Source organism: Biomphalaria glabrata, chromosome 3 (assembly GCF_947242115.1).
Source record: "Biomphalaria glabrata chromosome 3, xgBioGlab47.1, whole genome shotgun sequence".
Lineage (NCBI taxonomy): Eukaryota > Metazoa > Mollusca > Gastropoda > Planorbidae > Biomphalaria > Biomphalaria glabrata.
In genome coordinates, this window is record NC_074713.1 from 19010406 (window position 1) to 19128821 (window position 118416).

At 38.6% G+C, this 118416-nt stretch overlaps 1 protein-coding gene across 8 annotated transcripts; it reads right to left on the bottom strand.

Annotated features, from left to right (window-relative positions):
- Positions 1-32084: 32084 nt before the first annotated feature.
- Positions 32085-77979, bottom strand: LOC106056989 (D site-binding protein-like). 8 transcript variants are annotated; one of them, XM_013213978.2, is made up of 3 exons: positions 77786-77979; positions 75095-75144; positions 32085-36540 (listed from the first exon to the last, which is right to left on the bottom strand). In XM_013213978.2, the coding sequence occupies exons 2-3, from the start codon at positions 75110-75112 to the stop codon at positions 35263-35265; spliced, it is 1296 nt and encodes a 431-aa protein (XP_013069432.2). In that variant the 5' UTR covers positions 75113-75144; positions 77786-77979; the 3' UTR covers positions 32085-35262. The 8 variants fall into 8 exon arrangements, with proteins under 8 accessions (XP_013069432.2, XP_055879839.1, XP_013069430.2 ...); XM_056023864.1 differs by lacking the exon at positions 77786-77979 and adding an exon at positions 75340-75681; XM_013213976.2 differs by lacking the exons at positions 75095-75144; positions 77786-77979 and adding exons at positions 62913-63207; positions 67314-67545.
- Between the last annotated feature and the right edge of the window lie 40437 nt (positions 77980-118416).

Sequence of the window (118416 nt, forward strand, 5' to 3'; positions counted from 1 at the left end):
TTACTAAAAGTGATAGCAGGTGGCCGTTCCAGACCCCTAATACCATCCCAAAACTTAGTTAATATATAGTCTATTTAGAGTTTTACTTCCGTTCTTGGGCATATTTCTTTGCAGAATCCTCTTTGTTCAAACACGAAAACTATTTGTCTCAGAAAGAAAGTATGTAGACTCTAATATGATCTACTGGATTCTTAGAAACTTTTTAAGGACTAGATAAGGAGTAGACAGCCGATGTATATTCTAAAACTTAATCTCCAATTGTTCCTTAGATGCCCGTTCTCTTGTCTTGTGTGTTCTCCACTCAATACTTGACCTGTGATGTTGGTTGCACGCAAGCTTCTCTTTTTTATTTTTTCTTCTACAGACGTTTGTGATGTTCTTTGCAGGTGGTCATTCTTGCAGATAGAGGCGTCTCTTCTACAGATGTTTGTGATGTTCTTTGCAGGTGGTCATTCTTGAAGATAGATGTTTCTTCTACAGACGTATGTGATGTTCTTTGCAGGTGGTCATTCTTGCAGATAGAGCTTTCTTCTACAGACGTTTGTGATGTTCTTTGCAGGTGGTCATTCTTGCAGATAGATGTTTCTTCTACAGACGTTTGTGATGTTCTTTGCAGGTGGTCATTCTTGCAGATAGATGTTTCTTCTACAGACGTTTGTGATGTTCTTTGCAGGTGGTCATTCTTGCAGATAGAGCTTTCTTCTACAGACGTTTGTGATGTTCTTTGGAGGTGGTCATTCTTGCAGATAGATGTTTCTTCTACAGACGTTTGTGATGTTCTTTGCAGGTGGTCATTCTTGCAGATAGATGTTTCTTCTACAGACGTTTGTGATGTTCTTTGCAGGTGGTCATTCTTGCAGATAGATGTTTCTTCTACAGACGTTTGTGATGTTCTTTGCAGGTGGTCATTCTTGCAGATAGAGCTTTCTTCTACAGACGTTTGTGATGTTCTTTGGAGGTGGTCATTCTTGCAGATAGATGTTTCTTCTACAGACGTTTGTGATGTTCTTTGCAGGTGGTCATTCTTGCAGATAGAGGCGTCTCGTTATAAATGCTTCTTCTACGGGCGTTTCTTTGCAGGGTTCAATGTTGCTGCTAGTGTCTGGCCAGATGATGTGAAGGATTGTACTGTGCTACAGCTGTATATAAAAGTCTGCACTTTTTCTAATTTCAGTTTTAGTTTTTCTCCAGGTCTCAGCACCATAGAGCTAAATGGCCTTAACATTCTAGTATAGGGGCGTAGGGCCTCTGATTTGTGGGGACCTCACATCGGACTAACAGAAATTAAAAACAACAACAACAGCGAAACTTGGATCCACTCTCAACTCAAGCTCTATTTCTGTTCCATGTTTATTCTAGATGTTAGTCCAGGTGCGACATTAACATTGAATCGTTGTGGTAACGTATAGACACGTCTAGAATAACATTTTCATGAGCAGTTGAATCTCAACAGCAAATATTGGGACCCGAAAGTCAAAATCTTTAAGGATTTATTAGTTTGAAATGGGGAGGGGAGAGTTTTAAGAGCAAGTGTTTCAATATCGATTCTATTTTTATCTTGATTACTGTACTTCCAGCTACTGGGGTGACTCAAGGGCACCTAATTAGTCTCACTCTCCATCCTCAGTGCTGTCGACGATAGGGACCTTAAGGAAAATGTAAATATATTTATAAATAAAGCGAAACCACTTTCTAGAGTGAGGAACTCAATATTGTCCAGCGCCCCAGACAAATCGCCAGTGGCCAATCGGTACGATAAACCATAAGCACCACGTGAACAAGCAGTGCGATAATGATGTAGCCTTTAGCCGCGTCCATAGAAGTGGTCACTAATGATGTCTGGGACTGTCCAGCCTCGGACACTGGTCTCCGCTTCTTGCGCCTCGTTAGACCTTGGAGTCCTCCGGGCGATATTTTTTCGGTTCTTTCCGCTTTTCAATCCCCGGAACATCAAGTAATGTTGGTCAAGACCGAGTTTCCGACCTCTCTCTTACAGCAAGGGCTGTGTACTCAACACAAATTGGTCTTGCGACCAAAGCTTACTGGACCGGTCAGCCAATAGCCAAAAATACCTCAAGATGTGATAATCTCAACTATAGCGTCCCGTTCACTTTTGTGAGTCAATTAAGAAGGTAATTAATGAAAGGTAATTGATGAAAGGTAATTAATGTCTTGCATTTATCTTCAGTATTAATTGTTAACTAAAGAAGTAAGGCACATATCAAACTGAAAGGTACTATATATAGAACATAATGGTCAATATAGAGTGTGGGGTTTGTGATTTCGGTGAGGCTTTGTGCAGATTATTTAAAAGGTATTTCTAATTGTTTGACTTTCCTACATAGAAAAGCCTTGCGATCTATGGGGCAGATGATATTAAGGACGTCTGTTTCTGTGGTCCATTGTTAACAAGGGTGGCATGTGGCCAGTACAACGACAAACCAACTTTACTTTTCCCCCAACTAATGGCAGGTACCCGTTAGAGCTGGGGTGGACTCAGAGGCCCCCAACTAATGGCAGGTACCCGTTAGAGCTGGGGTGGACTCAGAGGCGCCCAACTAATGGAAGGTACCCGTTAGAGCTGGGGTGGACTCAGAGGCCCCCAAAGTAAAAATTCCAGTCTTCACCAGGAGTCGAACCTGAGACATCGGTTCGGAAGCCAAGCGCATTGGAAATTCTCACTTTCACATCTTTTTAGCACTTTACTATTAGATTCCTAAACCTGTAACACAAAGTATTGATTATTATTTAATTGGTATCAGTGATCGATTGGTTACCTTGCATTGCACCCCACATTTCGCCATATCATTGCCTGGTCTATTTATTTATTTGTTACTGTATTTTATGTTTAAACAATGTCAGAAAGATAGGTTGTGTGGAAACACAAGCTGCGAATCGGCCCTCAAATTGGTCCACGCTGGCAGGTTTCAATATTATTAGTATAAATATCAGGTGCTAATCACTACAGACTATCAAAAACCACAACCCAATATCCTACAATACAAAAAAGTAGCGACGTTTTCAGTATCGAAAGTGTTACGTGTTAGTATCGAAAGTGTTACGTGTTAGTATCGAAAGTGTTCCGTGTTAGTATCGAAAGTGTTACGTGTTAGTATCGAAAGTGTTACGTATTAGTATCGAAAGTGTTACGTGTTAGTATCGAAAGTGTTACGTGTTAGTATCGAAAGTGTTACGTGTTAGTATCGAAAGTGTTACGTATTAGTATCAAAGTGTTACGTGTTAGTATCGAAAGTGTTACGTATTAGTATCGAAAGTGTTACGTATTAGTATCGAAAGTGTTACGTGTTAGTATCGAAAGTGTTACGTGTTAGTATCGAAAGTGTTACGTGTTAGTATCGAAAGTGTTACGTATTAGTATCGAAAGTGTTACGTGTTAGTATCGAAAGTGTTACGTATTAGTATCGAAAGTGTTCCGTGTTAGTATCGAAAGTGTTACGTATTAGTATCGAAAGTGTTACGTATTAGTATCGAAAGTGTTACGTGTTAGTATCGAAAGTGTTACGTGTTAGTAACGAAAGTGTTACGTGTTAGTATCGAAAGTGTTACGTATTAGTATCGAAAGTGTTACGTGTTAGTATCGAAAGTGTTACGTATTAGTATCGAAAGTGTTCCGTGTTAGTATCGAAAGTGTTACGTATTAGAATCGAAAGTGTTACGTGTTAGTATCGAAAGTGTTACGTATTAGTATCGAAAGTGTTACGTATTAGTATCGAAAGTGTTACGTGTTAGTATCGAAAGTGTTACGTGTTAGTATCGAAAGTGTTACGTGTTAGTATCGAAAGTGTTCCGTGTTAGTATCGAAAGTGTTACGTGTTAGTATTGAAAGTGTTACGTATTAGTATCGAAAGTGTTCCGTGTTAGTATCGAAAGTGTTACGTGTTAGTATCGAAAGTGTTACGTATTAGTATCGAAAGTGTTACGTGTTAGTATCGAAAGTGTTACGTATTAGTATCGAAAGTGTTACGTGTTAGTATCGAAAGTGTTACGTGTTAGTATCGAAAGTGTTACGTGATAGTATCGAAAGTGTTACGTGTTAGTATCGAAAGTGTTACGTGTTAGTATCGAAAGTGTGACGTGTTAGTATCGAAAGTGTTACGTGTTAGTATCGAAAGTGTTACCGATATTATTGTATTGTTAGGTCGGCTAACGACATGATTCCATAGGGTACGGTGATTTATTACTGTTATTGTTATTAGAATATTAATATTCATTTATATATAATGAACTGGTTATCACGAAGATAAGGTTCAATGTGAACATGGCCTAACTGATGTTATTGAATGATTATCAGATTGTCAAGTTTTGTAAAGGGCCAATCTCTCATTCAAGGCCCTAAGGAAGAAAGCTTTCCATTTGGTTAAATGTCCAAAATTTTGTTTCATTGTGATAAATTACATTTCCCTAACCCTGAAGAATCAATAAAGAAAAAATAAGCAATTAGTTAATTAACTATTGGTAATTAATTATTTTGTTTGGTATCTCGAACAAGGGAAAGAAATTTGTACTTTTGTACTTGACCTGAGGTGGTGGTATAAGCTGAATTAGTCCCCTTAATAGGTCGCCGCTTGAAAGTAATTTTGAAACAAAGAATACATAATTATATAATCTTCGCTTTACATACACTGCTCACTAGCAGATTGGTTAAAATGTCGGCTTAAGGGGTGTTGAGTCATAAGTTTGAATTCAGGTCGTTCCACTCTTTGTTGTTTTTTTTTTGTCTAAATGCTTTTAAAATACGATTACAGTAAAATTCACCCAGATAGCCCTTTCTTTCCCGCCCCCAATTGTCATAAACTGGTCGAGATAACGTATTGAGAAAGCTCAAAGCATGAAATAGTGCTGAGCAAAAACAATTGGTACAAATGTTTCTAATCGCCGATGGTCTAGAGTCTAAATGTAACTACACTTTGTGTAAGTTTATTATATTTTGCAACGACTGTATTTCTGTGTCCACTAATTGTGAGTTCTCTCTCTCTCTCTCTCTCTCTCTCTCTCTCATTTAAGCCTTAAATGCTAAACACTGGTTTTAAAATTAATTTGTGTTTTTTTTTTTGAAATGGTAATGTACGCAAGTCATCTAAGTAGCTCATGTGTTCCGTCACATGATCTGTTAGGAAAACTTAGGTTGTTTTCTTCTTTTCATTCCTATCCACATGCTGTAGGTGAATCATAACTTTTTTTTGTAAATCTTAGACCGGAAATTGTTGTGAAACGGAAATGAAATATTTTGGCAGAAACTGATGACGGCAATCACGCGCATTCTGTAATCATACAGTGGGCAAGGGGGGGGGGGGAAGGGAGGGGTGGGGGAGGGGGGAGTTGTTGAACTGGGCCAGGGACGAGCTGGGGTACATTCTAGGAGATGGAGGGGTGAAGTATGGAACATTGTTAGCTAAACGAATGCTATTACTTGAGACCTTATGTTTTAATATTAATTTCTTCCCCTCTTTAGATTAACATATGCTGATGACATATTCAGTAGCAAATGCCGTGTGGTACACTTAAGCTTGTAACCCTTGTTAACATTTCAAGATTTTCTTTAGGATACACATTCTTATCCTTTATAAATAAACTAAATAGCTTAGAATTATTGACCGAGTCCTTTTTTTTTTTTCGTTGCGTATATTTATTTGTTTCTATTTGGAAAAAAAAACATAGTTCGTGTCTTAAATGAGGAGATTCCAAACAGAATCATGATGATAATTGGTCTCCATATTGACCTGCTTACCATTTTCAAAAAAACGCAAACTAAACCTGTATGGTCATTACAAGTTCGTCAGAGCTCTTAAAGACCTTCCTTAAGGGGAAAAGAAAAAGAGTCAGACAGAGAAAGCGACGGAAAGACAAGATCAAACAATGGAAGGGCCTGTCATTGAAAGGGTTTCTATTCAAGACAAAAGACAGAGAGGAATGGAGAAAGATGGTCGACAGATCGTGTGTGGCGAACCAACGTTTTAACAGACTAAGGGATTGATAAAGGTGAAGGCTTTATTCTGTTTACAAGTATACGTTTTTAATTTTTAGACTTACCAGTCATTCATTCATTCAGTCAGTCAGTCATTCTCTTTATTCGTATCTTTTTTGTCTCTGAAATAATCTTAAAGGTAGCACTAACCCTCCTACTACGCTAGCGCTACGCCTCTGAAAGGGATAAAGTTATGACACAATGTCACATTAAGTCTTCATGGTAACTACAAAGATAAGCTCTTCCTTTAAAAAAAAAAAAAAAAAAAACAACTAAAAATGTTTAACTGTTTGATGATTCACAACAATCAATTCAAATGATCATTAAATTACGAATAATATTCATTGCCTAGAACTTGATTGATTCCACTTCAAACACATTGACACGATTGAACCACTTCGGCGAATTACCAGAACAAAGTGATTCGTTTTTTGAACATGTTCTCACGGTGAACATTTAGTGGTTTCCTAGACAGAAAACTTGTAGAGTTGGATGGCTACCTGGTCGTGCGGTATGCGCGCTGAACTGTCGTTTGGTCGTCTTGATGGCCCCGGGTTCATACCCGGCACTAGGAAGTGGATATTCTTCAACTCTAAAGGAACATCCGAAATATGTCAAACCTTTCACAAAGATTATAGGGACCATAAAATAATGTCACAAACTTGCGAGGGTACATGCATATATTTATTCTCAATACATTGACCTAATATTAGAAAGGGATGACCTGTATGTATGCTTCAGTAAACGACTTGTGGGAGTTCTAGCGTTAAAGCAGATATTTTCTTTTAATATGTAATAGTAATTTTTTTTTGTAGGAAGTACTTGAGTTTGTGAGAGGTAAAAATACATAATGGTTCATAGGTGTAACTCTAGGCTGATGAGTTTTTTGTTCCACTTCGGTAGTATAAACTTTTAAACAGAAATTCCTCGCCCCTTCTTTTGGATCTGCTATTTGAGCTGTATTTGGGGGACACCACAATGGCCGTTAAGATGTGCTCTATGGATTTAGTATATGTCCTTCTTGTACCTACGTCACCCTGACCTAAAGTGCTCGTTTCTTTTATTTCTCTTTAGCCTGTCAGGCTGTACGTTTAGTTAAAAAAATATCCGTTGTGACCATTAAAATTGGTTTCACAAATTTTGAAATTATTGGGAGCATTAGATATGTTTATGTGGTGTTTAATGTCTTGAATTTTCTAGGTGTATTTATTTTATTGTAAGATATTTGTCAAAATTTCAGACTAGCGTTTACACCGCAGCATTGGCCACCGTTTAACAAAGATGATTAAAATCATAATAAGTATGCTTTCTAAATAAACAGAAGTCTGTTAAACGCAAAATGTATTCAGATAGTTCTGGAATTTTCAGGGTTGATTGAAAGTTGTTATTTATTTTAACCCCTGAAGAATTGAAATTGAGTCCAATTTTTTTTCTTATTAAAATGTTGAGATTTAGTGTTCAAAACTTAAAAGAGAGCTATACTATGGTGCATACGTCCAATACTTTAATACGGCAGATTTTAACGATTCTGCAATCATCTCACTTGGGGTAGAAGAAAAAAGTCCGACACGTTTTTAGCATTAGTATTTAGCCGAGTGTTTCATTAGATCTCTGTGTTTGTCTACTCTTGTTATCATAAGGTCACTCTTCATGCCATCAAATAAATGAGACGTCCTCTACAGGCCACGTCCACTGACAAAAAGCCAGTCTACGCGTGATGACCTGTTAGGCCATAACTGTCCACGCTTGAGATTTAAGATCCTGCAGACCCCTCCCCCGCCGTAAATTAGCCGGAGGTCATCGCAGGTGTGGACTTGCAAGTTTCCCGTAACAATCCAAGGCGGGTCAAGCGAGGGGACATAACTCTGTCACAATAATCAAAACACCATGTTAAGATTATCTCCCTACTCATTTATTTCTAAAAAAAAGATAATAATAAACCTCCTTCCCCCCTCCCCCCCCCCCCCCAAAAAAAAAAGAGGATAAAAAAAGGGGGGAGGGGGAAGAACATTCTGAGAGCCCAGGAAGTAGCAGATGATGGCATTCAATTCTAAATACCATTTTTGTTGGTGACCATCTAAAATGACCACTTAAAAAAAAATCATTAAACATTCGTGAAAGATGTCCAGTTGTCCATGAGGAAATAGGAAGTTGTCATAACAAAGTGAGGAACGTAATGGTGGAATGTGTGGCTAACTGAAAGGGCTAGGGTTTAAATCCCAACGTTGACTAGGAACTTTAAATTTTAGACTCGAGGTAAGTTGTCTTTGCTGAGCTCCTAAAGGCAGTACAGAAAGCGTCTCCCAAATAATGGCAGCACGGAAATCTTCTCTTGGACCAAAACACACTCAGCATGCTACTGGTACATAAAAAAACAGACTAAAGAATAACAATAATACAATATATAAAGTGCTCAGTTTGTAAGTCAGTAAAACCAGGGCCGGTCCTAACTATAGCGGGGCCCTATGCGAAACGGATTGCGCGGGCCCCAGTCTGAGCGGGGATAAGCATTAATGTCAAAATAAAAAATTTCTATTAGAAAATACATTTGTCTTTGCAATAAATTTGTATTAAAGAAAAGCTGACAATGAATATAAGCTTGAAGACATTGGCAGAATCAGTTGTTTTGTATTCCACGTTTTCACTGTGATGTTTGCTTGATTTTATAAATCATTTCAATTCCAATTTTCTGAGATTCTTGAATACGATTGCCCAAATTTCGGGCCCAGCTCTATCATCGACTTTGTATGTAAACTATCCGCAACCAAATCTTTGACTACATCGGCAGGTTAGCCGACAAAAAAGTCTTCCCTTCATTGGAGATGTTCATCGTGAAATAATCAATGTTAAGGACGCTAAATCAAACTTCACAGTTGCCAACTAAAACAAAAAGGTAAAAAAAAATGTTTGTCTCGTGAAGTATATTCTGGTGGCTGGGAACCAAGTTTGGGTCATTCAGAAATAGAACTTGATGCTCAAAGGCTTTCGCCATGTGCAAAGTGACAGTACAGGCCTACCATTAAAGTAGCGTACCATTGAAATATGTACATAAATGTGTATGTGTGGCGCACCATTGAAATATGTACATAAATGTGTATGTGTGGGCGTACCATTGAAATATGAACATAAATATGTGTATGTGTGGGCGTACCATTGAAATATGTACATAAATGTGTATGTGTGGGCATACCATTGAAATATGAACATAAATATGTGTATGTGTGGGCGTACCATTGAAATATGTACATAAATGTGTATGTGTGGGCTTACCATTGAAATATGAACATAAATGTGTATGTGTGGGCGTACCATTGAAATATGTACATAAATGTGTATGTGTGGGCGTACCATTGAAATATGAACATAAATAAGTATGTATGTGTACATGTGTGCTGTAAAACTAATTAAACACCAGTATTCCAGTTCATTCAGTAAATACTTGCTAGTGTATTGCTATATCTTCCTGTTTAAAGTTGTATACTCTAAACCCGGGGGTTCGCAAATAAAATTATTACGAGCATGGAATTCATCCACCTTATGAAATAAGGGAGGCTTTCGCTTAAATGTCTGAAGCAGAAAATGTTTTGGGGAAAACCCAGTACGTCACAATGAAAAGAAAACATAGTCTTGTGTGTCATACTACAAGGTAGAATCTCATCCATTAAATAGGTAGATCCTATGTAGGTAGATCCTATGTATGTAGACAGCACAGTCATACATTACATTTCTTTTATCGCTAAAGGAGCAGAGTAAAGAAAAAAAAAAGACATTTTGTCATCTTCATTGTATTGTTTCTGTGTCCTTAATTAAGTTGTTTAGTCGTGTGTTTGTGTGTGTGAGAGAGAGTGTGTGTTTGTGTGTAGGCGTCTAGTTTTCAAAATATCCGCTGTGACCTTGTAACGTAGTAAGTAATTATATACTTGAACGACTCAAATCTCAAAGATTTATTTTTTTTAAACGGGAATAAATGTTAAGTCTTGTATACAATTATTATTTAAATATTTTATCTTGCATATTTTATGTTTGAAAAAAAAAATGTAGAAAAAAAAATACACATCTTGATCTTGCCTGATTGCACCCAGGCCGGTCTACGCATGCGCGAGTTTCCAGCCTATCAAAGAAACAACATCAAAGTTCTCCTGTTCACCAAAAGGTGCAGCGTTTTAGAAATATTATCCCGCCATTATATCATCCACAGTAAAACAGCGTTCTAAATTACATTTCTCTGAAGCTGTCTCTCTCTCTCTCTCTCTCTCTCCATCCCTATGTGTTGTTGTTGTCTCCCTCATTGAAATGGACAATCTATATTGAACTATTTGTCTCCCTCATTGAAATGGACAATCTATATTGAACTATTTGTCTCCCTCATTGAAATGGACAATCTATATTGAACTATTTCAAACAAAGAAATCTCGATAATTTTTTGCTGTTAAAATAAACTAAAAAAAAAAAAAGATTTGGTGGTAAAATGAGGGGCGGGAATAAAGTCTGTCGTCTGGTGATACCATTTGTTCAGGATAAACCAAACTCCCTGTCAGACACTTTCATGTACATTTGTGTTATTATTTTTTTCATTTTCAATGTTGATGACTAAGGTGATGAAGATATTAGCGATCCGATAGTATTTTTTTTTTGCTGTATAAATTATGGTTGAGAGAGAAAAAGTTTAGTCTCCTTGTTCTGGCTACATGATCACCTGGTCAACAGAGCTAGGTGTTCTTTTTCTACCTCATGTTAAGCCACACCAGGTTTTAAACAGAAACTGGACTTGTTAGGTTTAAAACTAGTGCTTTTAGTCGTCTAGTCAAACACAAACTGGACTTGTTAGGTTTAAAACTAGTGCTTTTAGTCGTCTAGTCAAACAGAAACTGGACTTGTTAGGTTTAAAACTAGTGCTTTTAGTCGTCTAGTCAAACACAAACTGGACTTGTTAGGTTTGAAACTAGTGCTTTTAGTCGTCTAGTGAAACAGAAACTGGACTTGTTAGGTTTAAAACTAGTGCTTTTAGTCGTTTAGTCAAACATTAATAACACAAATGATTGAGACAAATTTAATTTGATATAGAAAATAGAGTTAATTATTTATTGTTGCATATTATTTATTATTAAGCTGAAATAAGTGGACAGCCTACTGGACGTAAAGACCAGGTCACTAAATAAATACGCTAATTCACTGTAAGTTAGGCTGTGAGGCCGGTGTTCTTGAAGGGATTAAAATTTTGAAAGTCTAGAAATAAATTTGTAACACTGCATTGAAGTGTATGTTCAGGGTCCGTGACAAAATATTCAACCAACTTAAATCTATTTTCTAATGTGCGTCAATCGTATAATAAATGATCAAACATGATACTCAAAGTATAAAGACAAACTATAAATCAGTTGAAATAATAAATCCATCGTAATTGTGTTGAAAGGAAGCACTATAAATAATTTAACCAAAATATATTCCTTTTTTAGCGGCCCCCGAAAGGAGAATTTATTTTTTTTACATTTGTATTGTTAAGTTATGTAAGTTCTATTATACGAAGTACTATATTTACACACAAAAAAATATTTTTTAAAGAGAAAAAATCTATTTAGTATGCATATTTAAATATAATTTAAAGCAACAATTAATAAGTAGTTTTTCATATTATCGCTTGAACTGCAATGCCATGAATACAGTATAGAACACAAAACCAAAGGGGAAATATTGGGGTTTTTTTTGTTTTTTTTTTTACGGAAATGTTTTTTTCTTGAGGAATAAGAGAATGGCTCTTTACAAAACAATTAGATCAATTAGATATTCATTATAAGACATCAGTTAGGCCAGGTTCACATCTAAATTCACTTTCACTTTCACCTATCCTTTGGTGTGCTGGACCGCTGGGGCGCCACACAAGATCTGTTAAACTTTTTTCTTTATTTTTCTCTGTCATTTGTCTTTGATAGAATTTCATTCTGATAATATTAAAACCTGCTTTTTACTTGCCTGGGTGGACCACTTGAGGGGCCGATTTTTAGTTTGTGTTTTCACACCAACTGTTTTTGTTATCTTGTTTATTTACTTTATTTACACTCATAGTTAGTAATACATTGGATTCATACCTAGATTATGGCTATTTGAAAGTGTGGTCTATATTTAGCTCTGTTTTGGGATAAAGAGAAGATTCTAGTTTAATTATATAATATTTATATTATGTATTGAAAGGTTGTGTAAGTATTATATACATAGGTATATTGTCGCCAATCAAATCTAACAGTCCAGCTAATGATTTCAACAGAAGACGGAGTAGACTATGGTTTTGTTTGTCTGTTTACTTAACTCTTAACTAAATACCGACAGGAATGCCCACTGTGTGTGTGTTTAAGATACAGACAAAAATTTAAATTTAAAAAAATTACATTTTGGAAAACCATAACGGTCAAACCAGAGTTTTTCTTCTGTGGAACTCTTTTTGTAACTTTTTTTTGTGCAAAGATATACATAAACTGTCTAAGAAAATCGAGATTTGTGTCTACCCAGGCAGTGTCCACCAAATGTTGGTAGCTGATAAGTGAACTGGTAAAAATAATTAACTTGATATTGGAGCTTTTCATCACAAAATGTTCAACTCTCTCTCTTTGTTTATAATGTATTGCTTCAACTTTTGTCAATGTTCTTTAAACAACAAAATACAGTCACACATAAAAAAATAAAGAAGAGAAAGCTTTGTGGAGAAATGGGGGGCGTGGGGGCGATAGGATTGAGCCCAAATAAAAAACCCATAAGAAAACTAAGAGAACGACTGGGGAAGTTGTATACACTGGATCACTTCAACAATGTAAGGGGATACATTAAAAGATCAGTTACTGATGCAGCTGAGCTTCGTATCACATTGCCTCCAGTTAGCTGCCCATTTCTTGTGAAATACTTTGTCTTGTTTTAGTTTGACTTCTCTCACACACAACCTCTAATACTTCCTCCATTTTTAAATTGTTGTCTGCCACATTGGACTCTACAGTGCTAAAAGGTGCACACACTCTACAGTGCTAAAAGGTGCACACACTCTACAGTGCTAAAAGGTGCACACAATACAGTGCGTGCGAAAAGGTACACACACTCTACAGTGCTAAAAGGTGCACACACTCTACAGTGCTAAAAGGTGCACACACTCTACGGTGCTAAAAGGTGCACACACTCTACGGTGCTAAAAGGTGCACACACACTACAGTGCTAAAAGGTGCACACACTCTACGGTGCTAAAAGGTGCACACACACTACAGTGCTAAAAGGTGCACACACTCTACAGTGCTAAAAGGTGCACACACTCTACGGTGCTAAAAGGTACACACACTCTACAGTGCTAAAAGGTACACACACTCTACAGTGCTAAAAGGTGCACACACTCTATGGTGCTAAAAGGTGCACACACTCTACAGTGCTAAAAGGTGCAGACAGATGCTCATGTTCAAATAAATCACTTTGTTGACACGTCCTATATTCTGTGCACCGGATACACCAAAAAAAACGTATCCTTCAAAGATGGACAACTCTAATACGAAATAATTCTCAAAAATGTTAGATTTACTAAACGTTATAATTATTATTTTAGTAGCCGGAGTTACAGCTTTTGGTCACCCGACCTTTGCAAGCCCCAGCCAGAATGTTGTCATCAGGACGCAATCCACGGCCTGGATACACATTCTGCATGTGGAGGTCAACGGCAGTGACTGACCTCTTGAGGCCACTCCAAGTGTGACGTCATGACCAGCGCTTACTGGACTCGTCAGGAAAGCCTTGTCCAGGTTTGACCGCTCGCACTCTTCGGTTCCCTTCCCCCTCTTTCTCCTCCCCCCTCCTCCTCCTCCACATTTGCTTTTCCCTCCACAGTTGTTTTTTTTTTCGGCCTTCAACTAACACATACAAAGGTCAAACGCAGGTCACAACCCATCTCTGCTATCCATTATGACCCGACTCTGCTGACCAGCTAACTCTTAGCTGGATGTGAAATAATCAGGGGTCCACACTAAGCCTTGGACAGAGTGGCCAGCTGCCACTGGCCAGGAAAAAAATCTTTTTCAGTTGGGAAAAAAAAATCTTAAAACTTAAAATTTACTAAAGATCTATCTATCTATCTATCTATCTATCTATCTATCTATCTATCTATCTATCTATCTATCTATCTATCTATCTATCTAGATTTTCTGTCTGTCTGTAATTTCTATATATCTTTATAGGTGTAGTTAAGTAGATAAACCACTGAGTAATCTTATCGATCTAGAGTTCGAATCTGTTTCATCATTTGACTCGAGCGCCTAAAGCAAGCAAGGAATCCCTTTGCTCCACAAGCTTATAAAAGAGATAAGATTACAGGAAACAGAGCATTATACGGGATAAGTTTTTCTTATAAAAGGCGAGGGAATACAATTCTCTAATTTAATGATTTTATAAAGAGGGAAAAAATTTATATAATATATATTGTCTACATTTTCCCGTCTCTCCCCCCCCCCCCTCCAAATGCTCTGAATAACGGGAACTTAGTAGTGAAGGGAGTTGCGTGACCTTGGCAACTACACTCTAGTAGGCCTACTCGTATAAGAAATTTGTTTCTATAGATAATTTGATAGCTACTGCTGTGCTGAACCCCTGAGTACACCAACGCATGTTAGAATGTTTCATTGCCCTGTGTACATGTTAGTCACAGTAGGCCTAAGTGAGACATCTGGTCCCGTTGGGTTGGGAACACTTGACATTCAAAGTGCACTCATTCACTATTCTAATTATCTGTATCTATGTAAGTCATTCAACACTTATAGTATGTGTTACATTGTGGCGCCAAAATCACCAGCTACTTGATTGACCTACTAAAGTGTTTAAATGTGGTAGGGTTGCAGCGCATCCGGAGACACAGATCTTTCTAAATTAGACAAGTAAAATTCTCTTTTCAGACCTTGCCATCGATGGGGTCATCTGTTTCTGTGGCCCACGGTTTTAACGAGTGTGTCGTGTGGCCAACAAAATGACCAACCGCGTTTACTTTTCCACATCTAATGTCACGTACCCAGGTACCTGGGTGGATTCAGAGGCGTCCTAAAGATACCAGAATTAAAATTTCCAATTATCACCTGGATTCGAACCAGGGAACTCTCGATTCGTAAGCCAAGTGCTTTACCACTCAGCCACCGCGCCTCCTCTAGATTATCGAGCTCAGCGGTGATTCTTCTTCTTTGTGATTTTCCTAATAAGAGTTGAGTTGAAAACCTGAGATTGAGAAAAGTAAAGATAGTTGGTGAGATGAGTTCTACTCTCTCTACCACATCGACCCCAAAGTGTGAGATGAGTTCTACTCTCTCTACCACATCGACCCCAACGTATGAGATGAGTTCTACTCTCTCTACCACATCGACCCCAAAGTGTGAGATGAGTTCTACTCTCTCTGCCACATCGACCCCAAAGTGTGAGATGAGTTCTACTCTCTCTACCACATCGACCCCAAAGTGTGAGATGAGTTCTACTCTCTCTACCACATCGACCCCAAAGTATGAGATGAGTTCTACTCTCTCTACCACATCGACCCCAAAGTGTGCGATGAGTTCTACTCTCTCTGCCACATCGACCCCAAAGTATGAGATGAGTTCTACTCTCTCTGCCACATCGACCCCAAAGTGTGAGATGGAAACTTGCATTTTGTTTGTTGAGCGACAGACTTGTATGTTGTCAGCAGGGCCGCCGCTACCTAATGTGCAATGTGTGCATTGCACGCAGGCGTCCGAATGTAAGGGGCGGCCAAATCATTTTTCCAAGGTTACTTTAATTAATTTAAAAAAATAGGTCAATAAAAAGAAATTACTTAAATATTTTATATAAATTCTAATTATTCCATTATCCTTTGAAAATATAAACGATATTCGTACATAAGAAATTCTTTTAGAAACTTAAGAAAAATTAAATAGAGCCACGCGCGAGGGATTCAAATGAGTTTTTCCATAAGCGCCTAATCATTTCAGGCCTTGCGTTTTCGCGGGTTGTTTGTAATATTGGTTTTTAATAGAACAGCCCGTCTTGTAAGTAGATCTAGTACCGGTAATTAAAAAGTGAATTTAAATTTTTTTTAAATTTTAAATGGCTGTTAGTTTAGCGTAGAATATTATGTCCATTGAGTTTTTTGTGTCATAGTTTAAAATACATTTTAATTTAGGTCTTTTCGTAGTAAAACATGGTTAAATTAATTAAAAACGGAATCTACCTTATAAATATTTAATATTAGGTCTACTTAATAATTGGAAGACATAGCCCTAGACCGCACTAATTGGAGCTAGGAGGGGGTCAAGAAAGCTATGGACAGTGAAAAAACATGGGCCTCAGCTCTAGAAGAAAATTTAGATATCGGTATTTAAATCACTTTAGTGATTTATCTAAAATCATTGGATAAAATATGAGCCTACTATTATTCTGTTTAGGATTATTAATTATCTGTATCTCTACTGCAGCGTTTCTCAAACTTTGGGTTCCCCTTAGGGGGCGCAAATTCCTCTAATGTTGGGGGTGGGGGCGCAACGTCCCAATAAAAAGGGGTGTTATGGCGTGAGTCTGTTTCCTAGGCGGCGGGACAAACGTGGGACACATGAAACATTTTTCAATTTTTACATATAGATTTGTAGAACTAAATAGGCCCTAATATATTTACGTAAGAGTGTAACAAATTCCATATTTCGTATATTATAGAATAGACCTCATTCACCAATCGTAAACAAACAACATTTAGCCACGTGAGTCTCCATCTCTTCTATACAAATTACGTAATACACAATGGCTATCACGTGACAGTTTTTTTTTTTTGTTTTATCAATATTATCACGTGGCTAAATGTTGTTTGTTTACGATTGGTGAATGAGGTCCATTGGTAGATCTAGGTTGATATAGGTCTAATTTTTGCCTTATATATTAGTTTTTAGAAATTTAGATCTAGTAGACTAAATTGGTTTAATAAGACTTATCAGACTAGTTCTAAGTCTAGGTTAAGGTTAAAGCTATTTGTTACTGTAGTACGGGGTGTTGATATAGATTCAAGCTAAATATAATGGTGTACTACAATAACTACATTGTTAATGTTTTCCCCCCATATTGGGCCTATTTAGTGACTAGGTTAATAATCACTGTCAAGTGTACAGATAGAGTCTATAATTTTAAATTGTTTTTCTAGATCTAGGCCCAGCACCTCGATCGGATCAGTCTAGATAGATATAGGCCTACTACTATATTACTAGATCTAGACTTGATCTAATCAAATTTAGATCTAAATTTAGGTCTACTTCATACATCATTTAAGATCTGAGAAAAGAAGATCTAATTCTTGTTCAAAAGCAGTAGATCTAGAACTAGATCTATCTTGAAAAGAATAATGGTCCTGTCAAAGTACTTATATATTCTATGTTCTATATATTGTCTATATCGTAGTAGATCTAGTTGTTACACAGTTTTCTTTCTTCCATCAAGTTTACACAGACTGAAATCCCTTTATATAGAATAAGCCTGAAGCAGTAACACGCAAAGCCATAAATTGTGTAACTTGACTAAAACGAAACATGTGAACTGCGTGGACTTAAACGCTGTTCGCTTGACTAGATCTAGAATAAGCCGACATACAGTAACATGCAAAGCCATAAATTGCGTAATTTGACCTAATTTCCCCAACTCTAACATCCCCTTTTTATAAATTGGTCTGTTTTAGTCGCCTTTGTTTTCAGAAACTGGCATTCCTCTAAAAAGGAGTATGGAAATACGCTTAGCCATAAACTGAATAATTTGACTTAGTTTCCCAGTTACTACGTCATCGACTTTGGTTGTCTGGGAGATAGTGATCTTGAATGGCTTCGAGATTGTGAAATTTAATAGTCTCTTAAACGCACATTAAATTGCTTATATCTAAATAATTACCAAAAATATGTGTATAATATTTTGTCATTTTTTTTTAAGCATTGTGAAATTTAAAAAAAAAAGTATTACACCGGTTTCCGCGTTTGACAACAAAACGTCTTCAGTTTGTCTTAAAGCAATTGATTGGTGGCTATGCAGTGACGATGGTGAAATTAGCGTACCTAGTGCAAATGTGAATCGGCAGTCGGTCTTAAGACATGAAAGAGTAGGCTTTAAAAGGCTATAGACTTTTTTTTGTGAGCTAGATTTTGTTTACATATCAGTTTATTTCATTAGGCTACTATTAGCTCTATATCTCATCTCAAGTTAAATCTGTGAATGATAACAGTTATATTGAGTTTTTGTCCACAAAAGAAGTTTGTTCAAGTTATATAAAGTTTATTTATTACAACATATAAAACACCTACATCGGTTCAGTTGTACTAGTTGTTTGGAGCTACTAGTTGTTTGGAGCTACTAGTTGTATGGAGCTACTAGTTGTATGGAGCTACTGGTTGTATGGAGCTACTAGTTGTATGGAGCTACTAGTTGTATGGAGCTACTAGTTGTATGGAGCTACTGGTTGTATGGAGCTACTAGTTGTATGGAGCTACTAGTTGTATGGAGCTACTAGTTGTATGGAGCTACTGGTTGTATGGAGCTACTAGTTGTATGGAGCTACTAGTTGTATGGAGCTACTAGTTGTATGGAGCTACTAGTTGTATGGAGCTACTAGTTGTTTGGAGCTACTAATTGTTTGGAGCTACTAGTTGTATGGAGCTACTAATTGTTTGGAGCTACTAGTTGTATGGAGCTACTAGTTGTTTGGAGCTACTAGTTGTTTGGAGCTACTAGCTGCATGGAGCTACTAGTTGTATGGAGCTACTGGTTGTATGGAGCTACTAGTTGTATGGAGCTACTAGTTGTATGGAGCTACTAGTTGTATGGAGCTACTAGTTGTTTGGAGCTACCAGTTGTTTGGAGCTACTAGCTGCATGGAGCTACTAGTTGTATGGAGCTACTAGTTGTTTGGAGCTACTAGTTGTTTGGAGCTACTAGTTGTATGGAGCTACTAGTTGTATGGAGCTACTAGTTGTTTGGAGCTACTAGTTGTATGGAGCTACTAGTTGTATGGAGCTACTAGTTGTATGGAGCTACTAGTTGTATGGAGCTACTAGTTGTATGGAGCTACTAGTTGTATGGAGCTACTAGTTGTATGGAGCTACTAGTTGTATGGAGCTACTAGTTGTTTGGAGCTACTAGTTGTATGGAGCTACTAGTTGTATGGAGCTACTAGTTGTTTGGAGCTACTAGTTGTTTGGAGCTACTAGTTGTATGGAGCTACTAGTTGTATGGAGCTACTAGTTGTATGGAGCTACTAGTTGTATGGAGCTACTAGTTGTATGGAGCTACTAGTTGTTTGGAGCTACTAGTTGTTTGGAGCTACTAGTTGTTTGGAGCTACTAGTTGTATGGAGCTACTAGTTGTATGGAGCTACTAGTTGTTTGGAGCTACTAGTTGTATGGAGCTACTAGTTGTATGGAGCTACTAGTTGTATGGAGCTACTAGTTGTATGGAGCTACTAGTTGTTTGGAGCTACAGCCCAACGACCAACCAACAACAAAGGTGGGGGGGGGGGGGGCGAAAAAAAATGTTTTATTTTCATTGTAGTTATTAATCCATGTCTGAATATTTGTAAAATGACATTTTTACCAGTGTTTTAAAAATAAAAATACCTGCAGTATGAGACATCGTTTCACATTCTAATAAAACTTTGTGAAGACTGGTGAGCAGTCAGAATTATCGAGAAATTGTACATATATCATGATCGATTACACTTACACTGTTCACTGTAATATACCCGCCGCAGCTCATCAATTATACATTCATTGCTGCAAATACAGGAGTATACGCCAGTAGTCAGAACGAGATGAGTTTTGAATGTTGATCACAAAGAACCAGGATGTCTGAAGGCACGTACATCCGAAATGGTTCATAGTGCATGGTTCATAGTGCATGGTTCATAGTGCATAGTTCATAGTGCATGGTTCATAGTGCATGGTTCATAGGGCATGGTTCATAATGCATGGTTCATAATGCATGGTTCTTAGTGCATAGTTCATGGTGCATGGTTCATAGGGCATGGTTCATAGTGCATGGTTCATAGTGCATGGTTCATAGTGCATGGTTCATAGTGCATGGTTCATAATGCATGGTTCATAATGCATGGTTCATAGTGCATAGTTCATGGTGCATGGTTCATAGTGCATGGTTCATAGTGCATGGTTCATAGTGCATGGTTCATAGTGCATGGTTCATAATGCATGGTTCATAGTGCATAGTTCATGGTGCATGGTTCATAGGGCATGGTTCATAATGCATGGTTCATAGTGCATGGTTCATAGTGCATAGTTCATGGTGCATGGTTCATAGTGCAAGGTTCATAGTGCATAGTTCATGGTGCATGGTTCACATAGCATGGTTCACGATGCATGGTTCATAGTGCATGGTTCATGGTGCATGGTTCATATTGCATGGTTCATAGTGCATGGTTCATGTTGCATGGTTCATAGTGCATGGTTCATAGTGAATGGTTCATGGTGCATGGTTCATAGTGCATGGTTCATAGTGCATGGTTCATAGTGCATGGTTCATGGTGCATGGTTCATAGTGCATGGTTCATAGTGCATGGTTCATGGTGCATAGTTCATGGTGCATAGTTCATGGTGCATGGTTCACATAGCATGGTTCACGATGCATGGTTCATAGTGCATGGTTCATATTGCATGGTTCATAGTGCATGGTTCATGTTGCATGGTTCATAGTGCATGGTTCATAATGCATGGTTCATAGTGCATGGTTCATGGTGCATGGTTCATATTGCATGGTTCATATTGAATGGTTCATGGTGCATGGTTCACAGTACATGGTTCATGGTGCATAGTTCATGGTGCATAGTTCATGGTGCATGGTTCATGGTGCATAGTTCATAGTGCATGGTTCATAGTACATGGTTCATGGTGCATAGTTCATGGTGCATGGTTCATAGTGCATGGTTCATGGTGCATGGTTCATAATGCATGGTTTATAGTGCATGGTTCATAGTGCAAGGTTCATAGTGCATAGTTCATGGTGCATGGTTCACAGTGCATGGTTCACAGTGCATGGTTCATAGTGCATGGTTCATGTTGCATGGTTCATAGTGCATGGTTCATAGTGCATGGTTCATGGTGCATGGTTCATAGTGCATAGTTCATGGTGCATGGTTCATAGTGCATAGTTCATGGTGTATGGTTCATAGTGCATGGTTCATAGTGCATAGTTCATAGTGCATGGTTCATGGTGCATGGTTCATAGTGCATAGTTCATGGTGCATGGTTCATAGTACATGGTTCATAATGCATGGTTCATGGTTGTACTTGATACAACAACGGTGCGAAAGGGAAAACAATGGAAAGATCTAACACAAAAAAATGGATTTAAATCAAAGGCTACTGTTGGCACTCAGTCTTAATGGATTTTTATTTCTAGAATACAAAAAAAAAGGGGGGGGTGGCATTTTAAAATTTTGCACGCAGGCGGCCACAACCCTCGCGGCGGACCTTGTTGTCAGACTTTCTTTTAAAAATGGAGTGTGACGTCATGACCAGCGCTTACTGGACTATGTCCAAACCTCCAGCAGTATTGCACGGGATGGCGGCGAGCTGGACATGAACCCGGGATCTTCGTGGCGATAGTCGGCAGCGCATATCACTTCACCGGCTATAAACATAAATCTTACGCTTATATACAACAAGAAAAAAAAAGGGTTTAAAAAAGGTTTTTCTAATTTAATAAACTTTTTTTTTTAATTTAAAACGATCGGAATTTTAAAAACTTAATTGCAGTAATCTGCTCTTTGGTCAGTGGCGTAGCTAGGGTGGATGGAGGGGGATCCAAATCTGAAAACCCCCCAGGGCCCCCACTTAAGGGTCCCCCCAAATGAGTGTCCGAAATGTGTTTTTACATTAAATATTACGCCATTATCCCATGACATGATGTCGAATGTCAAAATGCAGGGGCCCCTAAAGTGGTCCAACAAAATATCAAGGACGCTTAAAGGCAAGATGAAAGTCGCCAACAATATAATGCAAATGAGTGTGCTAAAAGTTGTTTTTTTTTTTTTTTTATTTCACTACACGGCACTGCAAAGTTCAAAATTTTTTTTATGGGTAATTAAAATACTTCGCTTATCAATTTTTCAGTATAATTGCTATTTGTAGATTATGTTTGAAAATTTCCAAAAAAAAAATCTGGAACATTCTATTTTCATTGATCTCCCCCCCCCCCCCCCCCCCCACCTTCAAACTTTCACATAACACATCATAAATTCTTCGCATCATAAACCACCCTTACCCTTTTTTTTTAACATTCTACATAGCACGTGACTACCTTTAAGAGTTTGCTTTGTGTCTCAGAATAGTTGACACCTGTGAGATCAAATAGACAGGTGAGGTTGAACAACAAATTTAAACAATGAGATGACAGAAAACTTTTTTTTTTTTTTAAGTTACTTTTTGTTTTGTTGTGTTTCTGTTCCTTTCTGGGTTAGTTTAGTTTTCTCCTGCAGGTCAGAAAACATTCCCGGTGTCTCATCCCAGATCTACCACACAAACACAATTACTTTGTCAGTTGTGTCTGAAGTATCAGGTTGTTCCTTTGTGCCCTGCCACAACTATTCTCAGTCTAGATCTAGATCTAAGTTGTTAGTTTTTTTTTTTTTTTCTCTCTCTTGGGTTTTCCCCACTAATCCTATTGCGTCATTTCTGTATTGGCTGGACCAGTAGGACGAGGTCTTCCCTGTTGAACACTTAATGAGCCTGGCGTTGCGTAAATAATAATAAAAAAAAAAAGGTGCGTGGCTCACATGGGAGCGTTTGTGTGTGTGTCGGGGGGCGGGGAGGGGAAGACTGACAGAGGAAAGGACTTAAAAGGGTTAGCTAGTGCGAACAAAAAAAAAGAAGGGGGGCTTAAAATAAAGTAGGTACTGTTTAAGTTGTATCGATGACTTGCCAGATGAAGGAGTCGGAGAGTTTGTTGATAGACTGACAGGTGCTGCTTACGTCACTGGACGTTGGATGAAAGTAAGACACAAGATCTACGGACACGTCATAACGAAAGGATTACTAACTCAAGTCATGACACTTGCTCCCCCTCTAACAGTATATTTGATATTTCATTTTTATAGATCTCATTTTTTTTCCAAATTATTTGTGTACTTCACACTTGGTTTCTAATGCTGATAGCTTTCCTCATGAAAGTAGGCCAGTGATTGTCAAACAACGGTTCACGGGCCACATCCTGCCTGTAATACGGTGCTTTTCGGTTCCTGAAACGTATACCCTAAGTACATAACAAAGCCGTATAGCAGTTTTTCTCTTTTACCCCCCCCCCCCCAAAAAAAAAAAAGGAAAAATTTAGATCGACCTTTAGATGCTAGGGACTTGGAAGAGCAAAGTAAGCTCCCTTAGTGAGTTCCGGAAGAGTTACTAAATGCAAAGAAAGAGAACAGAAACTTAGAAACCTAATTGAACTCAATTTTCAGTGTTTTTTATTATTATGTTTACACTATGTTTGAGACACCCTCCTGTATAGTATAGATTCCTCGCCCTTGACCATTGTTTTTCGGTCCGTTACACCTGTGTCTGTAATGATCGTGCCCCCCCTCCCCAACATGTTAAAGAAGGTTGGCCACCGCTGGTCTATTTTAACGTTATTTATCTTATATATTAGTCTTATATATTAGACGTTTCTTCTTCGCCATAAGAGAATGACGTCCTACGCATGTCCATGTGTCAATGTAGTCGAGGATATGTTAGGTAGACACTCTAATTCTCTGTTAAGTACTTTGGTTTTCCTGGCTTGTTCAGGCAACCTGCTCCATGCTATAATGGCACTAGGGAAGAAGGAGCACTTGTGTATAAATTTGTCTTAGCATATGGAATAAGGAATGCGCTGTAACATACACACGTCATCAGCTAGTTTTAACAAGGGACATTTGAGAATGGTCGGGAAGGACGATTGCGGGGGGGGGGGGGGGGGGGGGGAGAGAGAAAGGGGATTTTGGCAACATTGTGATAGTGGTCGTGTGATTACGTGTATAAGCATTTGTGAGTGTGTGTAATTGTGTGTGAAAGTGTGTGTGTATTCCAACTAGAATATATATATGACTTAACTTGACTTAATCCTGTGTACTCCTAGAGGAGCATAGGGCCGCAACCACCCCTCTCCACCGAACTCGGTTCTGAGCAGCTAGCTTTCTTCATCTGCTTCCATGTCATTGCAGTATCCTACACTTAGCTGATGACTGACCTCTTCCAGGTTTGCTTGGGTCTGCCCACTTTCCTATTTCCTTGTGGATTCCAATCAAGCGCCTGCCTTGCAACATTGGTAGCTGGTTTTCGCAGGGTGTGTCCTAACCAGCTCCATTTTCTTTATATATATATGAAAATAGAAATTGTTGATCACTTTTGTTACCTTGGCTCCATCATATCCAACAACACTCTACTGGATAAAGACATAAACAACAGGATAGCCAAGGCAATGGCCACCATGCCACGGTTGCAGAAAAGAGTCTGGGACAACATATTGCTGACTAACAGTACTAAAGCATAAGTCTACCGGACCTGTGTGTTGAGCACCTTGCTGTACGGAAGTGAAACTTGGTCAACCTACTCATGGCAGGAAAAAAAGCTGAATGTCTTCCACCTCCGATGCATAAGGCGGATCCTTAAAATAAGGTGGCAAGATAAGATAACCAATGAGGAAGTGCTACAAAGAGCAGGGTGCCAGGACATCCGCTCTGTTATCATCAGCAGACGCCTTGGCTGGCTTGGCCACGTTCGTAGAATGCCAGTAGGTCGACTTCCACGGGACATCCTGTATGGCGATCTAATAGAAGGCAGGAGAACCGCTGGTCGCCCACTTTTACGTTATACGGACGTATGCAAACGAGACATGAAGTTCTTCAAAATCGACACTGGCAACTGGGAAGAGGTGGCACTAGACAGATCCACATGGAGAGAGAGCATAAAGGAAGGGTCACAGATTGCAGATGTCATACACAACAGAAGCAGAAAGAAGGGTGAAAATGCAACGGCGCCTGGTGATTATATATGCCCAACCTGCGATCGCAGCTGTGTATCAAGGATTGACCTCTTTAGTCACACAAGATGTTGCAAAGGGAAAAGATCGTCTCTCTAGACGTAAAATGCCATTATATATATATATATATGTTGTTTAAATTATGACGATGTTGTAAGCTTTAACTTATTTATGCAAGACTCTAAAATCAGTTAAGAGTGACTTCTTCAACATTTTAATTCAAGAAATTATGTAGAACTAACAAAGCAAAAAAGAGAAAAAAAAGTAGAACGTGAAAAACTAATTAGTTGAACATGTTGTTTTTTTCTAACTAAATACTATTTATAGTGAGTGCATGGAATCGTGCTGATACAAAATTGACACTTACATTTCACCGCCCCCCCCCCCTCGTTGCGCCTCTGTCGGAGGAGGCTTTAAAGGATGGCGATTGGGGCAACCGCAAAAAGCTGAAATGATCTAGTTTGTTGAATTTGTCATGGAAAATACTTGTGAATCGTTAGCTGCGTCTATTAAAGGGGCCTTTAACTCAATATTTTTATTAGAGGATGGGTACAAAAACGTACAAGCGAAATTTTACGGAAAAAACAATTACAACACAGTATAATATATAACTTACGCTTACTGCGCCTAGGCCTGTGTATGAAACTCCCCCGGGCCCCGCGTATGATACTCGCCTAGGGGCCCCGCGCACTGCTAAGGCCGCATAGGTGGTACGAATCTTACATCCCCCCCCCCCACATTCCCTTGTGGGTACATTATGTGTACTGACTTCCTCGCTTTTCTGTTTTGTTTGTAAAATGTTTTTAAATGTTTCGGATGTTCCTTCAGAGTTGAAGATAATTACTTCCTAGTCCAAACCTCCCGAAGGACGACGGGAGATGGGAGCGGGCAGGGTTTGAACCCTCGACCATCGATAAATCTGAACGACAGTCCAGCGCGCAAACCGCACGACCAGGCAGCCACCTGTCTACCTGTGTGTGCGTGAGTGTGTGAGGAATGGCTTTAAAGGTGGGAAAGAAGAATTAAATATTAGACACAGTTAATAGTTGACAGTGACAGGCAACTGAAAAGAGACAGAGAATGTGTACTAGGAACTGGAGAATGTACCAAACGACACGAGTGAAGACAGAAAGTGTACAGGATAGGTCTGTGGATTAAAACTGTCTAAAATATATTACCTAATACTTGACTACCATTTGCGTCATAGGGGGTCTATTTTTAAACAGACATTAATATCACTCCATGGTACCCATTCAGGGCGTGAAAGATAGCGTAAACAGCTAATGGCGTCTGTTTGGTGGAGGGATCAAAAAGGTTAAAAGAGGTGGGGGGGGGGGGGACTGAGTAAAATCGACCAGACGGTTAGATACATAACAGTGTCAGTGTCTGTAATCGGAGAAATTAAGCTTATTTTAAGAGTTACCAGCTCTGCGATGTCGGAAGGGTGTGGTCACTGCTATACAACAGTATCGCGACATTGTGTGACACAAAGTTGAATGGACAGCTTTGAGATATCACGAGTCTGTTTTCTTATCAATAAATGGACATGGTCTAATTTTAGCTCTTAAAGCTTCCTACTTATCAACAAATGGACATGGTCTAATCTTAGCTCTTAAAGCTTCCCTCTTATCAACCAATGGACATGGTCTAATCTTAGCTCTTAAAGCTTCCTTCTAGATTCTTATAAAATCACAGTTTTTAAAACATTTCAATTATCTGTTTGTAATACATAAAAAAAAAACAAACAACTAAAACAAGTAAACTTCCATTGCTGATGTTTATATATATATGGCTCCTTTGTCTCGAAAGGCAATGGATGCGCCCAAATGAGTCACTGGTTTTGGCTTAATCTTGAGACGGGGCAGAAACTGGTGAGGCTAATCAAGCCAATTCTAGAACGGCAGACTTTGCCACAATTCGTACATGTGTATGCCTCTGATTTAGGGCTAGCAGACAGGGCAGCTTTCTTTTTTTCCCTCTTGATTAAAGCCGCTTCAATTCTTTTGTTCTCAGCAAGGGTTGTCCCAGCACGCACAGTCTGTCTCCATGCACTCCGGTCTTTGGCTATGTTTTCCCACATACTTTCGCTGATGCCTGAGGCTCTCATGTCTCGCTTGCAGACATCTCTATATGTTAGTCTTGGGCGGCCCTTGGGTCTGACTCCTTCCACAAGCTCAGTATATAAGATATCTTTCGGGATTCTACCATCTGACATGCGGGTGACATGGTCGAGCCAGCGTAATCTTCTTTGTGTCAGGAGAGCATACATGCTGTTCATATTGGCCAATCTCAAAACTTCCTGATTGGAGACATGGTCCCTCCAAGAGATGCCCATTATGCGTCTCATGCAGCGCAAGTGGAAACTATTCAATCTGTGCTCTTGGTACATGTATGTTGACCAGCTTTCACTGCCATAAAGGAGAGTGCTCACAACACAGGCATTGTAGACTAGGATTTTGGTCGCTGTGGTCAATTTACCATTTTCCCAGACGCGCTTGGAGAGTTTTGCCAATGCTGTGGTAGCTTTTCCTATCCTTTTTGTCAGCTCGATGTCTAAGTCTAGGTTACTGACAATTGTTGAACCAAAGTAGGTAAATTCCTGCACCACTGAAAGGGTGTTGTTCCCAATTTGTATTATAGGTATTTCTGCGACGTCTTGTGCCAGGATTTCGGTCTTGGAGAGACTTATAGTAAGGCTAAACTCTTGACAAGCAGCTGCTAAGGCGTTCACTAGCTTCTGTAGACCTCCTTGTGAGTGAGATACGAGTGCCGCGTCATCGGCAAACAGCAGCTCCCTTATCAAGATACGACGCCTTTTCGTTTTGGCTTTAAGACGTGCCAGGTTAAAGAGCCTTCCATCGGATCTGCTATGGATGTATATTCCGTCTTCCAGGGATTTAAAAGCACTGGATAGTACGACTGAGAAGAAGATGCCAAATAGTGTAGGGGCCAGTACACATCCTTGTTTTACACCGCTCTTAATGAAGAATGGCCTGGAGGAAGAACTTTCAAACTGAACGGTGCCCTGCATATTTTCGTGAAAAGCTGACACTAGTTTTCTTAACTTATTTGGGCAGCCGATTCTCTCTAGTACTGCTAACAAGGTCAAAGGCCTTGGTCAAATCAATAAATGCTATGAAGAGGGGCTGCTTTTGTTCTCTGCTCTTCTCCTGTAGCTGCCACAGAGAGAAAATCATATCTGTTGTAGATCTACCTGCCCTAAAGCCACACTGCGACTCTGGATAAACACGATCTGACAGGATCTGTAATCGCTTTAGTAATACTCTAGCAAAAGCCTTTCCGACTATGCTAAGCAGAGATATGCCTCTGTAATTGTTACAATCAGAGCGGTCGCCTTTATTTTTATAAATTGTAACAATGTTGGAGTCTTTCAATTCCTGGGGGACCATTCATTGTTCCCAGCACAAGCTTAGCAGTTCATGGAGTGGTTTAATTAGGGCATGTTTTCCAGCCTGAATGACTTCAGCAGGAATGCCCTACCCCTGCTGATGTTTAAAAACCCAAATTCCAACAAGATTTACGAATTCTAAGATGAATTAATTAGGAGTGCGCTTCTCTTCATCTGACACGCCCAAAGGAAGGGAAAATAGGACATGCTTTAGATGAGGAAACGGGGGGGGGGGAGGGGGGGCACCTGATCAGACGACACGATAGTGGCTGAACTTATCACCTTGCGACAAGATCCAGCGGTTGAACATCTTCACTTTGGAAAAACTGAGTTATGAAACACTGAAAAGACTATGAACTCGACAGTGGGATTAGAAGTGTTGTAATGGAGGTCCTGGGTTCGTTCACAAAACCCAAAGGAAAATAAAGTCCAACAAGTATTGACATCTTTTAATTACGGACTTAACTGTTTTTTCCTGTAAAAATTACACTTTTTTCTATTCTTCTTCATTTGGCCAGTTTTTTACAATGCCTCTATTCAGGTAGCACATTCATCACGCAAACGGCTCTAACGATTTTCCTAGAAATCTGACATTTGATATCTATGGTTGGTAAAAAAAAAAATACTAGCTCGTTGGCCACACATTGGAAAACCCAAGTTTAACCTTTATGATTTTTCAAAGTATAAACAAAATATTTAATTTTGGCTAGGGGACTAAAGGCCTATCAATTATTATAAAATCTAGTAGATTTCTACATTAGCTTCAACTTTTTTTTTTTCTAAGGGAGGGGTAGATGAGGCAGGGTAAAAAAAAAAAAAAAAAAACAATAAGTAATCAAGAGCCAAAGAATCGCTCTCGAAGATTTGTGAAGGATGTTTTTTTTTTTTTTTAAATATTTTTGTTTTTCTTCTTTCTGTAAGAGTTGTAATTTCTTCTTCTTCTAGCCATAGTTTTGCTGTGGAGCTGTAAGCTCTTATGCAGTCTGTGCCAAGGGGAAATAGTGTGCTGTTCTTCTGAGCAATTCTTCTGATGCTGGGTTGTATAGTTCGTTCAGAACTTCCATGAATTTCCATAATGCTCCAATGATCTCACACGTTTCTTCTATCTCTGTCTGTCTTGTCTCTTTTTTTTGTTGTCTAGACGATGAGTTTGTTAGAAAAGAAATAAAAAAAAAAATTCAGCCTTGAAATTGATAGATAGGTAACAACACATTAGCATTTATGTTGATCGAGTCTCAAAGTTAATAGTTGCTCATTAAAGCTGAGATTGCAGACCCGATCCGTCTCTCTCTCGCTCTCTCTGATACACAACATACATGTTATGTAAATCAAGGCATACAAATAAATTCAATTAGACATTTATTACAAGTCTGTCTGGTCTGAGACCTGGTTCTATTCAAATCTAGCAGCCAAGTCGACGTTCGGCTAATGAATCCCCCCCCCCCCCCCCCCAACCGATCGTCTTTTTTTTTTTTTACAACAACAAACAAATACATGTCAAGATGACCTGCCTACAGTACGTTCTTCCGAATTCAAAATGTAGCTGGAGTGTGTATTTGAAAATCGGGGATTCTCAGCCATTGAGAATGTGAGAATTGGGCGGGACAGTAGTAACTCAACACTTAACTTGTGCTTGACATGATGGACATAAGTTTGGTTTTGATTGAAGTGAATTATGATTTCATATCGAAGAACTTGCCCAAGGAAGTTTGGTCTTTGCATTCAGAGATTTCATATCGAAGAACTTGCCAAAGGAAGTTTGGTCTTTGCATTCAGAGATTTCATATCGAAGAACTTGCCCAAGGAAGTTTGGTCTTTGCATTCAGAGATTTCATATCGAAGAACTTGCCCTAGGAAGTTTGGTCTTTGCATTCAGAGATTTCATATCGAAGAACTTGCCCAAGGAAGTTTGGTCTTTGCATTCAGAGATTTCATGTTGAAGGTTTGGTTGACTTCCCAATGAGGCTTTTACTTGTGGAACTAATTCAGGCACGACATTGAGTGAGATTTTAAAGATAATGGCTAAAGCATAATTAAACCTTCTTGTTGTTAAAGAGGGGGCACGCAGAGGAGGACAACTGGTTGGTCAGAGGGAATGGCGGCTCAGGATGAGTGGAGACTATTGGTTGGTCAGAGGGAATGGCGGCTCAGGACGAGTGGAGACTATTGGTTGCGTGAAATCTCATGGCACGCTCACGACCAAGGTCAAAGGTTGATTGATACGAGGATGTCATTAAAATAAAATGGTGAGAATTAGAAAATGTTTATTTAGTGCACTCTTCACGCTTCAGTGCGCAAATGGGTCCAATCTCGTTTTTGGACCAGTGGGGGAGAGGGGTATCTGGGAGATGGTTTCAAGGAAACACAACTCTGCTCGAGCCGGTATTCGAGTTCTAGCCCCATCGATGGGTAGGCCTCTCAGCCACATACTCTCTTGCAACTGGTCATGTGACGAAAGAGAACAATTGTTGACAGTCACGAGTTGTGCATTGGACTTAATTCCTGCTCTCTGCGTGGTCCTCATCAGCTGTCCAGGTCCCCTTCCTTTATGCTAGCAAAATCAGTTAGTAGACAATGTGCTAACAATATCTGAAAGGACATCTGCTGTCTGTCCTTAGGCAATAGCAAAGTGCTATATGATGACTTAAGTCTCTAAATCTGCTCTCTTGTCCTATAAGATGACATAACAGTCTCTAAATCTGCTCTCTTGTCCTATAAGATGACATAACAGTCTCTAAATCTGCTCTCTTGTCCTATAAGATGACATAACAGTCTCTAAATCTGCTCTCTTGTCCTATAAGATGACATAAGTCTCTAAATCTGCTCTCTTGTCCTATAAGATGACATAACAGTCTCTAAATCTGCTCTCTTGTCCTATAAGATGACATAACAGTCTCTAAATCTGCTCTCTTTCTATTCACGCTATGAGAACAATAACAGCAGGACAAACAGCTGGAACGAAAGACAGACATATATTTACATGACTGATATCGCTCTTCAGATTCTAAGTTACAAATTGGTGTCAGAAGACGTAAGTTACTCCGATGACGTCTTATTCTTATATTCTTAGTCCGAAGTGTGTGTGTGTGTATCAGATGAACGGTATTACATACGATAGACAAGAAAGTCAGTGTGTACTTTTCATACGAGTAAAAAAAACTGAGACTCAGGCATCACTGGTTGGATGCGAGGTGACCCCCAAAAATAAATACTATAATTCTAAAAGTTTTTCACCATAAAAAAAATGTTTGCTAATTAGGTTAAAAAAAATCAATAGGAGACTTTTTTTTTTGTATCATATTTTAATATCATGTAGGTCTCTTTGAGTTGTACACATGAGAATCAATTTTTCAAATTCAAAGCTGCTATTCAATTCTTCAATACAAAAAGAAAAAATCTTATAATTATTTTAATACAATTGTTTTTCTAAACAAAAAACAAAACAAAACAAAACAAAAACTAACATTTTTTTGATTCATTAAAAAAACGCCTGCAAAACAAATTGCACTTTTGGTCAAGTAAAATAAAAATGTGGATCATGATTTTGAATGGATGTAGCAATGTAGGAATACTTTTGACGTTTTTTTTTTCATAAAATAATTTTTGGAAGAAAAAATAAACTGTATGAATTGGACATTGCATAAAGCTAAGCTTTACAAAAATGCTTGAAAAAAAAACAAAAAACAAACAAACAATAATATTACAATGATAATCGTTGTAACGTTAAGTCAATGGTGGACTTCATAAAAAAATATAATGACAGTATAATGCTAATAAATTATGATGCAAAGTAAAAATGACTTTTAATTATTATTATTATTATAAAAAATTGATTTTTAAAAAAAAGCATTAAAATATTTATAAATGACATAGTTTAAAAATAATAAACCAGCAGTTATATGTAGCTATGCAAAGATATCCTAGATCGACTTGGTTGAACTAGGGGTGGAATTGAGTAGAAGCTCGAGTTATTTAAAAAAACAAACTCGCACAAAAGTTCTGCAACATCTTTGTGTTGGGTATATCCCTGTTTGAGATCCATTCATGTAATGTATGTCAATATTCAAAGATACACAAATGCAGTTTTCTTTACTCTTTTTAAAGAGGACAAATGGATATGGACAAATATGTCAGATGACAGATCATGACATTTAAATAAAATAAAATGGAATCAAACATGTATAAATCAATACATCTTGATAAATAGCACAAGGTTCCTGAGTTGGGTTTTTAAACATGTTAGGAGTTGACATTCCCCATGACACAGTTGGCTTTATATATTAGCACATGTGACATTAGATACGCAACACACGAAAGGACTTTGAGCCACACATCACTGAAACAATCACACTCTTTAGGGTAACAAGAAACGCAGAACAAAGACAAATGCTATTTATTTAAATGATACAAAAAATTCTATTGGTGTTCGTATTGGGTTTTAACTGAGAACACTTTATGACACCAATCTCTGACTACACTTTATAACACCAATCTATGACCACACTTTATGGCGGCTGAGTACCAATAAGTTGTCAGAGTACATGGACCTTTTTTAACTCTTTCCCAAGACGCCATCTAGCGATGAAGTCTTCTCTGATCCTGACAAGCATTTCTTGGAAACAAATATTTTGCATAATGTAGGTTTCAAAATTGAGCTGACCCATGGTCAAGTCACAGAACTGGTAGCTCTGGACTAGATTCCCAAGATTCTGAGGCTCCACTTTAGATAACGAGCATATACTGGAGACAGTACTACACCTGTCAATCAACGAGTGGTATCATAGTCATTGCAGAATTAAAATATACCCCACGGTTTGAAACATGACAATTAAAAAGTCAAAAGATTAGTTTTTTTTTATACAATTTTTTCATATAAAAATGAAATGTGTACAAATCCACATCACAAACTTCATTAAGTCTATTGAGAACCAAAGTCAAGAACTGGGAAAAGAAAAACTTATTTTTTTGTTTGTTTTTTGAAATACTCGCCTTTAAAAAAAAACACAATTCAAAATAAAAATAATTAATAAAACAAATGATACGAGTGGAGTGACAAGTGAAGATACGAGTGACAAGTTTACAGTGAAGATACGCAACAAAAGACAAAGGGGACACAATAACATAGCAGCGTCAAATCAAGAAGACATAAAAATGCTACTTAAAAGTCATAAAGTTATAAATATTTATGAAGCAACAAATAATATAAATATATATCGAGCAAAAAAAATAGTTTATATTGAATATAATTATTAGCATAATAGAAATCCCCCCCCCCAAAAAAAAATGTAAATTAAATTAAATAAAAAACAACACTATTTTGAAAGTGGCAGAATACATCACATTACTTACATCCAAGCCAAAAAAAAAACAACACATTTTGTACAAACTCTATGGCTACAGAAGCTGCTCCGTTTCTTTACAAATAGTTTAACCTACGAATGATAAACATTTCTCGATCATGTCACAATCAGAGTACACCAGACCTGGGTGGCAGTTTGGAGACATGTTGTAGTTTTCTTGGTCCAAACAGCAGGAGTATCATTTGACCAATATTAAAGACAACAAGATATAATCAATGAGATACAATTTCGGAAAGGAAAATATGTAACAAGAAATAAACAATTCCAAAAGACTAGTACAACGCAGTTTGCATATTTAAAAAAAATGATTGCAACTAAATATTTTTTTCTTCTATTGAGAATTTACGGAAAATTTCAATTTTTGTGACATTAAAGTTTCAACATTTTAGTCACATGAGTCAATGTATTAATAAACTGAAGTCCAATGTATGAATATTGGAATCAATTCAAGTCAGTTAATGAATCTTCAAAAGTGTTATCAAAATTATAGAATATAACTTTTAAAATATATATATAAATATATGTAATCGTATATATTTTGTGTGACAAGGTCATATATAGCAGCAGTTTAATGACAAACCCTGAGCAGAAGTACAAATAAAATATTTATAATACAAAACATCTCTTTAAAAAAAAAAGTTGTATTTTCAAGCCAAAGGTCTCTAAAGTAACATATCAATGTCCAAATAGGAAATATTGTACATGTAAATATAACATGATAGGGCATATCGGACAAAATAATCTTATTGTATTTGACATTGTACAGCAGACACACTGACATGAAAGAGGTATATGTTACTAGACTTTTCCTGACCACACACACTTAGAACATGCTCCTGACCACACACACTTAGAACATGCTTCTGACCACACACACTTAGAACATTGCTTCTGACCACAGTTGTATAACATGCTCTAATGATGAACAATAAAAACAAAGCTAATTAAACAAAACAAAAAACCATTTCAGCCCTCCCGAAAAAGAATGGGCATTGATATACCAATACATTTGGTCCGTAACTTGAGATAGCTTGTATTTATTAGTCTTGGTAAGCTGTATTTGTTTGTGTGTGATAAGCAGTATTTATTTGTGTATATCAGATTGTCTTGCTGAAAATACGTCTACTTGCGAAAAATTGGTCCTCTGAAACTATGGCAGATACGGGCAAAATATCCGTGAAAGTTTTAGATCCTCTTATAAAGCCTACCTCAGTTTGTCTTCTGATCAAGGTAGAAAAGCGGTTTTATTGCGGTCACAACTTGTTGAAAAATAAATATTGGAATATAAAGTCCAGACAAAACATCGCTGTTTTAGCCTAGAACAAATCAAGTTGAAACGATGCGCAATAAAATAGCTGTCCGACTTGTAAAGCGTCCTACACAATGCTACTTCATTCCGCTGCTAGAATGCAAAGTGAAGTCTTTAGCAGAGACGCAGATGTAGAAGAGATCTACAAAACTGGCGAAGACACAGGCTGCGTGAGTGCTCAACTGCTGCAGAGTAGACATCTCAGTCTCGCTGTTTCTGTTTTCAGTGCAGCCACTTCCATGCGAAGCTTCAAGTTCTCCTGCTCCAGCAATGCCGCTCTGATGGCGATCTCGTCCTCCTTGGCACGCCTGGCGTCACGTGACCTCTTGGCGGCGTCGTTGTTTTTTCTTCTCCTCTCCCAGTAAGCGGCGTCCTTCTGTTCATCTGGCAACGAGCGAGGCCTCTTGCGCGATGTGGTGCTGGATGAGTGGTGAGACAGGGAGGAAGAGGACGTGCTGGACACCACCGTGGCGTTGTTCATGGACGCGACTGGCGAAGGAAACGGAGACGTGGACATAATGCTGGATCTCAAAAGATCGGAAGAGGCGACAGGTGGCAGTGAGGAGCTCGTAGCATTATGAGACATTGACGTTGGTACTGACTGAGAAAGATTTGAAGAATGGTTGTAGCTGGACGCTTGAAGATGTGGAGATGATTTCCCGTTGGGGGATGTGGAAGACTGTAAAGACTTTTCCCTCATACTCAACATGTGAACTTGTTGGTTATAAAGTTTTAACAGCTCGTCACTATTTAGGCCAGCAAATAGCCCAGAGTCGGCTCCGTGAGGCAGAGATGTTTGGGGTAGGCCTGGAATGCCGAAAAACCCTAAGGGCATTTGCAGAGCTTCTTTAGGATACGCCTTGAAAGGGCGGCTATTTTTTTTATTCTTAGGGTCCAAGTAAGCCTGAGAAATGGTGTTTAGAACAGAGGTGTTATCCAGGAGGCCCAAAGGCAAATTTGAAAACATTGAGAGAGGGGAGATGCCTGATGGGAGGTGGTGGGGGTGGTCCATATTGTTCAGTTGCTCATCTCCCTCTGGGCTGGGAGTCTCGCGCTTCTCGAGGTGGTGGTGGTGGTAGTTGTTTGTGGGTGATGAGGAAGCATGATAGTCTGTGGCATGGCCAGGGCTGGACGACGTTCTGGAATCATCGGACAAACTGCCCGAAAACGATGACCTGCGCTTCACTGAAAAATCCAGGGGACTGTCCTGGTCGTTGTCCACGGACGAAATGCATGTCTTCATGTCCACATTGTCTTTCTCGGACTTAATGTCCTGGATCTTCATGCTGCCACCGTTAATCCGTTCCTCGTACCTGTCCCCGTGTCTGAGTATGCTATTCACCATGCTTTTGGTAGTCATAGACTTTGTGTTGGCGCTGAGATCATCCTCTGCCATAGATGAGTAGTCAGTTTCACAGGAACTCTTCCATGTGTTTGAGAACTTGTGTTGCATAGCCTGTGAATGAACACAGAATAAAGAATTAGCAAAGACAAACCAAAAAAGAATTGATCCTGCTCCAAATACTGAGAATATTTTTCGTTTTAAAAGAAATAAATCTATCAGCTTAACGAATAGTGAATCAACAGGATTCATAGCGATCGCATTTTATTCCTAGAACGAGACGCTAAATTTACTTTTGTATAGAACACACATTGCACTTAAAGTGCGCTTCACACACTCCAGAAATGCAAGTCTTTCCGTTAGCAGAAAGATTGCACAACGGCAGAGCAGAATGACAGTGTTCTTCCGCTTGTGTAACAACATTCTAAGAAACACTAAATATAATCTTTCAAATAAATTCTTATAAGATATTTCACGCGGTTAATCGTCACTTAATCTTGAAGTCTTAAACCTGTTACAACTTACCAACTTAAAATATTTATTTGTATATATTTATTTAGGATAATGTACAAAAGACAATTAAACAAATGTATATATATATTCTCTCTATATGTTTATGGAACACATTTTGAAATTCAACTTGATAGCAATATGTTTTTTTATGTGGTCTTTTTAAAAATATATTTTAGTTGTGAAAAAAATCGAATATATTATTATCTTAATAATAATTATTTTCATTGACATCCAATTATTTAATCAAAAAATCATGTGTACAGCCAAAATAAAATCAATAAGTCGCTGCCGGCAACTGATTCTAGAGTTTGTGGGGTGAAATAGAAATTGTAGATTTAAAGAGTTCAAGGGAACAGATACTCTTTGATACATTGAACAGACGTCAAAGTGAGTGAGCACGGCGATTAAGAAATTATAATATTAACTTAATTTACTAAGTGCTATTAACAAACATAATGTCAACTAGAGGCGCTATGATAACACAGTATACATAAACACAAGAGTTAAAATAACAAACTAATCTAAACAATTCTACTGTATCAACCATAATAGCCTTTGAAAGCTTGCAGAATTGACCTGCATGAGGGTCACCCATATCCTTGCAATAATAATAGGATTCACAATATCAGTCAGTACAACACAAGTCACGTGACAGCGCAATCACACTGAGGCTACAGCGTAATATAAACAAGAGCCCTTCTGACTCGTTAAGACAATACACACACGTATCGATAGTATGTTTTAAATCCAAAACAATTAGTATCTATTAGCTACAACTCGCTTGTTTACAACAAACAAACAAATTCTTTGATTACTTAATTTCTCTTTGGTTATTTGTAACAAAAAAAATCCACTTGTACCTAATTAGAAGTATTATCCACTAATCACACATCTCGTACGAAGTATTCACCAGTAGTAGCCGAGTGTTTGTATAACGCAGTCACTGTCGTTGAAAGAAAAAAAAGTTGGACAAATCCGCCAAGAAGACTGAACGCTGACTAAAGAAGACAAGTCATGTCCTGGTAGGACTCGATCTCACTTCCTTATTGGCTTACTGAAGAGAAGACAATAAGAATGGCTGAATTCTGTCTCCACACTCATCACCTTCTATAGTGGGACTGGCCAAATAGCTAAGATGATATACGTAGTGGCTGTATCTGTCTGTCTCGTGCTTTCTGTTCTCCTCCCGCTGTTTCCCCCTTTCTCTCTATCCCCAGTTTGTAATCGCAAAGTAGCGTCAAAAGTTCAATGCTTTATTGATTTGATGAAATTTCACTTCACTAGACTTATTATTATATATGCCAGAGTTACATTCTCTCTTTGTGTATTGTTTCGTTCAGCAGTCTCACTTTTTGATTTTTTTTTTAAATGGCGTCACGTGTAAGCTCTTGATGTTTATTATAATCGCTTGGTGACTATAAAATTACCCCCCCCCTCCTCTCATTTATTTATCAGCCCCCCCCCCTTTTTCTTTCCCCATCCTCCCCACTTTGAAAAAAAAAAAGAAAATGTTTGTGAATATTGTGCTGGTAGTTTGTTGATGAATATTGACGTTTAGTTGGGACTTATGGGATACGAGAGTGAGCTGGTGAACTGAGTCTGGCTGGATGAGTTGATTTCAAGGAGTTAGGGTTAGGGTTAAGAAAAGCGAGGGCCAGTCTTCATTAAAAAAAAAAAAAAAAAAGAGTTAATACGACGGCTGAGAGATGGAAATTATAAATACGAAGAGGAGGGAGAGAGTACTAGAGAGTACCAGAGAGAAAGAGAGGTGAAAGAGGTGAGAGAGAGAGATGAAACCTAGGGAGAGAGTAATGGAGAGAGAGAGAATGAGAGAAATAGAGAGAAAGATGAAACTTAAAAGGAGACGAGGGAGATAAAGAAAGGAGAGGGAGAGAGAGAGGAGAGAAGAAAGACGGGAAAAGAGAGAGGGGGAGATGGTGAAGAGTGAGAGGGAAAAAGACAGGGGGAATAAGGACGGAGCGAAGAGAGATAGAGACATAAAAAGAGACGCGATGGAAAGAGAGATAGAGACATAAAAAGAGACGCGAGGGAAAGAGAGATAGAGACATAAAGAGAGACGCGAGGGAAAGAGTGAAGAGAGATGGAGACATAAAGAGGGACGCGAGGGAAAGAGAGATAGAGACATAAAAAGAGACGCGAGGGAAAGAGAGATAGAGACATAAAGAGAGACGCGAGGGAAAGAGTGAAGAGAGATAGAGACATAAAGTGAGAGACGCGAGGGAAAGAGTGAAGAGAGATGGAGACATAAAGAGAGAAGCGAGGGAAAGAGAGATGGAGACATAAAGAGAGATGCGAGGGAAAGAGAGATGGAGACATAAAGAGAGATGCGAGGGAAAGAGAGATGGAGACATAAAGAGAGATGCGAGGGAAAGAGAGATGGAGACATAAAGAGAGATGCGAGGGAAAGAGCGAAGAGAGATGGAGACATAAAGAGAGACGCGACGGAAAGAGAGATGGAGACATAAAGAGAGATGCGAGGGAAAGAGCGAAGAGAGATGGAGACATAAAGAGAGAAGCGAGGGAAAGAGAGATGGAGACATAAAGAGAGATGCGAGGGAAAGATACAGGACCGCAACGGGGAAAGAGACAGGTGAGGGGTGGGGGTAGAGACTCAGACCGATACAAAGCTTCTTCACAAAGAGAAAGAACATTCATGCCCAACCTGTGCCTCACGATACGTCACACAGTACTCACCGGGCAACAGGTGACCGACACCCTGCTCAAACATTAACTCATTCAACAACAAAAAATAAAAATGCCACAATAACGTCATCAAATGATGTGCTCTTTGTTTCGGTCTCATCGCGTAGATAAGTTACGCTCTTTGTGAGAGCTGCTTTAGAACTTTTATCTCGAATGTTCGAGCTCAAAAGTGTCTGACTCGCATTGAACCAAACAGATCGCCACAAGCTGGCTCTTCACAGGTCGAAGTGACCCAACCCCTCCAAGTCATCATCGGATTGTTTCTTTGTGTGTCCAGACTGTCAGAACCAAAAGTCTTTGTGTGTCCAGACTGTCAGAACCAAAAGTCTCTGTGTGTCCAGACTGTCAGAACCAAAAGTCTCTGTGTGTCCAGACTGTCAGAACCAAAAGTCTCTGTGTGTCCAGACTGTCAGAACCAAAAGTCTTTGTGTGTCCAGACTGTCAGAACCAAAAGTCTTTGTGTGTCCAGACTGTCAGAACCAAAAGTCTCTGTGTGTCCAGACTGTCAGAACCAAAAGTCTCTGTGTGTCCAGACTGTCAGAATCAAAAGTCTCTGTGTGTCCAGACTGTCAGAATCAAAAGTCTCTGTGTGTCCAGACTGTCAGAACCAAAAGTCTCTGTGTGTCCAGACTGTCAGAACCAAAAGTCTCTGTGTGTCCAGACTGTCAGAACCAAAAGTCATTAGGAATCATTGTATTCAACAAAGTTCATTGTATGGTTGGTCGCAAGCATACACAGTATATGTTCAATACAAACTATTCATCCATCTGGCCAGGGACGGATTTTAGTAAGTGGAGGTCCAGGGAAGAGTTCCTAAGGTTTTAAGCTTCAATTAAAAAAAAAGCACTTAATAAAAGTAATAAACTAAGAGCATGTAATCTTTCTGAAGAAAGTTATTAAACCCTAGTTCTCTTATTATATTTAATATATTGTTTTGTTTTAAGACCCCCCCCCCCTTTTTTTTAAGTGCGAGGTTCTGAGCAGCCGTAAAACCGGCCTTGCAACAGGCCACATTAAAAAGAAAAGAAAAAGGTGAGAAGCACCTAGTAAAAACATCGTGACTTCGAACCAAGACCAGCTACGCCCTCAGATTGAAATCTATTATAGATTTAAAATAGGGAATAACATTCCAACCGTTTCTTTTACAGTTTTAATTTTGAACATAATTACTTGACGTCTGCTATAGTTACAGTACCATAAAGCATAACCCCAAAGCATTTCTGTTAGATGTTATTGTGATTTCAATAGCTGCATCCATTCTATTTTCTATTCTTGAACTAAAAATAAAAGTCAATCTTTACAACGAGATTGATGTGTTCGAGCCAAAACAAACAAACAAAGTTTTGTTACAAAATACTTAGTACAAGGGCATCACACGACCCTTGGAACAAACTACTTTCAAAACTAATGTCGACATTGGGTCTACGTAGTCACGTGGTAGACAGAACCCATTAAATTCGAAATCGAAGACAAGGCTTAAAACTATGTGCGTGTGTGTGTTTGAAACATCGTTTTGAACACTTCCTAATAACAGCAAGTATTACAACACGTGAACAGTTGGAGGATTAGTGCATAATGTGTGTGTGTGTGTGTGTGTGTGTGTGCGAGCGAGCGAGAACGTGTTGCAGAACAAAATGATAGGTCTAACGGTGTAAATCTATTTCATAATATGGAATCGCAATATCATATTGAATCGCAATATCATAATATCGACGTTGATTTAGTTAAGAAAGCACTTGACTCTACGAGGATGGGTTCTCAATTGGGGGATCACTTAGTTCTGTTTTCCACCCCTCTCCCCCTTTCCCAAAAGAAACCAATACAGCATCAACACGCCCCGAGCCTCTCCCACGGCCATGCGTGTCGGGCCACACACTGATCAATACCTTCACTTCAATACGCCCCTTCCTTCCCTCACCATTTTTTTTTCCTGACGTTTATGGGCGCCAGGTAGATATGGGCGGCGGCCAATGAAGTGGGTCGTAGCAGGGTGGGCGCTAATGGTGCGTTCTAGATCTAGGTTTCTGTCTCCGATTTCATTCTTTACATTTGTCAACCCAAGTAGTTGTGTTGATTCCATATCTAATGAGGAGTCCTTGGAACATAACCGATAATGATCCAGGGTCCCTTTTTTTTTTTTTTTTTGGGGGGGGGGTCGTCTCGGGGATCTTTTCAAGGCGGCGCTTCATACAACAAAAGCTCCATGGCACCTATATTGAGACGTGTGGTTTAAGGAGTCTGCCCATGGGTGTGTGTTTCTCTAGCGCCAGATGCAAGTTGTCCAATGAAACGGAGGCATTGTTGGGCTATCGCCTGAGAAGTGCAATCTAGATATTTCTGGGTTGTAATATGTCAAGTAGTAGTGGAAACATTGAGAAGCTAAATACTTTTCAAACGAATAACTTTTTTTTGGTGAACTATAATCAAATCATATGTAAGGCTCGTTTTCACATCTTGTGATGGCAACACTGCTGATACTAATTGACATTTTGAACAAGGTCATTTAAAAGAGGCCAATAATAATAAAAAAAAGGTACACATTTCTGTATTTATTGGAAGCTGGTAATTAGCCACTGGAATCGATTTCTTCCGTTTTAACAAAGGAGAATCATTATCAAACAGAAGAGAAGAAAAAAAAAACGGCCTTTGTGAAGGGTGGGAAGTGGTGAATTGTTTTTCGATCAACAAGTCAAGCTGTACTTGGTTGTCATGGAAACGACAGACTTGAAGGAAATACAGGTTTATATGGTACACTTCAGTAGGAAGTGTGTGTGTGTGTTAGATTGAGGTTTGAGGGGGAGAAAGGGGGAGGGGTCGATAACCCACTGGAACTGCTAAGAACATTTTTCATCAAATACGAGCAAAAAGAAAAAAAAAGGAAATAATTCGCTTTACGCATCATAAAATACAAAAGATCAATGAGGAAATAATTTTTAGCAAAGAAATGGAAAGAGAGAGAGAGAGAGAGACCTAGAAGAAACAGTAGAGAAATAGAGAGAACGAGAGGAAAAATCAGAAGTAGAGAAAGCGAGAGTAAAAACTAAATTGAATATAAAGAGAAAGAATGATACGACAATCGAAAAGTTATACAAAAGTAAGCCTGTCAGATATTCTATCAATCAATCCACGTATTAATGTATCTATCTATCTATCAATGTATCTATCTACTTATCTATCTATCTATCTATCAATGTATCTATTATACAAGTATTGTCAAGGAGAGTTTATTATCATTCCAATCTGTAACAACGCTAATCATAATCAGTCATCAAAAGAGGTCACATGACATTCGATTTTTTTGTAGTTTATATTTAGCTCAGCCTAACGCTTCGATCTACAACACACACACACACACACATCATATCTCTCTATGCATGACGGTTGAGATCAATCGCCGAGTTCATTCACATCCAAGCGGGGGGTGTGTGTCAGTGCGTGCGTGTGTGTGTGTGCTGAAGAGAGCTCCCCCCCCCCCTTGCACGTGCCAGTGTTCGAACGATTGTAGGCCAAACGCGTGTGAGCGAGCGAACTGAAGGAACCGTTGCTCAGAACATTGCGTAGAGAAAGAGAAAAAAAAAAAGGGGGGGGGGAGTGGGAAATGGCAACCTTCCTTTTTTTTTTTAAGTATAATGAATATGTGTGTGATGGAGTCAAAAGTGTGGCAGAGGGGGGGGGAGTGAGGGTGCCCTACTGATTGAAACACAGAAAGGTATGACAAAAACAGCTTGAATCCAGGACACTAGAACGAGGCTGGCGCGGGGAAGGGAAGATAATAAAGATCGAACTGTGAACTGGTCGAAAACAGTAAATGGTTGAAGAGTGAACGACTGGACAAATACGATGCGGGGGAGGATACGGAAATTAATAGAGATCGATTGAGAGGCTCCAGATTTATTTTATTTTTTTTGCGAGAGTTTTTTTCCCCTCTTTCTTCATCACAATTCTATGTGGCTATCAGGCCTTTCACTAGTCCAGACGTAAGTGCCCGCGCGCGCGTGTGTGAGTGTGTGTATGTAGGCGCGGTCGTGTGCGTAGATAGGGCGAGCTGTTGAGTTAGTTCAAGGACAAGTCAATCGGGTGGATGTGGAGAGGAGAGGGGGTGCCGCTGGAAATCAATGATGTCACGCGCATGGGGGGAAATAAAAAGCGAGTAAACCGTTATGCGTTTTAGGAAGGAGGGGGTGTAGAGAAAACCACAAGTTGAGCTCAGAGATTTTATTGAGAGGAAAGAGAGAGAGAGAGAGAGCATAATGTGCGGCGCAGAATGACTCACTCTCACGTGATCAGTTTAACGTGACGCAATAAAACTGTTGCATCACATTCCAATTTCCTTGGCCATAACCAAAAACATAAGTACTTTGGCCATATTTTAAAAAAATATATTTTTTTTTGTCCAAAGCTGGAAGGGGGTTAGGTAAAAAATCAATACGCATGGCAAATAATTTTAACTTGTTTTAATAATACTCTTATCAATTGCATCGCATCCGGAAATAAATATCTAGGATCTATGTACATGATTGTAAAAAAAAAATCATTTCATCCTTGAAACTACAGTAATAATGTTTTATCATTATAACAGTCTTGACTTAAGATTGATAATTTTCTGCCTCAGACTTGCCCTGAGCCACCCCAACAAACACACACTCGCGCATACATCCACACACACACGCGCAAACATCCACACACACGCATGCATTCGCACGGCTGACCGCATGGAATAACGTGAGTCAGCTCACTGCCCAATCAATTATTTACTCACATACCATCTCAGGCGGAAGTGATCAAAAGTGCATGCGCAGACCGAAGTAGCGTTATCACATTAAAGATGAACTTGTCATTTTACAAGTGCCAGTGTTGGGAGAAGAACCAACAAAAGACTTCAGAACTAAAGCACTGCACTACAGTAGAGGCGTGAGACGTACTCGAGTGCGTTCAGTTGAAATACTTGAAACCCAGTAGTATTTACTTGTAAGTAGGTCTGGTCAAAGATTCGAACATTTACTTGTAAGTAGGTCTGGTCAAAGATTCGAACATTTACTTGTAGAATGGTTTAATCGTCAGTTACGTCACAGACTAAGATTTTGATCACATTCAAGTATTTATGTGAACTATAAACAACAACGAGTCGGTAGTTCAATCTGTCTTACGAGGTTTAGATAGAGCTACTTCCAATGTAACTATTATTATAAACAAAAAGGAATACGATATCCAATGTCACTCTAAAGAGATAAGAGTGTTCCTTCAAGAACGTATTACATATAATTTATGTAAATGCATTCGTATTGCGATTCAAATGGTAAAAGACATTGACTTTGCAGACAGCACAATAAATGAATGTCAAAAACATGTTTCGGTTTGATAGAGCCCGAGGAACACTTACAAATGTAATACTATAAATATCCTAGAATAAGAAGAATATCAATTAACTACTAACGGAAATACTATTCTGACATAATGTGAATTTTTCATACTGACTGTTTTTAATAACTACCCTAAACAGTAAACGATTAATATGTCACTGGCAATCAATGAATAAATCAATATATCTAATAAATAAATAAATAAATAAATAAAGACAGACAGACAGACAGACAGACAGACAGATAGATAGATAGATAGATAGATAGATAGATAGATAGATAGATAGTTGGTCTATATCTTTCTGATTACAATCTTTACATCAAAGATGGAACTAAGCTTTACAAATTCTGTTGTAAATACTTTAAAATATCATCGAGGTGGAAGTAAAGATCGAGGTGGAAGTGAAGATCGAGGTGGAAGTGAAGACCAAACTCGGCATGCAGTGGAATAAAGACAAACAAACAAACAGACGGGCAGACAACAGAGTCACAACATGATGAAAGTACTCACTCTGGCGTGAACCAATGTCTCTCGGAGCACATACTCCCCTGCAGCACACGCGAACCAAACTGTTGAGTAACAGATTTCTTGACGGCCATGGACTCTGGTTTGTTAATCCAGCCCCCCCCTCCTCCCCACTCAACTTTCACACACACACACACACACAATTTGTCCCTCACACTCCCTCACAGTGTAATACAATTTAACGGCACGAGCACATTTTTTTTTACGCCTTTCCTCCCACCTCTCCCATTACATTTTTTTACAAACAGTTCCCCGCACCCTTCATTCCCGAGTCTCCTCCCAGGTTTACCTCGAGATTTCCTCCACCCCCCCCGCCCCTTTTTTCCTTCCTCTTGGCTCCCCTTTCCCACTCCCCTCTCGCCAATGGAGGATAAGCCAGTATGTATATATCTGTAAGTAGGTCAGATGTAGACAAGCTTACTATTTATACGTGGAGGGTTCAACTCGGGGACAACAGTTCTTACCAATTAAAACACGTTCCGACAAGCATCTAGGTCACGTACCTTCTTCCCATTGCATAAACCTGAGTACTGTAAGCACTCGTACATTTGTAGTTCCTCCCCCTTTTATATACACATATATTTTATATATATACATATACATAAGTACTTATGTTTATATATATATAAACACTGGTTGGTCGGCGGGCCAATGGTATATATCTAATGAGTGAAGAGTTACGTTGTGACTAAGGTTGATAACTCTCGTCAACTATAATTGGGAAAAAAAAAAAAAACATAAGGGAAAGAACTGCACATTTACAACCACATATCTAAATGATGTTTATTTATTTCCCTTTTTCTATATCAGACAAAATGAATTCGTTGTTTTTTTTTTTCCTTCAGGAACAATGAATAATTGTGCACACGTTTCAACTTGATCCGAGCATGGTAAGTGGAATAAATAGATGAATCATCGTATTAAAAGTAACGTCTGAATTGTAAAAGATAAAACAATTAGAAATCATTACTATTTTCAATTGTTTTCAAATTGTGGTCTACAAGACGTCATCTTGCTTCAAACGTTCATCTGCTGTGAATCGTCACACAAGAGATGGCTATCAACGTTCTAACTAGGTCAAGATCACAGTTCGCGCGAGCTAGATCTGTGACCAGTGGCCATCAGTCTTCAAGAAGTCCCAATCCCCCCGGTCATCCCAATCTATCTTCCCCCCCCCCCCGACCCAGACGTAATTAGATCCCGTTGACCTATTATGGTAATAGCATTAACCAGGTCAGTGTGGGACATCAAGGCAGACACGTCAACAGCCACTTAGTCCTCACAGACGTGTTTGTGTTTCCCCCTTGCACGTCACGTGACAAAAAGTTTGCCGAATGTCTTCTTACTAAAGGTTCCGCTTGCAGAAGTTACATTTTTGTTCTAAGTTCTGCACGTGGTCATTTTGTAGTGAACACACAAATCTCATTCTAGCCAGCACGTTCACTGCACCATCGACTGGCGCCGTGCAGATAGCAAGACGAAACAGTATGCACTGCCTCGCACGCCATCCGCAGCAGCATGCGAACTATAATGCACCTCCACGATTTCAAATCGGATATATCTGCAAGTCTTTACGTGAAATATTTCACGCCTGCAGTATTTCTGGTACTTATGAGAAGTTTGGGGGGGGGGGGTAGGGAGTCTTATAACACTGTGTTTCAAAATGATTCCAATACGCATAGCTCCATACATTTAAAGAGCTCTTGGAAGATGCCATTTAATAATGAGCGCAATTAAAAAGTTGAGATGCTATTAAACACTTTAAAGAAATCCTGATCTAATCGACATTGAACTGTGTGCAGTTTAACTTCTATTCAATAAGAGCTGTAAGACCTGAGTGTATCGAAATGCCAAGATTACGCTAAAAGAGTTGATCACTGAGTTGATGTGTTCAATGGAACAAGTCCAGTAAACCAAACAACTAAACAAGTGACTCAATGTTTAACTGGAAGAGTTGACAAGAAATTCAAACACACACACACCTGTAACTCAAACTTCCAAGAAACTCAAACTCACGGAATCTTTCATTCAAATCCCGTTTTTCTCGTAATACTCGCTGTTACCTAACAACCTTCAATGTGCACTCATTGATCTGTTTTTTTTTTTTTTTATTGTTTATTTATTTTGTTCACAGTCAACGATATAGTCCCGGCCTACGCCAAGAACAAATTCCATTCAGTAGTATATTTCTTGGGAGAGTTACGCTACAATCTGAGAAAGCGGACTTCCCTGTTTGATTGTATTATATCATCTTAAACTTTAAAAAGAATACAACTGTTAAGTGGTTTTCAGAGCAGAGGCGTGTGTTCCTCTCCAGTAGATGTCAACTTAAAACACTGCTGACATTCTTCTAAGCAATATTAAATAAAACAATGTTACCAAAGGATTCAATGTTCTACTTATCAGGGTCGGGATGTTACATTTCTGATCGGGCCATAAGTATTATATAGCAGGCCTACCATATTTTGGTGTATACGCCTCTGTAAAATAAACATTTAAGCGGAAAAACGTGGATCAAGTTCTTTAAAAAATGCAAAATGATAAGAGAGTGGAGAGGGGTGGTGGTGTTTTTTTCTAAGAATTTTCAAGCTAGGCTTTGGTTACGTCACAACCTTGCATGCGACAGCTAACCCAGGAGCTGAATGTCGAGGTAAAAGAAAACAAAAATCTCTAAATAGGGTCATTTCAACTGAGACAATAAGTGATTTTTTTTAAATGCCTGGATCGAATTATAATTTCTACAAATAAGTTTATACCCCAAAGTGGTCCATTGCTCGTATCGCGAAGATTCATGACTGTTGTATTGTATGACTGTTGTATTGTATGACTGTTGTATTGTATGACTGTTGTATTGAACATACACGAAAAGTGTGTTTTTTTCTCAGCAGCTTTAATTGTTCTTTTTATATTCCTCTACAAAAACAATCAATGGGCGGGCAACTATGGGCTAATGATCTCAGAGGGTTGGGGTAAACAATATTATATCAAATGTACGCATAGTTAACACAGGGGCGCCCCAGAGGGGTGTGACATCGCCATTGTGGTTTATTTTGTACACCAATGATTTTCAATCCGATAGTCCTCTTTGCTCCTTCACAAAATTCGCTGATGATGCGGCTCTTCTTGCTCAGATTTCAGAGAGCTCAGACGTAAATGAGTATTTCAGAGAAATAGAACACATTGAAAAATACTGTAAAGATAAATTTTTATTATTAGAAGTAAAAAACATCAAAGAAATGATAATCGATTTTCGTAGGGAAAAGAAGGAAAATTATATTGTTTCTGTAGCTGGAGAGACTATTGAAATAGCGCAAACTTTTAAATACCTTGGTACTATCCTAAACAATAAACTAAATTTTACAGCAAATGCTGATTATATCAGCAAAAAAGGGCAGCAAAGATTACGATTACTAAGAAAACTGTCCTCGTTTAATGTTAGCGAAAAGGCCTCAGCTATGTTTTATCACGCTCACATCTGCAATATTTTAAGTTTCAATATCACTGCCTGGTATGGCAATCTGAGTATTAAAAATAAAAAGAAACTTTATAGAATCCTAAATGCTGCTGGTAAAATCATTGGCAAAAAACAAACCCCATTTGGGCAGCTGTTTGAGAAAAACATCTATAAAAAAGCTAACAAGATCCTAGAAATAAAGAATCACCCTTTGTGTCAGGATTTTGTGATTTTACCATCACAAAAGAGATACAAGACACCGATAGCAAAGACAAACAGACACAAACACTCTTTTGTTCCCCTGGCAATCAAATCATTAAATAGATACAATCTGATATAAACTTTGTCACATGTAAATTATGAGTGAGTCTGGTGTGAATGTACACTTTGGTTTCTTATAGTTATAATGTTTTTTTGTTTGGTGTAATGCACAAATTGTAAGACAAATTTCCATACGGACAATAAAGATTATTATTATTATAATAAAGACAATTGTTAATGTCCGTTATATTATTTCTATATTATGTGACACTATCTAGTAACAACGTAACCAGCATGGGGATTTGTAAGATGTCGAAATGTTTTATTGTGTCCGATTATTGTTCTGTTGCTTCCTTCAGTTTTTTTTTTCCAAATCATTTATAATTTGTATGTTTTATTCTAGCTTTGCAACATTCTGTTTATTACCGTAAACCATATTGTATTTGTAGAGCATCAATTCTTTAAGTCGATGAATCGAGCCAAACTTTTTTCCCCATTACAATTTAATCTCTCACTTTATCTACTTTTCCTTCCCCCCCCCTCCCCTTTTTAAAACTGTTACAAATGTTTAAAAGAAAAAACACGGAAGACAAATCAAACGAAACAAATTGCTCTGAAACAAATTTTTCTTTTGGCTATGTATATCTAGCTATCTCCCTCCCTCTAGGCTACGCATGCAAATAAGGTCGTTAACATAAGAGTGCTTTGTCATGCATAGTATTTTTTTTTTTTAAAAGGTTGATAGTTAATCATGATGAAAAAAGGACACTAAAAGTCATAGGTATAACAGTAACAACAGTGTGGATTACAAAAAAAACAAAAAAAAAAAAAACAGCAACAATGTCTATTGCTATCTACACTAACAGTATGTGCAATGTTTAGAGTTCGTTGAAAACATGTAACAATTTTATTGGTCTACACGTTTTTGCATAAAGAATTTATTTTCATAAACACTTTCATCATACATGCATTAAAGGGTGCCTTAAATTTTTATTTTTTTTGTGAATTTAAGCACTCCTCTCAGTTCGCCCAACAATAATGGGCCCCTGACAAATAGTTGGGGAAAATAAAAAGGGTCGGTGGTCAACCTCGTTAACCGTCGCCATGGAAACGATACGCTTTGACATCCTCTGAGACACTGGCTGAAAGGGTAACTTTACTTGGTACATGTATTACTGAAACAAACTAATGCTTGAGATAATTTTTTGTTTCTATCACACAATGATGACATTTTTTGTTACTGGCATTTGATGAGATATAGTTTGATCATGACTCACCGACACTATCTTTAAATATTGACACACACACACACACGTATTTTCTTCTTTCTATCTGAAGGCAACGGGAGATGTAGTGACCTCATCCCCCCACCTCCGCGTCATGACTAAACTGTGAGGTCAGCGGAGTGTAACAGGCCCGTCGCAATGACAACAGGGGAGGGGGACATTCCAAATTGTTGCAGGAGCGGGCGTGTGTGTGGCGGAGGGGAGGGCGCTTACGTTCAGACCACAACGGGGGGGGGGGAAGTAAAAAGGGGAGGATACTACCAATGAAAAAAAAATGTAATACATTTGACCTCGCGGGGAACCCGAAGTCATCCGGTAACTGACCTTAAGTAGGTCGTTGCATTGGTGTATGACCTAAATGGTGTAAGTTCTGGGGAGAAAAGAAAAAAAAAGGGCGGGGCGGGGGTGGGGTCGTCAGTTTTTATGTAGGTACCAGTACTAATCAAATAAATAGTAGGGTGGGGTAGAGACAGAAGAGAGAGGGACCAGAGCGGGAGGAGAGGTCTGAGGGAATGGTGCAGAGGAAAAAGCAAACGAGTTTGGATAGGTTTAATGTTGATTGAGCCCAAGTGTGATAGTGCGAGCGTGTGTGTGTAAGTGTGCACAGGGCATACGTGCTCAGTTGGAGATTAGATTTTTTTACGTGGACAACTTCTACACATTTCACCTCAATAGCCAGTCTCGATACCAAAAAAAGCAAAAAAAAAAAAGTGTAAAAATCTTTGAAAAGAAATAATCTGGAAATACTTGGAGGAGGACCGCCACCCTTCCTAACCCCCAATGTTTCACCCTCCCTATCGACAGTACACAATCCTGTCCCCCTCCCAATATTCATGTAAGTAATACAAACGATCGAAGACAAGGAAATGCCCTTTAAACACACTACTCAACTATATGTGCATTTTCTTGTATGCATGTTATTGAGAAGTTAGAAAACAAATAAATGTATCGGTTATATAAATGCGAATGATTTTGTGCATTATTGAAGACCAACTGAACGTTAGGAACGATTAAACCTCTCTGAAAGAGGGGCCGACTCTAGAATATCATTATTGAAGTGAACGGCTCGATTCTCGAGTAAAAGCAGCATTATATGTCCCAATGAGAACAGAAATCTTTAAAAAAAAGGTATGAAATATTTCTGAACAACTTTAATCATGGTGAGAACTATTTCGTCTAGTGTGTTTTGCTAATGTAATCTTCTACTGATCAAATAAAAAAAAAAAAACAAGAAAAAAAAATGGATATCGACTACAACTTCTGGCTAGTGTTGACCTCTCGACTACAACTTCTGGCTAGTGTTGACCTCTCGACCGCGTTGTACAGTCTGGAAGTGGACCCGTTAACAAGTTGGTCTTATGTGTTCCTGTCATTGATTCAGATTTAAACTGAATCAAGTAAAAAAAAAATATTTTTATTTATTCACTATTTCCAATAGTTTAAATTGACGAGAACAAGAAGACAAACAATGTAAGTGTCAAGGTCTCTCAACCAAGAAATGTTAAACTTGTTCATAAATTGTTTATAGTTCATTTGGTTGTCATATTTCCTTGCTGTAGGCACGTGAAAGTCCTCATACATCCCACATGTACTTAAATCTGAGCCCAAATCTTCCGCTGGACTGCGGGGAAGGTTGGCGGGAAGGTTTCGAACAGAACCATCGAGACGACAGTTCAGAGTGCATACCACATGACCAAGCAGATTTAAGGCTCCAAACAAATAATAATAATGATAATAAAAGTCGTAGCGATAATTTTAAAATGGATACCGTTCAATGAGGCGATTCACTTGTGTGGACTGAAATACGTATAACTAACAAACACACACACAAGTCAAAGCCTAGTTGTCTCTCGTGATTGAGCACGTCACGTGTGCGCAAAGATTTACATTCAAGAAATGCTGTTTTTAATATAAAGGCCAAATATTTCCCCTAACCTAAGAAATGGGGAGAACAAAAAGGGTTGGAGTGGGTGCGCTAAGGTTTGTAACTCAATAAAAGTGTCATGATTGAGGAAAAAAAAGGACATTAGGGGAAAAAATTCAGCGATAAGCCAGGATTATAGTTCCGGGCGTAGCCGGTAGGAAAAAGTTAAGATACTTTGAGAAAAAACAAACAATACAAAGCTAGATTTAGTAAGAAAGGTGAAAGGTCGTGTATTAAACATTTCTCAGATTCAAGCGTCAGCGTTTCGGTCTTGAACACCAGTAAAAGGAAGAGTTTGGTACGTTCGCTTCTATTTGATGTTTTGAAAAGAAATTCCTGCCTTACAATTGTACACATACTACATAGTGTACATGAATCAGTTGGACACAAATTTTAGTATTTCTTCACACGAGTGCTACTGTTACTCCAACTACGCTCGGGGTTTACGGCTGGGTGACAGATAATGTTCTAATACCTGCCTCGCTCTGATAAGTTTCTTTCAAAGTAAACGCGAGTCTATGACGTGCATGACCTTAGGTTAGATCCAGGGGTGTGGCTGGGGGGGGGGGGAGGGTCCCAGGGTCGCACCCACACCCACCCAGAGTACTATTCCTTAGCGACAAAGTCACGCCAGTTTGTGGAGTATCACGGACTAGTTACTTTACACTAGATCACTTAAGTAAAATCAGACCCCCATCCACTCTTAAAATTGTCACTTCTTTGATAGATTCGCAGTTCTAACCGACACTATAAATTAGACCTCCCTGTTTAAAAGCCCACCCCTCAAATATACAATAAAAAAAAAAAAACAATTAAAGTACTTATCTTATTCGGATAGCGGTCACATGACATCTGGAGTTTTTTTGCTCCATGGTTAAAACCTGCAGTACGCTTAAGACCATTATTTTTAATTTCCCAACGCTGCAGGTGGACTAATGATTAATTCTGAATTAGATGGCACACAATGCTTTCTATAGCGCACAATGGTTTATAATATCCTGGGTGTTGGAATTTGGCAAAGGCGTGTCCATAGATTTGATGCTAATAGGCTTTAAAGTTTAAAAAAAAAGAGGTGGAAGGGGAGGTCGGAAGTTCGTAGAGGAGGTGTGGTCTTTTCCTCAACGTAGAGGCATTGTGGTCTTTTCCTCAACGTAGAGGCATTGTGGTCTTTTCCTCAACGTAGAGGCATTGTGGTCTTATTCTCAACGTAGAGGCATTGTGGTCTTTTCCTCAACATCGACAAAGATCATTCACAAAGATCATTAGCAAATGGAATGTCTTGATCTTTTAATTTCAATACATTTGACCCTAGACTGCTGTAAAAAAAAAAATGTACCGATCCGTCTTTGACTAAGGTGAAATTTTATGGGGTATTGAAAAACTGCTGACATAGCTAGCTGTTTTTCTCTGTAAAGTTACTAAATAGGCGTCATTATTGTATGGAAATATTCATAGAAACTTGTGTAGAACAATATGCTGGATGTTATCGGGCTATTCTTATTGTTTTCTATACTTAATTTATTCATAGAAAAAAAAAGTGTGAAAAGATATTAAGGATTATTGTTTTGTGTGTGTGTTTCATGCAACACCGTTTGACAGTCTATATGGGTGGTCACTGAATACAAGATACACTCGACCAGGTCTAAAAGTCTTAGCAATGTTGGTCTTAGCGATTCTCAAGTTATTATTCTGATAGAAAACATGTCCTAACATTCTGTCAGGATTAAGATTACTTAAAAGAAAACAAAAAATTCACAATAGTCTCACCGTCAATGTGTTCAATCGTCACTGTGTGCAAAGAAAGTCACTAGCATAATCGATACCCATAAACAACAAAGCGTCCCGAGTTCGAATCCAGGTGAAGACTGGCATTTTTGCTTCGGGATCTTTAGGGCGCGTCTGAGGAGAAGTGGTTGGTCGTTGTGCTGGCGGCGACACCCTCGCCAATAATGTAACATAGAAACAGATGACTTTTACATCATCTGCCATTTCGATCGCAAGGTCTGAAGGGGGAACTTTAATTTTGTAGTCGATTTATAATAATAATAAATATAAGAACTACAATATACCCCATCTTAAATTCAGCCCCTATGGTTGTAACACTCGACCTCACAGTTAGGGCTGGATCTACCTCTAGGCAACTCAAGTTATAGCTTAGGGCTCCAAAGAAATATTTAGCACTGACGTAGAATATCTGGAGCGGTACTATTACAGACCTGCCACATCATCAGAAAATGCTTCAATGGAAACTGTTAAACGTATTAGACTGAATTGTGTTTCCCGCTAATGAATCTCTATGTGCCTTTAATTGATAATAAGTTATAACAATAGTATTAATGTAACTAATAATAATATAGTTATAAGAATAAAGAGAAGGTTTATGAATGCTAAGCATAAAGGAGAATGCAATATTTTAAAGTTGCTAAACAAAATCAAGCTGCCTCCTAAATATTATACCACAAACTGACGCAAAACTGAGCCATTACATTTAAGTCTCCGAAGTAAAGCCGTGGCCTCGGAGTTCTCCAGCTGTCTCTGGTACGATGTACCCCCCCCCCCTCTCACCACGCCATTTTAAAGCTCGTCAACTTAAGAATACCTTAGACATACTCGCCCCCCCCCCCCCGAATACGGCATAAGATTGAAAAGCCGGAAAGAAATGTAACAAAAGTTATTAGCTTATAGGGAAAGAATTCTGTCCAAATATTGAGGGGGGGGGGGATCATTAAAATTAACTTGTGTGTTGAATCATTTCTAGGATAAAAAAAAGGTTTAGTCGTTGAGCTAGCTACACGTCACCGTCGTAAATTTTAAGCACATTATTGGATAGCCTCGATTTCAATTACACTCAACATAATCGATTTTTTCCCTGTGATTATCGATACGCGGTATTATAGCATCAGCCAGATGTGATGTAATCTTTACAAAAAAACAAACAAAAAAAGCCACCCACCAACAAAACTTAGTTGACAGAGTTCAATGACCTCTGAACTTAAGTGTCTGCTGACTTCTGCTGTGATCCAACCAGTTTCTAAACTTCAGAAACGAGATTGCATAATTAGGTTAATTACGTCATTCAACAGTATCTATTATAGTCAAAAACTTCCCACAAGCAAGTTCAAGTCCGTCTAGTTATTTCTGGCCCACTTCGCAGTACGTCACGGCTACTGTTCCGTTGAAATGTTTAAGATACGTTTTCAACGAATAGGAAACAGATATTGGTTTTGTGCTGTCCGTCTGTCCTCTCTTGTTTACATCTTTAACAAACTAAGAACGATACACCTTTGATTGTTTTAAAAACGTTTCTGTATAGTGATCGAAATAAGTCTTGGGGGCCACTATAGGTCCTTATTATTTAAACTTGATATGCACATTCTTATAAACATTTGAAAAACATGATTTGAAAAAGAAAAACTTTATCATAAACCACTATCAATGAATAAGCCATTCTCCAGTTGTCACAAGTCGGTTGACGACAATGATTCGTTCATTTCGAGTTGACTGATATAAATGTGATTTAAAAGTTTGTTTATAAATAACGTAATGCTGGACACAACAAACAGCAGATACCGCCGTCTGTGCTACCAAACATTCCTATTGTCACCTTGTTCAACATTATCTAAACGCTTTTATTTCTTGACAATTAACTAGGATGTCGACACGGTTAAGATTATTCCCCTTGCTGTGTTATTAAAAAAAAATATCTCTCGCCATTTTGCTCGTTACACAATGGGTGCTGTACGGTGACACGCACACGCGGTTAGGTCAACGAAGGCGTGTCCCCCCCCCCCCGGTTAGGTCAACGAAGGCGTGTCCCCCCCCGGTTAGGTCAACGAAGGCGTGTCCCCCCCCCCCGGTTAGGTCAACGAAGGCGTGTCCCCCCCCCAGGTTATGTCAACGAAGGCGTGTCCCCCCCCCCCGGTTAGGTCAACGAAGGCGTGTCCCCCCCCCGGTTAGGTCAACGAAGGCGTGTCCCCCCCCCCCGGTTAGGTCAACGAAGGCGTGTCCCCCCCCCGGTTAGGTCAACGAAGGCGTGTCCCCCCCCCAGGTTATGTCAACGAAGGCGTGTCCCCCCCCCGGTTAGGTCAACGAAGGCGTGTCCCCCCCCCGGTTAGGTCAACGAAGGCGTGTCCCCCCCCCCAGGTTATGTCAACGAAGGCGTGTCCCCCCCCCTGTTATGTAACCATGACGCAATGATCACTCATTACATAAACATTTCAAGGCGATTACACAAGAAGTGATCAATAGTCAGCCATTGATTCATGGAGCTAATTATAGATTGTACGTCTCAATTATGGGGCTGTCCATACAGGCTAGAGCCATTTTTTAACCTCCTTATATAGAAGAGAAAGATTAAGAGAGATTGAGAAGAGAGAGAAGAGAGCTTTAGAAGAGAAAGAGAAAAAAGAGAGAGAGAGAGAGAAGAGAAAGAAAATAAAGTATTTAGTAACAATGAGGGGTGATGTGTGTTATAATTTTGATTCATAAAATAAAATATGGATAGAATTGATTTTATAATATATGTTGCATTCGTTTCAGACAGAGTTATCTCGACTCAAACACACACTACAAATAAAATTAATTCCCTTAATATTTTGTCAAGTACAATATAGATGTAATATTACAATATCAGTCTGGACCAACCCGCGTGACACATAAACAACAATAGCATGATAACAAGATATTACTCTTGTTTGCCTCTCTTCAGGTTTAGTGGTCCCGTTCAGTCCATACCTACACTCTCCCTCTCTCTTCAGGTTTAGTGGTCCCGTTCAGTCCATACCTACACTCTCCCTCTCTCTTCAGGTTTAGTGGTCCCGTTCAGTCCATACCTACACTCTCCCTCTCTCTTCAGGTTTAGTGGTCCCGTTCAGTCCATACCTACACTCTCCCTCTCTCTTCAGGTTTAGTGGTGTCCCGTTCAGTCCATACCTACACTCTCCCTCTCTCTTCAGGTTTAGTGGTGTCCCGTTCAGTCCATACCTACACTCTCCCTCTCTCTTCAGGTTTAGTGGTGTCCCGTTCAGTCCATACCTACACTCTCCCTCTCTCTTCAGGTTTAGTGGTCCCGTTCAGTCCATACCGACACTCTCCCTCTTTCTTCAGGTTTAGTGGTCCCGTTCAGTCCATACCTACACTCTCCCTCTTTCTTCAGGTTTAGTGGTGTCCCGTTCAGTCCATACCTACACTCTCCCTCTTTCTTCAGGTTTAGTGGTGTCCCGTTCAGTCCATACCTACACTCTCCCTCTTTCTTCAGGTTTAGTGGTCCCGTTCAGTCCATACCTACACTCTCCCTCTTTCTTCAGGTTTAATGGTCCCGTTCAGTCCATACCTACACTCTCCCTCTTTCTTCAGGTTTAATGGTCCCGTTCAGTCCATACCTACACTCTCCCTCTCTCTTCAGGTTTAGTGGTCCCGTTCAGTCCATACCTACACTCTCCCTCTTTCTTCAGGTTTAGTGGTCCCGTTCAGTCCATACCTACACTCTCCCTCTTTCTTCAGGTTTAGTGGTGTCCCGTTCAGTCCATACCTACACTCTCCCTCTTTCTTCAGGTTTAGTGGTGTCCCGTTCAGTCCATACCTACACTCTCCCTCTTTCTTCAGGTTTAGTGGTCCCGTTCAGTCCATACCTACACTCTCCCTCTTTCTTCAGGTTTAATGGTCCCGTTCAGTCCATACCTACACTCTCCCTCTTTCTTCAGGTTTAATGGTCCCGTTCAGTCCATACCTACACTCTCCCTCTCTCTTCAGGTTTAGTGGTCCCGTTCAGTCCATACCTACACTCTCCCTCTTTCTTCAGGTTTAGTGGTCCCGTTCAGTCCATACCTACACTCTCCCTCTTTCTTCAGGTTTAGTGGTGTCCCGTTCAGTCCATACCTACACTCTCCCTCTCTCTTCAGGTTTAGTGGTCCCGTTCAGTCCATACCTACACTCTCCCTCTTTCTTCAGGTTTAGTGGTGTCCCGTTCAGTCTACCTACACTCTCCCTCTCTCTTCAGGTTTAGTGGTCCCGTTCAGTCCATACCTACACTCTCCCTCTCTCTTCAGGTTTAGTGGTGTTCCGTTCAGTCCATACCTACACTCTCCCTCTTTCTTCAGGTTTAGTGGTGTCCCGTTCAGTCCATACCTACACTCTCCCTCTTTCTTCAGGTTTAGTGGTGTCCCGTTCAGTCCATACCTACACTATCCCTCTTTCTTCAGGTTTAGTGGTCCCGTTCAGTCCATACCTACACTCTCCCTCTTTCTTCAGGTTTAGTGGTCCCGTTCAGTCCATACCTACACTCTCCCTCTTTCTTCAGGTTTAGTGGTGTCCCGTTCAGTCCATACCTACACTCTCCCTCTCTCTTCAGGTTTAGTGGTGTCCCGTTCAGTCCATACCTACACTCTCCCTCTTTCTTCAGGTTTAGTGGTGTCCCGTTCAGTCCATACCTACACTCTCCCTCTTTCTTCAGGTTTAGTGGTGTCCCGTTCAGTCCATACCTACACTCTCCCTCTTTCTTCAGGTTTAGTGGTGTCCCGTTCAGTCCATACCTACACTCTCCCTCTCTCTTCAGGTTTAGTGGTCCCGTTCAGTCCATACCCACACTCTCCCTCTTTCTTCAGGTTTAGTGGTCCCGTTCAGTCCATACCTACACTCTCCCTCTCTCTTCAGGTTTAGTGGTCCCGTTCAGTCCATACCTACACTCTCCCTCTCTCTTCAGGTTTAGTGGTGTCCCGTTCAGTCCATACCTACACTCTCCCTCTCTCTTCAGGTTTAGTGGTCCCGTTCAGTCCATACCTACACTCTCCCTCTTTCTTCAGGTTTAGTGGTCCCGTTCAGTCCATACCTACACTCTCCCTCTCTCTTCAGGTTTAGTGGTGTCCCGTTCAGTCCATACCTACACTCTCCCTCTCTCTTCAGGTTTAGTGGTCCCGTTCAGTCCATACCTACACTCTCCCTCTTTCTTCCTATACCCACCTCCCCAATATAAATATATTATCCCCATGTTTAAGTTTTTAGTATTGCAAATTATATTGAGGTCTTTTAGGGAAACAAAACTCTTGACTAGGTTTGTATCACACGTAACACGAGAGGATAGGTCAACGTGTGATTCATAGTCCGCGATATGGCTTGTCTTGTGTGTGTGTGTGTGTGTGTGCGTGCTCGAAACAGTTGCTTGACTAATAGACCCAGAAATTCGATGAGGAAGACAAAAGTATTTGTCACCTGCAAGCATGTCCTAAAATCTCTGAAGTATATATATACATTTTATAGACTACTCTTTGTACCTGGGCGTCACGTCATTTAAAAAAAAAATTGGAATTCCCCACTGATCGCCCCTGTCTCTCAAAGGCAGAAGACGTTACCCCCCCCCCTTTTTTTTTTAAATTCTTACTTTCATATGATATGTCGACATAAGACAAAGGACTATATCCCATAGTGCATCATTCAACAGTAACTCAATACCACCACATAGTCTGGACCAACCCACGTGACACATAGATAAACAACAAAAGCATTAGATCTCTCCCCTCCCCCTATCATTGTGTTGCGTGTTTACATCAAGAAATAATGTGTGCAGAGACATGCATGCTGGTGACTAGAAGAATGCTGGGTTTTCCCAATGCATCACGCTATTTAATCAGCCCATCTCACGCGGCTCTGGGCGCCCTCAATGCCTCGATGAAATCATGTCTACTGTGGATCAACAACGCCCCGATTATCCATAAAAAAAACTGGATACAATCAGGTCTGAAGAAAGAGACGCGCCTTTGAAATGTTAAGCACTCTGATTCCATGCATAGAATCACATTGGTGCATTCCTTTATATTCAGATACTAGAAGAACATTACAGACTATGGTGTGGCTTTGACTTGCGAAGTTCACTAAACATGAAGGGGTGAGAAAACTGCACAAAGAAGGTGGATTTAAGTTCTGTTTTTTTCTTTAGGTGTTTTAAAAATATGTACCACGGACAGCTCTTTCGGAAGACATTTGCTGCCAATTGTTCTCTAGACCAGCACAAGTAAGCTGACGTCAGAGGTGGTCTTTAAAAGTTGCCCTTCTCATGGTTAGTGGTGGTACAGTGTAGGAATACGGAGGACTCCTTTGTGGGGCGCGTCCTCCAACCTCGACGGGCTAAGGGAACCAAGGTTGGCTCAAGTGGTCAAAACCCTCTTAAAAAATGATGTCATAAAAGTATCATCTAGTTGATGGAGGTCCTTCATACTCTTTTTGGACACTCTAAAAAGGTTTTTAAAAGTATTTTAAAGCAGCACTTCTGTTGAGTTGTTTTTCCAAAGCTGATATCAAAAAGGGAAATTAATACTACTTATTGAGAGATGTGGCTGTATATGCTGAGTTATTCTCCCTCATTTTGTACACGTTTTGTTGTCTTTCACTTCAATTGCATAATTATTCATGACATGAATGAATAAAAAAAAAACAGTTAATAAGTGGTACCTAATTTTGCTTCATATAGAAAAAAGAGCTCATCCCTGGAGTATTGAGATATATGGCAGTGATTTTAAAGTGTTTTCCCTTAGATAAGTTTTGCTTTTTGTTCTGTTGTTACTCTACCTCAAATCATGAATGATAAGAACAGTTCGCCATAAATCTATATTTTAGAGACATTATTAATGAGCTCTTTACGGCCTACTAGACTTAATGACCTGTACCGGATGGTTCAGAGCCGGATTCACGATGTATTTATTTCGGTCTGAGCTTGTGTATCTTTCTTTGTTTATGACGCGATTGGATTAAAATAAAGGTTAGGCCAAGGTCACGTGTCACATGATGCAATCGAGTCATTTTACTTCTATATTTAAACATGGCCGCAAGTAGACGTAATGACTACCGGTACTGAATGTTGACTTGTTTTTGAGGGGGGGGGGGGGAAACAAGAAAGACTGCAGTTTTCCTTCGACAGAACCAATGCACAGAAATACAAACTACGAGATAGAGGATTTCAAGGAAATCGCCGGGGTAACGTGAAACTGCGTTGTGCATGTCGTTGTTGTTGTTTTTTAATAAGGGGGCGTGGCTTATTTATTTATATTTGTGTTAGGTAATAAGATTTTTTTTTTGGGGGGGGGGAGGCTGTCTTTATTATAGGACTAAAGAGTAATGCCTAATGTGAATTTTGTTTAACAAAGAAACATATTGACAGATTATTCGTAAAAAAAAAAAAAGCTCGATAATGAAATGTTAAAAAGGTCGAACACTATCTCCTAGAGGTGAATAGCAATCAGTGACATGTTTCTAGTAGGTTACGTCAGATAATAGAAGACCGCACGCTGGAAACATATGACACACCTGGACCTTCTCCTCCTCCCCCCCACACTCCTGAGTCAACCCCCCCCCCACCCCAGTTTCTATCTTTTTTTTTTTGCTTTTATTTGAAATTCGGTTTTCTTTTGACACTCTAGTGCTCCTACAATCTCATTGGAAGCTTTGGCTTGTCCGTAACGTTTCATTGCCATAAGTAATGTTTTTTTTAAAATAGAAAGGGAGGGGTAGTAACATAAAGTCATTGCCCCCCCCCCGCGTTTTTTTTCCATTACTTAACCTACTTAATTACTACTCTACATCAATGTTTCCAAAACTTTTCCTAACAGGACATACTCTGACTATATAAAGGAACACTTACATTTTTTTTTAAACAGAATAATTCACGTGGTGGCCGACTAGTTCACTATTCCAATAGTTCGCGGAACACCTACTCAGGCTTGGCGGGACACTAGGACTCCGCTACACACAGTTTGGGAACCACTGCTCTACATTGTTGCGTAAGATTCGGGAATTCCCAATAAACTTTAGCCTCTTGTGTTTTTTTATTTTTCTCTCCTCGTCTGCACTGCAAAGCTCGGCCCCAACCCCCGTGTCCCAGTCCAGTCTATCTGTAGATGAACCTAATCACTGCCATTCCCTATTCGGTCTAACTGCTCTGTTGATGCGAGGTGTGACACATTAGACGTAATACGACTACAAGGTCAGGGTCACGGCAGCCACGTAACCAAAGCTAGAGATAAATATATATATATTTGTGTGTGTGTCTAATATGGATATAAAACTTGGGTATGAATGCTACGCAGGGGAGGGCTGGGAAGCCACGGTGAATGTGTTTATAGCTAACGTACTGGTCGGGCGGGGGGGGGGGGGGAGGGATTTAAGGATATGGGAGTGCTAACATTTCGGAGAAAAAAAACAACTGAAATTGATTAGAAAGAAATGGAAGAAAAAACAAAGAATTACAATGCTTTGAGAAGAACAAACGCACATAAAACTCAGACAGACAGAATACTCAAACACATACATGAAAATTGATAGCTTTTGTTTTCAATAAAACAAAATTATCCTGAGATTATTAAATTTGAAAATCATTTCAGCGTACACAGACACATACACACACGCATAGGACTTAACACTTACACGCCAAAAATGTCAAAAAGGGTCTTACCGCTACTTTAGAAGCAGGGTCCAAAACATGATCAGTTAATTCACGCGCTCCATGTGCTGAGGTCGAAGAGACCTTTTGAGACAGGTCAGCGGCACCTCGAACAAGTTCCACAACCATTACAAACAATGTATGTCACTGACCACGAGAGTAACCGCACTGACTGGAACCAACACAGTACCACAAGTTTTTCTTATATTGTTTGTATTTTGTCTTTCTGTTTAATTTTTTTATTTTCCCAGTGATTCTTCTTGTTGATGTTGTCTAAATCACCAATGGCCCATCTGAAACTCTAATACTAAAAACGGCAAAAAAAAAAGAGTGTAATAACAGGCCTAGGAAATGAAACCTGCCGTGTCTAGCGGCCGTACAATACAGCAATGGATAGTTTCAAACAATGAACAAAAAAATATTACGAGAAATTGTTACGGATTTTTATTTTTATTTTATGCTATCTTTTTTTTTTTTTAGCCACACTTAACTGTTAATAATAACCACATGATAAGTACATATTCTAATATGCCAACTTTAATGCCGAAGAAGAAAAAGCAACGGTTCTTAACTCCTGAAATCAACACCTCCCAAGCTAGTTCCCTGTGTTGTGTCAAGAAACACGACCGATGCACTAAATCAGCGAATACAAATGAAAGAAATCTAAGTCAAAGTGTCAGCCTCCGAGCTATCGTTTCAGATGAAGGAACCAAGCCTGAACTACTGGGGCCGCACGGTTCACAGCAGAACTTGCAAAATTCATGACATTTTGGAAATACAAAGGCATAGCCCGCGACACAAAAATCAGACTAATGCGTTACCAGATCACAGCCATATTCTTTTATGCTTGCGAATCTTGGACGCTGATAGAAGATCTGGAGAAAAGAGGATCCTAGCAATGGAACTGAGATGCTATAGAAGGATCCAAGCAATGGAACTGAGATGCTATAGAAGGATCCTAGCAATGGAACTGAGATGCTATAGAAGGATCCTAGCAATGGAACTGAGATGCTATAGAAGGATCCTAGCAATGGAACTGACATGCTATAGAAGGATCCTAGCAATGGAACTGACATGCTATAGAAGGATCCTAGCAATGGAACTGAGATGCTATAGAAGAATCACCTTTTAGGTTATCACCTACAAAGGCAACATCCCGAGTGAGGAAATTCGGAACAGGATCACAACTGGACCTCACGACGACCTGCTGACCACTGTCAAAAAAACTTAATGACCACATCACAATGACCTCAGAACCTGCAAAAGACCTTCCTAAAGGGGACAGTGCCAGGACAAGAAAAAAGAGGCAGATAGCGATGCTAAGACTCGAGGGACTAACAATAATTGCCATGTATTTGTAAGAGCTAGATCTCAACTCACAATACGTGTCATGTATTTGTAAGAGCTAGATCTCTAGGCGAACTGTCAACTCACAATACGTGCCATGTATTTGTAAGAGCTAGATCTCTAGGCGAACTGTCAACTCACAATACGTGCCATGTATTTGTAAGAGCTAGATCTCTAGGCGAACTGTCAACTCACAATACGTGCCATGTATTTGTAAGAGCTAGTTCTCTAGGCGAACTGTCAACTCACAATACGTGCCATGTATTTGTAAGAGCTAGATCTCTAGGCGAGCTGTCAACTCACAATACGTGCCATGTATTTGTAAGAGCTAGATCTCTAGGCGAACTGTCAACTCACAATAAGTGCCATGTATTTGTAAGAGCTAGATCTCTAGGCGAGCTGTCAACTCACAATAAGTGCCATGTATTTGTAAGAGCTAGATCTCTAGGCGAGCTGTCAACTCACAATAATCTCACCCTTGACATAGATTTAAACTAGAGACAGTTGCTTAACTACTCACTTTTTTTTTAAACATCCGACCAAATAAACAGGACAAATCTATTTTTAGCCCTCACTACACATGCCGCCATAATCTCTTTTCTACGTTCTTATTAGCCCGAACACAAGCAAGTGGAGCGGGGGCGGAGAGACATTCAAATGAACACAGCTAACAAACATTTACAAGAACACGCGCGTACACACACTGCGGTAACAGCCTAGTGATAAATCTATAAATAGTCAGTAAAACAGTATATTGATAAATCTATAGATAGTAAAACAGTATATTGATAAAGGATCAATGAATGGACTGTTTGACTTAGCCATTACGTAACTGTCGTACTTTACAGCGCTATTTTTAGACTGTAGAACCAGTTTGTGCTTGTACCCCCCGCACGCGTAATCTGTCAATCAAAATAAAACACACCCATTTCGATTAAACAAATAAGTCTGCAGTTTAGAGAAAAGATATAGACAAAAATAGTGAACACAGTTCAGCTGTCTTAACTTCAGTTTTATATTATGTGAATACGCTAGACTAAAAAATATATTGTTCATAAAAATCTATACCAATTGAATAAATAAAATAAAAGCGTTTCAATGATACTGTACTGTACAAACTACGTGGCACACACTATGTAGCTTGAAAGATTTCAAAGTCTCAAACTTTTGAAACACCCCCCGCCCCAAGAAAATAAAGACATTCGGTAAATTGTGTTATTTGTTTTAAAGGCCTTACTTGAGAAACACTCACATAACGGCCGCGAATGGAATTGGGCAGGATTCGAACTAGAGACCAGGCAGCTATCCTTCAGGAGTAAGTAGAATTGAGCTCCATTGGTCGTTCGTTCGCTTTCCTTAACGTGACAGAATGGAAATACAACTTAAATAGTATTCTGTTTGAATACGTCACAACTATTGACCGTACTTTTTAAACAGGACCTTGAGCGCCTGGATCCAGATTTTAACTAGACGCTTTCTAACACACCCGGCAGTTAAAGTCAAAGATTTCGAACGGACTTGAACACCTACCCTGTACCGCGTATACGTTAAAGTACAACCCAGGCAATGGGATCCTATTGTCCAACAGGAAGTGGGGAAACAGTGCACAACAGAGAAAAAGAAAAAAAGAGTGGGGGGCTTATAAAACCATCTTAAAGGAATCGATACCTGGAACAAAGGTTGTTTTTTTTTCTTCCATGAATTAAAAGAGTTCGTGCTAAGAAAACAAAACTATAGAAAAGTGAACAGATAAGTTGTGGTCGTGTTTGTTGAACTTGTTGTGATGTAGGTTTAGGGTTGATTCCTTGTAGATGACAAATGTTAACTACTAAATGTTTGCTTCAGAAGTTGATGGAAGAGTTTGATGACGCCAAAAGACTACCAGAAAAAAACAACACACTTTCATACCTAGGTGTACGAATTAAGTTCGAATCCTGCTTAGTGTGTACAGTTCACATTGATTGTGTGGTGAAAAAAAACACATTAAAGACGTTTGGTCGTAGTGTAGGCCAAGACCGTCGTAGTCCGTACAACACCGAAACAACAAGACCGTCGTAGTCCGTACAACACCGAAACAACAAGACCGTCGTAGTCCGTACAACACCGAAACAACAAGACCGTCGTAGTCCGTACAACACCGAAACAACAAGACCGTCGTAGTCCGTACAACACCGAAACAACAAGACCGTCGTAGTCCGTACAACACCGAAACAACAAGACCTTCGTAGTCCGTACAACACCGAAACAACAAGACCTTCGTAGTCCGTACAACACCGAAACAACAAGACCTTCGTAGTCCGTAGGATGGCTGCCTGGTCGTGCGGTTTGCGCGCTGGACTGTCGTTCAGATTTATCGATGGTCCAGGGTTCAAACCCTGCCCGCTCCCATTCCCCGTCGTCCTGCGGGAGGTTAGGACTAGGAAGTAATTATCTTCAACTCTGAAGGAACATCCGAAACATGTAAAACATTTTACAAACAAAACAAACGTACAACACCGAAACAACAAGACCCTCGTAGTCCGTGCAGCACCGATCCGTGCTTTAGCTTTGAAGTCACAGAAATGCAGATATGAAAGTTTCTTTCTTTTTTTGTAACATTGACAGAAAAAAACACTAAACACTAGATCTGTTTTCAAACAGGGGAGAACAAAACTGTTTTGGTACGCGACATAAACATCTGTTGTTTCTCTTGGACAATTCAGTGACAACTCATTCACCGCTGACTGGATGGGTTTTAAAAACAACATCCAAACAGGTCGCTGGCAACTACGCAAATTAAACTTCATTAATGAAGACGACAATTTGTTCACAATAACACGACGCTAGCCATCAAAAAACAAATTAAAGTTCATTTAATGATCACTGCAATTAAAACAAAACTTGTGTGAGGTAATAAGTACTGGGTATGTACTTTGCGTTAAGTACGTCCACAAGATGGTCCCGGGTTCGAACCCTGGACGCCACCACCAACCCCTGTCATCCTTCAGGAGGATGAGGCTAGGACATATTAATCTTCTATTGTGAAGCAACGTTCATACATTTAAATATATCACAAATTACACTCACCCGATTATTATGGCTAATATTTAATGTATTTTTTAATCAACACTCCAAAATTCATTTCATCCACATATTCGTTTTTATAGGTCGAACGTAAAACTTGCGCCTTCTATCTACGTCCCGCGCTAATACACACAACTGTAACATAAGGAATCAAGCACAGGACCACAGATGAAAGGAATTCCGTAAACTAGCCAGTATATTCACAGTAGCCAGTCGGCATGTCCGAAACCTTAGCCGTACACTATTTTTGTACTGACCTGTACGTGGTCATCTATCCGGTGACGGTGAGGTTATGGTCAGGCCAACCTTGGGACATTCATCCACTGCAAGTCGGCGCCTCCGCCCAGTCATCAATTATGTTTTTCAGAGATGTTTTTTTTTTTTTTGTATAAACAGTTTGAGGGGATGGGGCGGGAAGCGGGGAGTAACAGAAAGGGTTAAAATGTAAGGAGGGGGGGGGAGGAAATTGAAAGGATGGAGGGAGGGGAAAGAAGGAGACGTGAAAACGTAGGATAAAAAAAAAAGGGGGGGTGGGTGGCGTGGGGCGCAGTGGGTAGGAATGCGGTACTGGCGCATGGGGCATATTGAAGGAAGTACCCACTGCCGAGGGGGGGGGGGGAGCTTGAATAGCGAGCGGCTCACGCAGGTCGTGTGTCGCTGGCTGGACACCAGGAACTGAGAGAGAGAGATGGAGAGGGGGGGAAACACCAGTATAAAAAAAGAATAAGAGACAAAAAAATATATATAACCAAGCTTCATTAAGAGATTCGTTTTAGTCTAGTCTTACTTTAGCTTTGTCTAGTCTTACTTTAGCTTTGTCTAGTCTTACTTTAGCTTTGTCTAGTCTTACTTTAGCTTTGTCTAGTCTTACTTTAGCTTTGTCTAGTCTTACTTTAGCTTTGTCTAGTCTTACTTTAGCTTTGTCTAGTCTTACTTTAGCTTTGTCTAGTCTTACTTTAGCTTTGTCTAGTCTTACTTTAGCTTTGTCTAGTCTTACTTTAGCTTTGTCTAGTCTTACTTTAGCTTTGTCTAGTCTTACTTTAGCTTTGTCTAGTCTTACTTTAGCTTTGTCTAGTCTTACTTTAGCTTTGTCTCTTTTCGATCTATACCGAGTAAAAAAAAGTTTCTACTGGCACCAAGGTATCAGGTACAAACCCAAACAACAGACAACAACACATTCGAATGTTCATACTTAGAAAAATGTCATAAATATCACGTGACAAAACGCTCGAGTCGATGAGACCAAGGAGGTCCCTAGTGTTTGGATGTATCGTGTCATCCAGTCAATCATCACATCACACACACACACACAGAGTTCAAAGTTTATTATACAATTCTATATTTCTCCTCCTAATGCGTCTGTCCATAAACACAAAAAGAGGGATAACTCTTAAAAAAGAATTAAAAATAACTATATACACACTATCAGTCTTCTTCTGTATATATATTTATAAGACTTGTCTTCGAGCCCCGCCTGAGAGCTACATCCAGAGCAGACAACCATTTAGCCACATCCAGAGCAGACAACCATTTAGCCACATCCAGAGCAGACAACCATTTAGCCACATCCAGAGCAGACAACCATTTAGCCACATCCAGAGCAGACAACCATTTAGCCACATCCAGAGCAGACAACCATTTAGCCACATCCAGAGCAGACAACCATTCTCCGCCGGTGGTCGATTTCTATGTAATTATGACTTACCACTAGGTAAGCCAAAGGCAATGTCATAGAGAAGAAATGAATCCTTAAAGAGAATTGCCTGTGATAGATATACAACAAACAACGTCTTAGCCGAAAGAGCAGAAATGATTGACATCTATACATTTATTTAGGCGTACCCCCAACCCCCCACCTGCAATCACCTTAATGTAACCTTTTAATACCAATCCCCTCAAATCGTGTCTACACTACTCTTACATTGATGTTGCAGCTTGTAAATATTTCTAAAATATTTCTATACTACGGAACAGATGTCTAGGTCAGTGAACAGGCTCACTATAGCACACAATAAAGTATTACATAAATCCGTTTCAAAATGGGAGGAACAGAGCCCGGTGGAATTAAAAAATGGGGGGGGGGGGGAGGGACAAAGAAAGCATTCCCATATCGCCAGAGTTTTCTAGAAGTCTGACAAACAACAGACCAACTGTGCCGTAAGCCAGCACAAAGCAAATCAAATGACATAACGCCGGAAATATTCTAGCCACTCCTTAAACGCATTCAAGCAATTCTCTCAGTAGAACAGCGCATAGGTTCTAAAATTGAGTTCTGACTAAGAACATTAAAGACTCCACTTTAATTTCACAGATTTGTGCTTGAAATTGATACGAATAGATGAATACAGACAACAGAAATAGTGTTACATGCCTAACAAAAAAATAGCATTTCAAGTCAATGTGTAGAACTGGAGCTTAGTGGGGAGCAGCAGGAGCCGTCGTGCATAACTGGGGGGGGGGGGTGCATTAAAACAAATAATAGACCACAGCGATTTGATCTTTTTTTTTTTTAACCCGTCACCAAGTTACATAAACAGTTTGATAATGTCGAGTTCATTCAAATCACGAGCTTTGAAACAAACTGTCGTTCTCTTGTAAGCGTTGTTACACAAGCATACATCTATAAATAGCGTAGTCACACCTAAACACTAGTGCCGCGCTGATTTGAACAGGTTAACACGTACTAATCAATGCAGAAACAAGCACACTCCTCCTAAATCTTGACTCAACCTTTCTCACCTCCTCTCTCCTGTAATGCTTCATGTAAGTCTTTATTCCCGTCTCCAAGGCTCTCCTTTCCTCTCGTAACGTATTCCCCAACCAATCCCCGTGATCTAACCGAAGCTATTCCCCAACCAATCCCCGTGATCTAACCGAAGCTATTCCCCAACCAATCCCCGTGATCTAACCGAAGCTATTCCCCAACCAATCCCCGTGATCTAACCGAAGCTATTCCCCAACCAATCCCCGTGATCTAACCGCAGCTATTCCCCAACCAATCCCCGTGATCTAACCGCAGCTATTCCCCAACCAATCCCCGTGATCTAACCGCAGCTATTCCCCAACCAATCCCCGTGATCTAACCGCAGCTATTCCCCAACCAATCCCCGTGATCTAACCGCAGCTATTTCCCAACCAATCCCCGTGATCTAACCGCAGCTATTTCCCAACCAATCCCCGTGATCTAACCGCAGCTATTTCCCAACCAATCCCCGTGATCTAACCGCAGCTATTTCCCAACCAATCCCCGTGATCTAACCGCAGCTATTTCCCAACCAATCCCCGTGATCTAACCGCAGCTATTCCCCAACCAATCCCCGTGATCTAACCGCAGCTATTTCCCAACCAATCCCCGTGATCTAACCGCAGCTATTCCCTGCCTTACATCCCTAAACTACGACCAGTCAGGAACGCAAATATAACTTAGTGGCTTACGTACACGTCATCTAATCACATAACTACGCAATACCTAACAACTACGCAATACATAACATCTATTACATCAGCTAGAGCAAGCCGGGAGAGAAGTGGACTTAAATTGTGGACAATTAATTTAAATAATAAAAAAAAAATTCACAATCGGTTGATTACAATGTGAGCTCTATGCTGGGCCCTCATAGAGCCATACAAGCTTTTTATTTGTTTTTAATTCATCTGAATAATCATTCTCTAAACAAATGTAGGGCACTAGGTCATCGTGTTTAACGGTTTAATTAGAACATAATCCAAAAATAAAATTAAAAAAATGCTTCAAAGTAAAAAACTTGAAAAACACTAAACAAAAACAAGGTCCTGATCTTGATACAAAACAAAAACAGACGTTAATTACTAACACCCTTGACAACACAAACAACAACAGTCAGTTGCTGATATAATGGACTTACAGCCCACACCCTAGGCCCTAGACTAAAGTAAAAAGCTTTAAAAACTGTCTTTTGAACTTTCATTTATCAGCTATGACGCCAATAACAGAGACACTTATGTGGATGACCCCTTGAGTATTTTTTAAAGTACAGTTACACTTTCAGGGTATTGATTTTGTGTCGTCGTTACATTTGTGTCACATTGGTAATAGAGATTAGCCACACGTAGACAGAAATTACATTCCAACAGGCCCAAACTAACGTTTACTGTCATCTATATGGAATTGTGTTGTAATAAATGAGCAATACCTCTAGAATTAACGTAATAATGAGCAATACCTCTAGAACTAACGTAATAATGAGCAATACCTCTAGAACTAACGTAATAATGAGCAATACCTCTAGAACTAACGTAATAATGAGCAATACCTCTAGAACTAACGTAATAATGAGCAATACCTCTAGAACTAACGTAATAATGAGCAATACCTCTAGAACTAACGTAATAATGAGCAATACCTCTAGAACTAACGTAATAATGAGCAATACCTCTAGAACTAACGTAATAATGAGCAATACCTCTAGAACTAACGTAATAATGAGCAATACCTCTAGAACTAACGTAATAATGAGCAATACCTCTAGAACTAACGTAATATTGAGCAATACCTCTAGAACTAACGTAATATTGAGCAATACCTCTAGAACTAACGTAATAATGAGCAATACCTCTAGAACTAACTCTACAAGTTGCTGAGAAACACGATGTCAATAAATCTTCAAACTCATCATTCTGAATCACTGTGGACGCTGTTTACCTGGTTTATTTTAAATAGTGAAATAATTCAATGTCTTACAAGTTCATTAGGTACTATTAGAGTTCTGCAGGGGTGGGATGGGAAAAGGGTGTGTGGGGGGGGGGGGCGCCGGTTCAGTGCTAGGCCTGTGGATGGTTGCCTTGTGTGGTAAGTGCTATGGACTGTCGTCTCGATGGATCCCGGATTTAAACCCCTGCTATTTTGTGCAAGACAAAAATTGGTGGTGGTTAGTTGGGGGAGGGGGTGTGTCTCTTCTGCTCAATTGTTTCAATGAAACACTTGCATGAAAGCGGAAAATAGCTTTTTTTTTTAGATTAGAAAAGTGACGAACTAAAAGGGTTGCGTTCAAAGTTGAGCTTGCATTGAGGAAAGAAAGACAGAAGGAAAGATGAGTAAAAAAAAAAAAAAGTAGCACTCGTGTAAACTTGATTGATTGCTTTGGTCTTACCAAGTGGCCAGATGTTTGTAATACTTGAAGATTGAAAGAATGGGGTGCTGGCAGTAGTGAATATAACTTACCGTCTCCTCCTCAAAGTACTCCGAGGACACGGGTGTCGTCACAGATGACATTGGATACTTCGTACATAATGGATAGAATGGATACATTCAGCCTTAGGTCTCAATTCAAGGGCAGAGACACTGGATCGATTTAATGAGGGGGGGGGGAACGAAATGGGGAAAAAAAGGAGAGAGGGGGAGGGGGGGGGCTGTAATGTGTGGGAACTATATGTGTTAAAATGTTTTCAATTGCTAGCACCCGCATAAATGTTAAAGTCTCCAGAGGAGAGGGGAAAATAAAAATAAAAGAGGGGGGGGGGGTCTTATTTTTGTCCACACAATTAAGAGGAACTGGGGAGTGCCATTGCGAAAGAAATGAACGTGTGAGCGATAGTGATCTGGGAAGGGAGTTCAACTGCTGGTAGGTCCAGACTTGCGTACAAAGTGACCATAGAAACAGAAGTGCCTGTCATTTATTCAGTTACAAATTGCGAAACAGCTGGCGACTAGAAGTGCAACTCTCCTCTTACAACAAATGTTGCGTGTTTAACAAAGCTCCCCCCCCCCCTGTTAATGTATACAGCCTAGTGTCGAGCTACTTGTGTAAAGTACCTTGAAGTGACATTCAATAAAAACATTATGCGTGAATTAAAAGATTTTCTTTTAAACTTTAGGAGGTAGCAACCAAACCAAAAAAAACAAATCATTTAAATTGTGAGCTCTCTCACTTCTCACTGTTACGCTATGGCTAGTGTCAATCGATTGCCCTCATGGTCAACTGAATGCCCAGAGAGTCAACACTTAACTCTTCATTTCCTTAACTGTACAAATAAAATGGTAAACCTGCACATTATTAAAACATGTTTAGATGCTCACCTTCCTCACACACGGACAGAGACAGAGACACAGAGAGCGAGACACACACACACACACAAGAGGTTAGCATCCCAAGTTATACATGTTAGCCAATGGTCACTAATGTGTTAGTTCATACTCCCCTCCCCCAGAGCAACAAACTGCACCATTCGTTAAATCAACAGAGTTGGGTAGGGGAAGAGGAGGGGGGGGTAGAGTACCATCTCTCAGTATACTACCTTCCAAATATTAAACGTAGTACATTTATAAGCAACCGATCGCCAATAGACGCGATGCCCACCTTGTTCAATATCAACCACGCCACTCGTGTGACTAAAAGTGCATGGCTATTCAGAATCGACTCGGCACTGTTTGTTGTTGTTGTCATTGATGTGCCATCAAAATGCATTTAGATTTAAATCTCTCTATTATCGATGTATCTTTGTGCAAGTTGGTGTCTGAGTGTTTTTTTAAAACTTGTAGCTGTATCTTTGATGTTACTAATGTAACATGTTGTTGTTTTTTTCACCATTGCGTGAATTGAGGTCATTGATTTCTGGGTAAATATTTTGCCAGCTTCGTTTTGTAAAAAGCACGGAGGGGGGGGGTAGCTGAGGCGGAGATGGAGTTTACATCCTATATAACTTTAGCGCACAAACAGATAAACACACACACGCACACATCTTCAATACATACTAACCGGTACTTACTTAGACCACACAAAGTCTGTTTGGGAATACACACGTATAAGGACACATTTATTTATAATCCACACTGACAAACATTATACACTGACAAACATTATACACTGACAAACAAGTTCTCGGCATTATTACAGTTGTTGACTAATTCACTTTCTATGTATGAAAAAAAAAATGGGCGAGCAGCGGTTGGGAGGAGTGAGTGAGGAGTTGGGCCGAGGGGAGGGGGGTGAATGTAATGACACTAAGATGACCAGTACAGTCAATATGTTTTAAAGTCAGATCACGATGACTGTTTGTGTTTGTCCAATGTGCTTATCTACATGAACGCGAGAGCTAATTACATATTTTTGTTCCCAGGTCTTTTGTTCTTTTATTTACAACTGACAACTGCAGAAGTCACTCAATACAGTTATGTCGTTGTCCAAGGTTTTGTTGTAACAGGAAGATTGGCAGGGGCTTTGAAATGAAGGGGTCTCGCGGATGAGACTTTGTCCTAATTAACACACTGAGACACATGGCATCATTTCGTTTAGAGATACATACGGTACTGAATATTATCAATGGAGTACTAAACAAGTTAAAGGTTATAAAGGAAATATTTTCCAAACAAAAAAAAAATTTAAAAGGACTACACCATATAAAATGTCAGTGGCGAGTTCTTCGGACATTCCTGTAAAACACTGAATGTGTACCCACAACTTTCACTTTTAAACCGCCACTTTCCATAAGTCGCCTTTGGTACTTTGTGGGACGTAAATGACAGTTTAAAAAAAATAATCAAATAACAGGTAAAGTAATCGTCTCAGACCTTGCGATCTAGAGGGTAGATGATGTAAAGATCATCTGTTTCTGTGGCCGAGTGTCGTGCGCTTTCGGAGTAAGCTTTTACAACTCAGCCACCGCGTCTCCCAGACGCAAGGTAATGACAACTAGATCTAGAACTAACTTTTTGCATCGAGCCACAAGGCACAAAAGTTGAAACAAGAAACACTAACATTGAGGAATAAAAATCGCGAATCAAAATCACAATAAAAGCAAAGACTTACCTGATCGAATACCATCATGGTTATGTGATTACCATATGAGGTAGGAGTACCTGTTAATGAATGAATACACGAGTAAATTGCGTGGGTCGATTTGAAGAGAGATTTTGTATTGCAGAAATTATATATTGATATGTTGATTGACTCCGAAGTGTAGATATAAATCCCATAAATTAATGTGTGAATATAAACTCCATCAATGTGAGTATCGCGATCAGTACATCAGAAGAAGTGTGGAACACCAATACCTATTAAGTAATACTGCCGTGTCTGCTGGTATGTTCACCAAATGTAGAGATAGATTTCTAGTTCACTCATTGCCTTGTGCCGTAGGTCAAAGGTTAAGTCGAGAAGTTGCTGGATTGTCGCTAAAATGTTTATGATTAGCTGCTAGGACCGGCAACTCTGTTCGTAGTAAACAAGACACAAACAGCGCGAGGCGTAGTGTCGTCATTCGACACCCAAAATAGAATTTGTAATCGGGCCACGGTTTTGTGAGTGTGTGTGTAGGCAGGAGTGCGATGCGCACCTCTCGCGCTGTCTTCTCTCTTCCTTCTCCCTCTCTCTCTTCTCTCTCTCCTCTCTCTGCTTCTTCCCTGTACTTGCGTGTTGTAGGCTTAACTACTTAATGGAGAGACTAAGATTTTTGTAAAACTTGTGTAATTCCCAAGCATGCAGAATAAATAGACTTAAATTTTCACACGCGCATTTTTTGTGTGTTACGTCAGCGTTTCTCAACTTGGGATCAGCTAACCCATGGGTTCTCAACCAGTGGCTCACGATCCTTTGGGGGTCAAATGATTATTTGCTAGGGGTCGCCTAAGGCCATCGGAAATTTCGGTTTTTCGTTTATTTTTCATTAGAAGTTATATATATATATATATATATATATATATATATATATATATATATATATACGCACACACACGCACACACACACACACACACACATATATATATATATATATATGATTTCTTAAGTGTTGTAAAAAGCACATTTGTACCTTAACTGATATATGTTAATTTTTTTTTAAGCACAAATTTATATCACACTAAATGAAATTACATAAAGCTTTTGCTATGTAAATATATCATGGATTTAAAATTTGATTATGATTTTAAAACACATTTAGGGTCTACCTAGGCCTATGAACGAGATAAATTATACGGTTCGGGGTCGCCGCCTAGTGGGGAATCGTATAAGGGGTCGCCGAGCTAAAAAGGTTGAGAACAGCTGAGCTAACCCCTGTTGAGGTGAAAAAGGATTTTTTTTTTGGGGGGGGGGCGTTAAAATTTTGTTAGTACAAGTAAACTTTTTAAAAAGAAAGTTAAAGATTTTAAATTGTAAGAATTCTTAGTTTTGTTTTACATGTTTCTGATGTTTCGTCAGGTCGGAACCTTTAATGCAATCTAGCCCACACATGGTGGGGGTGGGCAGGATTTCAACCCGGGACCATTGAGACCATATTTCAGAGCGCATACTACTTGACCAGGCAGAAAAATTCAGAGAATCGATGACATTGGCTGATACAGGAAAGTGAATGTAATGACCATTTGTTCGAAAAAAATCATTAAAAAGCGTTGTTTTGTACCAACAAAATGGCGGAACGCCGTTTCTTCTTGGAAACCAATAAAAGTCTAACAGTTGGTGATCTGGGTTTTAGTTGGGTGCATGTTTGAACTAAGACTAGGTTTACTGAATAATGCAACACATTTTGCATATATCTCTGCAATCAACTTGCAAAGCCTAAGATCGCTAGTTTTATTCTTATTATTATATTTAATTAATTAAGACATAACAAGTTATTGTATCTTAACATTTTGTGTATTCAAAAGGGAAATACATAAAAATTTTCTAATAAGTTTTAAATGATCTTTATGGAAATTTTAGTGGACCCAAAGCTTCTTAGATCTATGGATCAGCGTCATCATCTAGATTTGTTCTTATGGATAGACAAACTTCATCAAAAGAGATAATGGATGATGATGGTTAGAATTCTAAACTATGACTTATAGTGTCGAAAATGCTAAAGATTACCTTTCCACCATAAGTTATAAGAACTAGATCTATTAGTCTAATTAATTTTTAAAAATCCACATGCATATGTCTAAATTTTTGTCAGAACAGCCTATTTTAAATTAGTCGTTGGACATCATATGCAGTCTATATTAAATTAGTCGTTGGACATCACATGCAGTCTATATTAAATTAGTCGTTGGACATCACATGCAGTTTGTATTAAATTACATTTTAAAATGGAAAAGAACAAAAAAAAAAACCCATCTAGATCTAGAATTTAGTTTTATTATGGTAGGAAAATACCACTGTTGTATCCTAAGTTATGGCTACTATTTTCGAACTGCGTACCATCGGCGAACTTTTCCCCTCCTGTGCACCAAGTCGCCCTCGGCAGTCATTTAGTGACTTATCCTTCCTGGCCTCTTCACATACCCACCCCCTCACAGCTATTTTTTTCCCCTTCACGTTACAAAATTGTTCCCGACAACTGGTTAGCCGAGCGAAGAGAGGCTAAATTTAAACACAGCACGTGAGTCATGACGTACTTTCTCTCGCACTTCCCCTTTGCATTTGTTTACCTGTGTACATGAACTAAAGTAAAATTAGAATCCTATGTATATAGATCTCATTATCGATAATATTATAGCAATAATAAGAAGAAACGTGATACCAACCTATATAAACACCTCATTTGCATCTTTTGAACTTGTTTAAACACAGTAATCCCCCTTATTTTAGTAGCAGAAATGAAGCCGGTAAACATGTATCCGGACGATCAATTGACCAGCACTTTGACCTGAAATGACAGCAGTGGCGGTGAATCCAATGACCGGCTGCATGAGGGTAAGAGTTGTGGATGTATGTGTGTGTGTGTAAAGGGGGGGGGGAGGCGATTCTAATCCAAAATTAGCTAACCAATCACGAAGCCTTGTCACACGGCTCGCAAAGCATGTCTCAACGTCGGTGCCACCGCTTGCGCTGCGATGTTGCGGCATTTGATTGGCTGAACGGGTCGCCGCGATCAAGGTTACGTAAGTGTCAAGATCAGGACAAAAGGTGAACGCCTCGTTTTCGCTTTTTTTTCAAGCTCCATAAATATCAACGAATAAAAGGGGGATTATAAAAAAACAACCCTGCTATAACTGGCTGGGAGTGCAAGGCGGCAATTTTGAGAGGACTATCTCAAGTCTAGTTGCAGTCAGTCAGGAAATTGAACACATTCAATGAGATTTTAGGATTAAGAGGGATAAAACAAAACAACAACCTGGGTTCAATTACATTTGTCGTATATTGTAGTGGGCTAATTTAATCTGACTTCACTTTTATCTCAATTATGATGACTTCACATTAGCCACAGAACATTACAAGTAAAAAAAAAAAACAACTTGATAACGACTTTCACTGTTATAAAATGACACCTTTATTTATCACTGGGAAGTCCGTCTAGTCTTCATAAACGTCGCTATTTCTCTAACTAACATCCAAAACAAACTACTTCTATACTATCGCCATGTTGCTCTCCTGTTCATCTAGTCTACTACGTCATTCGTCTGTCTTACTACGTCACTATTTTTACCGTCGCTCAAAACAATACACTATAAATTTGTCTAACAAAACTAACATTCTAAACTAGTACACCAACTTTTTTTGTGACGGTACGCATCGGTACGGCGTACCGGCACCTTTTTGAATGTGGGGAAAAAATATTACTTTTCTTGTATTTTAACGTATATTTATAATTTATTAGTAGTTAAAAGTTAGGCAATCAATCACTGAGTACCGGCACCTAAGCACTGAGTACCGGCACCTAACCACTGAGTACCGGCACCTAACCACTGAGTACCGGCACCTAACCACTGAGTACCGGCACCTAACCACTGAGTACCGGCACCTAACCACTGAGTACCGGCACCTAACCACTGAGTACCGGCACCTAACCACTGAGTACCGGCACCTAACCACTGAGTACCGGCACCTATATATTTTAAAAGCACTGTCTACTCAGAAGATTATCTGTAGTCGAGACCTATAAATCTAATGCTATGCGCTTTGTGTTTTTTAGCGGCACCCGAAAGGGGAAAGGACGCTGTTAGTTTTGTGTGAAATGTCTGTCCGTCCGTCCAGTTTAGATCTCGTAAACTAGAAAAGATAGTGAAAATCCGACATCATAATATTTTAGTCCATTCCAAGTTCTGATGCAACGGCTACTTTTCTCTTTTATAAAAGCGAAAAATCTTAAATCACTTATGCAAGCTTTTTTCTTCATAAAAATGCACCACTTTTACAATTTTTTAATATAATGCTAACACGGGAGGCTATTTAGTAGGGGAGATCACTAAAAAGCAAAGTTCCCCTTTCAGACCTTGGGCAGATGATGTAAAGGTCATCTGTGGCCTACGGTTAACAAGGGTGTCATGTGGCCAGCACAACGACAAACCGCCTTTACTTTTCCCTATCTAATGTCAGGTACCCATTAGAGCTGGGTGGACTATGAGGCACCCAAAATTAAAAATCCGATTTCACCAGGATTCGAACCCCGGTCCCCGGTTCGGAAGCCAAGCGCTTTACCGCTCAGCCACCGCGCCTCTAGGGGAGATTACTATTTACCATATAACACATTTATGTAAATGGTTTTAGATTTTTTTGTCTAAAAAAATTTTTGTTTACAATTGTATTGCTACGTTATGTAAATTCTGTCCTACTTACTACTACATTTACCCAAAAATAATGTTAACTTTTTTTAAAGAGAAAAAATTTTATTTAGTATGCATATAAGTTGAACATAATTTAAATCAACAACATTAGAGGCATGTTACATTGTGTTAGAGGCATGTTACATTGTGCCAAAGGCATGTTACATTGTGCTAGAGGCATGTTACATTGCATTAGAGGCATGTTACATTGCATTAGAGGCATGCCATGATGTGTTAGAGGCATGTTACAATGTGTTAGAGGCATGTTACATTGTGTTAGAGGCATGTTACATTGTGTTATAGGCAAGTTACATTGTGTTAGAGGCATGTTGTTACATTGTGTAGGAGGCATGTTACATTGTCTTAGAGGCATGTTACATTGTGTTAGAGGCATGTTACATTGTCTTAGAGGCATGTTACATTGTGTAAGAGGCATGTTACATTGTGGTAGAGGCATGTTACATTGTGTTAGAGGCATGTTACATTGTGTTAGAAGCATGTTACATTGTGTTAGAGGCATGTTACATTGTATTAGAGGCATGTTATATTGTGTTAGAGGCATGTTACATTGTGTTAGAGGCATGTTACATTGTGTTAGAGGCATGTTACATGGTGTTAGAGGCATGTTGTTACATTGTGTAGGAGGCATGTTACAATGTCTTAGAGGCATGTTACATTGTTTTAGAGGTATGTTAAAATGTCTTAGAGGCATGTTACATTGTGTTAGAGGCATGTTACATTGTGGTAGAGGCATATTTTTCATTGTGTTAGATGCATGTTGTTACATTGTGTTAGAGGTATGTTACAATGTCTTAGAGGCATGTTACATTGTGTTAGAGGCATGTTGTAGCATTGTGTTAGAGGCATGTTACATTGTGTTAGAGGCATGTTGTTACATTGTGTTAGAGGCATGTTACAATGTGTTAGAGGCATGTTACAATGTGTTAGAGGCATGTTGTTATAATGTGTTAGAGGCATGTTGTTACATTGTGTTAGAGGCATGTTACATTGTGTTAGAGGCATGTTACATTGTGTAGGAGGCATGTTACATTGTTTTACAGGCATGTTACATTGTGTTAGAGGCATGTTACATTGTATGTTCTGGAGGACGTAAACAAAGTGGGGTGGCCAATCCAATGGTCAGTTGTTTTTTTCTTCCTTGCGTTCCTCGTCAGACTTCTCTTTTACCTCGCCGCCTCCCTATTCCCTCTCCCTCCCAGCACCCCGCTCTTTCCGGACCCACTCGTTCCTAACAGAAAGTTCATGGTCGAGGTCACGACCTCCGAGAGGACAGGAATGAGGGGGGGGGTGTACTGCTGCGATTGTACTGCTATTTACTTTGAATGTAACGGCATACTTAACATATCAACTCAAGTTCTGGATTCTAAAATATTGACTGCTTTAAAAAAAAAAAAAGTTTACCCCTTCACCCTACACCCAACTCTGATTTGTTCCCCACTGGATACGCCCACTCCTCTCTCTTGAAAATCACAGAAAGGTAAAGCTTTCCCATTTTTTCTTATTCCTTAGGAACTCGATAATATACATCTAATAAGTTCCCGAAACAAAAAAAAAAAAAAACTCAACCTGAATAGAAGCAATATTAATAAACATGCCGAAGACAGGCCAAAGCATTTAGTTTTTCAATCGAGGAAATTCTGAATGCTTATCATGATACCGTTGACCTGATTTCTGCCGAGTCAATGTACTACTTTATATTATTGTTGATATATTTATTTGTTCAATTTATATCTTTGTTCTCTCTCTTTGTGACACTATTACTGAACCTTAAAACTTCAGAGCATTAGACTCGAATTAGGGAGTACTAAGGCCTCAGCGTTATTGCCTGTCCTCTCTCCTCAGACTCGATTAGTCAATATTTAATCAATTGTTCTTGTTGCTGTTTGGAAAATGTGCTAAACTAAACAGCTGAAGAACTAGCCAAGAGGAGGCCGGACTTAACAGTGCTAGAGCTCAACGACAATATATATAGATATATAGATGTATATATATATATATATATATATAGATAGATAGATAGATAGATAGATAGATAGATAGATAGATATAGATAGAAATATGTATGTATGTATCTATGTGTGTGTGTTCTTCTGTCTCGATAGATAATGCGCCCAGGTGAATTACAGTTTTTTTTTCTTGAGTCGGGTCAGACTCTGATGTGACTAAACAAGCCGATTCTTGAGCGGCAAAGTTGACCACAGTTCGTGCACGAGGATGCTCCTGTTTTAGGGCTGATTGGGCAGCTTTCTTTCTTAATCCCTTGTCCAAGTCCGCTGCACCGACATTGAAAACCTCGTTAATTAAATAAAAAAAAACCTGTGTTGTGAGCGCTCCTATGTCTGCATGATTCTGTGAAAATAATAAAAAAAGAGCAAAGGTGGAGAAAGGCGCTGAATGTGAGAGAGCGTTAAATCAAATACACGTCTGCTGTCAGTAGGTCTGGAAGTTCTCTTGCAGTCCACGTACCCTACTCCAGACACACACACATACACTTATTCATGATTATCTCTTCATCACCCCCTCCCCCCTCCCTCTCTGTTTCGTCCGCCTCCAACTGACTGACCGTAGATAGCCCACAGCTAGTGCACTGTGAGGCATTGTTTCGTTCTACGAATGAGTCACTGTATTATAGGACGGAGTAAGACACGGATTGACCTGGCTGTTTTGGGCATTGGGTCAGCCGGCAACGAACAAGTCGGTGGAGCAGCCGACCAGTGGCTGCTTTGAATGACATTAATGCCCGTAAAAGAATATGTAATATTTTCTCGTTTTTGTGATTCGCCATCGACCTATATTTAATGTAATATTCTAAAGATTTTACAGAAATACCAGTATTACTATCCTAACCTATTTCTCATAACAATGGAATAGCCTACCAACAAGAGTATGATGTTACGCGGTGTAGTGCATTATACCGTAAGGTACAATGCTTAGAATTAATAATACAATGCATTGTACAAAAAAAAAGTAAAACTTATAATATTGAAAAGATTGTTAACCATTATACTGTTTCATGTCCCTATCTATTAGTTACACAGTAAACAAATTTTTTTTTCAATTTATATAAATTTTTCTTATATCATTTTAACTAATTAACCGAATGAAATATGTTTCGAATTAATGTTCTGAGAATTGTTGTGGGCAAGTTGTCACACAAGGGTGTGCGTTATAGGAATATAGGTCACAGTTGTGACAATATGCCCCAATGAAGATTAAGCATTTTGAAACCAATTTTAATATAAATATTTGTTTATTAGATCTAATAATTATTTGTTTCATCTATCTTTTTACCTGGATGCTACCTAAATAGTATTAAGCGACTTTCTCCTTAAAAATGCTGTTTACAAAGGTTATGCCAGAATCAACAGACAAAAAGTCCCGGCTTTCTGTACGAAACATTTAGTTTAGGAAAGAAGCTTTATTTTGTCACAACTATCTATGTAGTTGCATAGTAAAAAAATGTTCTTAATCTAATAGCGCCGCTTTCATCAAAAGGTGATGACGTCATTTTCAATATTTTTATTCTTGTGTACTAGTTGCTCTCCCTTTGTCGCTTCAACGTTTTTATTCCATATGACGTTTGATCGTTTGGTAGACTCCCTCCATCTTGGGCCGTGGAGCCAAGTGTATCTTTTGAGCTCCTGAATTATACTGGTGCTTATGTTATTGCTTATATTATAGCCTTATCGTTGGCCTTGGTATATATTCTTCAAGGATTATTTGACCCCTGTTTAGGGTGAGTTTTATTTCACATTGTAAAGTTATTTTAATATGGATTCGGGTGTATTTGTAATTTATAGTTAGATTTAAAGATTAAAGGATTAGAAGAATTTGTTATTTATCTTTCTATAGGGTCTCAGGTTTCAAGTCTCAGGTTTCATGACTGAGGTTTTCGTCTCAGGTTTCAGGACTGAGGTTTTCGTCTCAGGTTTCAGGACTGAGGTTTTCGTCTCAGGTTTCAAGTTTTAGGTTTCGAGTCTGAGGTTCCAGATTTCTATGTCCAGACTTGGTGTTACATTGTGACGTGAGTTTTGGTGTTACTTTTAACCTTGATTCTTCATCGTAGTGAGCATTTGTCTTGGCTAGAGGACATCCGTGATACCTTGAGCAGCTTATTGAAGTGAATTGTCCTCTTACAGAATCTTTGTATTGCAATAAAATATTGTGAGGACAATACTATCGGATACCATATTACAAGGTGGCTATCATTGTATTTGAAATATTAAATCAGTATTTAATTGGAACTAGACTATGATTTAGTAATTTCTTATATCATTCTTTATGTACTTATATTCATATACCATTACCATTAATCTTATGTCATTTCATTGTATAAATCTCATTGTATTAAATTCATAGTTTACTTTATATCATCATACACATCGTTTATTAGTTTATGTACAACTGGGTGTGTATGGTGTGTCTGTTGGGCTGAACTCTGGGGCTTTAAGTAATAATCACATTGCAATTAATATTACTTATAATACCCAGACACATTAATATTCAGTAATGAAATCAACAAACTCCTGACACTACTATTTGGAGAGGTTAGAGGTGGGTACATCACTAAGGGGGGTAAACAGAATTTTTATCTGTACAAATATTATTTACAAAAAAATCAACATTATTTTGAAGAAACACCTACATCTTTAAAGTTGTAAACTAATTATAGAAAACTATAAAATAAAACAACTTACAATTTCATAAGCACCCCTCTAGTATTTTATAAATTCTAAGTGTACTTTAGACATTAGAATGTGAACATTGTGACATCTAGCCCCAGCTTTCCCTACATTTTCTGGGGGGCCATTGATACACATTAGCCAACTTTACATTTGTGGATGGGTCCAATAGGATGCTCATAATAAGGCAGCATTGTGTGGCAATGATTGCATGGTATTTCCAGGGCTGATATTGACAGCCGGTCCGCCCCTGAGGGATACAATACTTGTGGATCACATATTTTTAAAACTTTTAAATAAGAGTTCAAATATATAAACGAATATTAAAAAAATACTTTTAAAAAATAAAGCTTATATTAAGCGTAGTTCTATCAATTTGTTTTGACCAGTTATATTATTAAACTTGTAATATTTATAATATATAGACTAATAATAATAAATATTTTTATCAATTGTTTTTGTTTAGTGCAATTTCATGATGTCAGCTTTCTCAAGGTGCTATGTTCCTAATACATTTTGGGACCAGTTGGGAAAGGGTTGCGAGGAGAAAGAAAGGGGGGGGGGTATCTGGATGACTATTACCCTGATCGCTTTTTAAATGCATTTATAAAAAAAAACAACAAATAACAAGTTAAACGACCTGGATTCGAACTCGACGGTTCTAGCCTTCTAAAACCTCCTCAGGCCAACGCACTAACCACTGCTCTAGAGGTGTGCTTATGAAATTAAAAGGTTTTTTTTTAAATAGTTCTCTATTATTAGTTTAAAACTTTAAAGCAAAATATAAAGGGAACTAATTCAACTTATACCACCACATCATTCAAGTATAATTTTTTCCCTTGTTTGATAGGAAACAAAATAATAAGGTACCTAAGGGGTTTTAAAATTAATTCTTCTTTTCTCAGGTAAAAGAAATAAGTGCAGGGCCGGTCTTAGGCCACTGCAACCTATGCGATCGCAGTGGGCCTCGCGCTTTCATAGGCCCCGCGCTTATTCTATGTGTAATTATTAATTGCAAAACATATATGGAAAATTCCTGGAAATGTTCAGCACTTATTAAAATATCTTGCAAAATAGACAAAATCCTACGCGCAATAAAAAAATAAAGACATTGACAGCTTTCATGTAATAATCGGACGAATTTTCACCTTGACCAGAAGTTCCAATACCTTATTTACTTTTATAGTCACTGGCATATAAATATGCCATAGGTTGCAAGGTTCGTAAAGTAAAGTTGACTTGATCGCAATTCTGTACTTAGTAATGAATGGATAAAATGCAAAGCCGAATTTATTTTCTAAAACAAAATTTTATTTTTCACTTATTATCCTTATTCCCACCCAACTAGGCCCCGCGCAATCAGTTTAGCATAGGGCCCCGCAATTGCTAGGAGCGGCCCTGAATAAGTGTGCACTATTTCTTCTTGATCCGAGATTGGGTGTGGGAGAAATAACGTGCACAAACGTTTTACCAGACAGACAAAGCATACCAAGACTCTGGTCAAATCTAACGCAAGACGTAATAAACACGTTGAACAGAACACAAAGAGTGTGTGTGTGTGTGATTGTTGCTGACAGAAGGAAAGAAGAGAGAGAAAAGAGAGATCTATTCAGTAACAGAAACAGCTTAGAGTGCCTCAGAAATAACGTGGGTGTGTGTGTGTGTGTGTGGTCATAAGCGAATGAGAGTTAGAGAAACGAAAGAAGGGGAGAACATTGAAGGAGACTATCAGACAAACAGAAAGAAAGAAAGATAGATTGATTGACAGACAGACAGACAGACAAACAGACAGATAGATAGATAGAGTGAGAGATAGATAGATAGATAGACTGACAGATAGATACATAGATACATATCTAGATAGTTAGATAGATAGATAGATAGACAGATAGATAGATAGATAGATAGATAGATAGATAGATAGATAGATAGATAGATAGATAGATAGATAGATAGATATATAGATAGATAGATAGATAAGAAAGTGAAGAGTGATCTAGAAATCAAAGGAATATTTTTAAGATACAAGTTTGTACGAAGAACGAAGAGATAAAAGAAGAAAAAGATATTGAAAAAAAAAAGGCCTGATTATCCTTTGATCAAGTCCTGACCATATATCTCAAAGAAACGGACTCACTGGATGTAAACATCGCTTATTTCTATTGACCATTCAAACATTACTAACACTACAGACTCTCAAAGCTCATACATTTAAAAAGGTCCGCGACTGAAAACGGACAAAGAGGCCGCATTAGTAATAATGTATTGGTCTAAAGACGGACCGGAGGGCCGCTCTTCACGGGCGGCTAGCCACCCCGTGCCACATGCATTCAATATTTATTCGAGTTCATTCCTCACGACCCCCCTCCCTTTAAAAAAAATCTTTTCTTGTTAGTCAGAAGTCCTGCGCCTCGTCGAAATGAGTAGATGTGAGTGATTGGATGGTGGGGTGGGGCTGGTAATGGTGGACAGAGAGCACATATTGAAAGAGAAGACTGGGGGGGGGGGGTACTGAACCCCCTTCCTTTTTTTTTTCCTCTCCCGCCTTCTCATCACTGTTTTGCGCGTGTTTACCTAATGTCAGACAGGTCGTTTTGTTAAGAAATCGAACATAGGAGTTACCTCCCTTACCCCCCCCCCACCTCTATGAGGACCAGTTGTTACTTCCCTGTTTTATCTCGCGGGCTCTTTTCAGTGGTACTTCTTTGTCCAGCTGCGGTCCGGCGAGCACTGACCTCACTTAACAGTCGCACACACACATGCGCGCACATACACATTATGATGTAGGGTGGATTGGGGGTAAGGGGAGGTGGCGCAGGGTTTCAGCAGATGTCCCTGATCGTTTAAGTAACACTGTGTTACTGCAAGTCAAGGGCATTATGGTACAGTGGGAGGCAGTATGAGGCAGCGAGTGGCAGTATGAGGCAGCGAGTGGCAGCATGATGCATTGTGTGGCAGTATGAGGCAGTGTGTTACAGTATATTTTTTAACAGTATGATGCATTGTCTGGCAGTATGAGGCAGTGTGATGCATTGTGTGGCAGTATGAGGCAGTGTCTTACAATATGAGGCAGTATGATGCATTGTGTGGCAGTATGAGGCAGTGTCTTGCAGTGTGAGGCAGTATGATGCATTGTGTGGCAGTATGTAGCAGTTTGAGGCAGTGAGTGTTCATGTGGGGTACATGTTTTTATGTGTGCATGTGTCTCGCCCATGATATAAGAGTGAATGGTACGTTTTAGTTTAGTTAGCATATGCCCGGGCATACAGCTAGAGGAAATCTACAATAAAAACGAGCATTAAAACTTGTCAGTACGGCACTGATCCATATGAGATGGCTTTGTGTGAGATAAGTTCTAAGACGTGATTAAGACCTAGCGGTAAAACTTTTTTTTATACATAACACCTGTAAAACGATAATTAAAAAATAATAATAAAATACCCTTTCAGACCTTTGCGATCTATAGAGCAAATATATTAAGGTCATCTGTTTCTATGACCGACGGTTCACGAGGGTGTCATGTGTGCCAGCACAACGACCAACAATACTATTATGGCATTTGCTGTTTCTGAGGTGCCTAGATGCTTTTATTTCAACACACTGAAGAAAAAAGTGTAGAATATATTGTCCTGGAGTTAAATGCTTGCAAGCTCAATTCAATAAAAACAGGTCAATCCACCGAGTAACGAACAATACAATATGAAGCACCTGTACAGTTAGAATGAAAACTTGACTGACATAAAACAGTATTGGTGAATAACTAAAACACAGTGAAGACCGTGATGACCCATCACAGACTACTTGGAACAACGACCACGATGACTAGTTTCCTCAAATAGTATCATACCTGGACTTCTCTGCTTTGTTTAGTATTTTCTTTAAGTTGCCTAAACTTTTACCTTGACCTTTGGTCAATTTAATTTTTTTTCCAAATTAGCGTTTCTTCACATCAATGTCATATAGATTGTGGGGTCTTACAGTAAACATTGTTTTTTCCAACTCTGACAATGTGACCTAATAATTCGGACAGTTCTCGTACGCCAGGCCAGCTGCTGTTGTGTGTTTTCAAGTGTGGCATTGTCCAGTATTAAAACTGAAGACCTGACGACTCCCCAAAGTCTATGTATATTTATATTCAATTTTTGTGACTAATCTTTAAGTAACAGGTGGACAACAGAAATTTTTTTATCAAAGTTTAAAAGTCCAATTTATCACTACACTATATGACGTGATATGATGTTTAACAAACATCAAGAGTTAGACTTTGTTTTCATTCAACTTGAAAGTGGGGATGTAAAGGCCCAGAACTTTTTTTCTATAAATATTTCAACGTTAAATTTTAATGTTCTTATAATATTATTAAATTCAATGATTACCCCATATTTTACATTTTTTTTTTAAACCAATAGTGAAAAATATAAAAACATATATATATTTTAATTTTTGTTTCCTAAATATTAATATTTATTTATTATTATCAGAATAAAAAAAAAACAATAATGGAAAATTAAAATTGTAACATAAAATAAAGGATTCATTTCTCTCCTCCAATTATTGGACTTTGGTCCCCACCATGGTGATCTCCATTTGACCACCTTCCACCCATGAACAACGTGTGACCTAAAATGATCTAATACTATAAATAGACAAACACTGTACAAACTTTATGAGACGCTGTGTTTGTCTAGAAGTTTCTTAAGCTTGCTCTTTGATATATATAAAAACAAACACGTTTTTTTTTTTAAATTTATTTACAAAGTCCTACGCTATAAATATCCACCTGAAGACGAATCGAAAAATACGACGGAGTAATGGAGACTATTAAAGACTGCACGTGGGAAAAGCTGTCGTCTTCTCAGTCTGTGAACAATCTTTTTGTTTTCAAAATGGGTACTTAACTTCCGGTGCATCCTGACCTCATTTCACCCTCTCCCCGACGCTACCCATTGCACTGTGCACCCCACGTTAAAAACAGTCGCGTACTTGAAGAGATTTGTGTAAGTATTGGTGCACTCACAACTTCTTGAAGTGTTGACTTGTAGGACTGAAAGTGGGAAACATACAGAGAGAGAGAGAGAGAGAGAGTGTGTGTTGTGAGAAGAAGAGAGACAGCGAGAGAGAAAGGCAGAGACAGAAAAAAAAAAGAGTGAGAAAGAGAGAGAGAGGATGAGAGGTAGAGACGGACAGAGACAGAGTGAGAGAGTGAGGGAGACAGAGAAAGACAGGGAGAGCTATAAGTGAGTGTGTGAGAGATAAAAAAAAAACAGGGAAAGAGTGCGAGAGCCAGAGAGAGAACAGAGAGAGAGAGAGAGAGAGAGAGAGAGTAGAGCTGTAAATTACTCGATAAAGTTATAAAAATAATTTACACCGCCCACCCCTCTTTTCTTTCTTCTAAGCAGCTATTAACAAGTTGTGTTCATTATTAACAATGAATTTATGTAGTTAAAAAAAAAAGTCTTCTTGCTGCAAATCTCATCTCACTTTTTTATTTTTTTTAAATATCATTTTTAGTTTTACATTATTTATATATAAAGTTTAAAACTAAACGTCATTTCTTTACAAGGGATTGCTGTCGTCATTATTTGAATTCTTCAGTCTAGAACAGTGATGCCCAAAATACGGCCAGCGGGCCACATACGGCCCACCACGTGAATTCATCCGCCCCGTCGACACGTCGGCACAAAGTGTAGAAAATCCCGTAGTTAAAAAAAAAAAGTTTAAAAAAATCTTTCCGTAAGTTAGAGTCAATAGATTGGTACCAAGAATAAGCCAACAGCCAACATATTTGTTTCCTAAAGAAAGAGTCTCACTTTTGAAAGAATACAGCATTAAACAGTTTCACGACACCAAACACATAAGTAGGCCTAAATAAGGTGGCATTCTTGGTTTGAGACGCGATTGTAAGATTTCACCTTGGGTACAGGATGGATGAAAATATTTAGCAAAAAAAGAAACAAGAAAAAGAGTCAGCTGTAGGGCTAGAGAGCTACAAAGGTTTTCACGTTGCAAGTTGAGACATAAAGTCGTTTTCCGACAACGAATGCATAGAGAAGTGCTTGCTAGCAGTGATGGGAGAAAAGATTTCTGAAAAGAAGAATACTATTAAAGCCGTGAATCTTTCTCATATAAGGCGAGTAAAGGATCTGAGTAAAAATCTCCACTAAAAACTAACAGACAAACCAGATTTCGAAGTGTTTTCAATTGCCGCTGACGAGTCCACCGACATATCTGAATCCGCTCAAAATCTTGGTAATTCTTCTCGGTACAAGCAACAATTTTTTTTTTTTAAATCAGAGAAGTTAGTAATTATGAAGAGCATGCATACACAAAATCTATGCGACAAGGAGTTCAGTCCGGACCATGTGATGATGATCGTGTTCAGATTGAACAGTGTTTGTGGTCTTGAAAATCTATCAGCTCCCAATGTGTCAAGTGCCCAGACAAAGATGCGATGGAACTGATTGACTTACAAAGCTAGACATCCCAATGGTAAGTGATGCAGATAATTGATTTGTTATATGTGTTGCTTGAAGAAGCATTTCTAAATCTCCGACAAATAAGTGTTAACATTTACCTGTTTGTGAGGACAAATCTTTTCAGTGATGAATATTTTGAAATCCATGTTACGTAATCCAACTCACGGACGTACATCTAGAATTCTAGATTCAGTGCTCATCTCATGCAGCCGGATTTTAAAAGTTGGTTTAAGATAAACTTATCATGAATTAATGTATATATCTACTAAGTTCACGGGTTTCAAATAAAAATGGTTCATTGCCTAGATCTATTTCCTTTTTTTTTTAAAACCTTTTTTGTTGACACTTGTGTCGGAAATTAAAATGGCCCCCGGCGAATAAGGTTGAGCATCACTGGTCTAGAAGCAATCAGAGAAACTTCATTAAAAGTACTGATACACCTGTAGGTTATATTGCAGTCCACCAACACAATTGTTTTTTGTTTTTTTGTTTTTTTTGTTTAGCATTTTTTTTTTTAGCATTTTTTTATTGTTTAGCATTTTTTTTTTAAAACAATTTTGTGCATGCATCTCTCTTCAGTATTTAGATCGGTTGCATTAGTCAAAACACAGTAGGCAGCAAACTAATAGTATCGACTTCTAAAAAGGCAGCTGTCCTGACTAAATGCTCTACAGGATCTTCAAGAACGAAACATAAAATCTTGGCGGCATCATTTGTAACGCCAATGCAGTTGTCAATTAGTAAGAGTCTTACAAAGCGCTGAAATGGTAACATTTTTAATATTTGTTTGGCTAGATTTTTTTGTTTATTTCTTCTTAAGAGTGATCGGATAGCAATTATTTTTTTTTTTTTTTTTTTTTTTTAGGATACCTCAGCTTTTTAGCTTTTGACTTCAGTTGTCGAGCTGTTTACATCCTTGGAATCCTTGGGCCTTTGCCTCTTTTCGGATAGCAATTATAATTATCGATCACTGATAAAAATTCTTAACCTTGTAAGAAAGATGATTGTTGAATTTCAAATATTTGGGTTAGTATTCATTCAACTTAAAATTGGTTACGTAAAGTTCTGCCGCACTCTTTTGATACATAATTCAATATTGAATTGTATCATTTAAAAAATAAATTTGCATTTTACAATACCTCTGTTTAATTAAGTCAAAACTTCATGGAACCTGGACCCATGAACCTGGACAGCTGATATCGAAAAACGCCTCTAAGATTTTCCTAGAAATTTAACAGTTGATGCATATCGCAGAGAAAAGAATTACTAGCTGATTGGCCACACGGGGAAAATTCTAATTTGTCCGTTATAATTTTTCAAAGTGACAAAAAAAAAGTAAATTTGGCTGGAAACTAGGTCTAGAGCCTGCATGGCGTAGTCAGCCGTATTACCGTAATTATAACATAACTGAGTAAATTTAAAGTTGCTTCCATTTTATGGAAGTTTATAAGCGTTGCTTATATTTGTACTTACACCCACTAGAGATAACATCTAGCTTCTATATCAAGAAGTAAATCTAGACTTAGAGCTTAGGTTAGTGTTACTTTTTTATTTCAATCTTTAATCTTAATGCAAGCAATGTATTTAGACACCGCAGACATCTCTTCAGGCTCCACGGTTCAGGCCCCACGGTTCAGGCCCCACGGTTCAGGCTCCAATGCCACATTCTCGCTCTCCTTTCCACATTTATTTTGGTATTTTGTTCTCTAAGTACAAAGAAATCTCAATTTGGTTTTGTCCTTTATAATCTTTTATTAGACTTCATTGGAACGTCGCGAAATGATAATTGATCTAGAGTTATCTTTTTTTTTTAATGCTATTAGGATTAGTTGTTGTTTTTTTAAATTTCGTCAACGATTAAAGCAAACCTCGATTGATCACCACACACTTTCTGACTGCACGAGTCTCTGGGGGAGAATTCAGTTCGATAGCATGTTGAAAAGTTGTTAACCCTTAAGGTGCTGATCTGTTAAACAATGAGTGCAATAAAAATGGAATTACTATTCTGATGTTTAGAGGCTCAACTACCACACGCGTTTTAAGGATTAAAATAAAGTTTTTCGACTATCATGATTTTTGTATGGCGACAGTGTCAGCAGTGTCATGACTCACTAGTTAGACATGTTGAAGTTGTGTGAGAATGTTGCTGGTTTTATTTCAAACAGCAACTGTATTTTACAACCATAATTTTAAGGCTAAGGCATTGACGTAGAGTTAGACTATGGGATATATCCATCAAGCCAATGTAAAGACACTTCGAGTAAAAATATATTTTTTAAATGAACATGTATATTGTGAGAAAAATACCAATGTTAACACCATTCCACCTCCGATGCATAAGGTGTTAAAATTGACCTCTTTGGTCAGAGGAGAAGTTGCAAAGGGGAAAGTCTCTCGAGATTTAAAATACGACAAATAACACTCAGACGAGAGGTGGAGGAGTGGAAAGCGCTTCGCTTCCGAACCTAGTTCGAATCCGGGTGAAGACTGGGATTTTGAGCTTCTGAATTTTTAGGACGCGAACTCTAATGGGTACCTGACATTCTTTGGGGAAGGAAGGCGGTTGGGCGGTGTGCTGGCCACACGACACCCTCGTTTACCTTCGGCCATAAAAAAAAACCAGATAAGCTTTACATGATAAGCCTCCATAGATCGCAAGGTCTGAAAGGTACCCCTTTTTAATTCCCTGACTCACATACCCTTCTTTTATTTTATTTTGTATTCTTTCTCCGCCTATGATTACCTAAACGTCACTAAACCCAACCCCAAAGAAATGTGCAGCAAACCAAGGTTTCAACTTATTTAGTATCTGGTTTCTAATCTGACTAGAATTTCCAATGAGGTCAGATTTTTTTAACTAGACCAGAGTACCAAACACAAACACACACACATGACATATATACTGTCATATCGTGAATGAGGTCAAACATGGCTGACAGTCAATCCAAACAGTTGAAGGAGAAATTGATTGGCCAGGAGTGTCAGCACCGAGCAGTTCCTATTACAGGCCAGGGCGAGAGTGACGTCAGGTCTTAACAAGCATGGGAAGACCGGATGTTGGAATGACGTAGATCGGAACCGCAGGAACGTCCAAGTGGAAGAGATAGTCAGAGGTCTGGCGCCCAAGAATAAGCAGAAGATCTAAACACGAGCCTTTTTATACACATGTACAGAAACTGGAGACTGTGGACACACACACACAAAGTAAGAGGGTCGGAAAAAAAAACAACAACATGGGGTATGGTTTCAGTGGCAAGAAGTGTCAAGGTCAACGGATCATAGTTATGTAAGGTAAAGAAAACAAAATAAATAAATAAATAATAAACTGTAGACATAGATCAGAGATAAGATCACTGAACCACACCCACCTCTATTATCACTGTATTATCACACATACACGCACACACTCAAACGAAGAATGCACCAAATATTTTTATTGAAAAACATTTTTAAAATTTCGAATTTTTTTCTATGAATGAACAATATGGCGGCTCGATGGCTGAGTGGTTAAGTGCTTGGCTTTCGAACATGGGGTCCTTGGTTTAAGTCTCAGTGAAGACTGGAATTTTGAATTTCGGAAGTTTTAAGACCCTAGCCCTAACTACTGTCATACACTAACATAAGACTGTCACATATTTACACAAGATTGTCACAGAGTCACACAAGACTGTCACAAACTCACATAAGACTGTCACAACCACACACAAGACTATCACAGATTCACACAGACTCACATACATCAATGCCAATTTCTTGAACTATGGGATCAATCCAATATCTATGTACCTCAAGCGAATTGAGCAAAATGGCTAATGTGTATTTTTTTTTTTCACGGTTAACTTATTTAATAACTACAGACAAAAAAAAGCACCAAGGTTTGTATGGCCAGCACAAAGCTCACTTGTATTAAATAATATAATTTTGTAGATATTATAATCTCATGTCAAGTAGTTAAGTTAAAAAATATAAAAAGAAGGGACCCTTAAATGTAAAAATAATATTGCACAATGTAAACATCCTTATAGATCGTATCCTGTACAACAAAAAAACCGAATCCTTGAACTAATGTAATCACAAGGGCTGGGCATATGTAAATAATGTAATCAATTGAAAGTTTTTTACTCTACACAACTGAAATCATTGTGTCATGACGTCTCTTGACTTAGACTTTCACCCTATCACTGACTGACCAAGTGACTGAATGACTCTTAACAGTGTGGAGATAGAGGAGATACAAATGGTCAACTTTTGTATTAGAAATAACTGTCTTGATTCTGATGACTAATGTCCCTGGTGACCATCTCGTCAGCTGACAAAACAAATTTAAATATGTGTAAGTTAAGCTACTAGTTAGGGACCAAAATCATTAAATAATGAACGAATATTTTTTATTTTTTTGTAAGTATCTCACTGATGAGTCTAAAAGAATATTGTTATGACCTGTCAATGGTCTATTGGACATTTTTTTATAAGGGGAGTAGGAAATGTAATCATTTTAAATTTCTCACATTGACTTACCCCCCTTACTTTTATCTTACTTTTATGTCTATCCCACTCTTATCTTATCGATACTTATTTCTTTTGTTTGGCATGTTTTAGATACAGAGTTAAAGATAATTAATCCAAGCCTAAAATCATGTCGGCAAGTAGAGCTAGCGCTCGGGACTATCGAATTTTGAACCTATTTCCGTTTATCTCTCTTTTATTTATTTCAGTTTATCTCACATTTATTTATTTCAGTTTAGCTCACATTTATTTATTTCCATTTATCTCACTTTTATTTATTTCCGCTTATCTTACATTTTTTTTAAATTTCAGTTTATCTCACATTTATTTATTTGAGTTAATCTTATATTTATTTATTTCAGTTTATCTCACATTTATTTATTTCAGTTCATCTCACATTTATTTATTTTAGTTTATCTTATATTTATTTATTTCAGTTTATCTTATATTTATTTATTTCAGTTTATCTTATATTTATTTATTTCAGTTTATCTCACATTTATTTATTTCAGTTCATCTCACATTTATTTATTTCAGTTCATCTCACATTTATTTATTTCAGTTCATCTCACATTTATTTATTTCAGTTTATCTCACATTTATTTATTTCAGTCCATCTCACATTTATTTATTTCAGTTTATCTTATATTTATTTATTTCAGTTTATCTTATATTTATTTATTTCAGTTTATCTCACATTTATTTATTTCAGTTCATCTCACATTTCTTTCTTTCAGTTCATCTCACATTTATTTCTTTCAGTTCATCTCACATTTATTTATTTCAGTTTATCTTATATTTATTTATTTCAGTTTATCTTATATTTATTTATTTCAGTTTTCTCACATTTATTTATTTCAGTTCATCTCACATTTATTTATTTCAGTTCATCTCACATTTCTTTCTTTCAGTTCATCTCACATTTCTTTATTTCAGTTTATCTCACATTTATTTATTTCAGTTCATCTCACATTTATTTATTTCAGTTCATCTCACATTTCTTTCTTTCAGTTCATCTCACATTTATTTCTTTCAGTTCATCTCACATTTATTTATTTCAGTTTATCTTATATTTATTTATTTCAGTTTATCTTATATTTATTTATTTCAGTTTTCTCACATTTATTTATTTCAGTTCATCTCACATTTATTTATTTCAGTTCATCTCACATTTCTTACTTTCAGTTCATCTCACATTTATTTATTTCAGTTCATCTCACATTTCTTTCTTTCAGTTCATCTTACATTTATTTATTTCAGTTTATCTCACTTTTATTTATTTCAGTTCATCTCACATTTATTTATTTCAGTTTATCTCACATTTATTTATCTCAGTTTATCTCACTTTTATTTCTTTCAGTTCATCTTACATTTATTTATTTCAGTTTATCTCACTTTTATTTATTTCAGTTCATCTCACATTTATTTATTTAAGTTTATCTCACATTTATTTATTTCAGTTTATCTCACTTTTATTTATTTCAGTTCATCTCACATTTATTTATTTCAGTTTATCTCACATTTATTTATCTCAGTTTATCTCACTTTTATTTATTTCAGTTCATCTCACTTTTATTTATTTCAGTTCATCTCACATTTATTTATTTCAGTTTATCTCACATTTATTTATTTCAGTTTATCTCACTTTTATTTATTTCAGTTCATCTCACATTTATTTATTTCAGTTTATCTGATATTTATTTATTTCAGTTTATCTCACTTTTATTTATTTCAGTTCATCTCACATTTATTTATTTCAGTTTATCTCACTTTTATTTATCTTTCTTTGTGTTAGGTGTTCGTTTTTTTAAAAACTAAAATGACCTTAACACCTCCAGAAATGTTTGGGTCTTGTTGTATCGTTTGACATGGTGCGTGCTGGCCGAGTGGTAAAGCGCTTGGCTGCCGAACCGTGGGGTCACGTGATCGAATCTTGGTGAATACTACAATTTTGAAATTCGAAATTATTAGGGAGCTGCTGGGTCCACTCAACTCTAATGGGTACTTAACATTAGTTAGGGAAAAGTAAAGTCATCTGGTCTTTCTGCTGGCCACATGACACCCTAATTTACCGTGGGCCACAAAACCGATGACCTTTGCATCATGTGCCCTATAAAATGGCATGGTCTGAAAGGGAAACTTTGCTCTCGTCTGATCAGTACGTCACAGGATACACGGACTGGGAAGTGAGAGTTTCCCATTTTCTTATTTCTAAATAACATTTCAATAGAGTGATGATGTGACCTCCTGTAAGACATTGGAGAAACCAAATAGGACTGAAAGAAAAATGAACGTTGTTGTGGGCTAATCTAATCTGACTTCGACTATGTATCAATTATTACTTAACATTAGCCACAGAACATTACAAGTTGAATATAGTTGATAACAACATTCAGTTCTATAAAATGATACTTTATTAACCACTGGGAAATCCGTCCAGTCTTCCTAAAACGTCGCTGTATCTAATTACTATTCAACTACTATTCAAAACACAGCCTACTTCTAACATAACGCCATGTTGGTCTCTTGTTCGCCTAAGTCTACTACGTCATTAGTCTTGTCTTACTACGTCATTACTTTTACCGTCGCTAAAACTATACACACTATATTTATCTAACAAACCTAACCTACTCTCTAAACTAGTACATTACAACGTGTTAGATCTAATAAAAAAAATGTAAACAAACAAATATTTGTAGCTACCTGGCCTGCTTATTGAACAGTTGACGGTACCGTGGAGAAGCTTACAGATAGAGTGACATGAAGGGAAGTTCAAAGGACAAGGTTTTAAAGAGTGATGCGGATGACATGAGACCGAGAGAAGTCAATAACTTTTGTTGTGCACTAATGCGGACTTATTGTGTACAGTTTTAATGTTGAATAGGAGGGGGGGGGGGGTGCAAGAAGCTCTTTCCCTCCCCACATATCTCGATACTGTGTCTGATTCTTTTTCTCAGTTCACGGGGGGAGAGGGGGTGGTCGATTGGAGACCTACCGCCCCCCCCTACCTAAATTACATTAACCAATGATACTTACATCACTTAGCTTGTAATTGGTCAGTATAGCCCAGTGGTTATATTTAGATTCGCGAAGAGTAGGGTGAAGCATTATAAGAAAACGGTTATCAATTAGTTCAATATCTGAATAGTAAAAGTAAAGTATTAAATTATTATGTTACATAAGTGTGTCTGATATTATATAAGTATACTATCACGTCCTACGCGAATATGTCAAGTAGACAGCTTCGTCTGTGATACACAGAACAGAGAGAGAGAGAGAGAGAAAGTTTGCCAAAGAAAACAACTTTTGAATACGTGTTATGTTGTTATGTTGTTGTTTGACCATGCTGTTAATATAGGTCTAGTTGTAATGAACAAAATGGGGACTCAAAAGAACGAATCAACAGGGTCACCCCATGTGGTCAGTCCAGAGCTAAATCCTTATGAAAAGGATTAGGTCGTTTGTTTGTTTGTTAATGTTATGCCCTGGTCACGTCACCGTGTCTTAAGTCATCATGTGACATGTGTTTGTTTGTCAGTGTGTTTGCTTTACAGCCCGTGCACAGTTCAGCGAGAGTGAGGGAAGAAGTGAGGGAAAGAGTGAGGGAAAGAGTGAGGGAAAGAGTGAGGGAAAGAGTGAGGGAAAGAGTGACTCATTTAAGAAAAACAAAAAAAAAAAAAAGATTTTTAAAACGTAGGAATGTTAAGAACATTCTGGATTACTTTTGTTTCATAATGAAAATGAAGCTGTAGTCTTTGTTATGAAACATATTTAGATCTAGTTTTTTTTTTCTAAACAAACAACTTGCCCAGTCTGACCATTTGTATCTATTTATAACCTATGGATTAAGCAGTTATTTTGACGAAAAAAAAAAGACCCCCAGCCTTCTATGAGTCGTTTGTTTAACATGTTTCGGAAATTCCTTCAAAATTACAGATTATTACATCCTAGCCAAAAAAAAACCACCTTTTCAAAAACAAAGTTTACCAAATGGGCATAACAGCATACCATAGAATTCAAAATTAATTAATGACCACAAATCGATCAACGAATTGGTTAATTTTTTGTTATTCGTGAATTTTCTTCGACTATAAATAATTTTGCTCAATTTCAAATTGATCCAAAAACGGAACGTGGGAGAAATAACGTGTACAAAATTTAATAAGAGAAATAACTCCACATATACAGCCACATTTCTCAGCAAGTAGCATTTATTTACCTTTTTTCGATACCAAACGAAATCATTAATTAACAATAATTAATTAATTAATTGTTTTTTTTATTTGTGTTTTGCTAGGTACAAAAAATAATTATGTAAAGTTTCAACTTGATCTGAGATTGTACCAGACTGACAACTTGATCTGAGATTGTACCAGACTGACAACTTGATCTGAGATTGTACCAGACTGACAACTTGATCTGAGATTGTACCAGACTGACAACTTGATCTGGGATTGTACCAGACTGACAACTTGATCTGAGATTGTACCAGACTGACAACTTGATCTGAGATTGTACCAGACTGACAACCTGATCTGAGATTGTACCAGACTGACAACTTGATCTGAGATTGTACCAGACTGACAACTTGATCTGAGATTGTACCAGACTGACAACTTGATCTGAGATTGTACCAGACTGACAACTTGATCTGAGATTGTACCAGACTGACAACTTGATCTGAGATTGTACCAGACTGACAACTTGATCTGAGATTGTACCAGACTGACAACTTGATCTGAGATTGTACCAGACTGACAACTTGATCTGAGATTGTACCAGACTGACAACTTGATCTGAGATTGTACCAGACTGACAACTTGATCTGAGATAGTACCAGACTGACAACTTGATCTGAGATTGTACCAGACTGACAACTTGATCTGAGATTGGACCAGATTGACAACTTGATCTGAGATTGTACCAGACTGACAACTTGATCTGAGATTGTACCAGACTGACAACTTGATCTGAGATTGTACCAGACTGACAACTTGATCTGAGATTGTACCTGACTGACAACTTGATCTGAGATTGTACCAGACTGACAACTTGATCTGAGATAGTACCAGACTGACAACTTGATCTGAGATTGTACCAGACTGACAACTTGATCTGAGATTGTACCAGACTGACAACTTGATCTGAGATTGGACCAGATTGACAACTTGATCTGAGATTGTACCAGACTTACAACTTGATCTGAGATTGTACCAGACTGACAACTTGATCTGAGATTGTACCAGACTGACAACTTGATCTGAGATAGTACCAGACTGACAACTTGATCTGAGATTGTACCAGACTGACAACTTGATCTGAGATTGTACCAGACTGACAACTTGATCTGAGATTGGACCAGATTGACAACTTGATCTGAGATTGTACCAGACTGACAACTTGATCTGAGATTGTACCAGACTGACAACTTGATCTGAGATTGTACCAGACTGACAACTTGATCTGAGATAGTACCAGACTGACAACTTGATCTGAGATTGTACCAGACTGACAACTTGATCTGAGATTGGACCAGACTGACAACTTGATCTGAGATTGGACCAGACTGACAACTTGATCTGAGATTGGACCAGACTGACAACTTGATCTGAGATTGTACCAGACTGACAGACAGAGTAGAGTTCATATACGCTTTGTCATACCGCAGAGCAGGTAAAGGTGAACAATACCAATGAAATAAATAATAAATAAATAATATATAAATAAAATAGGCATACGTGGAAATAAAACTTTCCTCGATATGCTTTGCGGAAAAGCATACAGTTTAATTTTTCTAAAGAATACTTTCTATATATGTTTATGTAAATTAAATTAAATAATTGCTTATGTTAAGTAAGAAGATACTGCTTAAAGTTTTCGTTTGAAAAAAAAGTGTCGTCTGATGTACAGAAAACGTGAGTTATGCGCTCTTGACTAGATTATATCATCATTTGTAAAATTGTTTTGTTTTTTTTTTAAATAGGGGATTTTAATGAAAAATATAATCTAAAAATAAGTAGTTTTTTTTTTTAAATAGAAATCTGATGTACAGAAAATGGAAGGATTAAGAAACTATGAATTAAAAAAAAAAACTATATAATAATTTTATGGCCTTTTTTAATACTGCAGAATCAAATTTCTAATCTATTTCCCTGTAGTGCAGAGTGATGTTCCTTGTTTTACGAGCTTACAACTATCTTTCTTTATGGCGTCCTTGACATTTTGGGGGGGGGGGGGTTAATTTCTAAATTCCTTCCAATGTTGTTCCATGTTTGTTAGTTGTTGTTTTTTTTAAAGGTTCCATTATATTAACAACACATTACTCCATACCAATTTCTTTTTTTTTTTTAATCAATGTATTTTATTGGATATACGGTGGCAAGACCGCACTACAAACACCGATGTCCTTACAAACGCCGGTATGGACAGTATAGAGGGACTTCTTATGGTCCGACAGTTACGCTGGGCAGGGCACGCATTCCGTTTGGGGGATGTAGGTATGCCAAAAGCAGTCCTTTTTGTTGAGCTAATAGGTGGTCGACGTAACAGAGTGGCCCCACGGAAACGCCTTAACAGACCAGCTGAGTCGCCAACGTGCTTTAACTGACATAGAAGTAAGCACCTGGCAGTAGGCGGCTTCAGAACGAGACAGCTGGAGATCGCTTAATAAGACCTCGTTTATACACTTTTGAGGCTAAAAGAAAATCCACTGCCGAGAACAGACGAAAACCTCGAAAAAAAAAAATCTAAATTGACCACCGGCCGACAATGGCTATGTCTGCGCTAGATGTGGCAAAATACTGCATTCCTCATTAATCTTCGGACTCGAAGACAAGCCTTAGATATAAGAGGTCTTTTCAACTATCTTCAGTCTTTGGAATGTAAAAGAAAAGAAGGGGAAAGTTTCCATTTCAGACCTTGCGATCTAGAGGGCAGATGATGTCAAGGCAATCTGTTTCTCTAGCCCACGGTTAACGAGGGTGTCATATGGCCAGCACAACGACCAACCGCCTTAACTTTCCCCATCTCTAATAGGTACCTGACTTGTTAATATAAATTGGATCTTAATTAAATATAAAAATGAGTACAAAGGATAGATAACTTGTCATTAACTTAATTAGAAAATCCTAATTTACATTAAAGATTGTTTACGTTACAAAAACAAATCGTTTAATTTTTTTATTTTTTTTGGCAGGAATGTGATATGAAACACTAGAATTACACGTAGGACTCTGTGGGTTTGGTTTGTAGTCGTTAGTTTCATCTCATGTTATATGCTTCATTTCACAATTAGATGTGGTTTAACGGGATAGAGACTAAATAACTACACATGGGACCACTAACAAAGTAGAACAAGATTACAAAGAGAGTTTGTGTTACACAAACTCAGAGGCGGCCCCCGTCGAAGTCGGATCCCTGTCGGATCTGCATATTCGCAAATAATATTCAAGAGGTGATTTAATTTTGATGTAAAATGTTTTACACGTTTCGGATGTTCCTTCAGAGTTGAAGATAATTACTTCCTAGTCCAAACCTCCCGCAGGACGAAGGGGGATGGGAGCGGGCAGGGTTTGAACCCTGGGCCATCCATAAATCTGAACGACAGTCCAGCGCGCAAACCGCACGACCAGGCAGCCATCCGATGGTCAAAAGTAATAATGTTTCAAAGATTCATTTGCCGTAAATTTAAATTTAAATTTAATAAAAAAATAGTAGATTAGTTTTAGTATATTAAAACATTACAATATTGATCAAAACGTTTGGAAATGAAAATCTACACTTTTTTTTACACTTTAAGTTTAGAAATTGAAATTCTACATCTTAATCTAGTCTATTTTAGTCTAAACTTGATTTAGAAATTCTAGATCTAGACTCTAAAATAATTTTAATTAGAATATAAATCCAGATCTAGATATACTGTAATAAAAATCTAGATCTAGTTTAAAAAATCTAAATTAGATCTAAATCAAGATATCATTCCTTTTTTAAACGCGAGTCACATAACGAGGCTTAATAAACATTACTATACCGAGTTCTTTTTTCATTTCATTTGAAGAATTAATTCCATATAACGTCAGAGGGAAAAAAAACACTACGTCACACGGCCTAGCTAGACTAAAAATCGCCTTCATCTATAAGAGCCATTTATCGAGTGTTCATAGACTTTGGTGCACCGAGTGCGTTCTTTAAGCATTTCATTTAAAGAATTCATTCCATATGACGTCAAAGGAAAAAAAACACTACGTCACACGGCCTAGCTAGAATAAAAATCGCCTTCATCATTACGAGCCTTTTATCGAGTGTTCATAGACATTGGTGCACCGAGTGCGTTCTTTTAGCATTTCATTTAAAGAATTCATTCCATATGACGTCAAAGGAAAAAAAAACACTACGTCACACGGCTTAGTTAGACTAAAATATGTTTTCATTAATACAAGCAATTTTTTCGAGGGTTAATAGACATTGGTGCACCGAGTGCGTTCTTTTAACATTACATTTAAAGAGTCCATTCATATGAGGTCAAAGAAAAAAAATTCCATTACCTCACAATAGGCTAGTACCGGTACCATAAAAAAAATGTCTTTATTTACACGAGATATTTAACGAGAGTTCATAGACATTGGTGCACTGAGTTCTAATAGATACTATTTAAAAAGGATCAAAGCCACATTGTTTTTGCGTTTTGTCCGTCAGTCGGTCTGTCCATTTTCTTGATATAAAAAAAACAACTAAAAGTTATTAAAAATTGATTAACCTTTATTTTACGTTTCAAAACATCGCAATAATTTTTAGGTATGAACACAATTGAAAAGTTTATATAATAGATTGTTCCGGATGTTTGTATAAATAGTAAAAGAAAAAGAGAATTTCAGATAAATGTAATACCGTTAATTAAATTTTTTGGATGGTCTCGTATAAAAATTAGATGTACTACAGCCACGTGGAGAGATTTTCATACCTTACTTTGGTGTTTGGATTCTGTTTTCCTTAAAAATCGGAACATAATATTAACGATAATTAGATTTTTTTATGTTTTAGGTAGAAAGTTAAATGTACTGTAAGAGAGTAGTGAGTTAAAATATTTTTCATAAAAATCCGTAAAAACATTATTTCGTAAATGAGAAGATTATTTGTTTATTAATTAGAAGAGGGAGTTCAAACAATTATTTGGCGTTAGTAGATTTTTAAATAAATTCGGAAATTTCTGGCGACGATTTGTAAGAAACAAAATCCGGAACTTTCTTTATCGATTACAAAACTTCTATGTTATGTTTTACAAGAAAATTAAATGTCTAAAAAGTAATTTTCAGTAATCAATTCTAGTAAATTACTTTTTTTAAAAGCCTTATGCGATTTCAAACAATCATTAGGCATAATTCATGTTTTATAAAACAATATCCGGAACATTTTTACACTTAATGAAATATAAGTCAGTATAGAGATTATGATTTAGCATTAATATGCTATTTACATAAAAAACGGAACAACATATTATTGATAATGTGTTTTACAACGTTTAAGCATGGAAATTGAATGTAATATAAGTTAGAAGAGCAAACAAACATTTGTTGGCGTTGATTAGTTTTGCACAAAAAAATCCGGAACAATCAATTTTAGATACTTAAAACTATTGAGATGTTATGGGAGGAACATTAAAGGGTAAATCAGATTTTCAATAGCTTTTAGAGTTCTAGTTTTTTAAATCTAATCGTGACGGACAGACCGACCAACAGACAAAACGCACAAAAATAAGCTTCTTTTATTCGGATGGGGGCACTAAACAAAAAATAAATAAAATCTGATTTTTAAAAAAAGTTTAAGGAATTGGTTTAGCACCTGATCATGTTGCGACGTTACGCTACTGCACGAAAATCGCTGCATAAAAAGTCCATTTAAAAAAATGTGCGTGATATTTACATACAAAGTGCATTATTAGCCTTTATAAACAAACAGAATTGTTTTCTTTTAATTTTAGCAGCTAGTTGACCAGAAAAAACGTCTTTAACTATTATTTGTATTTGTTGTAAACATTTCCTGTACATTTTTAAAATATATTTGACTTAGTGATACTGAAAATACACAAAAATTGTACATCTTTGTTAGCATATTGTAACATTGCCTCCCTTACATTTACGTAATTGTTTTAGAATTGGTGTATTTTTATGAAAAAATCGCTTGCATAATTAATTTTATAAATTAAACGGTTTGCTTTTAGAAAACCAAAAGTAGCCGTTGCACCTAAACTTTTCAAGCCGGATTTAATGATGAAATAATATTTTTCATATCTCTTCTAGTTTTCGAGATCTGAGTGTGACAGACGGACAGACGGACAGACGGATATTTTGCACAAACCTAATAGCGGCTTTTTCCCCTTACGGGAGCCGTTAAAAATAGATAGAAAACTTGTACTGTTATATTCTTAAGTCAGGACTGGAGATTTATGACTTAAATAAGTAGACTCAATCAGAAACAGATATATCTGCTACGCTGGAGGACTTCCGTTATTGTCACATTAAGACTGGCCATTCATCGGAAATGTAGAGAGTTAAGAGTTAATGTCGAAGTCAATCAATAACTTTTTTTTCCGTTCCGACACAGATGGCATTGTGGTCGCTGTTGTTTCAATGTCTGTCTGGGTGGATTCTTTTTGACACGTTTGTTTCAATGTCTGTCTGGGTGGATTCTTTTTGACACGTTTGTTTCAATGTCTGTCTGGGTGGATTCTTTTTGACACGTTTGTTTCAATGTCTGTCTGGGTGGATTCTTTTTGACACGTTTGTTTCTCCCACTTCCCATTCTTGGATGAAGTTAAAATTGTACACATTCATTCATTGTCGATGACAACACGTGAATCAATGAACACAATTAGTTAAGCAATTAGTTACTTCATTTTTATAGAAAAAGGGAGATAAAATTTGTGATAATGAAATATTGAGAGTGATTCACAATTACTCAATATAAGCTTTGTTATTGAAAAAGTATTTTCTTATTTTCTTGTTTTATTTGTACTATTTAAACTTGGGGAATTTACATTGACAGCCCAGTTCCTTCTACTTCTCGTTCAGAGGCACCAGACTGTTCAGACATTCAATACAAATACAAGATTCATATTTCCTAATGACACAAATAATTACAACGGATTCTCCCCAAGTCTATTTTATTTTATGAATGCTAAATTTCCCTACACAGTGAAACAAAGTATAACATCTAAATGTATGTATTGCACAGACGTTACAGACACTTTGAAATGACACATTCCTGACCTGTAGCTAGACACCAAAGTAGCCTTCTATATAAACGCCTTGGTTCCTCATTGTCCACACCATCCTGGTTGAAATTCACATCTCTGTTTAAGTAAACTTCAGAAAAAAAATCTTTTGTACATTTGTTTGACTTTATGACGTCATGCATTTTTTCCAAGTGCTAAAAATAGTTCCAAAGTTTCGCTGTAGGTTGAACGAGCCTGGCATCTCTCTTCCCAGCTTTGTTGAGGATGTTTGCTTACCTGGCATAGGTAGACACCTCGCCCCACCATTTCCAAGAAACAGGATGGGAATTACAACACCTGGAGATTACGAGTTTGTGGAAATAGATGAATGAGATTTAAATTGCTCATTAGAATTCATACAGCTTAATCATTTCACTTTACCACAAACTAATTTGACATCTGTATAAGTGAGAAGTCATGTTGTAACATTTGTTTTCTCGTTTCCGGTTGCATTCTGTTACAAGTGATTTCTCATGAATAGGTTTCTGTAGATCTTCCGGTTCAGTGATAGTATATACAATAGGGAGGAATTACTTCGTAGAATTTTCGTCAGTGGCGTAGCAACCAAGGCGCATAGGGGTTCATTGCGTTCCAGTCCATCAATAATAGGTTCCCGCTTGTGCTATTAAAAGATAGTCGTTTATTACGATTTATCAGACGTACAAGCTTTGAGTGTCATGACACATTGACGTCCTAGAAGTCGTAACTGAATTGAGTATCATAACACATTGACGTCTTAGAAGTCGTAACTGAATTAAGTGTGTCATGACACATTGACGTCTTAGAAGTCGTAATTGAATTAAGTGTGTCATGACACATTGACGTCTTAGAAGTCGTAACTGAATTGAGTATCATAACACATTGACGTCTTAGAAGTCGTAACTGAATTAAGTATGTCATGACACATTGACGTCTTAGAAGTCGTAACTGAATTAAGTGTGTCATGACACATTGACGTCTTAGAAGTCGTAACTGAATTAAGTGTGTCATGACACATTGACGTCTTAGAAGTCGTCACCGAATTAAGTGTGTCATGACACATTGACGTCTTAGAAGTCGTAACTGAATTAAGTGTGTCATGACACATTGACGTCTTAGAAGTCGTCACTGAATTAAGTGTGTCATGACACATTGACGTCTTAGAAGTCGTCACTGAATTAAGTGTGTCATGACAGAATTCGTAACAGAATGACTTGGAATCTTGACACTATCAGTGTCTCATTAGAGACATACATTGGAATGATGTAACCATGAGAAAAGGAAGGCTGAATGGATTCTGATGAAATCACGAGCTGGTCTGTCGTAGTTACTAAATACTGGTGTGAAAGTTTGAAGAGAAGTGAGACAAGCAAGAGACGGTAGACAGTTAAGACGTGTAACTTGAGTGAGTTATAACTTTTGAATTATCATTTCATGCGTGTTTCTACATACATCTCCTTTCAATCTGTGGACATTTCAAATACAAGTTTTGTTAAAAAGCTTGTTGAACTTTACTTCCAAGTTCTACATTAAAAATGTGACATGCCTACATCGGTCAAGTTGTACTAGATATTTGGAGCTACAAGCCAATGACCAAGTATTGGCTCCCCCCATGAGCTTACTGTTTGCTTCCAATTGATGATATGTACCAACACATTATGTGTTTCCGCTATGCTGTCATTAAAGTTGTATGTAAGTGTAACATATGGCTAGGTGTGTGTATGTAAATTATAGGCCAATGTATGTTTAAAATATAGAAGTATGGCTGCCTGGTGTGCGTGTTGGATAGTCGTTCGGTTGTCTCGGTGGCCCCGGGATCATACCCTGCCCGCTGCCATCCCCCGTCATCCTGCGGGAAGTTTGGACTAGGAAGTAAATTATCTTTAACTCTGAAGGAACATCCGAAACATGTACAACATTTGACAAACAAATACAAGAAACATTTATAACCATCATCTTCTCCGTTACTTTACTAACTCTGTTTGGTCCGATATTCTCATCTTATAATATACAAACGTTACTTCCATTCTATCATAATCGTAATAATCGTATTATTATTCCTTTGTTCAGACTACATATACGCATTGCATAAGTGTGACAATCTGTGTTTAAATGATTTAAGAAATGAAATATTTAACTCATCACCAGAATATCTTTCTGAAGGGTGCCGAGTGCATGCCCAGAGTAAGTCATGACAATCTATTAAATTATCCATCCCTATACGATATTGAGTTATAAACCCCTAGATTGTATTATCTAACTCTAAGAGTGCATAGTATTATCTACTCCTAGATTCTCTTGAATTATCAACCCTAAAATTCTCTTGCATTATGTACCCCTATACAGTGGCGTAGAAAGGTACCCGTGGGCCCGGGTTCAAGAACTTCTTGGTGGGCCCCCCTCCAGCCATTAGACAAAATTTAGTGTGTGACAAAAATGAGTAATCTAAATGCAAAGACATTCCAATGTAGAGGTCGTACTTAAAAAAAAAAGTTATTTGAATGGATGGTTCTAAGGTCATACGAAATGAATATGTAGGCATGGCATCGTATTGGTTTCAAAATCAACCACCGCTAGAAAAAAAAAAACAACAACAAACAAACTTCGAATGGATGGTTTTGAGGTCATACGATGTGAATGTGTGGGCATTGGCATCGTATTTGTTTCAAAATCAACCACCGTTGGAATCCGCTATCGGAATAATTTAAATAGGCATTCGCTGAACCTCCAAGAAAACATTTATCATCTATATTTCATTTAGTATGGGGATCCAACCCAGGACTTGTGTGACAGGTTCGAGCTAAATGGGAGATGGCATAAACACGGCTAGGTGTTGGACCGAATTGATGTTAGAAATCAAGTGCCAGTGCTTCTTGTGACTGAATTAGAGACAGTATTATAAGCGCACATTCTTAAAAGCACGGGATAAAATGATATTATTAATTAATATTTATTCGTTTTAAGACGCATTAGGAAGTAATATGTAAGCATGTAGTTTAAATATTGGACTATTAGTGTTAAGTTAAATTTCAATTTAGGTGATGGCTAGAGACTGTAGATGTATACGACGTAACCACTGCCTGCTACACAAGTAAATATCACACCAGTACTGCGAGGACTATAGGACGTAACCACTGCCTGCTACACAAGTAAATATCACACCAGTACTGCGAGGACTATACGACGTAACCACTGCCAGCTACACAAGTAAATATCACACCAATACTGCGAGGACTATAGGACGTAACCACTGCCAGCTACACAAGTAAATATCACACCAGTACTGCGAGGACTATACGACGTAACCACTGTCTGCTACACAAGTAAATATCACACCAGTACTGCGAGGACTATAGGACGTAACCACTGCCTGCTACACAAGTAAATATCACACCAGTACTGCGAGGACTATACGACGTAACCACTGTCTGCTACACAAGTAAATATCACACCAGTACTGCGAGGACTATAGGACGTAACCACTGCCTGCTACACAAGTAAATATCACACCAGTACTGCGAGGACTATAGGACGTAACCACTGCCTGCTACACAAGTAAATATCACACCAGTACTGCGAGGACTATACGACGTAACCACTGCCAGCTACACAAGTAAATATCACACCAATACTGCGAGGACTATAGGACGTAACCACTGCCAGCTACACAAGTAAATATCACACCAGTACTGCGAGGACTATACGACGTAACCACTGTCTGCTACACAAGTAAATATCACACCAGTACTGCGAGGACTATAGGACGTAACCACTGCCTGCTACACAAGTAAATATCACACCAGTACTGCGAGGACTATACGACGTAACCACTGTCTGCTACACAAGTAAATATCACACCAGTACTGCGAGGACTATAGGACGTAACCACTGCCTGCTACACAAGTAAATATCACACCAGTACTGCGAGGACTATAGGACGTAACCACTGCCTGCTACACAAGTAAATATCACACCAGTACTGCGAGGACTATACGACGTAACCACTGCCAGCTACACAAGTAAATATCACACCAATACTGCGAGGACTATAGGACGTAACCACTGCCAGCTACACAAGTAAATATCACACCAGTACTGCGAGGACTATACGACGTAACCACTGTCTGCTACACAAGTAAATATCACACCAGTACTGCGAGGACTATAGGACGTAACCACTGCCTGCTACACAAGTAAATATCACACCAGTACTGCGAGGACTATACGACGTAACCACTGTCTGCTACACAAGTAAATATCACACAAGTACTGCGAGGACTATACGACGTAACCACTGTCTGCTACACAAGTAAATATCACACCAGTACTGCGAGGACTATAGGACGTAACCACTGCCTGCTACACAAGTAAATATCACACCAGTACTGCGAGGACTATAGGACGTAACCACTGCCTGCTACACAAGTAAATATCACACCAGTACTGCGAGGACTATAGGACGTAACCACTGCCTGCTACACAAGTAAATATCACACCAGTACTGCGAGGACTATAGGACGTAACCACTGCCTGCTACACAAGTAAATATCACACCAGAACTGTGAGGACTATAGGACGTAACCACTGCCTGCTACACAAGTAAATATCACACCAGTACTGCGAGGACTATAGGGCGTAACCACTGTCTGCTACACAAGTAAATATCACACCAGTACTGCGAGGACTATAGGGCGTAACCACTGTCTGCTACACAAGTAAATATCACACCAGTACTGCGAGGACTATAGGACGTAACCACTGCCTGCTACACAAGTAAATATCACACCAGTTCTGTGAGGACTATACGACGTAACCACTGCCTGCTACACAAGTAAATATCACACCAGTACTGCGAGGACTATAGGACGTAACCACTGCCTGCTACACAAGTAAATATCACACCAGTACTGCGAGGACTATAGGACGTAACCACTGCCTGCTACACAAGTAAATATCACACCAATACTGCGAGGACTATAGGACGTAACTACTGTCTGCTACACAAGTAAATATCACACCAGTACTGCGAGGACTATAGGACGTAACCACTGCCTGCTACACAAGTAAATATCACACCAATACTGCGAGGACTATAGGACGTAACTACTGTCTGCTACACAAGTAAATATCACACCAGTACTGCGAGGACTATAGGACGTAACCACTGCCTGCTACACAAGTAAATATCACACCAGTACTGCGAGGACTATACGACGTAACCACTGTCTGCTACACAAGTAAATATCACACCAGTACTGCGAGGACTATAGGACGTAACCACTGCCTGCTACACAAGTAAATATCACACCAGTACTGCGAGGACTATAGGACGTAACCATTGCCTGCTACACAAGTAAATATCACACCAGTACTGCGAGGACTATAGGACGTAACCACTGCCTGCTACACAAGTAAATATCACACCAATACTGCGAGGACTATAGGACGTAACTACTGTCTGCTACACAAGTAAATATCACACCAGTACTGCGAGGACTATAGGACGTAACCACTGCCTGCTACACAAGTAAATATCACACCAATACTGCGAGGACTATAGGACGTAACCACTGCCTGCTACACAAGTAAATATCACACCAGTACTGCGAGGACTATAGGACGTAACCACTGCCTGCTACACAAGTAAACAACACACCAGTACTGCGAGGACTATAGGACGTAACCACTGCCTGCTACACAAGTAAATATCACACCAATACTGCGAGGACTATAGGACGTAACCACTGCCTGCTACACAAGTAAATATCACACCAATACTGCGAGGACTATAGGACGTAACCACTGCCTGCTACACAAGTAAATATCACACCAGTACTGCGAGGACTATAGGACGTAACCATTGCCTGCTACACAAGTAAATATCACACCAGTACTGCGAGGACTATAGGACGTAACCACTGCCTGCTACACAAGTAAATATCACACCAATACTGCGAGGACTATAGGACGTAACCACTGCCTGCTACACAAGTAAATATCACACCAGTACTGCGAGGACTATAGGACGTAACCACTGCCTGCTACACAAGTAAATATCACACCAGTACTGCGAGGACTATAGGACGTAACCACTGCCTGCTACACAAGTAAATATCACACCAATACTGCGAGGACTATAGGACGTAACCACTGCCTGCTACACAAGTAAATATCACACCAATACTGCGAGGACTATAGGACGTAACCACTGCCTGCTACACAAGTAAATATCACACCAGTACTGCGAGGACTATAGGACGTAACCATTGCCTGCTACACAAGTAAATATCACACCAATACTGCGAGGACTATAGGAAGTAACCATTGCCTGCTACACAAGTAAATATCACACCAATACTGCGAGGACTATAGGACGTAACCACTGCCTTCTACGCAAGTAAATATCACACTAGTACTCCGGGTTCAAGAACATCTTGATGGGCTCCTCTCCAGCCAATAAGACACATTTAGTGTGTGACAAAAAATGAGTAAACTAAAAGTAAAGACATTCCAATGTAAAGATCAAACCTTTTTCTTAAAAAAGTAATTATGTCATAACGTTTGATTCAGATAGGACTGCATATAAGTAATAGTGTGTCATAGGTAATGTTCTTACAACTTCCTAACAGAGTTAAACTGCTTCAAAGTGTTTCAAATGAACAAACAAATGTTCTGCCTAAGTTATAATGTGGGCTCCAACTGGCCTTGATGCATGGGCCCAAGCGTAATGAACCCATTCGCGCCATTGATGCTACGCCACTGCCCCTATATTCTATTGAATCATCAAACCCTAAATTCTATTGTATTATCTAACACTAGATTCCATAGTATTTTTTTCACTCCAAGATTCTGTTAAATTATCTACTTTTAGATTCTATTGATTTATCTACCCCTAGATTCTAGTGTTTGATCTATTTATAAACCAATGCATTTTTCGATTCCCCCCCCCCCCTCCGAATTCTCCCCGCTCCGGCTTATCCTCATGTCCCAAATGCTGCCAGGTAACAGTACCAAATGTCCACTAAGGTGTGGTGTGGTCTAGGATATAGTCAGGGGCGTGAAAATAAGGGGCCAAGGAGTCTAAGGAAAAAAAAAAAAAGAACTGTCCAATGAAAATCAAAGACTTGGACACTCCGTTCCAGATAAGCGCTAGGTTTGTATTATGCTCAAGTTATTTCGTTTGGACAGAGGTCATCTTTCATCAAGGATGTCCTGGAGACAAAATGTGAAAAGAATGTATCCTAACTGACCTCCCCACTCCATTGTTTGTCTTTCCGCGTGTTGTATTCATCTTCTGGTCCCGACCTCCCCCCCCCCCCACCAATAGAATACAATAACTCCCAGCTGCTTATCTTTCCAATTGTAGAATGACCACCAGAAAATACAAAGCGGTTACATTTTTCATGCCTTCATATTTTCAACTGTTATGTGAACAAAGCAACACAAGAGGAGGGGGCGGGCCGGTGGATGAGACACACTGACGACTGTCGACTGTCCGCTAATAAAACCCAAACCATGACACTCTTCTGTCCAACACGGTCACCAAGTTGTAGCTGACCTCGGGATTAGGTCAACTCCAGGTGCGTGTTACCACCACATAGGGGTCACTCTTTTTAAAGCACCTTACATTTTTTATGGTCAGTCTCGCTTATTGCTTGAGTGACCTCCCCTTTTTATTCAATTTTTTTTTTAGTTATCTCTCTTTATCACCCCCCCCCCCCCCTTTTCAACTGAAGGTATTTCTTTACACCGTTTTCTTCTTTTATTAAACCTGTATGACCTTCACCTCTCTCTCTCTCTCTCTCTCTCTCACTCTCTCTCTCTCTCTCTCTCTCAAAGCAGCGTTTTTTTTAGTATTCTTTTCTCTTGTATTGTGACGGCAGATCGCATGGAAAGGTGAGCCCATGACTACCTGATTGTCCTTCCAAACTGGCTCTCCTATTATGGTCACTGCTGTGGTTGAATGGACGTTGGCTACTGGGTCCAGTTGGTCATTGTCAGTCTGTGTGCGCGTACTTTTTTTTTTGTTATCATTTTTCTTTTCTTTTTCTTACTGGTCACGGCCATTCCGTCACAGTAAAACTATAAAAAAAAAAAAAAAAACGGAGAAGAACAAGGGCCGGGATGGGGGGGGGGGGAGATGGTCGACATGTAATTTTCATTATTTTCGCATCGCTCGTCCATCCATCTCAGCCCCTCTGTTTTTTATCATAGTTATTTCAATGGTCAGCGGACTCAATTCTTTTCGCTACTCGCTCTAATCCATAGAGCAGTAACTCTCTGCCCGTGGATGTGAGCCACGCCTGGTCCTTTTAAGTCAAATCTAATCAAACCCCATGACAGTCCTCTGACTGTTTGTCTTCCCCTCTCTTGTCCACTTCTATCAATCTCTCCGAGCCTCCCCCCTCCTCCTCTCCTTAACCCACTCAAACCATCATCACATACACACACCCAAGTACATATGTATATACACACACACACACACTATCTAAATGCCTCCACCTCCCCATTGTAATGTCCCCCCAAGACTTAAGAGATGATGTGTTGCTTTAAAAAAAAATGAAAAGATGATCCCACTCCTCCTCCTCAGACCCCCCCCCCCCACACACACCCTCACACTGAAGTGTCAGGATGAATAAATGAGAGAGGACGTAATCCCGCAACATGTACAGAGCGCACGCCCCCTGGTGGCCTAATCTGCTCACTGGCTATTCACAACTCATGTGGAGTAAAAAACAAATGAAGACCCACAGGGTAAGGGTGACGGGGGGAGGTTGACCAAACGATTCGCTGTAATGGACGTTTGGGAACATAATGACCACGTTAGTTTAGTACAATAAAACATCACAGCACACTCAAATACAAGACTATACACGAAAGCTCTCTCGTTCAAACCCTGATATTCCTTAGGATTTATTTTTCTTCTAACAACCGTATTCTAAAACTCAACATATTATTTTGGTCTTGAACTTTCTAAAGGGCATGCGTATTTCTCATAAAACAGACAGAATAATACATAAATTAAAAAAAGAAAAAAAAAAAGCCAGACACTAGATAAATAACATAGAAATATTTATATATGTAAACACTTACAATATTATACAAGTATTGATATAGGGCATTGTAAGTTGTAACCAAATATAATTACTTAAAAAGAACAAGCTAATTTAAAAAAAACTCGCATAGTCTCTATGAATTGAAATTGCATATAATATAAATTATTTTAAAGCATTCAAATTAATTTTTAATGACTCAAAACTTGACCGTGTACTCGCCATATTGAACAGGTTTGTTGTCCGAAATGGATAAAACGTTTGGTGAATCTTATCCTTGTAACCGTGTGATCCGAAAGTACAACATTAAGTCAGTGTATGTGTTTTGTCATCTTAATTTTTTGATTTCGGTTGACCTTTATTTGGGAATGGAACTTGTTGAGATAAGTAAGGCGTAAGTACAACTGTACACAATTGTCTAAGTTACTCTCCTGGTCTTGCGACTTTCACGCGTCTGCTGTCTTGCATGTTTGTTGACAAGAGTCTCATTCACACTTTGATATAAGCGAGGTAAAAAAACAACAAAAAAATCAAGTCTGAATTGGAAAGTCAAGCCTCCAAGAGGAAGGCCGACGTGCTTTGCCACTGAGCTAATCAAGTGCTTACAAAAATATGAGATTTTATTAGTCTATAGTTAGGCGGTTCTCAACCTTTTAAGCTCGGCGACCCCTCTGTACAATCCCACACTCTGCCGCGACCCCCCCCCCCCCCCCCGCTTAGACACACAACAATAGAAGAATAGACAAAACTATTCATTTTTTAGATGGTCTCTGACGACCCCTGGCAAATCGTCAATAGACCCACAGGTGGAGAACCCCTGCTATAGTTAGTTAAAAATGTTTAAAGAACGACTTAATTCTGTACATTGTTGTGATTATTGTCACAGTACATTTTCCATATCAACAAAATTAATTAATTACGTCTAATTAATTATCAAAAAGATTTATTTTTCATTGATTCATGTGTTATCATCAACAATGAATCATTTTGCAAAGTTTCAACTTGATCCGATAATGGGTAGTGGGAGAAATAACATGTACAAGATTTTAACCAGACATACAGACAGACGGAGTGACTTGATATAAGTTCGGTAAAGACTTAAAGACTGTGACATAAAGAGAAATGTCTCCAAGTTTTCAATCTAAGACATGTCTGTCTGTCTGTCTGTCTATTGAACAAAAACAAGATCATTAGGTAGTAGTACTGACATCAGAGAATTTTTTAAGGACTTCTTTTTTTTCGCGCAATGGCGATAGCTGGACCTACAACAAAGAGGTGAACAAGTGCTGCCTTTAGGTCAGCCAAACATGACCTCGCACCTACCTCTTCGTGACCTTGTCTTTAATGCATACACTTCACCACCTTTTTTTTTCTTTTCAAATTAAAGGATTAGATAAAGGAATGGCTTGAGTCGGAAAGGTCAAAGGCTACGGACCTTACCGACACGCTGCATCCATTAAATGGTTGACATAAAGGAGTTTAACCCCCCCCCCTCCCTTTTTCTCATTTCTGTTGACTTACACTCAACAGGCGTGATTAGTAGTTGCTTAATTGTGTTTGTGTGTGAGTATGTGTACTACGTCACTACAGGAAGTATGCTCAATTTCACCTGGAACCAAACGATAACATTCTCATAGTCTGTGTTGCTAAGGTAAACAATAGAATGGACCTTGAAACTGTCTTTTAATATTAAGATGAACACTATTTCAAGTGTAAGGCATGACGTTGCTTTTGGTAATAATTCTAACCATTTTAAAGAACAAAGCAGCGGCCCATTGGAGTAGATATCCGTCAGAGTCGCTGGCATTGGATAGGCCACACCCTTCGCAAGCCTGCATCTAACATCGCAAGACAGTCCTCACCTGGAACCTTCAAGGAAAAAGGACAAATATGGCATCGAGATTGGGAAGCAGATGCCCATCGGTTGGTCAAGACGGGATAGTTGTAGAGACTCGCCCAGAACCGGGACGCCTGGAGGAAGCTTGTTTGTGGTCTATGCTCCAGACGGGACCACATGACAGTGATGATGAGATCTTGCCAGTGTTCTCACATTGTGGAATATTTTATCACCTATGTTTTTTTTAAATTAATTATTAATGACTCCAATGCCTATCGACTAGTCAGTCTAAAACAGTTACAGAATTTGGACTCATAATTTGAGATGGAACTAAACCATTATTCAGATTATTAAAGGTATGTTATGGACTTGTCGATATACGTTCATGCTGAGATGCTCAACCTTATTCGGCCGGCGGGCCATTTTAATTTCCGACCTTCGTGTCGCGGGCCACATCAACAAAAAGTAAAAAAAAAGGAAATAGACAGTGAACCATTCGTATTAGAAACCCGTGACTCTAGTAGTTACATGAATTCATGAGAAGTTTATCCTAAACCAACTTTGAACTATACGCTGCACGAGATGAGCACTGGCTCCGAAATGTCGAGATGTTTCTACGTGAGGTGAGTACATTACACGGGTTCCGAAATTTCTAGATGTTCCTACGTGAGGTGAGTACATTACACGGGTTCCGGAGGATTCTCACTGCAAAGGTTTGCCCTCACACTTGGTGGCTGTTAATTATCCAATAACTCTTGCTGTCAACCATACTTGTTGCACCATCAGTAG

Coding starts and splice junctions, on each gene's coding strand:
- LOC106056989 (XM_013213976.2), bottom strand. CDS start 63,029: ATGGTTGTGGAACTTGTTCGAGGTGCCGCTGACCTGTCTCAAAAGGTC. Junction 36,541..62,912: donor ACCCTGCTTCTAAAGTAGCG/GTAAGACCCTTT, acceptor GTTCATTCACAG/GCTATGCAACACAAGTTCTC.